This window comes from Phascolarctos cinereus, unplaced genomic scaffold (genome assembly GCF_003287225.1).
Source record: "Phascolarctos cinereus isolate Bilbo 61053 unplaced genomic scaffold, phaCin_HiC Scaffold_4;HRSCAF=312, whole genome shotgun sequence".
Classification (NCBI taxonomy): domain Eukaryota; kingdom Metazoa; phylum Chordata; class Mammalia; order Diprotodontia; family Phascolarctidae; genus Phascolarctos; species Phascolarctos cinereus.
This window is the reverse complement of record NW_027555847.1, coordinates 456,323,767-456,467,945: the sequence shown is the minus strand read 5'-3', so window position 1 is coordinate 456,467,945 and position 144,179 is coordinate 456,323,767. Positions and strand designations below refer to the sequence as shown.

The 144,179-nt window shown below is 36.2% G+C and overlaps 1 protein-coding gene across 2 annotated transcripts; it reads left to right on the top strand.

Annotated features, from left to right (window-relative positions):
* Positions 1–33,002: 33,002 nt before the first annotated feature.
* On the top strand, positions 33,003–85,359 carry PI15 (peptidase inhibitor 15). 2 transcript variants are annotated; one of them, XM_020971040.2, is made up of 6 exons: positions 33,003–33,180; positions 33,785–34,094; positions 64,675–64,793; positions 68,599–68,731; positions 68,846–68,961; positions 78,033–85,359. In XM_020971040.2, the coding sequence occupies exons 2-6, from the start codon at positions 33,822–33,824 to the stop codon at positions 78,166–78,168; spliced, it is 777 nt and encodes a 258-aa protein (XP_020826699.1). In that variant the 5' UTR covers positions 33,003–33,180; positions 33,785–33,821; the 3' UTR covers positions 78,169–85,359. The 2 variants fall into 2 exon arrangements, with proteins under 2 accessions (XP_020826699.1, XP_020826698.1); XM_020971039.2 differs by having other exon boundaries at positions 33,782–34,094.
* Positions 85,360–144,179: the final 58,820 nt, after the last annotated feature.

Genomic DNA, 144,179 nt, shown 5'->3' with positions numbered 1-144,179 from the left:
AGAAACCACAAATTTGAAAGGGAAATAATAAGAAAGGAATTATCATACAAAATAACTGAAAATGCATCATATGTATAAGTCAATCTTCTGAAGTATACTGAAAACACAAATGAAATTAAAAACACTTTAAATAAATAAAATATTATGCCAACAATTGGAGAGATATTCATTGTCTGTGATTGGGCCATGCAATATATAATATAAATGATGGCATGATATAGATTAATTTATATGTTAGTGCTATACTAATGAAATTATTTATTGTCCTATTTTTAAAAAAGCTTCATTTGGAAAAAAACCAAAGATCTACACTTTACAAAGAAATAATAAAAAAGAAACAAAAATGGAGAAATGAAAGGAGCAAAGCACTTCTATATGTCACATTACATCCTAAGATGATCATCTTCCAAAGTATTTGGATATTTGATAAAAATAGAAAATTGGGTTAGTAGAATAGGCTAGATAAGTGAGAATCAATGACAAAAGAACACAGTAGCACAGTATTTGCCAAACCATAGAACATAAATTACTTGGGGAAGAGCACATCATTTAACAAGAACTTTCTGGACAACTTGAAAGCAGATTGACTATGTATTCAGTGGAGTATGGATTAGTAAATGGCGCATTGGCCTTGAAGTAAGTAGGACCTGAATTCAAATCCTGCTTGAGATATTTCCTAACTGTATAAATCCCTTAATCTCTGAGTCTCAGTTTCCTCATTTGTAAAATGATGGTATTAGATCTGATGATCTCTAAGATCCCTTCCACTACTAGTATAGTCAAGAGGAATTTATTAAGTGCCTATTATATTCCAGGCACTGTGGTGAAGATACAAAGAAAGACAAAATCAACAACATTATTTGATTTTAACAGGCTCACACTCTAATGGGAGAAACAACATGCAAACAACTATGCACAGATTTATCTATATCTATATCTATATATGTGTGTGTGTATGCACATGTGTATGTATACATGTATATGTATATACATATAGACACAGAATAAATTAGAAAGAATCCCAAAGGAAAGGCATTAAATTAAAGGAAACTGAGAAAAGACTTTTGGCAGAAGGTGGGATTTTAAGAAACTAGGGAGTGGAACTGAAAAGGGAAGAATTCCAGGCAGATGGAACAACCAGTGAAAATGCACAGTGTTAAGAGATGGAATGCGTTTTGCAAGAAATAACAAGGAGGCCAGTGTCACTGGATCCTAGCATACTTGGATTGGAAAGGTAGGAAGGTGCCAGGTAATGAAGGGCTTTAAAAAGACAAATAAAGGACGTTATATTTGATCCTGGAGATAATAGGGAACCATGGTGTTCATTGAATAGCAGATGCCATAGTCAGATTAACACTTTAGGAAAATCACTTAGGCAGCTAAGTGGAAGAAGGACTGGAGTGCTATTTGTCCTATCAATGATGAGTATAGAAGCTGAGCTGAAAGTATGGCTGGAGGTTTTTAATTAATTAATATTTTTTTTGGTGGTGGTGGGGCATTTATATTTATATCCCAATCAGCATAGTTGTGTGATTTCCTCCATTTTCATTCAGTAGTTCACAAGTAGAAACAGAGAAAGTGGACAGTGAAAGAGGATGGGGTATGGAGAGAGGAGTAATCCCAGGCTGAGGATTTGCAAGTTATCAGTGGAGTGGGCCAAGAGGGTGACTAGTGTGTTGCTGGGTTGTTAGAGGAGATAATGAGTAGTGATGTAGTATTGCCTGAGGGAGCCAAGTTTCTGTAAGAGCTTATAGATGAGCCCTGTTTGACTCACTGAGGTCCAGGAAGAAAGGAAGCTTGTTCATCATGGAACTAGCATTCCATAAGATGCAGTAGAAATGGTAAGCAGGTTAAGAGAGTTCTTTAGGTGGGGTAGGGTTAAGGAGAATATGGATGAGAGAATGAAAGTTGATGCTCCAGGGTAGTTTATTCCCATGTCACTAGTGATTGAGAAACACAGTATTAGGGAGAGTGAAGGATGATGGGATTTTGTTAATCATAGGGATAGTAGTGGGTGGAGAATTACATTACAGAACTGTTCCACCAGCAAGGAATGTTCTCTATGCTTAAATTTCTCTTAGCAGAGGATTATTGGATCATAAATTTAGTGCTCAAAGGGACCTTAGATATCATCTCTTTTTACAAGGGAGGAAAATACAGCTCAGAAATCTTAAGGAAATTTCCCAAAACTACACAAGCAATTAAATGGCCAAGTTGGGTTATGAATGCAGCTCTTCTGAGTCCTATGCCTATGCTCTTTACATTGCATTCTGTGGTCTCCTTTAAGTAGTTTGTTTATTCTATTCTTTGCATTTATATCACTATTTTTTGTAGCATAATGCTAGAGTGTGGGTCCAAACCCCTTTCAGACTGGACCTTGAATTGCTAATGTGAAGCTTGTAGAAGAAGTCTTGAAACTTGAAAGATGTCAATTGTTAGAAGAAAAAAATGAACTTATACCCTGAGCATAGATAGCTTCAGCAACTTTTCTCTGCCTACTTATTTAAATGGACAAATGGGAAAGACTTAGAGTTTAAAAACTAGGAACACCAAGCCCCAGAGCTGTTTGATGACTGTGGGGCAAATCACCATTACCTGCTTTATGGCCTATCTCATAAAGATTCGAATTTGGGAAGCATACTCAACTATCACCATTAGAGTGAGATCTCTTTCTGAGGGGACACAATATCACACAAGGAAGAGCTAAGGAAGGAAAGGCTAAGCCTGAAGACATTGCTTTCCATTAGTCTGCTATTTATCCTAGAAAGCTTGGCATCTGGAGTTGTGAATCTCTTGCAGAGGGAGATAGAGCCCCTGGGGCCAAGATTCTAAGGCAGAGGTTCCCAAACTTATTTGGCCTACTACCTTTTGAAAAAATTGTTACTCAACACCTTCCTGAAAATCTACTTTCTTTAATGTTTTAACATTTTTTTGAAATTTACATAATTTCAAAAAATATAAAATATATTTATTTTTAAAATGACGCATCTTAAATTTAACAATTTATTGTAAATTTGTTAGTTTTTTCCTGCATTGAAATTTTGATGATGCAATATTGTCATGTAACCATATAGTATCATATTGTAAGCAGGTCATTACACACATATATTCCTGCCAATGCATGCTGGACTTCCTGACAATGTGCTACACACTGGACTGCCAATACTTGATTGTTAAGACCTGTTGGTGGACTTGACCACTGATTGGTTATGATTTGTATTTTGTGTGTTTATTTGGAAAATAATATAATCACCATGACTTTAACTCTGTTACACCAATGATGAAACATGTATGAATTGTTTTTCAAAATTCTCTTCTTTCTTTATGCCTCCACCACCCCCTTATTTTTATTCAATGCCTCCCAATTGCACCTGAAGCTACTACTGCCCTCCCCCACCATGGTAATACCCCCAGGAGCAGTATTACCTCCTTTGGGAACCTGTGTTTAAGGAACAGAATTTCTATTGGTCCTAGGATAAAAATTTTGGTTGTTTATGAACGAAGATAGCAGTACTCTAGCCAAGAAAAGTTCCATTGAGTCAGGAACTGAAGATTATAGAAAATATGGCCACACAGTGCCTGGCATCAACTAGCTGAGCATTGTACAGCCACATAACATTGAGCACCATAGAGTAGGACAGTAGAAGCCAGAGAAGCAGTGTCCAGGAGAGTTCACACAAGACCATGGTCAATGGGAGCAATGTGAAGATATTTATAATCCTTCAGCACCAGAGGACTGAATTTCCCTTCCTTGTGTGTACTCTGGATAGTTGTATTCCTTCTGTGTGTTCTACTTATGATCTCCATGTATGTCCCCTCTTCCCATCAATACCATGTGTACTTGTGGAAAAGTGTATACCAGTTAGAAGAGGAATATGTATTGATACTGTTCTTATTATTCCACTTCATATAATGCATTTGACTTGAACTTATCATGGCCCCTGAATGACTAATGTAAAGGCAATATACTAGTTTTAGGTGTGCACTCACAAAGTACTTTGAATCTGAAGTAGCAGTCTCTGTAGGACCCATCCTTTGAGTGTGAGTTGGAGGTATAGGTATCCCAGAAGAATTTCATAATACTAATTTCCTTAATGGTCCTAGAATGTTCTGTGTCTTTTTCTCTTTATTATTTTATAAATTCCTTGATAGCAGGTATGCATTTTGTTCATCTGTCATATATAGCTCCTACCACAATGCTTTGGATAGACATTTCATAAATGTTCGTTGAATTAACATAACACATGAATGATCACATTAGAGGACAATACCAGACAATGCAGGATTAATTACTAAATTAATTAAATTAAATTATTAAATTAACTGTAGATATGTACTGATGGAATTCAGAGGGGAAAAAAGGCACACTATCATTTGGCATTGTCAGGGAAAATGTCATGAAGAAGATGAGATTCGAGTTGGTCTTTGAAGGATAGATTAGATTTCCATAAGTGATGGGGAAGTGAGGAGGATGTTCCAAGTAGACAACACAGCATAAACAAAGACTAACAGGAGAGAATGAGCCTGAAATGTCCACTTACACAAAGCAAATTGGCCTAGCTTAAGTGGGAAGCCTGTGCTGGCATGAGGGTAATAGAGTTGGATGGGTAAGGTGGAATGAGACTGTGGAGGGTCTGGAAATCTAAGCAGAGGAATTTGAACTTGCAATAGGAGGTAATAGGGAGCCATTAGAGGCATCCATGAATAGAGGCAAAACAATGAAAGCAGTGTATGAGGAAAATAAGCCTGGCGTTGGCAGGTAGATTTCCATTGACTTTCTTCAGTGATCTCATCAATGTGGAAGCTCCCTCCAACAGGCTAGATCAAAATCCAGATGCACTTTTTCAGTCTTAGCAATCCTTACCCATGCCCTCTCATACACCCTCCATAAAGAAGACACTCAACATTCTGGAGGCCTTCTTTCAGGTCTTTCAATATGTAGTGTGTACCAATGCAGCACTCATCACTCAGCCTTTATGCCTTGTTCTTGTTATATGACCAGCCCTTTCCTTTATGAAATAAAATTCCTGAAATGAAATCTTTTATATGATATCTTACATAGTCCAGGTTTAAACATCAATAACTCTTTGGAATATTTGGTGTCAATTTGGGTATTTACTTCAATGGACCTACACAGAACCTTCATAGATAATCCATCACTAATAACCAGTTATTTTCTTTGCTATTGGGTAAAATTGATTTTACTTTTTTTATCATGATATTGTTTGGTTGTTGTCATTCCCAATTCTTTGCAATTCAAATTTTGAAAAAAGTATTAGTGATATACAAGTATGAAGCTTCTTTTTTTCTTCTGATTCTTCAACCGTATTTTTCACCATCCTTCCTTTCAAATTGTCCTTACTGACTACCAGTGAACATATTTTGGGAGACACCTTCTCATTTCTCTTCCTTGAAGCCAAGTCCAGTCATTAAATTTTTTCCAATATTCAGATTTGATCATTTTGTGGTTATTATTCTTTCCATTTACTTTGATGCAGTTATTGTATATATTGTTGTTATATAGCTCTGTTTACTTCATGGACATCTTTCCATGGAAAGATTTCCTTGTTTAATTTGCTTAAACATATTCCAACTGATGGACAACTATTTTGTTTACATATCTTTGCTTCCACAAAAAGTTCTGCTGTAATATTTCAGTGAATGTGGAGTCTTCCTTTTTGTCAGTGACCTCCTTCAGTTATATGCCTAGCACTAGAGTTTCTCAGTCAAAGGATATTGACACTTAGCCATTTGATTTGCATAGTGCCAAAATGTATTCCAGAATGGTTGTACTTTAAATGAACATATTAACTTGGTTAGGAACACCTTTCTTCATGTTTTATAGAAATGCTCTATGCCTTTATTCTCTGCAATGATACATCAGTTTAAATTATCTTCATGGTAGTGCTGATGCTTATTATAAGCACTATAAGAAGAGAAAGCCAAATCACCAACAAAAAAGTTGTTCCTTGTTGCCTTTAAACACATTGTGAACCAACTCCTTCATTGTCTATTAAAAGAATCTAACAATTCCAAGAGCCTTATCTGGAGCTTCCTTATGTCACTGGATTTCATTCATAATGGCAAGGTAAATATTTATCTTGTTTATTTTTTTAACAAACAAAAAATTGATATTTGTAAAAACCACTTAATTCTTAGCATCCTATTAATGATTTTCCAATACTTTGTTATGATCACTCTCAAGCAAAAGGAGCCTTCACAAAGCTGAAGGTTATTTTGTACTTTTCATTGTTTCATGGGTTTTATAGCCAAATAATTTATTACCTAGTAGTGATGTATCCCTCATTTACCTGCCTGTTCCTCAGACAATAGACATAATCTGTCACCAAGACCAAGACTTTCCAGCTTGGTAGAAAATGCCAGCAATTATACAGCTTAGAAACAGGCTTCAGGATCCCAAGTTATAGCCATACCACAAGGAAGCATCAGAAAATGAATTTTCCCTTTTAGAATACTGTAAAATACTTTGTAGATATGCATATAAGGCTCTAGAACAATTTGGCTTCAGCTTGTACTTTCTGCCTTATTTCATACTATTATTTCAGACTACTTCCCTTCATACACTCTGTAGCCTTGTTGAATTGCTCTGTTTAGTTAGCCAATCTTGGTCTATTCTCTCCTACCTCCATCATATCTCCTCTATGTCCATAATATACTTTTTCTTCACTGATATTGAAATCCTGTTCCTTCAAGCCCCCCAAAGAAACAAGAACTGGAGATGTGGACTATGGCTCATTTAGACATTTAGACATTTAAGGCTCATTTAGAGGGTATAAGGACATGGACTATGGTGGCTATATTTAAATTTCAAAAGAAGGCAGAGTGCTTTTCTGAGAATATCAGGCCTGAATAATGGAGAGAATAGTGGCATTGCTATAACAGAGAATGGGAAATTTGGAGGGGGTTAACTTAAGACCACTCTTTTTCTTCATTGAAATGAGGGCTCCTTGATTGTGATGAGTGTAAAAATGAGGAGGAGCTTAATCAGTGTCTCCTATCTAGATCATTCCCTTCATTTGGCAGCAAACACCTCTCTAAATGAATAATTACGTTGTTTACTTAAGCATTGGCAACAAAAATTGATAAAGGAACACCATGCATAACATACATGCCAAAAGAGATTTATTCAAAGACTATTATTTACTGGAGAAGGAAATGGGATGCCTTGGGCCTCCAAATCTGCATCCAGATTTGGGATGATGGGACATCTTCTACATTTTGCTTCTTTGTATAGGCAAAGGTTCACCTCTGACATGGGTTAGATATATAATCTTCTTCTGAAGGGGATTGCAAGGTAATGAATGACAGGGAGCAAGGTATGATCTGATAACTCTTCTTCCAGATTTTTGTTTTGGGGTCTTTCTGTGTGGTAATTGGTTTAGGGAGGATAAGTGTGGAACTAGAAGGCTTTCTGATTTGGCCAAGGTGAGCTAATACATCATATAGGGACTTCTGGCCAAGATGGCTGCCTGAACAGAGGTAGATCTCCTAGCTCCCACATGCCTACTGCAGTAAAAAACTGAACTTCCTAAAATAATGAATAAAGGTAAAGAAATCCAACAAGAAACTATGTAGCAAGTACCTTTTTAGACATAAGAACTGCACAAAAAGTCAACCAGAAACCTGCATTCATTACAAAAAAGGACCAGCACAACCAGCACCAGCCCAGCAAGCTCAGTCTCCTAGATCAACAAACAGCACTTGTAGGTTGAAAGGCTCTATGACCACAGGTAGTAAGAATGATATCCTCTCCCTCTCCCCATCTTCCCAAGGATCTAAGAAGATCAGAAAGCCCTAGTATGGTCAGAAAAGCCCAAGGTAAGGACCAACAAACAATAAAAAGTTTATTAAATACTATGTGCCAGGCACTGTGCTAAGTGCTGGGGATACAAAAAGAGGTAAAATACAATCCCTGACCTCAAGGAGCTTAAAATCTAGTGGAAATCTAGGGAGCATCTTTGTTCTGATATTCATAGAAGGTACTGAAGATCCAACACTGAACCACAAAGACTCAGATGGGCTTAAATCTGGGAGGTAGAGTCTAGCAGAATAAAACAGGGGATCATGGGTGAAGTCAAGAAGGGCAGACTATCCACCCAGAATGCAACAAAGAATTCTCTGGCTCTGGAACACAACCCTAATTCTGGCATTAAAGCAGGAGAGGTGAGTAAATAAAAGAAAATATTAACCAGTATTTTAAAATATATATTTTATGTCTGGAAATCCTTCAAAAGGAGCAAGTAGCCATATCAACTGTAAGCAGAGATTCAAAGGAAAAAAAAAAACAACTTTCCACAAAGAATCCATGACTAAATTGAAGAAATAAAGGGAGACATAAGAAATGAAATAAAATTGCTGAAGGAAAGATTGTAAGAAGAATCAGTAATTTAGAACAGAAAGTAGTAAACCTTACCCAAGTAAAGAACTCCCTGGTGGGCAGCAAGGTGGTACAGTGGATAGAACACCAACCCTGGATTGAGGAGGACTTGAGTTCAAATCCAGCCTCAGACACATAACACTTACTAGCTGTGTGACCTTGGGCAAGTCACTTAACCCCATTGCCTAGCCAAAAAACAAAACAAAACAAAAAAACTCCCTGAAAACCATAATAGACTAAAATAAATCAATGACTCTGTAAGACAGAAAAAAAATAAATCAAAATATTGAAAAAAGAAGAAAATGTAAGATATCTGATGTTGAAAAAGCAATTTATCTGGAAACAGATCAAGGAGAAATAATTTAAGAATAATTAGATTCCCTGAAAAACATGATGATTTTTTAAAATGATGCTTTATTTCAAGAAATCAGAAATGAAAATTCCCAGAACCAGAGAAAAGTGAAAATAGAATCTATCCATCACTCTCTTCCTAAAGAAACCTCAAAAAAAAAAGTCCCAAGAATGCCATAGCCAAAACCTAATTGTTAGTGTCCAGAAAAGAGTTCAAGTACCAAGAATTTATAGTCTTTACATTGTAACACTTGCTAGCTTCCATCATAAACAAGCAAAATTCTTGGCATACGATCTTGCAAAAGAAGGGACAAACAGGACCAGGTAGGAAATGGAATTGGTTCCTATATTGATATGTAATAGGATCATCAAGCCTAAGAGCTGCTTCTGCATTTTCAGTCTGGGAGAGATAGGGAAACCTAATCTTTGTTTAAGATAAAATAAAATGCTATCAAATAGAGATTTATGTTTTTTTCCTGCTGTGTATATGGAAAAGTTCAAAATTCAAAAATTCAGAATTCAAAAATATAATTAAAAATACATGGGAAAAAAGGGACACCCAATTTACTGGAAAGTGCACTGAATTTGAAGTCAGAGTACTGAAGTTCAAATTATGACTCTATCCCTTGTTACCTGTGTGGTCTTATGAAAGTCACTCAATTTCCATGGGCTTCAATTTCCTCATAGTGTAAAATGGGGAAATTTGACTGCATGGCCCTTGAGGTTTCTTCCAGTTCTGAACCTATTATCCTATGACAGCACATGTGACAGTTAGGAGATGAAAGTAAAAATCAAAGGGGGATTTAACACAGTATAGATGCCAATTTTCTATCAGATGCCAGGAACATGATTTGAAACTGTTCTTTCCAGTGAGGAATCAAATACCTTAGAGAAGGACTTATGTTCTCTCATCATTTGGGATACTATTTGTCAAATGCTAGTTAGTTCGATTAGGAAACGGGAATAAACTTCCAATACACAAGGATCCTAACAAGTGAGAAGGGCCTGACTTGTTAATATAGTTATGTATAAAAATATGTGTGCATGTATATATTACATTCCTCATAATGAAGAAGGCTAGCACTTGCATTTCTAAAATTCTAAGAAGCAATTTTGGGTATCCATATAATAAAGTAGTATAGAATTACAGATACAAGACATGGAAAGCATTGTAACAGTTAAATTTTTTTGGTCCTGCCATAAGGAGGTAACACTTTTGTGTAAAACGTTGAGTTTGGTTTTGAATATGGTGATTTTGGAGCATTAGCTGGACATATGAGTGGAAGGAATTAGGCAGAAGAGGGAACTCATGACAGATGGCCTCTATTTTCGCAGTGAAGTATTAACTGAGGTCCTTCGCTGAGAGAGAGCAAGTAAGATTAGTGTTTGAGAAGGGAAGGGTTTGAACAAACACTATGGGAAGGTTGTGAGAGAGCCAATCATAGAACAATACAAAAAATTACTAAGCAATCATGAGGGTGAGTGAGATTATATGAAGTCAAGTCCTTTGGAATACTCACAAGTAAGGAATAAGAGAAAGAACAGTATAATGACAACAAGAGAGGGAGCCATGGTCAAGGGGAAATATTTTTATGATAATAATGTTATATACATTATATACATTTGATATTTACAATGTACTTTTCTCTTAACAACCACATTGAATAATATAATGTAAAATCATCATACTAACTTTTCAGATGAGGAAACTGAGACTCAGAGAGAGAAAAGTTAACGGTTCAGTGAATAAAACACTTAAGCTGGAGTCAAGAAGAACTGACTTCAAATCCAGCCTCTGAACTTACTATGTGACCCTGGGAAAGTCACTTAACCTGTTTGACTAACTTTCCCAAATCATACAATGAGGATAATAACATCACCTACCTCCCAGTGTTATTGTGAGGATCAAAAAAGATAATATTTGTTAAGTGCTTAGCACAGTTCCTGGCACATAGCAGGTGCTATAGAAAGGTTTACTCCTTCTCTTCCTTCCAACCTAATGCCCCTAATGAGTGATGGAACTGGCATTTAAGTGTGGGTCTCCTGATTCCAATGCTAATCCTCTTTACACTATATCATATGTCCTCTCTAGATAAGAGTCTCATGGACCACGATAATGGTTCTGACTCTCCAACCTTCACTTCTGGAGTACTGGTTCTCTTTGTTAAAAAACAGGGAATTAAGCTGATGCAAGGATTATGGGGTCCTCAACACAAATCTTCAATCACTTATTTCTGGATTAACCGTCTACTGCATCAGCTGTAGTTATCCATAGCTGAAACCAAATTAAACCTCCGTATGTAGACAACTTTGCTTAGGTTGTCATTGGATGAAAGATTTAAATGTCATCAAGTACCTCATTTGTGGATACTGTCTGATTCAGGATTAGAAGCCAGGTCTTCCTAACTCCATATCTAGTACTGTATTACCCATAGGTATCAAACTTTCAGCCCGTGGCTACAAATGGTCCATAATTCTGTGTGCCTGAAATAGATTAAAATGTAATTGGGAAAATATTTAACAATATAAATAAAAATATAATACAACATCAGTGATGCTAATTGATGGTTTTCTAGGTCAACATATGACCAGCAGGGAACTACTTCTATTTGAGTTTGACCCCACTACTTATCCTATACCAAGCCAGCTCTAGAAAGAGAAACGAACATCAGCTGAAATTCTGAAGATGATATGGAAACTCTGAACACATGTAATACCGCTGTTTGATCTGTGCAATAAATCCTCTATAGCTCAGAATTTTGTGTATCGTGTTGTTTAAGATTTATTCAATCACTATCTGATTGTGTACTTCAGTAACATTTTGGAGCAATACCTAAGGAATGACTTGATAGCACTGGTTTTCTCTTTGCTAGCACAAAGTAAATGCCTATATAGAAGAATCTATTTTCTTCCAAGTATCTAGATGGGACCCTTAGAATTTCAACAAAATTTTCAAAGTCCAAAGAAAATTAAACATTTCCTACTATTGGTAAAAGATTATAGTTAGGTTCCTATCTCATTTCTCTATGCTAATCACACCTTTCCATAGCTTCCATTGTTTGTCAGAGACATAACAGGTATTTGAGACTCTGATGCTCCTTTTCATCTGCTCCAGTTCTGGTCTGTAGCAATCTACAGAGTACCTTCTTGGTAGAGAGGGCCGGAATCTAATAGTGGATATTGTCACTCTAGCTGGCCTTAAACCAGCAGGGCTGCAGTCTGGAATTTCTATTCTCAAAGTTCTGCCCTTTAGAGTTGATACGGGAGTTGTTCACAGATCAAATTTTGAGCTTATAGGATGGTGAGTCTTTGTTTCGGTCTTAAGTTCTATCTTTTTATTAAAATTATACTTTCTTTTTAAATTATGAACTTGATCACCAACAAACATAAACATTTCAATATATAAAGAACTAGCAAATGGTTTGTATATATAGATTTTCTGTTACATAATTTAGTTTTAAGAAGTATGTATATACAGGTACACATTTGTATATATTATACATAATTTAATAAGATAATAAAAACTTGTTCTATTTGTATCCCTTTCAAGAGTTTTGCATTTAAAATGGATTTATTGATGCTCTTTAGAAAAGGGGGGGGGGACAGTTAATGACCAAGGATTAAGCTGCCGGCTCCGACTGTTTTAATAGGAGGCTTGCCTATGTTCCTTCCCTTTTAGAGGAGGGACCTGAATGCAGCTGAGCTAAGAGTAGACTTAGGTTCTGTGTTGGGAATGCAGGGGTAGTGGGCCTTTCTTTCTTCCAGCAGGAGCTAATAATGGCTGTTTTTGGAGCAGAGGCACGTGGTAGTTGCATGTGCACTGGCCTACTGGTCTGGGAGGATTGTTATGGACCTCAAATTCCTAGTCCCTATCTGGAAAATCACAGGCTGTATGATCCTGGAAATCAGCTTTTTAGAAAGAGAAGGGGTGACTTCCTGGGCAGTGCTACCTTTGGAGTTGCCTCAATAGCACACTCAAATTTGAGAGTTTTGAGACCTAGACTTTTAGAGAGGGGAGAGAAAATCCAATATTTCACCAGTATCTTAGAGAAGAGAACACGATGTGTGGCCTCTTACAGCTAGAAGACTACTGAGGGCCTATAAGCCACTATATAGAAGAGCAAAAGAATGGGCTTTGCTCTCCATTATTACTGGATGGTAAAGTTCTGATTGGAACGATGATTGCCTCTCTGGAAATTCCATTTGTTTATATTCCAAGGGAACATAAACCTTCAGAATTAGGCTTTAATTCTGTATGTCTTCATGTACTTCTGGGGCAAAAGCAGGACTCACAGAAGTGTTGGGGGAGGGGTGGTTTTGTCTATCTAGCAGTGTTAAATTTGTATCTCTTCCAAAGGATGAGGGATGTAAAATTAAGGTAATCAGATTAGGGACATAGTTTTGAAGTTCAAAAGTCAGAAGCAGGGCCAGGATGGCAGATAAAAACAATAATGATAATAATAGCTAAAATTTGTGTAGCACTTTAAGGTTGTCAAAATACTCTACAAATATTATTGTATTTAATCCTTATAATAACTCTAAGAGGAAGTAACTATTGTTATTCACATTTTATAGATGAAGATACTGAGGCAGACAAAGATTAAGTGACTTGCTCAGGATTACATAGCTAGTGTCTTAGACTGAATTTGAACTCAAGTCTTCCTGATATCAGTTCTATCACTCTATGGAGTGCCCAGGAGGAAGTTGCCAGCCAGAGAAGGGGATAAATCAGGCAGAAGAATATTTTAGGGTGATAATGACTCAGTGATGGTTGGAGAAAGTCTACGGCTGCAAGGGAAGTTCCAGAAAGAGACAGGTGCGAAGGCACGACTTTGAAGTCTGGGAAATTAGGAGCAAAGTCTGGAGGGGAGAAGGCTATTTATGTCCTGGGATTTATGACTAGGAACTCTGGGTGAGGCCAATAAGAGGAAAAAATCATAATGATTTGGGAACCTAAGATGGACCCAGTCCACGGAAGCCCAGAGTCTTGCACACTGGGTCAGGGAATACAATTATATAGAATTACATGACCTGGGGAAAGATTTCTCGGTGATAAAGATCATGTTCAAAAACTGAAGGGCTAGGTATCCCTTCATTGTCCACATTTTCTAGCACAATTTGCAACAACTTTAGATGGTTCATAAACTAGATCAGTTTTGGACTTTTCCCACCTATATTTTCATCTAAAGATATACTACAACAATCATAGAACTGATTGGCTCATAACCTGCTGCTTCTGACTTTCCAGATTTCAAAACTATACCTCTGCTGCTGTTTTATTCTGGAACTTCTCTCATGGTTTGAGGCCTCTTCATCTTGGAATACCCAACTATTCCTGTAGCTAGTTCATTCTGGAATATCATCTCCATATTCATCTTTGGCTCTTGGCTTCCCTGGCTTTCTTCAAATCTCAACTAAATTTTCACCATTTGAAAAAAAAGCCTTTTCCAGTCCTCCATAATCTTAGGGTCTTCCTGTTAAGACCACATCCAATATATCCTGTGTGTGTGTTGTTTATACATAATTCTTTGCCATTTTTCCCAAACTGAGATTGCCAAGTTCTTGAGAGCAGGAACTGGGCTGTTGTTGGGTTTGTCTGTTTGTTTTTGCCTTTCTTTGTATCCCCAGTACTTTGCATAGTTCCTGGCATATAATAAATGCTAGTTGATTGATTATCACATAAGCCTAAATACTTGACTCAAAGTAAGGATTTTCTTTCCAGCTGTTGGAAATGCTCATTTATACTGGGGAAGACATTGGCTTCATTGTTTTCCCTGCCCTAATTGTCTCTTGATGTATGGCAACAAAGGTAAACACCTACATCTTCTGGCAAAAATATCACTACTGGCTTGTTGACTAAAAGGAATTTGGTTTGGAAAAACAAAACTAGTAATCTGTTGCTTATATCCATAAACCTTGGCTAGTTTCATCATTTAGACTCCTACCCATTGGAAGAAACCCAGAGGGAGAAAAGGAGAAGCCTCAGACAGCAGTAATCCTGGATACGAAAAATTATCCTACATCTAGCACTCATTAAGACTCCACCCATACCTTTGACATACAACCTGGAGACTGACATGGTGCACTCAAGGACAAAAGAAAACACAGCTCCTGGTCCCAAGGAGCGGGACCCAAGCCCCCTTCTAAAAACTGACTTGGAATTTTCTATTTAGAGAAAGTCTTATTTATTATATACACTCTCTGGAATCCAAGGTATGTTGTATCCAATGTATATTTGATTGCAGAGAGTGTATGTAATATACTTCAGTGTCTTCCTCCAACACAAGAAATTAAATTTGCCTTATCACCAAATCCTTTTTGTTTACCTGTTTTCTAATGATTCATTCCTGTATTTGTTCCTATATGTCCTGCTCTACTACTGTGGAGAGATTTCTGTAATAAAGGGTCCTTAGAGGTAGTGAGGAATTTCTATTCCCCTTATAAGCTCTTTAAGAGCCAGGATTGTTAAAACTTTTGTCCTTCTGTCACCACCACTTTGCCTCAGTATCTGTTACGTAGCAGATGCTGAATAAATATTTGTTGATCAGCTGACTGACAAGCTATTGTCCAGGTCCTTAAAGCGCCTTAAAGGTAGAAAATATCTTACAAAGTGATCCGGGTGGCACTCAACCTTTTAAGTGATTAATCTTTCCATTTCATATTATAATTAACAATAACTAGTGTTTACATAGTACTTTAAGGTTTGCACAGCACTTTATAAATATTTTCTTATTTACCTTCCCCCCAAACCCCAAAAACCTTTTACTATTTTTATTTTACAGATGAGGCAGACAGAGATTAAATAATTTGCCCAAGGTTATAGAATTATTAAGTACCTGAGGATGAATTTGAATTTAGGGGTCCCTGGTTCCCTCTTTCATTGAACAAACTAGTTGCCTTTAGTTGCAGGAACTGAAATTGATGTATGAACTAAATGAGAAATGGATCACTTTCTGAAAACACAGTAATAACCTATTTTCCTTAATAGAGGATTTCATACCTCAGCTTTTGACATAATGGCATTTGGAATAAATCTTAATGGATCTTGGTCCAAAGACTTCACAATATCATCATCCTGTATGTGTGACAACATAAAACAAAGGAAACTTTCTCCAAGCTAAAGAATGTAATGTTTTGTTCTGTCTTTTCTTTTAATTTTTTTGAAGGGCAGTTGGGGGAAGAATCCCCGCCCATTTTCTAACACTGTACCATTAATAATCTTTCCAATTTTTTGTTGGCTTTTTTATTCTTCCCATTAAATTCAATATGAAAACCAGCCAAATACTATAAAATCTTATCTATTCAGATACCCTCTTGCTGTTTTTCCAAGGTTCTGTGTCAGCCACATATATAGTGGGTCAAGATGACCTTTTTTGTAATTTTTCTAAAAGTCTGTATTAAATTGGGCCTAGGTCACTGGTATTTGTTCATTCTTCTCCATCTTCTCTTTTTGTCCCTTCCAAGACTGCTCAGATACCATCCATGTATATTTTTCAACTCTAATTACATATCATCAATAACACTCTAATTATAGTTCATTAGCATTCCTTTTAAATTCATATTATATGTTTCCTAATTGCTCAGTTCAGAAACATGGCATGACATTAATTTGTAAGATCTCAAGATACAGCATGCTTTCAAGAACCATTTACATTAGAAAAATCAAATTTGGCCACATGTGAAGATCAATGTTTTCTTACATGTTACTGTACATGACCAGAGGGGCATACCAGGGATATGAGTTCAAGTTTAAGTTCAAGAAAAAAACAGAAAAAAGGTCAGTGTAGCTCCATCAATAATGTTGATTTCTCTCCACAGTTGTACCAGTCTTTTAATTTGCTTTGTAATAGAAGTTTTTAAAATGTTTTTAAAATGAGGAATAGGGAATAAGCAGTTATGTGGCCTTTACTATTGCCAGGGTTTATACTAAGTGTTTCACAAATATCTCATTTGATTCTCACAACAGCCTTATGGAGTAGGTGTTGTGATACCCTTTTATAACTGAGGAAACTGAGGCAGAAAGAGGCGAAGTGATCTGCCCACAGTCACATAGCACTTGAGTGTCTGAGGCTGAATTTAAAATCAGGTTTTTCCTGACTCTAAGTCTACTCTATTCACTGTGCCACCCAGTTCCCCCTGTCTTTTAAAGACAATGAATTAAAATACAAAAGTTTTAATTTCTTTTTTTTGGGGGGGTGATTCTTCTTTCTATGCAAAAGAAACAAAATGGTTTGAAAGGATATTTTTAAATGAATGATGAAATCAAAGATTTGGAACATAACAATAAGAACATTGCCATTTCTTTCTCCCCCAAAGGACAAGGGGAAACAGTGAATCCTGCTTTGTTTGAACCTAATATTCTTCTGACACATTCCTCTGCTTCTTACTCCATTCCCTTCACTCTAACCCTATTGTCATCTCTTTTTCTCTCTGTCCCTTTCTTTCTCTTTCCCTCTGTCTTTTTCTATCTTTCTTTCTGTGTGTATGTGTGTCTGTCTGTCTCAGTCTCTCACACACATGCATGCTTATAAACTCAACATGATTAATAATCAATTCAATAATTCAAACTTTGAGAATTCTACTGAACAATTTTTGCAATTTGTACTCATGTAAATGATGTGTAGGACATATAGGTTTTAATAAACCAATAATTAGAACAAGAATAAATAGGAAGCAAAAGTATAGTACCTTACATTGAGAATAGGAGTACTTTTTTTTTAAAGAGGGACAGACTAAAGGACTTGAAGTCACAAATGTTGAGTTTTAATTCTGGCTCTTCCAAAAATTAGTTGCAAGACCTTGAGAAAGTAGATTAAAATCAATGGTCCCTGGTTCTTTAATCTGTAAAATCAGAGAGTTTTATTAGATGTTCCAATGTCCTTTCCAGTTATTCATGGAGTGCTGATTAATGAATTAACATCTCTCTGGAAGGATTTCTCTGGTAGAATGTTATTACTATCTTATATTAAGGATTATGATGAAGTCATAGAAAGCACGTTTATCAAATCTGTAGCTAAGCACAAAGCTGAGAGAGATAGTAAATATATTGAGTTTTCGTTGGAATCTAAATTATCTTCAAAGCCTGGAATGTTGGGTGGAAACTAATGAGATTTAATTCAATAAATATAAGTGTAAACTCTGGTTATATGATTCAAAAAATCAACTGCACAAGTAAGGGATGAGGATGACTCAGCTAGAAAGCAATTCATATGAAAAAAACCTAGGTTTTTGTAGACTGTGTACAAATTCTGAAGCAAATAATCTTAAACATACACCTATAAACATGTGTTTCTCAACTGAAAACAGCAAAAAGAGCTAAAAGTTAATAAGAGATTTCAGTTTTAGGAAGACAGATATAATCACACATAAAATAACTGCACATTCTTGACATTGGAAAACATTTTCCGGTATGAAATTAATTCAATTGGAATAAATTCTGTTTCATGGATGGATATGTCAGTACTTGCTAAATTTATGCAATTCTCCTCTCTAGTTAACAAGTTCTCTTTTTATGAGTAATATTAATTAGGTAAAAGCTGTGAAGAAAGAAGATTATCCTGCTTCAAGGTTGGAAGCCCCCAAATAAGGAAGTTCTTGGCATTTAGAGGTAAATGAAAATTGGAAGTCACCTAGTTCAACCACTGGATTTTCCAGATCAGTAAACTGAGTTCCAGAGGTGAATTGCCTTGGTCAGTCATATGAATAGCAGTGGCAGAATTAGACCTCAGTTCCCAAAGTTCCTTCCATTATAGCAAACTTTTCATAGATCATATTGCCCTGGGAAATGCAGATTTTGGAAAGGTGAGTTCAGGTTGGGAAATACTGAGTTTGAGGCTTCCAAAGCACATCCAAGGAATGTCCAATAGGTAAGATATAAGGTAATGGAACTTACAAGAGAGATTGGGATTGGTCTTATAGGTTAACCAGCAAGAAAATTTAGTGATTCCCAAGATTGTAAGCTAGAATACTTACTAATTATATAACTGTAAGGAATATGTTATGGAAATATAAATTTATTGAATATAAATGATATTCAATATGTTCTACAAGTTAATTAAATAGAATCAGATTGCTGATATAAGGGGGGTGATGAGAACACCAAGCTAATAGCTTTCCCCCCTTTAATTTACCTTTCTGAAACCATAAATCCTTTAAGAGAGGCAGCATAGTATAGTGATTAAAATGTTGGACTTGGTATCCAGAAGATCTGAATTCAAATTCCACCTAATTCTTGCTGTATAATTATTAGCAAATCACTTAACCTCTCTGAGCTTCAGTTTTCTTATGTGTCAGATAGATACCATAATAACAAACCTGCCTCCATAGGGTTTTTTTTTTGGCAAGGTTCAAAAGTACTTTGCAAACACCAGTTTAAAAAAAATAAACATGAGTTATTTTTAAAAGCTCCTAGTTGTGATTTAAACAAATCCCTTAAAATTATATTTCCTGTAGATATGTTCCTGGAGTTAAAAAAAAGTTTATATTCAGAACTTACAGTTTAGGGGACATAGATGGGGGTACTGTCAAGAAAGACTGGGCAAAGACCATGAATTTTATGAATTCCAGCAAAGGGACGGTAGTAGAAATTTAATCAAGAGACTAAGAAAAGTAGTAACTGAAACCTACGTGGAGAAGTTTTCTAATTTGTATGTTTTTGTGCTTACCCTTTGGTTAGATGCTTTACTTTATTTATGTTTCTCTAGTCTGGGTTCTTTGAATTTGTTTTTTAAATATATTGATAACTACTCCAATGTAATTGGTTTCCTTTGTAATGCTCTATATTTTAAATTATTCATTTAAAAACATTATTCAGAAAGTCCATAGGTTTCTCTAGACTTCCAAAGGAGTTCATGGCACAAATAAGATTAAGATCACTTGTCCTTGTCTTTGATTTCCTAATGTAGTCCCTCAAGTGATTAAACAATATATAACCAAGCTCGATGGAAAGGTAGAGACTGGCTTCTTCATGTTATTCAATGACTGGTTGCTGTCTATCATATACAAATTGGAAAACAAAACTTCAAAATCCATAAGTCTGCCATTCTTCTGACTTCTTTCACAAAACAAACTAAAATATTTGCCTTTTCAAGTGAGAAAAAACAAACAAACAAACAAACAAACCAAGAATCTGATTATTAAGGGCTCATTCAGTCCAGATCAGTGGCTTTTCTGATCACCTCTAGAGGACTGAAAACACCAGGAATCAGAGACTGGCCTGATAAGGGCTACTGACATCTTTTCAGATCAAGTTATCATTTTGAAAGTCACGCGTACTTTTATAGAATTTAGTGCCTTGGCATTACATATGTTTCCCTTAATATTATATTACTTTTGTGTGCCATTTCTAAGAGTAACAGAGATTACTAGAATATTCTATTAAAAAAGTATACAAGGAGACAAGGGTAAAAGCAAAAAGTTAATAGTAATGATCCTGGGTAGGGAGAAGGCCTGAAATACAGAATAAACCTGCCAACGCTGCACCTACAAGTGAATTAAAGTCTACATGGGACACAATTATAGAAATGGAAGGTGCATAAAAGGAGAAAAAGGAGAAAGAAGCTAGAAAGGAATAAGTGATATACTTTAATCAAGTCAAAGATTGACAACAAAGGGAAGATAAATCCTTTAGTCTTTCAGGAAGAAGAGAGCCTACTGGAAAACCAGCAAAGAGGAAAAGGGGGGAACCAAAAGTGTAGGAATGAAAGAGAGAAATCTTGTTATTGTGAGAGTGGATACCACTGATGAATGCTCCCATGGTAGAAGAGAGATAGTCCATAAGTGGAGTTGTGCACGTTATGATGGGCGTCATCTGCAGGGATTTGGTGCTTAGAAATATCACTCTTCGTTCCTCAAGAGAAAGGGAATCAAAGCTCTTGGAGCAAGTGACAATCAATGATAGGAAGGGAAAACACCCAGCGAGAATAGTTCATGTGAAATGGGGTGAAACGGTCATGGCCAGCACCATTGTTAATAATATTCTCAAAAAAAAAAGGAAAAAATGCAGAAATATTATTATGCTTAAATGAACCATAGATAACAAACCAATATAAGTATTAAACTTTTAAGCTAGAATTTCCTTAACAACTAAATTCACAAGGGAAAAAAAATTAATTCACTCCAAAAACCAAAACCAAAACCACAGTAATACAATAATGGCAGGACATTCATTGTCCCTTTATCAGTTTTAGATCTAGTCTAACCGATCTTTAGTCTAACAGAGATAGAACAAATGGGGAAATATAGAATGGAACAAATCGATGGCAAACCAGAGCTAAAAGACTTAAAACATCTTCTAAATGGGGCTGCTAAAGAATTTACTTGTTTCTTGGCACCATATGAAGTTTTTACAAAAATTCATCATGTAATAGGGTACAGAAATATTGCAAACAACTGTCAAAAGGTAGAGACAGTAAATATATCTTTTATAGACCACAACAAGATAAAAACATTAACCAGTTCGGGGAGCACAAACAAAAGACAGACTCAAATGGAGACTTAACAATGATACTCTACATTATGAGTTGTCAAAGTCCAAATAGTAGAAATAATAATTATGTGATAGAAAATGATAATTATGAAACATCTTATCAATACTTCTGGAATTCAGCTACAGGAGTCTTCATAATAAAGAGCACATTCCTACAAATTTACAATAAGAAAACAGAGAAAAGGAGGATGAATGAATTGAATATGGATTTTTTTTAAATTAGGAAGCAAAAAATAAACAAAAAAGATGAAATATTTAAAATATGAAAAGGAATTGATAAACTAGAAGTCAAAAAACCTATAGAAAGTATAAATAAATAAAACTAAAAGTTGTTTCTTTGAAAAGACTATGTTATATGTATATGTACACATGTACATGATATATATGTATGCACACATATATACGTGTGTGTGTGTGTGTGTGTGTATGTGTACATACACACACACTACAAAAACCATTGTGGTCAAAAATAAGATCAATTCATTTAAAAATATTGTAAGCCATTAACAACTCTCTGAAATATTGCTTCAGAGTTACTAAAAATAAGACAAATGCAAATCAAAACAGACCTGAGATTTGACCTCATATGCTTCCAATTGACAAAAGACAGACTGATTTATGATAAAAGGTGGAACTAGTAAATAAAATATTCAAGGGCTTGCTGGAAGATAGGAATGATAACGCGTTATTAGTGGAGCTGTGAATCAGTTCAACCATTTTGGAAAGCAGTTTGGAATTATGCAAATAAAGTGACTAAAATGGTCACACCCTTTGACCCAGAGGTTCCATTATAAGGCTTATACTCCAAGGAGGACATTGATAAGAAGAAAGTCCCCATAGACACCAAAATATTTAAAACAATACATTTTGTAATAGAAAAGAATTGCAAGCAAAGTCAATGAGAATTGATTGGGGAATGCCTACATAAAGTAATGTTACTTCACTGCAAGAAATTGTGTTATTAATGCAGATAATGTAAGAAAGAGCCATAAAAGCTGACAAAATGGAGTAAGCAAAGAAAACAATATGCACCATGATCACAATAATGTAAATGGAAAGAAGAATCTCACGCACACAAAACAGACATGCATACAAATCAAAAGTGAATGTTGCCAAATTATAAAGCATAAGCAAGACTTGAAAGAAGAGACATGAGGAAATACCTCCTCCTTAACTTGCAGAAGTGAGATATCCACAAGTGCATTGCACATATTTTCAGAATTTTTCACTTTATTGGTGAGCTATGCTATTTTTTTCTTTTTATTTCTTTGTCTTAAAACATACTATTTATCATATGTAATGGCTCTTTGGGTGGGGGGAAGAGGAGGGAAACTAGGGAAAAGTATAGTGATGTAAAAAAAATCAATGAAAACACTTTAAAAAGAATTACAGATAAATTAATGCAATAGGAACTCAAAGAAGCCTGAATGGTCATGCCCAAAGAGTAGTCAATGATTATTTGTTATCATCTTAGAAGTTAACTTATATAATTCCCTAGAGATTTCTCCTTGCCTCCCTGATATCTAAAATCATATCAATGAGTTAAATCAATGGAAAGAACTGGGAATATTTAATCTGGATAAGAGAAGATTTAGGGTTAACAAGATTAACAATCTTCTAGTAACTGAAGAGCTATCATGTGAAGATAAAAAATTGCACATGACACAAAACTATAGGAGTAATTTACACTATAGGTGATGGATTAGGAAACTAAAAACATTTCAGCAGGCTTAGTCAGTAAATGAACATTTACTAAGCACCTACTATTTGCCAGGCACTGGGCTAAGCACTAGAAATATAATAGAAGGTAAAAGACACTCTGGGCTCTCAAAGAAGTCATAGACTAATGAATGACATAACATGCAAAAATCTATGTACAAACAAGCCCTGTACAGGACGAATTGGATAATAATCAATAGAAGAAAGGCAAAAGAATTAAGGGGGGAGTAGGAATGGCTTCCAGATGCGATTCTAACTGAAACTTGAAAGAAGTTAAGAAAGCAAGAGGCATAGATGAAGAGGAAGATAGTGCCAGGTATGGGTGACAGCCAATGACAACGTCTGCAGTGCAATGATGTAGCTTTTTGTTACAGGATCAACACAAAGTTAAGTGTTACTGTTACAGAGTTAGTGAGGGGGAGAGGGAAGGGTATAAGGTGTAAGAAGACTAGAAATGTGTGTGTGTGTGTGTGTGTGTGTGTGTGTGTGTGTGCGCACACAGGGGTGGAAGGAGGACAGGATATCAGTGTCTTTGAACTAAAATACAAGGATTTTATATTTGAACCTAGATGCAATAGGGAGCCACCAGCATTTTTGGAGCAGGGAGTGTGACATCATCGCATCTGCTTTTTTAGGAAAATCTCTTTGACAGAGCTGAGAATAGACTGGAGTGGCAAAAATGTTGTGGTGGATAGGCTAACCAGCATGCTAAGTTCAAGCATGAGATGATTATGGACTCTATCAGGGTGGTGGCAGTGTCAGAGGAGAGAAGGGAATGTATGTGGGAGATGTTACAAAGGTAAAATAAGCCTAGAAGTTGTCTTCGGAAGTGTACATTCTGGTTACAGGGTTGTTTCTGAAAAAAAAATGAGACAGAATTTGGTACAATGTCTGCTTCAGCATTTTCTTGTCAGAGTTCAATATCATTTCTTAAATTTGAGATGAATGTGTCTTTGATAACTTAGAAGTGGAGATACTCTGCTACACTGTGAGATGTCCTTACTTTTGGAATCTGTCACTTACCAGCTCAAGTTGAACACCTACATGTTAGGAACTTCACTGCATCCAGTTGAGAATGTCCATTCTCCTTTTCAAAAATCGCGACATTGACCCAGTCCAGTAATTGATCAATGATTATGGACTTCTATCTCTAGGCTATCCCTAGAGAATAGAGAACAGCCAGGTATTCTAATGAATATAAGTAGAACTTCTTTGTTCACTCATTCAGTTGTGGCCAGCTCTTTGTGATGACTGGATCATAGGAGTCAGACTCTTCTATCTTCCACTATCTCTGAAAGTGTGTCTGAACTCATGTTTGTTTCTTCCATGACACCATCTGTTCACCTCATCTACTGTCCCCTTCTCCTTTTGCCTTCAGTCTTTCTTAATAACAGGGTCTTTTCCAAGGAGTCCCATCTTCTCATTATGTGGCCAAAGTACTTAAGCTCCAGCTTACACTCTGGATTTTTATGCAATATTGATCTTTACATCCTCAGATTTTCCTTTCATCACTAGACAAATCCACAGCTGAGCATCCTTTCAGCTTTGGCCTAGCTGCTTTATTCCTTCTGGAACTACTTGTAGTTGTCCTCTACTCTTCCCCAATAATATATTGGATACCTTTCAACCTGAGGGACTCATCTTCCAGTGACATAACTTTTATCATCTTAATACTGTTGATGGAGTTTTCTTAGCAAAGATACTGAAGTGGTTTACCATTTCCTTCTCCAGTGATCACCTTTTGTCAAAAATCTCCATTATGTCTGTCTTGGGTAACCTTGCACAGCAAAGCTCATAGTTTCATGGAGTTATGAAAGCCCCTTATCTAGATAAACATCAAAATGCTGGGAAAGAGACCAAACCCATATGGAGGAATCATTCATGTTAGAGGCTTAGTCTGAGAATGTTGCAGGAAGACATAACAGAACATAAGATTCTAACCTCCCTAATTCACTCTCAAGGTTTTCCATTTCTTTGGGAAGAAGAAAGAATAATGTATATGCCTCTGGTGATTTCCAAAACATTCATATGAATCCCTTATTTTGAATATTCTAAGAGTTTGGTTAGTTTCCCTTTACTTTTTCTTCCCACTACCCCCTTTCTATAACAATATAAGAAAAGATGATTTTGCAATTGCTTAGAACTTAAATTTTCAGAAGTTAGGAATGAACTTTGCTTTTTTATAGCAATAAGACCAAAAACTGAATGTAGAAAGGTCTACTTATATTGCTGCTAGCTATAATTTATATGCCAATCTGGAACACCTTTGATTTTCTTTCTTTAAGTCCACTTAACATCACCTGAATTGTTGCTCTTTGCACCTTTTCCAACGGGTCCAACAACTCTGAGATGTCAATTGGAACTACATGTTTTACCTGGTTTTACCTGGTAGTTTGGTAAGTCAGATTGGCAGCTTCCAAGGTTTGCCTCTAATGAACTATGTGACTTTAGCAAGTTACTTAACTTTGCCATCTCTAGCAAATGAGTGGGTTGGACTGGATAACCTCTAAAGTCTTTCCCATCTCTACTATTCTGAGATTTTAGTATGTTCTGGTAATGCACTTCCTGCTTCAAAGAAATGTTTGTGAAACTCAGGTAAGTTGGAATAATGCCATAAAAGAATATATCTTTGTTTAAACAGGTCTGTTTTCCCAGTACCTAACCTTATTAAAACCACCTAATTTTCATATTAAAAAGAATCTTTCACAGATGTCAAGATAGACAATAGTTCTCTGCAACTTGTATCTAGATCTCTTCTGCATAATATAATAACTCAATTTTGGCCTTCTCTGGTGAACTATTTAAGCAAACTGGCATTGGATCTCAGTTCTTCTGTCTCTAAACCCCAAGCCAATGGATCTTTTCAAGAGGAAGTCTTAGGGAGAATCTCCTCATTGTTATTTGTTTGCTCATTAATAGCGCAATCCCCAACTACTTGGAATCATCCTCATACATTGCATTATAGTATTTAAAAATGAGATTTATGCCCAAAACAAAGTGAATAATTACTTTGGTAGGGTTATATTAATAACTTACATTTGTAAAACTCTTTAAAACTTGTGAAGTTCTTTATATGCCTTTGTAACAGGGAAATTGACCAACAGCAGCTCATCCCTGAAGCATGTGCAGGGCTTTGCCTGTTGCCAGCCCCAGTAGAAGCTGAGGAATTGGCTTCTGGAAAGTCGTGATGGCATATCATGAAATGACTCTGCTTCCTGATTCAGAGCATAAGTAAGTATTCTGATGCTTTTAGGTGTTCTCACCTTTGGCAGAGAGGGCCCTTTAGGATGGGCTGCTGTACCAGTATTGAGAGGCAAGTAAAAGATTCCCATAGAGTTGACTCACTCTCTTTATCCTTACTGGACTGTTTGAGTAAAGCATACAAGCTGTGAGCCTCTAGTTGGGTAAAAGCCTCAGGACCCTCCCACCCAGGCTAAGATGTACCCCCTGAACACAGGCCTCTGTTATATGGCTCTTCATGTTTATTTCTCCTGCCCTTAAGCAAAGGTATATAGGAGATGGAAGGGATTAGGCAGCAACCTTGTGAGCATCACAAGGTTAGGAAAGTCAGCAGAGGTCTGGAAGCCAGTGTCCAGGCCAAAGTTTACATAGCACTGAGGAACAACTTGCAGGACCCAGCTTAGCAGTAAATTGGACCCAACACCTGCAATACTGCTTTTTGGAGTGACTTCATCCATTGGGCATGTCTTTAAGTTTGAGCCCACTCTCATCGCGGATCAAGGTGGTATGAGCAGTGTGTGCCATGATTTGGTATAATTCTTTATACTTCTGTTCTTGCCATATCTTCTCAGTAAGTATACTTTTGTAAAGGCTAATAGATGTGATTAGATTAAGTGAAACAGGGACACTAATAACTGGAAATTTATATTGTGGAAAACTCACTGGAATGTCAATAGTATTAAAAGTAGGTTACCCCCTTTCTTTCAGGTGTGACTGAGGTAAGATATCTCCTAAATCATGGCTGGGGAACCTCTGGCTTCAAGGCCACAAGTGGCCCTCTAGGTTCTCAAGTGAGGACCTTTGACTGAATCCAAACTTCATGAACAAATCCTCTTAATAAAAGGATTTGTTTTGTAAAACTCAGTTGAAAGGCCACACCCAAGGACCTGGAGGGTCACATGTGGCTTGAGGCTGCAGGTTTCCCACCCAATTCTAGATTTTCTCTGACCTTATTTATCAATGTAAGTAAAGTTGGAAGTAAACTACTGTGTGGTTCACTGACAAAAGTCAACTTGTTCTAGTGGCAAGACCCTTGGTTTTGAATCCAGAGTACCTAGGTTTGAAATTTGCATCTGCTACACGTCTTTTGTTTGATACTGGACACTTTACTTCACCTTCCCAGCCTTCAGTTTCCATAACAGTAAAATAAGAAAATTGAACTAGGGTGGTGGCTTGAAAGTGCTGAGGAAAGATTCTATGCTCCCTTTTCACCTGGCCTATTGAAGTGGCCTCCTAGCTGGTCTCCCTTCCTCAAGTATCTCCCCTCTTCAGTGTATCCTCCTCACAGCTGCCAAAGGGATTTACCCAACATGCAAGTCTGACCATATCATTCCCTTACTCAATAAACTTTAGTGGTATCCTCCTCACAGCTGCCAAAGGTATTTACCCAACATGCAAGTCTGACCATATCATTCCCTTACTCAATAAACTTTAGTGGTTTCCTATTGATTTTAAGATTAAATAAACTCCTGTTTGGCATTGAAAATACTCCACATGACCTGCCCCAACCCTCCTTGACACCTTATTGCACATACTTCCCTTCTCACACTTTGAGGTCCAGTCAAACTGGGATTATACTTCTCCTCATACATGACACTCTATCTCTTAATCTCCCTGTCTTTGCACCAAGTATAGTGCCCCTGTCTGCAAGGCCTCCCTCTACCTCTTAGAATTTGTAGTTTCTTTCCAAACCAAGTCCAAGCGACACTTTCTAGAGGAAGCCTGTCCTGATCACCCAGCTTCTAGTGCCTCTCCCCTCAAAATTTGTTGTTCTTAAGCCACGTGTGGTGATTCTTCATGACCCCAGATGGGATTTTCTTTGCAAAGGTACTGCATTGGCTTACCATTTCCTTCTCCAGTAGATTGAAGCAAATGGAGGTTAAGTGACTTGCCCAGGGTCACAAAGCTAGTGAGTGTCTAAGGTCTGATTGGAACTCAGGTCTTCCTGATTCCAGGCCCAGTCCTCTGTCCACTGAGCCATCCAGCTGCCTCAGTCACCCCCCCCAAAAAAAAAATTACCTTGTGTTTAATTTGTCTGTCCTCTGAATATACTTCTATATGTACATTTAATCTTTCTTGAATGTAAGCTACTTCAGAGCAAGAACTATTTTAATTTTTACCTTTCTATCCCTAGTACTTTGTACACTATCTGGAATATAATATGGGCTTAATAAATGTTTGTTGTTTGACTAATTAAATTCTAAGATCTTAAAGATTATATTGAGTTCTGAAATGAATGAGGCATTTTTTTTTAACATTCTTGGAGTCGCTCACTGAAGAAAACCAACTTAGCAATGATTTATGATTGACTCCTTTTCAAAAGGACACATTTTAACTGAAACCTTCAAGGTAAAACAGAATACCAAAATGATCATAAGCTCCCTCATTCCATTCCCTCTCAAAGAAACCATTGCAAAAACTCCCCAGCAAAAGTATACTGAGGGCTTGTATGAATAATCAGTTCTGAGGTAATTTCTATTTGTTTAGTTGTTTTTCATTCATGCCTGATTCTTTGTGACCCCATTTGGGGGTTTCTTGGCAAAGATACTGGAATAGTTTGCCATTTCTTTTTCCAGATCATTTTGCAGGTGAAGAATTTGAGGCAAACAGGGTTAAGTGATTTACCCAGGTTCTCACAGTTAGTAAATGTCTGAGGCTGGATTTGAACTCTGGAAGAGTCTTCCTGATTCTGGGCCAGGCACTCAATCCACTATACCACCTAGCTGCCCCTATGTTCAGTGGGAATATCACATGACCCGTAGGCATTAGTATGGCTGTGGTAGAAGTAAGAAGGGCTTTTCCTCTATACCAGATTTGTATCCTTGAGCCCTATAGGTTTCTTTGCCACAGACCTACAAGCAGCCAGCAACTGTGGATGATCTGAGTCATTAGCATCAGGTTGATCTTCACTATTTCCTAAATACATCCCAGGAATTGTGGCCTCTCTCTCTTTGCTTTCTTGTTCCTAACTCCTGTCATTTCTCATCTCATCCCCAGCTCATCTGCATTTGTTGAAATTCTATTCATCCTTAAATCCCCAGCTTGAAAGCAACCTCTTCTATGAAAACTTTCCTGATTCTGACCCACAAGAAGTCACCTCTTCCTATCTTGTGCTTCTATCCCTGTTTTCTTTGTCCTTATCTTAGAGTATTTATTAGGGCACTGAGGTTTTACTTTCCCTAGTGAATTTGAAAGTCCATCAGGGTAGGGAAAGCGCAACCATATAGTGGGTAAAGAGAATTGTATGGAAACACAGAGACAAAGAACATCTTAAAGTAGTTACCACAAAGTCACCAAATGGCCTCAACATTTAAGCCCAGAGCTGCCATATTTAATATGATTAATAGATACCGAGAGTGGAAACAGGCTGGTTGGTTCTTGGGAGACCTGACCATGGTATCCTGGAGGCTGAATGGAATAGCCCAGAGTAGTTTGCATGTGTGCCTGGATAGCATAGCATAGAGCCAGGAGGCAAAGACCCTGGTTATTAGCCTATGTATTATATTTATGAGCTCTTTTCATTTAATTTAATTTAACTCAATGATCATTTTTAAAGAAACTTCTTTTTTGTGCTGGGCTCTGGGGAAGTATAGAACATAATAGCTAGTATTTATATAGCTCTGTGCTAAGTGCTTTACGAATACTATCTTATTTGATTCTCACAATAGCCCTAGGAAGTAGGTGCTATTATTATCCCAATTTTGCAGAAGAGGAAACTAAGGAAGACAGAGGTTATATGACTTACTCCGTTAAATGAAGCTATCTAATAAGTATTTGAAGCTGGATTTGAACTGAGGTCTCCCTGACAAGGTCCAGTACTATGTCCAGTGTGCAACCTAGCTGCCTCAAAGACCCCAGAGGCCATCTGCTTCAACCCCTACTTTTTAGAGATGTGGAAAGTGAGGTCCAAGGGGAATTAGATGACTTGTCCAGTACTTAGTGCTGTCCAGCATAATACCTGGCACACAGTAAGTGCTTGATAAATGGTGATTGATTGATTGATTGTCAGTCACATAGTAGTAAGCATTGGAAATAGGATTTGAATCCAAGTCTTCTGATTTCAGAGCCCATATTCTTTCCACTATGCCATGCTGCTACACTTTGTGGTCTCATTTGATATGGTTATTCACTCAGCTGATGCAAATTACAGCCCATATACCTGATGGTCTTCATGAAAAGGAGCATGACATAATATATAGAGTGCTAGACCTGGAGTCAGGAACACCTGGGATTGAGTAACAACTAAGACACATATTAGTCATGAGATCCCAGAAAAATTAAAGCTCTGAGCCTCAGCATCTAGACAACACAGAGTATAGAGTACAGGATTTAGAATCAGGAAGATTTGAGTTCAAATCCTGCATCAGACACTTACTATGTCTGTGACCCAGAGCAAGTCACTTAACCTCTCTTTGCCTCAGTTTCTTCATCTGTAAAAAGGGGATAATAATTGTACCTACCTCTCAGGGTTGCTATCAGGAACATAGGAGATAAATGATATGTGTATCTTTTTAAATTTTGAATCATTATGTGAATATTATTATCGTCATCATCATCATCATCATCATTATTTATTAGCTGATGGTCATGTTTCTAGTGATGAACCTCTCCTACCTTAGCTAGACTCAAGCATAAAGGATGTTGCTAGGCCATATTCAAAGTCTTTCCAGAGTGGCAACTTAGCATCTTATGGGAGTCAGGGCAAATACGTGCCTGTGATTAGGCAAATTCCAACTGGTACTGAGAAAGTCAGGTCCAAGTTTAGAGAACAGGCATAAATAAAAAAGCCAGGCCAGGTGGGCACTAAAGTATTTGTGGAATGCTTATATACAAGGGGCCAAAATAAGAATAAGGTTCAATGTTACAAGAGACATTAGAGGAGTCCTAACTAGATTAGGCTGCACCTAATTCTCCAAAGCCTGCATTCCCTGCTTCTTCCCTAGTCCTAGGCAGGATCTGCTGAGCCTCTTTCTGACTCAACAGCCAAGCATAGGTAAGTCCTACCAGAGCTCTTATTCCATTGGCAAAGCCCAAAGCACCTAAGGCCTCTTCCTAGACACAATGATGTTGGAGAGGAGGGCTTTAGAATTAGCTTAAAAATATGAGAAATAACTTTGTTCACATTTTCCTTAACAATATAGCCCTATAAAAGATGATTTTAAAAATATTTTACTACCTTTGATTTAAAGTATTTTACTTGTGTTTTTATCAATTAAGCAATGATATGCTTTTAAAAAGCATTTATGTGCCAGACACTGTGCATATACTATTTTTTTTTCCTTCCTAGGTAGTAGTGATGAATTAAGAGGGTGTGGCTTTAGTCAAACATAGGGATGGTGGTATAATTGAAAATTGACTCCTTTTCCACTTTCCCTCTAACAGTATGGTCATCGTTCCTTATGAACATATATTCAAATATTCTTCAGTTGGAAAACAGTGAAGACCGTTGCATCAGCAAACTGGATACATGGTAGTGTATGTTAAATTTATAAAGTTGTAAATAGTACCCGTATCCTGGATTCCTTTTCCAGTCACTGCATTAGTCTATATTTTGTTGGTGACATCACAACATCCATCAGCTGCATTTTTGAAGACCCACTCCTTACAGAGTGCCCCAGAATTCCTATTCCTGGTTCTAGCCCAGCTTGACCCTGAATAAATTCCAAAGTGCATCCTCCTAATATGGGACTTCTGGCTGCTGGCCCCAGCTGCTGCTGTTGGATTCTTCCCAGCCTCTGTACTGTGCCCTCCACTCTGCTGCTCCAGTGACTGAGCCATTCTCTGCTTGAAATCATTTCAGCTATAGGCTTCTAAACCCGAAACAGATGTTTGACTGGCTGTTCTTCATTCTGTCATGCTGATTCTTGAGTGTCTCAAAATTATTCAGGTACTGGACAGTAGTGCTACATTACGATTCATGTATCCTTTCTTTACCCAGAGGTGTGTATGGGGAGGGTGGAAGAGAGGTATTGCTTGTTTGGTGGGAGGGTGTGTGTGTTGTGGGGAGGAGTAAGGAGGAGGCTAAAGAAAAAGTGTATATTCGAAAGAGACAGGGAAACAGACTGGGAGAGATAGAGACAGAGGAAAAGATAGAAATACAGAGACAGACACACAGGTAGACTGAAGGACAGGTAAGCAGATAGAGGAAGGATAGGAAGGAGGGATGGAGGAATGGAGACAGAGGGAGAAACAAAAAGAGAGAGAGAGAGAGAGAGAGAGAGAGAGAGAGAGAGAGGAGAGAGAGAGAGAGAGAGAGAGAGAGAGAGAGAAAGAGAATATGAAAGGAACAAAGTCCATGCGAGACCAACAGCAGTCATTTAAGCATCTCTTGAATTCATGTCCTAACTTAACTGCTTATCTACCACTGTTGTCCCTCGTTTTGGTTTGTTTTTTTTTTTATATTCTTTCCCCGCCTCCCAATACACCTAGACATCCCATTTGCTTGATTTCCCTGATTGAGCTCTCAAGTCATTCGTTACCTATGTGAAATATCCTGCTTGCTACCCAAGCAGCTGCGTTTTTGCCTCTAGAGCTAACTACCCCCTTTCAAGAGCCGTCCCCTTTTTGCTCGGGAAACAGTATCAAATGAGCCAGTCACAGAAAAGGTGGGAAGCCCGGTCAGAAAAGGGGCTCGTCTTTTAGAGTTTGCACTTTGCAAGCTGTGGGTGTGACTCCATTTCCTCCCCACCCACATAAAAAAGATCGCCACCCAATCAGTGTGTTTTCTTTCCAAAAGCCCCTCCTCTTTCATTTTGGCTCGGGAGAGACCCTTCGAAAGCCTGCCCTTTCTGTACTATGCAGCCTGTGACATATAAAAGCTGTTAGCAGCTCCTGGGGCCAGCCGCGTCAAAACTAGCAAGAGTTTTTGCTCTTAGACGGTTTGTAATAAGACACACTCCTCCTTACAAGTGTCTATGCCACAACATAGCAAAGAACTTTTTTAAAAATTGGAAGGACAATATACTCATTTTGGCATTGCTCAGAGGTAAGCCATTTAGCCGAATGAGTCGGTTTTGCATGCATTTATACTAAAATAGCTCACATTTGTTTTTCTTGAATGAAATTGAGATAGAATTATGACTTTTGTATGTATTTTGTCACTCTTTGCTCATGTGTCTGTGACACAGCATCCATACCTTTACTGCAGGTAGCAGAAGCTGTTTCCTGAGATGCATTTCTTCTCAATGTCTGGATGAGGTTGAGTTCCTTACAGATTGCCCACTTACAACCAAATGCCCACTTGGGCATTTGGTACCCTATATATATATATATATGTTAAGACTTTGTGGGCAAATGATTAATAAGACATCTGAGGGCTGAGGGCTCGTGATATGCTGTTTTATTCATCTCCATCTCTGGGAAGTTCATCTTAGGTTTCTTCTTCATCCATTAAAGCAACATAGGCAGTAATCACAGGCTTTCTCATAACATTGATTTGAAAAAAGTCTTTTGGATTACAGAATATAATCAAGCCAAGGAAAGCTCTCAGAGGAGACATTTGTGTGTAAAATCAAACACTCTGGCACATTTATTTTTAAATTTGCCCTCTCATAGATTGACCCTAACTCTGCCTTCCTGTTTCAAAGCAGAGCAAACCCTGTGGCTTCTCCCCTCCTCCATCCCAAGATGACAGCAATCTCTGCTGTCAGTGGCGTGCTCTTGTTCTCCTTTCTCTGTGAAACAAGTGCAGTCGTCTTACTCAACGCCACTGACTCATCCTCGCCAACCAATAACTTCACTGATATTGAAGCCGCTCTAAAAGCACATCTGGATTCAGCGGATCTCCCCAAAGCCAGGAGGAAGCGCTACATCTCTCAGAATGACATGATTGCCATACTCGATTATCACAATCAAGTTCGGGGCAAGGTGTTTCCACCTGCTGCTAACATGGAATACATGGTAAGAGGATTTCTCTTCGTGGGTGTAGGGAAGGAGTTCTTAGTAGGGATGCCTGGTTTAATTATCGTACTCTAGGAGGACCGAAACATCAAGTTTGGTGTTTTTAAGTGGGGAAGAGAAGTGAATGTACAAAGTGGTTCTTAGTCGGTAATGATACCATAGAATTACAAGTGCAGATATTACTGGGGCATCCTGTGACTGTTGACAATTAATGATAATGCCTCAAGAAGATAAAGGGATAGAGGATTTTCGGTAAGCTTCTTGAACTTGTCAAAGAAAGAGCTATGAAAAACATGGTGCTGGCACATGAAACATTTGCAAGTGTTGTCTTCATAATGATTTCATTTCTCTCTCAGTTAACAGTCTTAATTTGAAAAGTTTCCTTAATAACAATGTTTCAGCAGACTCCAGTGTGCTTGCCTTGCCTTTCTTGGCTAAAGCTCTTTCTGGAGAGATTCTCTTGCTCTACTAACAGGCTGTGCCCGTTATTTCCTCATTATGGCTTAATGCTTTGTCGTTCAGATAACAGCTCAGTGTAGATTGTTCCAACCTGCAGTGAATAAATACTTTGGTACTCTCCTGTTAAAAATAGCCTGTCTATGTTTAAATTTTTTACCTAGCAAGTAAAAAATTCAAGTTGTTTTTAAAAGGATACTCATATTTCTTTTTTTGGTTTTGAATGAATAATGCTTCAAAACAATGTTTAACATCATCTTAAATGAAAGCAGCAGGGAGTCAGCCTTTGGGCACTGAAGACCACCACTGGTGCCCAGAAGTAAGTGTTGGGGGCAATGATAATGATATACATTCTTAACCTAATCATTTGGAAGTCTTTCAGTCCTGGTCTTCATCTATGCAAATTCAGATAAACTTTTATACTTGGTTAACTGGAGAGGTCAGTGAGGGGAAAAAAAATAAGGTCACCTTTCAAATGTGAACAGTCTCTCTGGTCATTTAAGTTTCTTAAGGTCACTTAAGTTTCTGTCCAAATTAAACTCTCCTGTGATTTCTAGGAAAGGATAATCTGTGGTCATACCAGTTTGGGTTACTGTCTTTTCAAAGATTTAATAGGAAGGGTACCAAAATGAAAATGACTTCACTCAGCCAACACGAATCTACAGAAATAAGATGCTTCTACAAAGGGAGAACAAATTAATCCATTTAATTATTCTATTTAATTGTTTTTTTAAGGGTGGAATGTTTGGAAAGTGTTAGGGCCATAGTGGAGCTTCATTGACTTCAAAGATTAGGGGTCATCAAATCCAGTCTATTCATTTTGAAGATGAAGAAACAAAGAGCTTGAGAGGTTAAGTGACTTGCCTAAAGTCATACAGTTAGTAATAGAAGAGTCAGGTCCTCTGACTCCAAATCCAGCACTGTTTCACTGAACCATCCTTTTTCTTCTTCTAGACAGCATGTCAATAACTTACATTTGAATGAAGATTGAGAATTCTTGAGAACAGGTTCAACTGAAGAGATTATATATTACATAAAATATCTTATTATCAGACTAATTACCTATAATCATGTTTCTCATGCATTGCCTGATTTTTATTTCTCTACAATAACTCTGTGAAATATACAATGATAATATTTTATTCCAGTTTTATAAAGAAAATGATGCTCAAATAGATTAACTAAATTTCATTGCTCAAGTTCACACAGTAATAAAGTATGGGACTTGAACACAATATTTATGACTCTCAATGCAGTGTCCTTTCCAGTACATCATTATCCCTCTCATTTTGTTTTAAGATAATGAAATAATAACCTAATTCTTATTTCTCTCAGATTTAGTGACATCCCAGCTACTTGTCTACTTGGGGAATGATATCAAAATTAAGAATTAGACCATTACGCAAATGGTGCAGTGGATAAAAAGCATATTTGGAACCAATAAGTCCTGAGTTCAAATTCTATATTAGACACTAATTTAACTATGTGACCCTGGGCAGGTCACTTAACTTTTCTTAGCTTCGGTATCCAATTCTGTGAAATGAGAATGATAATTGCTCCTACCTCCCACAGCTGCTATGTGAATCAAATGAGATCACAAGTGGAAAACTCTTTGCAGACCTTAAAGAGCTATATAAATATTGTTGTTTATTTTTTTTTCATTTTTATTATTGTTGTTGTTGTCATCTATGAAAGGGGACTAAGAAAATAGCTTAATTGTTTTGAGGAGACTACTATAGAAGAAAGATTTAAGATTTCAAAGTTTTAGGAATTGTTGAGGGAAAGACCATACTCAATTGACTTCACTTTATTCTACTGTCCCAGGATGGGGAATGTCCCTGACCTTGGGGAACACATTTCCTTTTTCATTTCGTGTAGCTCAGCATCAGTGGACTGATTGCTCTATTGTTTCACTCACCATCTTTGCAACTTCCCAGACCAAAACATCTTTCCCAGATTAGTGCTTCTATCTATGCACTCTCTTTCTCAACTAGAAGGTAAGGTCTTCGAGGGCAAGGACTGTCTTCATTTTTTATTTCAACATCTAGATCAGTGCTTGCAACATAGTGTTACATAAATGTTTTTCATTCATTTATTTTTACATTTGTAGAATTCTGGAGATCATTCAAGTACAATGACATGGATTTTGAGTCACTCTTGGCATGATGATACTCTGAAGTGATAGGCTTTGTTTTAAATTTTCTTTTATTGCATTTAGATAGTTATTTAGGTACAAAACATCTGTTCTAAATCCTACATCAAAAGCATGAGGTCTGAAAAACTGGCCTAAAAAGGCCAGTACTGTAGTCTTATGATACTTGAGGTGTTTGTAAAAGGCACTATAAAGTCATGTACTGTAAATTAAAAGGAAAGTGATTAGGAAATCTCTAGGACCTCTTTGCAAAACAATGCACCATACTGCATTATATGAACACAAAAAGGCTGGCAGTAATACTACCTACAGAGAATCAGGTTGCTGATGCCTAAACACTTCCTTCATCAAAACTGGCAGATAAAATCATCAAATCACACATACAAAGGCTATAGTCTGAGAATGTCCTTAGGGATCCTCTGTTGTAACTCTTCTATTTCATAGATGAGGAAACTGAGGAGAAAATAGGTTGTTACAAAAAAAAAAAGCCAGTGACAAGGCTTCAAATGTAAAAAGAGACAGGATTCAAATGTAAAACCTTTGAATTCAAAATTCGCCATTATTTCCACTATTCTACATTACTTCTCAGATCAAGGACACTTTGAAATACAGAACTCCAATTGGCATTTCCTACCATTATTTACTCTTGGTTAAGGAGAGGAAGGGGATGGGAGGAATAGAGTGGCCTTATGGGAACCTTTTATATTTCTCAGAGCCCCAAGCACGATGCTAGGCATACATAGATGCTCAGCAAATTCTTGTTGCTCAATGTGTTCTGCCAAAGCTAAATAAAGCCATTATAAATTGGGATAGGTAGGACGTGGACCTGTCATTTCAAGGATGTAGGGAACACAAACATAAGGAATCTCCCTAGATTGGAACCTTCTCTTCAAAGAGTTGCTCAGAGCACCAAGCTATTAAGTGAATTACTTAGGGTAATGGCCAGTATGTCTTGCTGGCTCCAAGGTCATTTCTTAACACATTATGCCATATAGTTGAGGTGATGTGAATAATACAATAGCAGTCAAGAAGATGAGATGGAAGTTCAACCAGTTATAAAGATTTATAAAGTTATAAAGCTTTAGTAAATTGACCCAATAATTCGTTAGAACACAGAATGTGTCATTATACATTTTATAGATTTTGGCTTTGTTTAGGCAAAGCCCAAGTCTGCAGAAGGTGTAAAAGAATAATATGTCTGTAGTAGTTTGGTGGGTACCATCTCCTTAAAGCACATTGATAATCTCTACCAATGCTGCCTTCCAATTCAAGGCTCAATTTAAGATTCCAGGCTTTATATCAGCTTGTTAAAAAATTATAGAGTCAGCTAGATGGCACAGTGAGTAGATCACCTGCCCTGGAGTCAGGAGGATCTGAGTTCAAATCTGGCCTCAGACACATAATACTTCCTAGCTATGTGACTCTGGGCAAGTCACTTAACCCCAATTGCCTCACTAAAAAAAATATATATATATATACCACACTATGAGCAATGTGATGATCTGATCTGTTTCTAAGTACTCCAAGAGTTTACAACAAAGTTTGGCTCACTGGGGGTGCTTTAAAATATTTGTTGAATGATTCACTGACCCTTTCTTTAACTTCCTTCTACAAAGAGTAGAAGGTTCTATTTAATCAAGAACTTAATCTAATATCAACAAAAGAAGTTGAATTATTTTGAGACCAAATGTTACAAACTTTAATCACTTTCTTCTGAAGCTTTTAGCATTATTCATGGGAGACATTAAGATACTTAAAATAATATATAAACCCCATTTTTAAATGGATGTAAATCAGCCTAGAATGAATCAAAACTGCTCTGTGTTAAGAAAAAAAAAGCAGAGCAAGTCACAGGTTGAAACAAAAGCTATTCATCATTGTGTAAATGCACTATACCAATAGAGCCTTTGTAAAATATGACAGTGGTAACTTTTGTTTCTATTTATTTCTTGGCATTAAGATACTGGTGAATTCTACTACTTATTAGCTTAATGTCAAAAGACTCTGAAGAATATAGATTCTAATCTACAGGTGAGAAACAGGTCCAGATTTTGATTTATTGGGAGTCATTTAAAAATATTTAGATCTAATATGGCTACAGAAATCCATTCTTACAAATTTTATTAAAATACTCGAGTTTCTTTTTCAAAAGGTGGGAATAAAACAAAATGTTTACTCAGATGTCATGTTCTGTCTTAGCTTTCCCATCAAAATTTCATTAAAAACAATTTTTTTTTAAATAGATTAGGTAGGAGCATCTAGTGGCACAGTGAATAGTGCTCTGGCCTTGGAGTCAGAAGGACCTAAGTTCAAATCTGGCCTCAGACACTTAACATTTACTAGCTGTGTGACCCTGGGCAAGTCACTTAACCCTGATCACCTCACTAAAAAAAAAATAGGTTAGGTACCTACTCTTTTCCAGGTACTGTGGGGATGTGAAGGCAAACAAAAAAAAATAGTTTTAAGGCATTTATATTGTACTAGGGGGAAACAAAATTCATATCCATAAATAAATACAAAATATATACAAAATAAATATGAGGTAACATGGCCAGAAACACTAGCAATAATGGGGAGAATCAGGAAGGTCAAGTGGAGGAAAGGGCCCTTGAATAGAGTGAGGAATCCAGTCAGAGACAGGGATGGAGAAATCCTGGATATTCTGTGCAAGAGCCTAGAAGGAGAATATGGCATATTATGTAAAGGGAAGAGCAAATTATTCAATTTAGAGAAAATGTAAAGTCAGTAATATGAGCTGATGTTAATATTCATTCTCTACTGCACATCTGCTCTTACCTCCCATGAGCGTCTGGCTTGTGGTTTGGTTCGGTTTGATTTTCTTAGTTTAGTAAAGTGGTATCAAGAGTTCAGGGATTTGACTAAAGCCCACAGTCAGTATGCTGTGTACCAGTGGATGGAGTGACCACACCAAGCAAATCACAGAGTTTAAAAAAAATATGTTGAGGATTTTATTCACAGATATGGGTATATTATCTATGTTTATAAATGTGCATATGCTTATTTCAAATCTACACTGATCTCTTCATGTAAATATCCCTTCCCCCCTCCCATGCATATTACAATGCACCCATGCCTTTTCATCTTGAGACCTTCTTGTCTATCCTTTTGTTGTTTGGTCATATCCAGCTCTTCATGACCATGTGGACTATACTGTCCATGAGGTTTTCTTTTCAAAAGACACTGGAGTGGTTTTTCATTTCCTTCTCCAGCACATTGATACAAATACAAGTTAAGTGACTTGCCCAGAGTCACACAGCTAATAAGTGTCTGAGGCCAAATTTGAACTCAAGTCTTCCTGACTCCAGGCCTAGCTCTCTATCCACTGAGCCATCTAGCTGCCTTTTGTCCATAGTTTTCTGCAAATCCTTTGATAGAGGACCCACTGCAATATGCTAAATGCTTCCTAATTATTTTAACATTTTATTGATGAGACTACCACTGCAGAACTCACTATCTGTCATCCCTTTTACATACTATATGTTTGCTTAGCTACTTTTTTTTGGTCATACATGTCACGAATAATGTCTTTGACTTCTCATACCAACATTATGGTTGGTAACAAGTATGCCTACTTTCCACAATTATGTGGATGACTAACAGTTGTGATTCTTCTAAGTGGTGCTCCTTTGTTCATAACCCTGTATTATCATTTGAAGAATATGAAAGAGGAGAAGAAAAAAGAGGAGGAGGAGGAGAAGGAGGAAGGATTATCCACATTTTACAGATGAAGAAATTGAGGCTGAGTTTGCCTAGGGTCACACATTTCTTAGTGTCAGATGTAGAATCTGAACATGAGTCTCCTCACTCCAAATCCAGTTTTCTTTCCACTATACCACAGTACCTCTACTGACCACATCCCAGTAATCTGAGACAATACCTATTCTTCTTTCTTCCTAAGAATGCAATTTAAACCACACATCCAATTGCAGAAATCAAAGTAGTTGGCACAGTAGATAGAATGTTAGTCCTGGAGTCAAGGAGACCTAAGTTTAAATCCTACCTCAAACACTTCCTAGCTGTATGGCATTGGACAATTCACTTAACCTGCTTGCCTCAGTTTCTTCATCTATGGAATAGGGATAATAATAACACCTACCTCCCAGGGTTGTTGTGAGGATAAGAGAGGTAATAATTGTAAAGTCTTTAGCACAGTGCCTGGCACATATTAAGTACTATATAGATGTTGGTGGTTAGGGTACTAAATCTCACATTAGAGAGACCTGGCTTCATATAATAGCCAGAATTTTTTTATGTAGATCTACAAAGTGTTTAGAAATACTACTTCATTTTATCATCACAACAACTCTGGAGAAAGGTGATATTATTACCCCCATTTTAGAGATGAAGAAACTGAAGGAGACTGTAGTTAAGTGATTTCCCCAAGATCACACAGCTAGTGAGTAGCTGAGATAAGTCTTCCTGATTCTAGATCCAGCACTCTACCCACTGGGCCATCTAGTTTCCCATAACTTTCATATTCCACTTTTGACACTTAACTAGCTGTGTACCCAAGGGCAAGACACTTAACCTCTCTGATCTTTAATGTCCTTATCTATAAAGTGTTAATAATAATTATTATAGTGCCTACTTCATAGGGTTGTTGTGAGCATTAATATGAAAAAAATAAAAAAAACTTATGTAGACTTTAAGGCAAATTATAAGCCAGCAATTATCTGAAAATTCTTCATGTAAATCTGCCCGTGTCATGAGAAAGGGAAGGGAAAAGGGAAGGAAAGAAAGCAAACCATCAATTTGTACTAAATCACCTGGAAGTATGATTTTAAAAAATGAGTAAGTGAGTGAATGAATGAATGAATGAATGAAAAAATACTTTAAAATAACCTTGCAAATAACCACACTGATCTACTTGCCAAGGATGAGTAGTAATGTTATAATTTATGACAGAGTAGAGTTACTTGCAAACCAACTCCAGCAATCCCTGTATTTTCCTACGGTGACAAGGGAGGTATGATATTGTAGTAGTTCAGTCTTAGTCATCATCCATTGAGACAAGCCTCATCTACTACCTCATTCCTGTGCTAGGTGAGGCAGTGTGGTATAATGGAAAGAACACTAGATGATTAATTTGGAGGCTGAGGTTCTAGTCCTCATTTTTCTCTGCCTATGTGGGCAAGTTATTTCATATTTCTGGGACTAAATTTTCTGATAAGTAACAGGTTTAGACAAGAGGATTTCAATATGTCATAATTACACAGTTAGACTGGATGCCAACGTCAATCCAGCCAAATCCATAAGAGTCCCAGACTGACATTCATCAAGCCTCTGCTTCAGAATCACATAGAACTGACTGCCTCCTATAAAAGCCCATTCAATTTTTTTGACAACTCTGTGTTAGAGATGTTGATGCAACCTTAGTACTGAGTCAAAATCTGACTCCTTCAAATTGCTACCCACTTACCCTTATTCTGCCCTCTTAGACCAAATAGAGAAGACCTGGTCCCTCTTCTGTATGATGACATTTTAAATATTTGTAGACTACCCATCATAACTCCCCTAAGTCTTCTCTTCTCCAGGCTGACTATCCCCAGATCTTTCAATGGTTCCTAAAGAGGCTTGGCTAATCTAAAATCCTACCCTGCCATAATGATCTGTGACCCCATAAGACTGAGGAGCAATAATCCAGCCTTTATTTAAATGTGGAAGAGAATATTAAGAGTCTTTGCAGAGTGGGAAATGTTTTATAGTTTATATGTAAATACCAACCAAAACCATGCCCCTTCTGGAAGATATCCATCCTCATCCAAATTCATACAAAATAGTATGATGTCCACAGACTGGGCATTTACATTTGGGTGTGAGAATGCTTTTTTTCCTCATTGTACACATGAGAAATTTAAAGTGTCAACTCTGAAGTCTTTCCATAAATGTTTTCATGACCACTAGAAAGTCTCCTGAGACTTTTTGCCAAAGAGCAATGAACCCAGCAGGATCTCTGACAGGAAGGCATTTCTCCAGCACATTCAGAGCTCTACATTCCTGTTCTACATAATGGAGAACCTTTTCAATGCCTTGGCTAGAAACAGAGACAGGGCACATTTTTCAAGAATTTTCATCCAAGGTACACATTACTTCGACTAACTTGTACATGAATGGAGAAGGTAGTAACCTTGAAAGCTCCCTGCTTTTAGTCAGCTTTCCACACACAAAGCCAAAAGGAGACAAGATTGTACTATTTTTTCCAGCTCTGAAATGGATGATAAAAAGGTAAAAGGTACAAGCAAATTTTATGGATCAGTGTAAGCTCATTGCTTCGTTGAAGGTACAACAAAACTGAAAATAAAAAGTATGCCAAATACATGGGATCCATAAATATGAATTCTTTACCTTTATGACTTTAGATTCTAGTAGTTAATTCCACATTTGATTTCCACAAAGTTGCCAAAGTGTTTTCCTTAAGTGCAGGCCTAAAACCATATCACTTTTCTTCTCAGTAAACTCCATGGGATCCCTAGTTACTTCTAAGGCCAAATAGAAATTAATTTTCTTGTTATTTTGTATTTAAATTTACCTGTGATCTCTTAATTGCCAAATGGAATGGCCTTCACTCAAACTTCATTCTTCCTGTTCCCTTTGAGCATTGCTGAATATGCTTTCTTGTATATTCTCTCCTCTCTAGATTTTCATTACTCTTCTCTCCTGTTTCTCCTTTGCTGGATCTGTCTTCTTTGCTGGATCTTCAACTCCGTCACTTGCTTTGAGTCTCCTCCACGTTGTGTCCTGGGATCTTTTCTATTTTCCCTCTATATCATCTCACTCGGTAATCTCACAGGGGATCAATTATTAATTCCATGCAGATTATTCCCACATCTATATACCCAGCCCTAATATCCCTCCTAATCTCCATCTTGCATTACCAATTGCCTTTTAGACATCTTGAATTGAAAGTTTTATAGGCATTTCAACTTCACCATGCCCAAAATGGAACACATCTTTCCATCCAAACTCTACCCTTTTCCCAATTTTCCTATTTCTGTAGAAGGTACTACTATCCTCTTACTCACTGAGGCTCACAATCTTTGTTTCATCCTCAAATCTTCACTTACACTTACCTCAAATATCTAACCATTTAAGTTTTGCCATTTTAACTTTTACTATATTTCCTGTATAAGCCCCTTTCTTCTCACTCATGTAGCCAAATATAGAATTTGATTACACCTCTAGCCTGAACCATTGCAGGAGCCTTGGTCTCCCTGCCTGAAGTCTGTCTCCCTTCCAGTTCATTCTTGATTCAGCTGCCAATATGATTTCCTACATCATAGATCTCACTATGTCACATTCTTACTCAAAAAAACTTTAATAGGCTGTCTATTACCTCCAGTGTGGAACAGAAAACCCTCTGTTTCTTATTTAAAGCCTGGCCTCTTCCCTTTTTAGTCTTCCTACATATTACTGCCCTTCATGACCTCTTTGACCAAGCTGCAATGGCCTACTTGCTGGTTCTTCATCTTCCAACTCCATGCATTTGCACTATCTCCCCCTACCTGGAATGCTCTATTTCCTCATCTCCAACTTCTGGCTTCCCTTACTTCCTTCAAGACTCAGTTCAACTCCTATCCCTTACAGAAGGCTTTTCCCAGTTCCTTTTTTTCTGAAGTTACTTTCAGTTTACACTATATATTTGCTGGATGAATTATTCCTAGCTATAATCCTGTATACTTTTTGCTTTTTGGAATATAATATTCTCAAGTTCTCCACTTTTTCATAGTGGAGGCTGCTAAGTTGTGTGTGAATCTTGACTTTGGCTCCTTAGTACCTGAATTATTTCTTTCTTTCTGGCACATAAAAAAATGCATGGTTGATTAGCATAAAATGCTCTCTCCAAAAGTATTCATTTATTTATTTAGCATATTGGAGAGAAATCACATTATGTTCTAGAAAGTCAATAGTCTCTTAAAGAGAAATGGGCTTGGAGCCAGATTTCCTGATTGTCTATACCAGCTAATTTTTCTGAGCCTCAATTTAGTTATCTTGAAAATTCAAATGATAATTATATTATCTACTTCATGGGATTGTTATAACTCCATATGTTATATGCATATATATTTAAGCATTTATTAAGTTAAAGTATCCTATAAATGTAAAATATTATTACTAATATGTATATTTATCTAGAAATCCTTGTGTCTTTGCAAGTTATTTTTTAGTTCTTTTGTCCACGTGTGGGTTCAGCTGATAGGTTGCTATGCTAGGCAGAGAAAATGCTGGGAACTGTCCAGTTTTACAACTTAGGATATCTTCTACCAAGAGGAAGAAAATGTGTGGGAAAGCAAATTGACTGTGTTGAGGTAATTCATTGGGAAACATTAGTTAATGAAGCAACCTCCATCCATCATTTAGAATGCTGAAAAAGGAATGTGTAGGTGAAGGGCATGAGGGAAGCTACTACTCTTGGAATGGCATCATTAAAAGAAAAGGGACATCTTACATCACATCAGGCCTATGAGACTAGACCCCGAAAATTTTAGGAAAGTTTCAGTTACATATTCCATATTATAAAGATAGAGACATGAAGAAATTCATGAATCTTCCCATGGTTAACCAGAATCTCAACCTGTGCCAAAGGTCACATCTTGAGATGCCACACTATGCCCATTAGAGACAAGAATTTTCTAGAAATAGTCTCAGGATTCTAAAAATAAGAACTGGCCCCATGGGGACCCTGGCCTAGCATGAATCTCAAGCTTTAATGTTTAGCCATGTTCAAATTGACATACATAATTCAGTATATCTAATATATATTCAATGCTATTTAGTTGTTTGTGACTCTTCCTGAAGGGATGGAAGAAGTATGAAGAAGTCAAAAACTCTTTGAAACAATAAGGCAATTAATGCAAATTGGCTTTAGGTTTAGAAGACAAGGTTCTTTTCTAGCTGACACAGATTGTCTCAAAATACCTAAATCCACAAGCCAAAAATTTTTTGACAAAGATGTGGCTGGTTGCCCAGTAAGTTATATGTTAAGTATTTAGACTATGTTTTTATCTTTATCTTTAAATTAAGTTCATAAAATTTGATAGAACATAAACCAAAGTAAAACTTTTAAAGAAGATGTCTCTTGGATGCAAACATAGATGTTGAATGCAGATATTTCCTAACCTAATTAAAGATGAATCTAGTACTAAATCTACACTCCTTTCTACATTCTTAAGTGATCATATGTCTTTCCCAAGCAGTAGGTAGAAGCAAAGATATTTGTGATGTATTGCCCATGGTGGTTAAACATGCTTTTGCCAAAATGTTGTTGTTGTTCAGTTGTTTCAATATTATCTGACTCTGTTATCCCCCTTTGGGTTTTTCTTGGCAAACATACTGAAGTGGTTTGCCATTTCCTTCTCCACTTGATTTCATAGATGAGGAAACTGAGATAAATAGGGTTAAGTGACTTGCCCAGGGTCAAACAGCTAGTAAGTGTCTGAAGTCAAATTTGAACTCAGGAGGATGAGTCTTCCTAACTCTAGGCCTGGCACTCTATCCATTATGCAACCTAGCTGACCTTTTGTCAAAATAGGTAACAGCAAAATTTGAGATCTCCATTTTAAAAGACAACATGGACCCCAGGCATATTTTAATTTTTTATTATATAAAAACTTACCTTATTACAGTATTGTAAAATGTAGTATTTTTAAAAGTTTTTAGGGAAAATTAAAGAAAAACTAGTCCATCATTCCTAATAGCACTATTATATATTAAAACCTCTTCTTCCTTAAAAAGAGGGAGCATGGCTAGGATGATCCATTAATGTATCTGAAAAGATCTTGCAATGTAAAAGATAAGGGCTTTAACTAAAAATAGACAGAGGAAAGGGCCAAAAACATTTCTGTAAATGGTACCACCATTCTCACAGCCACCCTAATGACACATTTCACTCCTTTCTTTCCATTGACTTTCATAGCCAATCAATTAATAAGTCAGTGTGTTCACAATATATGTCACCAGCCCTCCCTCCTTTTCATCTGCTACCACCATAGTACAACACATCATTACCTTCTCATGGACTTTTATAATTGCCTTTAGTCTCACCCCTCATCCACCCCTCACCATAGATCCTTTACACTGCCATCGAGTAATCTTGTTATGTATAAATTTGATCATACCATCCTCAAAATCTCTTGCCTAAGATATAAAACTCAATGTTTAGCTGAGCATTCAAGACACTTGTCAATATGGCACCCACTTATCTTTGTGGTCTTAGCTCATACAATTCTCTTTTATGTTCTCTACTTTACAGACAAATTGAACTGTACATTTTCCACAATTGTGCTCTGTTATTATCTGCCTCCTTTGCTCAAAGTATTTCCTAACCATAGGAATGAGAGGGACAGCTATCACACTGTAATAGAGAATAAGGGGTCAAAAAGAACTTGGCAGACAAGAGCATTGGGCTGACAGATTACATTTATATAGATAAATTTAAAATATTACACTGAAGGTTTTAAAAATAATCTTTACAAGTACAAAATGATGATGAAGGAGATGATGGCTTAGCAGTTCATCTGCCAAAAATATGAAAGCTTTTAGTAGAATGAACACTCATTATGGGTCAATACCCTATCTTTCAAAACAAGAAAACTAAGGAATTAAGAGTTTTACTGTAGTCTTTCTTGATCAGAACACATCTGGACTATTATATTCAATTCTAAGCATCACATTTTAGGAAAGTCATTGACTGATAAGCTGAAAAATATCTAGAGGAGTGAAAACAATCTGGTGAAAGGCCACACATATGTGTCGTATTAGAATCAGTTGAGGAAACTAGTAATGTCTAGCCTGGAGAACAGAAGATTTACCAGGAACATGATAGCTACCTTGAAGTATTTGAAGGGCTATTACATAGAAGAAGGATTTGATTTATTCTCCTTGTGCCAAGAGGAGAGAAATAGGAGCAATGGGTAGATGTTACAGAGGGGGAAATTTAGGTTGAATGCAAGATGATATTTCCTGACAATTTGATTGCTGTGCAAAAGAGGACTGATCTGTTTCATCTCATGATTTCTCCTCATTGGAGATCATCAGGCAAAGACTAGAAAAACCACTTGTTGAGTATGTTAGAGAGGGCTTTTCTTTCAGGTATAGGTTGATTTAGATGGCTTCCGAGAACCATTGCCTCCAGTGGCATCATGGAAGGAATATTGTCTCTGAAGTCAGAAAATCTGATTCAAATCCTGGATCTGCAATTAACTACTTACATGACCTTTGGATAAATCATTCCTAGTTCTGATTCTCAGTTTGCTCATCTTTAAAATGAGGTGGTCGAACTTAAAGGCGTCTAAGGTCCTTTCTTGCTCTTAAACATCAATTCTATGATCCCTTTCAACCAGGGGCATGCTGGAACTGCTTGTACCAGCTCTTGAGAACTGATTGTTAAATTTTCAATGTAAGCATTTGCACCTCTGAAGTTGGTAAATACTGCAAATCAGGGAGAGATTTATTGTTTTGTTGGTTGTTTAGACTTAAGAAAATCATGGAGAAAATATTAATAAGTCAAACTAAACTTAAAAGCCTGTTGCACATTTTTGGAAAGCCAGCTGTTAAACATATTGTGTGCCACTGCTTCCAACTATCACATTCTGTGAATGTGTGATATGGAATGTCATTTCTACCACTTTTTCACAATTTAGAGGCAATAATTCATAAGTTTCTTAATTTCAATATACTATCTCCAGAATTTTATTGTGAGGCACTATGATAGAATAGCTAGAGAGCTTGTTCCATGTCAAGGAAACCCTTATTCTGGTCCTATGTTTGACATTTACTAGATGTGTAACCTTGGACTACTCAATCTCTTGGTGCCCTAGGCAGTGCTCTGAATTAGAAGTTACAAAGGAGTTGCCTATATGCGTTTACTGAGGTAGATATTCCACCAGGACATCACAGGTATGGACCCAAAATATGTTTTTTCTAAAATTAGAAAAATGCCACATTCTCCACAAAGTCTCATTTCCTATTCTTGACCAGAAATGATCTTTTCTCGAAATCATCTGATAGTATTTAGTATCTCTCACACTTTTATCCATCACATTTCATGTTATAGATATTTCTGTATCAGATTGGATTGAAAACTTCCTGATCAGTCAGCATCTTTTATCTTCGTAGATTCCTCCTTCAAAGATGTTCTCTAGCCCTGAGACTTCACTTGTGTATGGATTTCCAGGTGTGGATATTCCCTTCATCTATGCAAATCAGATACTTATTTGTAATTTAAAGCCTTGGAGTGTTAGCCAGCGAACTGAGAGGGTAATTCACATATGGTCATATAGCTAGGATATGCCAGAGATAGAATTTGAACTCAGGTAACTTCCTGACATTAAGATCAGTCCATTATCCACTGTATCCGCTGCCCTTTGTTCCTTGTATACATTAGGTATTTAATGAATGTCCTTTGACTTAATAAATGAATCACATAATCTGTGTTTGAATATTGCTGAAGCTCCTAAAGGATTTGTTTTTGTTTTGCTAATTTTTGTCTTCTGCAGTCTGGTGATGTTTTTCTCATTTCTAAGCACACAATTACTAATACAAGATGCCCTGCTTCTGATTATATAGTAGTTTGAATTGTTCCAATCCAAAGGAAAAAAAAATCCTCTATTTGGGTTTCTATCTGATTGCTTACTTAGCTTGGATTAGAGCTTGAAGCCACATTAATGCCAAACTGCATTGCTAATGCGATCCCAACTATACACTAGCATTTTTTCCATGGTTTCCTAGCTACTTGCTCTACAAGTCTGTCTTTTGAGAGTATGCTATTACAATAAGACGGTGGGAGTTCTAGTTTTGTGCTGTTGTGTTGGCTAGGGAAATTTGGGGTTATATGACTGATTCCTCTAGTTAATGATGACAAGTGATCTTAGTTGTGCTTAGTAGATTTGTTGTGCATTTATGTAGTATCCAAAATGAACTGAATTTTCTTCAGAACTTTTTTCTGAACTGCTGGGTCTATGTTGTTCCTGGAAAATTGTCCGTCACCTGCCACAGGTCTTTAAAGGGAACCCAGGAGAGACTATCAATAGAGAAGATTGGAGAATGTCACTTCACAGACAAAGTAGATTAATGGGACCTGTGATAGTGGAGAGATTTTGTAGGTGATTAGAAATATATCTAGCTTCTACACAAAGAAGCTCAGTGTGATGGAGAAGTGACTCAGTGCATACCTGGCAATAATTATTAGAAGAGATTGGGCAAAAATGGACAATCAAATAAAATCACAAATCAATTCAGTCCATCAAGAAACATGTATTAAACAACTACTACGTACTAGGTACCATGCTAAGCTCTGGGATACAATAGATGGGAACACAGGCAACTTGACTGATATCTTTAGTAAATGGACTGATTTTTTTTTGTAAAATACCACTTGTCATTTAGCCCTCATATTTCTAGTGTTTAGGTAAGAAAATGCCTTTCAGTTGTTCATTCTACATATAATAGCCACAACTCTGAGATGGTTGATATGACCACTGATTTAGGGCTGGGTGACACCTTAGAAGATTTCTAAGATACAAACCCCTTAAAAGATGAGTAAAGTGAGACCAAGCAAAGTTAAGTGTTTTCTACAAGGCCTCAGGTAGTAACTATCAGAACAAGAACTTAAACTCAGATGTCAAAATCCAATACAATATATTGGCTCTTATTTGAAAGTCCTTAGTGATTTAGCTCTCATGGAATAACTCATCACTTTGGCAAATTTCTCAAGTGTGCCTGGTGCCAATTGACATTGATTTTTTGATTCAATGGAACAAGCATTTTATATTAAATGTCTCTCGTGTGCAGGGCATTGTGTGAAGTGCTAGGGAAACAAAGATGTGCAATGACATGGAACTTGCCTCCAAGGAGCATATGTTCAATTAATGATGATGCAATGTCTACCTAAATACATGCAATACAAGGTAGAGAATGACAGTGGCAAAGAATATTGCCAATTCAAGAGGCAGGAACTTGAAAGCAAAGGTTATTATCAAGGCAAAATATTGTTACTGTCAGTTCTTCCTCTTCTTTTTAGATGATGGTATCTGAAGCCCTTCAGCTGTATGAATTCCAAAACCACATTTATAATATCCAGAGACAAATCCTGGATGCATAAACATGGGAAGGACTTCAGGGATCATCAAATCTAAACTTCCTGTTTTGCAGATGAGAAAACTGAGGCATAAATAATTTAAGTGACCTGGCCTCCATCACACAACTGGTTGGTGGTTAAGCCGAGACTAAATTCAGGTTTATTGGTTTATGGTGAAATACTCCATTGCCACATAGCTACTATAACAATTCTTTAGAAATACTCCTAGCCCTAGGGTAGGAGGCATTTAAAATGGGAAATATGTCCTCAACTCTCATCATTTCCTCCAATAAATAAATGTTTCCAAAATCCTTTTCATTGTACCACTATAATATGTTTTGCTTCCATCCTCTTCATTTTCATTGATAGTACTATAGCTTAGGTCCCAATTATCTACATTATTATATAAGTTCCCTAATTTTTCTCTCTGCTTCCAGTTTTTCCCCATCCAATTTATTTCCCATATCATTGCTAAATTAATGTTTCTAAAGCAGTACTGAATATATCACTTTCCAAATTAAAAAAAAATTAATGATTATATTTTACTTTGTTAAATGCTTTGATAAAAAGCTATCTATCCTGCATTTTCTACTTCTGTGACTTTTATTAAAATTTTCTCTACTGAAATTCCCTATTAAAATTCTAACCCAATCAAGAGTACTGGATCTAAGATCTGAGGACCTGATTTCAGATCCTGGCTACACAAAGTAGAAGTTATGCTATAATAAGGGACAAATTCCCCACTCTCACCCCACCCCCAATACACATCATGAAAGAACTTTAGCAGTTTCTCAGCTTTGCAAAGTATTCCTCACTGCTTCATCCAAGATTAACCACCCTGATAGCGTCCCTCACTCCAAGGATTTTCAGTGAATACTCATGTTGGAGAATGTAGTAAGATGACATTGTGAATTAAGTGCTGAAGGGTTGGTGATTTATATATCGATGGAGGAAATTCCTATAGTGGAGTTCCAGTTTTTATTATTATTATTATAATTACACTTGTGATTTTATCATTGTAAAGAATCCCAGTGAGGAAATTCTCAAGACCAGTGCAGATCAGGACCAGATCTGTGAGTTAATCTTAGAGAACTTTGTGTGGTACAAAGTTACTTATCCTGGAACATACATCCATTATGTATCCATCAGAGACCAGATGGGAGCCAGGTTTTCCTGACTCTGGGGCTAGTTCTTTATCTACTGCAACACAATTGTCTCTTCTTCATGTAGTGGTCAAGTCACAGATAGATGCCTCCTACATATTCCTGATTCCTCTATTGGGCTATGTCCTATTTGCCATTTGGCTAACTTCTACTTCCTGTTCTTATATCACTGGTGAGGGAGCACTAATGCAATCCCTGATATTTTCCTTTCTGGCCTGACTTTTATTACCAAGACTGCTTTGTGGAAGCTCAGGACAAAATGAGCCACTGTTTTAACAATGCCATTCTCTAGGAGAGCTTTGCATTGCTCCTGACTTCATCCCATGGACCTCCCTTTCCCTTTCCCCTTTTGAAAGAGTTTACTCTATAGCTTTATAATGGGCTCATTCAAGAATTCACAATGCACACTGATATTTTAATGGTAATATCTCTATTCCTAAAGGATGACCTTATTATTTTGCCTTAAACATTTAAAAATATGGAAGATCAATTTTGAGCGTAGAAATTTGCATGTAGAAATGCAGTCTCTCCCAGCTCCCTCCTTCTATTCACCTCTTGTTCAAGATGATCCTTTCACACAGATTCCTATAATGGATATTTCTTAACTGCTTCTATGTAATGGGCATAAGTCCACTAAATATTTTTATTTTGAAATAGAACCATGGTCATTATGCTTAGAAAGTGTTTCAAAAGCTGTTGGCCATCCTTGGGGAAAATATTTTTGTCAACACTTTTTAAAAATAAAATACTTTGTGGTCATTTCCTCTATTAATCAGCTCTCCCTTTCCAAGCCAACTGACTTTTAAAAAAGCATGCATTTCTCCGCTAAAGTAGAAAACAAGCTGAAGATTCAGAAATCATCCAATTAAACCCTCTTGTTTTACAAATGAGGAAACTGAGGCTCAGAAGGATCAACAGATCTATCAAAAGATAGGTATTAAATGGTAGAGATTGGATCTAAGGATAGATCCTCTGATTTCAGTCTATCTAGCATTCTTTCCAGTTCATCATGTATAAAATTAACTTTTTAAAATTTATTTCCCAATCTATTGGAATTTATAATAATTGTGTTGTCTTTTCAGACTCTTTGTGACTCCATTTGGGGTTTTCTTGGTAAAGATACTGGAGTGGTTTGCCATTTCCCTCTCCAGCTCATTGTACAGATGAGAAAATTGAGGCAAACAGAGTTAAGTGAAGTGTCCAGAATAACACAGCTAGTAAGTGTCTGGGGCTGGATTTAAACGTAGGTCTTGCTGACTCCAGTCCTGGTTCTCTAACCACTGAACAACCTTGCTGCCCATATAACCATTGTAGTTATTTATTATTATCTAGTTACAGATGCGTAACTCTGAGCAGTACCACCTCCAGGAGGTTTGAAGGGGCATGGGCAGCCTTCAGTAAGTCAGGGTAGAATCTACTTACCTCTTTGTTATCAGTAACCTTACAAAACCTGCAGGTGTACAATGCATTAATTATCACACTTTCAATTGCTAATCAGGAAATCTGAAGAAAACTTTAGAAATACAGGAAAATTTTAAAATTTGGACACTTGAAAATGTGGATAGTAACTCAGGAAAAGCACATGATTTCATGTCCTTTATAGCATATGACAAAGGAGAACTATAAAAGATATTTTCCCTACCTAGGCATTTGGTTTTATTTTTTCAATGGTCATACAATTTAGTAGATTTCAACCCATTCCAACAAAATGTAAGTTCTTTGAGTTCAGGGATTGATTTTCTTTTGTCGTTGTGTTGTTCCTTCTTAACACAGGAATTATACCTACTTGGGATAGCTAGGTGGTAAGGTAGTTAGAGCACTGGACTTGGAGTCAGGAAGGCCTGACTTTGAATTCTGTCTCAAACAACAGCTGTGTCTCTGGGCAAGTCACTTAAACCATCTGGGACTCAGATTCCACTTCTGTAAGATGTGAAAGTTGGACCTGATACTCTTTAATATCATTTCCAGTTTTAAATCTGTGATCATCTGATCCAAATGCTTGATGAATGAGTAAATCCTATGTGTATAAAGCAATGCATGTTTAAAATATTTTAAAATAATAAGAAACCATTTAAACAATAACATTAGAACCATTAAGCATGCTCATACTTATTTTGTGCATAATCTAGGTTTGATCTCTCCATGGTATTGAAAAGTACAGGAGTGAAACTTATATTGTCTAATAAAAGTTCACTGGTATGAGTTCAGACCCCAGCCCCACCATTTAACTAACCTTGTGACCATGGGCAAACTGTTTATTCTTCCTGAGCCTTATTTTTCTCTTCAAAAGATAATATCAATACTTTTCCTCTATGTCTCACAGGATTGTTGTGAAGCTCAAATATTATATGTGAAGACATATAATAAATATGAGCTGTTATTATGCTATGCTTGGGCACCCTCATATTCTGGCACTTTTAAATCTTCCCCACTGGTTACAAAGCCTTTGAATATGGCAAGGATACCAGTACCCTTCAACTCTCAGTTCCTTTCAAACAGGATCTCCCATTCCTCCTACACTGAAACTTAATATTCTTATCATATTCATCCTAGAGTCTGACTTTAGTTTCATCAATAAGTAAAACTAGAAATAGCTGAAAACTCTTTTGAATTTTCTGTTCTTTTCTGGAGTTTTGTTTTCTGTACTGTAGTTTATAAGTACTATGTTTCTTATTCATTTACACTTAGGGCTAGATACAGGATCTGTGATTTCATTGATATAGGGGACTCCAAGTGAAGAGACTTCCTCTGCAAATGCAGGCTGCCATCTTTCCTGCAACTTGTAGTCTTAAAAAGTCATATGGGGCATTGAAAAATTAAGAGATTTGTCCAGGGTCACACAGATGGTATGTAGCAGAGACTCAGGTCTTCCTGACTCCAAGGTCAGTTCTTCATCTACTGTATTATACTGCTTCTCATTTTTATACTTACCTCCTCAAAATGTTCTTATGTAAGGGCTGCTTGACACCTAAGAGTACTTTTAAGTTAGTTTTACTAGAAATATTTTTGCTGAAATGTGACAAATGGGAACCCTAAATGTTTTCAGCTCTGTGAAACTACAGCTTTAGAAGGCCTGAATGAGTTGTGTTGTATGGCACAGGGAACAGCCCCTTTCTTTGTGATACTCTCATAAAATTTTTAGACAGAACTTTATCACAAAGAATTTTTAAGTGTTTACCATATAGCAGTCAATATATGCAAAATTTTGGGGATCTAAAAACAAAAAAAATCTATTAGTTCTTGCCATGAAGTTAGATAGTTTCACTTTGCATAACTTTGATTAATGTCCTCAAGAAGGAACAGAAATTCAGACATTCTATTGGTGAATCAACATGTGCATATACAGGTATACACACAGATATAAACATATGCAATATATTCATGTATATATGTATAAATGCACACACATATATATGTGTATACATTTATAAATATAGATAGATATAAGGTGATTGGGGTGAGTATACATACACATATATATGATACAGGGTGATTAAAGGGTGAGGGCACTAGAAGCTGGGGGGATTAGCTTGAAAGAAAATCCTAAAGGTATTTCTATCACTAGGATTTTAAGGTCCGAGAAAATGAAATTCTGGGAATGTTTGGTCCAAAATTTGGGGTCTATTAATAGGAAAACCTTTGTACTAGCGCACTTTTATCTTTGCGTTGAATTATGACTTCCACCACATTCTGGGTCTGACTCCTCACTGAAATGTAAAGGTGAGCCTGGGTTATTGAAGGCTATGCCAATGGAACTCAAGATCAGGTATTCCCAAGGTAGAAAGGCTTCAGATGTGTCACTGGCATTAGATCGTATGTTTGTTTTATGAGAAATAGTCTAGTTACTTTTAGAGATGCTCATTATCACATTGGCCACAGGGTGATTACCCAGGATTGGCTATGCTTAAAGTCTGTTTACAAAGTTGTAGATGAACTTCAATCTGCATCCATGGAGAAAGTACCTATATTGAGAAATACGTAACACATACATACATCTGTATGTATATATGTATGTGTATGTATATATGTATATATTTGGAGGCAATCAGGATTAAGTGACTTGCTTAGGGTCATACAGTTGGTGTTTGAGGCAGAATTCAAAGTCAGGTCTTCCTGACTTCAAATCCAGTACTCTGTTCATTGTGCCACCTAGCTGCCCCCTACTATGTAGAAACCCTGTATTAAGAAGGAGCAATATAATGAAAAAAATGAAAAGCAGTCCTTACCCTCAAAGAACATACATCTTATTGGAATAGACTTAAATCTACTAAATTGTATGACCATTGAAAAAATAAAACGAAATGCCTAAGTTGGGAAAATGTCTTTCATAGTCTTCCTTTGTCATATATTATAAGAGACATGAGAAATGCTGGATTTGAACTCCTGACTTCAGGGCTGGTGCTTGATCCAATGTGCCAGTTAACTGCTCCCATATATTGTTACAGCATAGAAATATTAAATTATAAAGATAAACAAAAGAGCAAACTCTTGAGGATATTGTTTTGATTCCCAAAAGCTGAGCAATCAATATTTTAAGCACCTACATATATATCATGCTACTAAGTATTTGGATGCCGTATAGATGGTGCATAATCCTATCTTTAAGCAAGGGAATAGAACTAGGAAGTAGAATACACAGGAAAGCAAATAGAGAATGCTTTCTGAAGAGCAACATATCAAAAACTGCTAAGTGATAAATGGAAAGATATGCTACATAAAGAATTGACCAGGGTACATTGGAGTCACTCTTGCAAAGTTTCCTTTTTTCTTCAAAGTCAGGCAATAGAATCAAAAATCTACACCTAGATGGGAACTCAGAAGCCATCAAATTTAATTACCTTATTTTATAGATGAGCAAGGTGAGGCCCAAGGATGGAGGTCACATGAGTAATAAGAGTTGGAGTCAGAATTTGAATCCCTAAATGAGGTATGGAGCATGTACTGTAGAGACAATGAGGGAAGGAATTAGAGGAACCTGAGGCACAAGGAAGTACTTACCTAATGTCATACCACTGATCAGTAATGGAACCACAACTAAAATGCAAGTATTTTGTTTTCTCATTGAGGGCTCTTTATACTAAGCAATATATTCTAATTGATTAGATTGAGATTTTGTAGAGAAAAGAATCTCCTATACATTTCTATGGCAAACAAACATTCAAGGTATTCCCTGAACTACAGCTACAGTCTCTCTCTGGTATGATGATTGTTGCCTTTAGGGGTTTTGCAAGGTAAGTGTTATATATTATTTTTATTCAAGGCAGACAACCTTTCAGGGCTCTATCAAAACCATGCATACAAAGATGAAGCTATAAAGAATAGACTGATGCACTGAAATAAGACATCATCATGACAAATTCAGAATGTGGTGCCTGTTGTTTGTAGCACAGGACAATGACACTTGTCTGCCTCTGGCCTTGGTACTGGAGCTTCCCCTGGGTTCTAAAGCCAATTAAGTTATAGTTAGAAGAGACTATATGATTATAGGTAGCCATTATAACACTGATTATTAACATTATAGTGCTAGGTCTCAAACTCAAATTTAGTTTAGCACTTGTATCTACTCTTGTTGAGTCATTTCAGTTGTGTCTGATGCTCCATAACCTAATTTGGGGTTTTCTTGGCAAAAATACTGGATTGATTTGCCATTTCCTTCTCCATGTAGCTATACTACTAGTATTTAAATATTTGTTTTACTTTAGGAATATTTATTAATCTAATTATAAAAAGGGATAAAGAATTCTATAATATAGCTTGGGTAACAAGGTATTAAAATCAAGAAGAGAGAGAGAATTAGAGTAAGGGTGCCTTGCCACATGAGTTTAAATCACAAGGCCCAGAGAAACCAAAACCCAGTGTACAGAATAGCTGATAGATGTTTTCTGGGCTACTGTCTATGAGCTCTCAAATATCATGGATTAAAGGAGTAGCACAGGACTGAAGGAGGGCAAAAATTGTTCCAGTTTTCAAAAAAGGAGAGTAAAATCTACAGGCTACAGGGTATTAAGCTGATTTCAATTTCTGCCACGATCTAGTACATATTATTAATGTGATAATTAGGAGACATCTAAAAAAGGGAGCACTTTTCTCAAAGAGTAACCATTGATGGTTCACTGTCACCTTTCTAGGAGGTCTTCAGTGGAGTGTCCTGAGTATGTATACTTTGCCTTGTGCCATTTAACATTTTTATCAGTGTTGTGGATAAAAGCAGAGGTCACATGATCATTGAATTTGTATATGACATAAAGCTTAGAGGTAATTCATTGAACGACAGAGTATTATTAGAGGGTGTTTACATACAATTCCTTACAAACAAATAAACAAAATATTTCCACTCCCTCATGCTTCCTATGCTGTTGTACTGAAGTCTTATGCCGAAGTGGACCTATGGAGAATTTCTGCAGAGAACAAGTCTACTGTGAAAGTCTAGATCTCAACTTCAGTCTCCATTAAGGCTCTACTGCATTAATGGATGTTGTTTTACACTTCTGTCCCACTTCCACGCCCCTCAAGATTGCCATCATAAATGAAACAAAAAAATACCTTTTCAGCCCTGTAAATAATTTGGAATAAGCCTATGGTGTGACTCCAGTCCCTTTATTTCCAATACAATGACATATCTACACAGGGATAAAATGCAAAGAAACTTAATATAGTATCAAAGTTGTTTATTTCCATAGGTTTGTGTCCCAAAACATTTTCCATTTATTAATCTCCAGCCCTTCCTACAACCTGCCTTGCTTTCTGCCAGCTATTGAATGAGGCTTATATTTCTGTTAGTTACCAGAGTGACATGTAAAGAAATATAGAATAATAGCACATTTGGGCTAGACTTTAGAAGTGATTTACTACCTCTTCTTAGCAGAAACATGCAATGTGTGAAGCACTTCTCCACTGTGTGCAACTTGCCCATGCTGCTTCCTCTGAACTTGACTCTGTAAATTGTACTCCCTGGCATCATTTGATACTGTATGAGCCATAAATATTCTAGCTTCCAAGGGGTGAGAAAACACCTAAAGAAGATGTACAAATTTTAAAGGAAAACAAAAACATCTAATTAGTAAGGTATCATTTATATCATCTCCCTAGATTTCTATAAATAATTATTGAAATGTCATGCCAAAAATTAATTTCACTTGAATTGTTAGTATAATTAGATACTGGAAAGCCTTCTGAAGAAACCTATTTACTATTTAATAGTTAAAAAACAATCCAACAAGACCACTGAGTCATTAATGTTTTAAAAATTAGAAAATGGATTTTAATACAGTATTATAAAATATTTATTACTACTTCCGATTTCAAATAATTCTGTTTAGTTTTGATTCTTTGATTCTTTTACAACAAAAATATGTCCTTTGTTGGCAGAAGAGGTCATCTAACCTGATTGCCAAAACAGATGATTTCATAATTTGGATACTTCAGGTTAGAAAAAATAACCTTTCTTAGCACAATTATCTGAAAAATATTTAAAAAGCACACACATTAATTATGGAGGCCCAAACTTTATCATTACACATTTTAGCTATTTTCCCCCAAAGCTACCTTAAATTTCTGTTGGTGAATATTTCATTTAATGCAATGAAAAATCAATGCAAGAAAAAGATTATGCCCTAACTCTGAAAAGTCTCTGAGCAGTTCCCAAATTAATGTCTTTTCAAGAAGATTATGAAGTCTTCTGACTCTATGGTCAGGGTCAATTTCAGGCCTTTATTTGTCGCCCAATACTTAAGAAATTCTATGACATTATTAGGGCAAGGAGTTATGTAACATTTAGCATTTAATAAAATGTTTTCAAATTGGAAAAGACAAGAGTTCATTATAAATCCTATAGTTAGATAATTTTCTTTTAAAAAATTATCATAGGATCAAAACTTAGAACTGGAAAGTAGTCTAACTCCTTTATCTAACAGATGGGAAAAGTAGTGCCCAAGTAGATTAAGTGACTTTTGACAGTTACAGAGGAAGTAACATTAGATATAAGATTGGAACCCATTCCTCTGACTCCAGAATCAGTGCTCTTTTGACTGTACCATGTTGCCATATTTAAGGTCATAATCTGATTAGCCTATTATATAGAGAAGGTCTAAAGCAGAGGTCCCCAAACTTATTTGGCCTACTGCCCCTTTTTCAAAAAAATTACTCAGTGCCCCCCTGGAAATCTACTTTCTTTAACCCTTTAATGTTTTTTTTAAATTTGCATCATTTAAAAAAATGAAATATTATTTTTAAAAAATAACATCTTAAATTTAATAATTTATTGTATATTTGTGAAGTTTTTCCTGCATTGAAATTTTGATGATGCAATATTGCATCATATAACCATATAGTATATTGTAAACAAGTTATTACAAACACACATTCCTGCCAATGCACGCTGCACTTCCCAACAATGCATGGCACACTCACCTGCCAATACTGGTTTGTTAAGACCTGTTGGCAGACTTGACCATAGATGGGTTATAATTTGCATTGTGTGTATTTATTTGGAAAATAATGTAATCACTACGACTTTAACTCTTTTACACAACAGATGAAACGTGTACAAATGCTTTTTTTCAAAATTTTCTTCTCTTCTTTCCTTATGCTTCCAGTGCCCCCTTATTCTTATTCAATGCCCCCACAATTGCACCCGAGGCTACTACTCACCCCTTGGATCATTCCAGTGCCCCACAGGGGGTGTTATTGCCCACTTTGGGAACCTATAAGGAACAAAATCAATAACCCCCTTTTGTAGTTGAATAGTCGAGAAGTCCCAGAAGTTGAACTGGAGACTTCAACTATATCTTAGTTTTTATTAAATGTTATCTTAAACCAGATTTGCTTAGATAAAAATAACCAGATAATTTCTAGATGCTGTGCACTAATTTATCTCTTACTGTGTCAAAGAGAAGTTTTTCATTGTTTTTATTGGTTCAACATCAGATTATTTTTTGAAATTTCTGATGACTTCAAAATTCAAAAGAGTGCTCTTTATAGGGAATAGGTGGCATAGGCTAAAGTGCCCTTTTAGAGTTAAAAGCTCATGCAAATGCACATATGGCCTCTAACTAGCTGTGGGACCATGGGTAAATGACTCAACCCTCAAGTCCCGGTACTTATTTTATAAGTTAATGATGGTTGGCTTGGTGGAGCTTTTTCTAAACCAGTAATTCTCTACATTGAGAAAATCATTCCTTATCTACTATTCATTCACAGGTAAATAGCTAGGAAATGTGAAAGTGATCAGACAGGTACTCTTTTGAGCATCTCTTTCTATGCCATTTTAAGTTCTGTTATGTTAGAATTTTTATTATTTTAGATAAAATTTATGAATGAATTAATCCTTCAGTCTTACTCTCTAAAACTCTCTCTATATGTGCATTTGTGTGTGTGTATATATGTATGTACAACTTCTAGATTGCTATTAGCACTTCAGAGAAATTCTCATATAGAAACCACTACAATTTAAATAATAGGATCATAGATTTAGAAGCTGAAGGGACTTTTGGGGTCATCCAATCCAGCTTCCTTATGCTTTTATAATTATAAAATGACATGTGGCTTCATTAATTTTTTAAGCCCATTGTCTTTCCATCATTTAAAGAAGAATTGTCTATGAAGGTGGGAAATGGGAGGAAAGAAGGGATAATGCAAAAATTAAAAAAATGTCTCAAGAAATCAAAGAACAATACTATGATTTCCATGTACCCAACATAATTCCACGTGCCTTGACATCAACAGAAACATAATGCTAAGTTTCCACTGACACCAGGTGGATGACTTTGAAAAAACACTTTTCTATGTTTAAAAAGAGTCTTGTTTAAATGTTTTCTCTTTTCTGTACTTCCAATATAGCAGTAGTGGTGACATTTTCTAATAATAACAATAACAACAACGACAACCATAACTAGTATTCATATCGTGCTTTAAGGTTTATAAGAACTTACAAATAGTATCTTTTTTAATCCTCACAACCCTGAGAGGTAGATGCTATTACTAATCACGTTTTAGAGATGAGGAAACCAAGTCAGACAGGGGGTAAGTGACTTGTCCAGGATCACACAGCTACAAAGTATGTGTAGCTGAGTTTGAACTCAGGTCTTCCAAACTTTCACCTAGAATACCTGTTAGGAGCTAATTTACTTCTGGAAGTTCTGCAATAGTGTACTTTCCATGGGCTACTGTGGAGATGATATTGTTGCCCTTCCCCCACACCTCCCATGGAAACATAAGAAATTAAATAGGAATTAAATGTTGGGGAGAGGGAAGGGCTAATCCTAAACTTTCTGCACGATTTTGGGCAAATCACCTAACTTCTTTGGGTTTCTATTTCCCTTGCCTATATGAGTTAGACTAGATGTTCTCTTTTTCTCTAAGGTGCCTTTCAGCTCTAGAATAAATTTCATGATTCTGTAAATCCACTAGGGAAAACTAAAAAAAAAAGAAATTCACTCAAATCCTTCTGTGATAAAGAGCTGAAATATGTCCCACAGCTATTGTAGCAATTTAAACCATTTTGGAGGATTAGGGTGTCCTCTGTTTTTTTAATCTGTTGACCCAAATATGTAGATTTTATAACAGCCACAGACATACGTAATTCATTTACAACTAAGAAACAGGGACTGCCCATCACATTCTCCCTGGATTAACAAACTGCATGCATATTTTAGATCAGGGTTTCTTCAGATGATCTTTTATACCCATGAGGTATACAAACTACAAGGAACAGCATTAAAATAAACTATTCCAAATGATTAATCTTTTCCAATGTCCAATTGGGTGGCCTAAAATAGCAAAACTTTGGTACAACTGATTAAATACAACAAGAAATCCTGTGGATTGAAAGACCTCTGTTTTCTTTATTTATGTGACACTCACCATACAGAAGGAATTGATTATGTGCTAAAGAAAGAAAACTAACCTCTTCATGGGTCTTTTGTTCTGCTATCAATCAAAATTTCCTTTCAGCTGCCCATAAATATTCCAAGCCACCCACCAAAAAACAAAACACATACTCACACACACACACATCACACATCTAGGAGCATGGAAGAAGAAAGAAAGGCTTTCTATAACTGGGTTCAAAGAATTTCCTTTAGTTTCTAATTCAAATATACCGACCACCTCTTCAAATTTTAGCTGCTCTGGGTTAAGGAGAGGACAAAACCCTAACAATAAGACAAGTCAGAGTCAGGGGTCTAATTTTGTCTCTGTTATTATTAATTCACTCTGTAACCTTGGATAGGTCACTTCTCTCTGAGTATCAGCTTCTTCATCTATTTCCTCTGAAAGTATCACTGGGTTTTATCATACTGGAACATTCTCAGAGAGTTTAAAATGCTGTGCAATTGAAAGGTGCTATCATCACAATATTTTAATTTCATCCTCTATAAATATTCTTTTTTTAGTAATGGAATATTTAGAAGAAAAATGTTGGAAGTCTCACAATGATGCAACATGGTATAATGCTCATATTACATTTGTAGTTGGAACACTCTGATTTGAATCCTGATTCTGTTGTTTACTATCTGTATAATCATGAACAAGTCCTATAGCCTTTCTGAAACTCAATATCTCATCTATAAAAGGTCCTTTCTAGGTGTAAATCTTATAATTCTATGGGCCTGTATCACAAGCCTTCAGGTTTGTTTTATAGTAATAGGACTTTTGACCTCTAAAATCTGCCACCACATTAGCTACAAATCTTTCATGCATTTAATGAATATCTTTTAAAAAAACCTGTTACTGTTTACCTAAATTTGGTTATGCTGGATATTACCTTAATATTAGCTATTATTTATTTAAGCAATTATATTTTGATAAATTCTTCCTAGCACATTAGTTTGGGCAAATAGGTGGTGCATTGGATAGAGTGACAGGCCTGGAGTCAGGAAGACTCATCTTCATGAGTTCAACAATGGCCTTAGATACTTACTAGCTATGTGACCCTGGGCAAGTCACTTAACCCTGTTTGCCTTAGTTTCCTCCTCTGCAAAATGAACTGGAGGAGGAAATGGTAAACCACTCCAATATCTCTACCATGAAAACCCAAAAAGAGGTCACCAAGAGGCTGACACAACTGAAAAACTACTGTACAACAACAAAACACATTAGTTAGTATGCAGTAGAAGTCTTTATTGTTTTAGTTAATTAGCATGCAATGAACATTGGATTGAAGATTTTACTATTTTCACCCATTACTAACTAACAGAGAACTTGAAGTTAAGTTTTCTTAGCTTCCATCTTTTGCAAAGCAATTCAGTCATATTGCTTTTATAGACCATTTGTTTCAGTGAAATAGAATCACTAAAAAAAATTACAAAATTAGAAGGAATCTTACAGATCACTAAGATCTAATCTCTTCATTTTACAGATGAAGGAATTCAGAACCAAATAAATTAGCAAATTAGTTATCCCATAATACATATGAGCCATTTGCTGAGCAAGAATAATATCCCAGACCATTTGAGTTCTAGTAGAATGATTTTTTTTGTTGCATGGCACTGCCTTAAACTCTGATCATCTATGAAAAATTGTGACGCACATAATTGTCCTGCATCAGAGTAGTTCATGTGAATGGTTGTGAACAGCAGTTATCCTCCTTTGGTTAAAATAATTCCAAGTTTTAGAATGTCAAGGATACTGAAAAGTAATTACTTTTCACCTGGATTTTTTCTTGCTTTTGTCACTAAGAGTACTGGGAAAGCTAAAAGCATTTTACTTTTGGCACAGGTTTGGGATGAAAACCTTGCAAAATCAGCGGAGGCTTGGGCTGCCACATGCATTTGGGACCATGGACCTTCTTATTTACTGAGATTTTTGGGCCAAAATCTGTCTGTACGAACTGGAAGGTAGGAGGCAGTTTCACTGATATAATTCATCCACATGAATTTATTGTTTATGGAGCTCAGGCTTGAGCAATACCAGTTGTTGGTCTAAAGAAGATTTTTCATTTTGTTCAACTGTCAATAAATCACTTGAATAGAGCTTAGTGAAGCCAATTTTCCTCTTCATTCTAGAAAGTTACACAGCCTTGTGAGCATAGACTGGCTAAAACCCCTCTCCATCTCAAACCAACCACTAAAATTTTTGTAGTGATCAACCTTACACAACCTTCCTCCCAGACAATCCAGGGAAATTCCTTAGCTGCTGCTGAATCCATACTCATGGCTGTGCAGTACATGAGAAAAGCCCATTTTTAAGGAGAGGAGGTGGAGAATTCAGAGTTGGAAAGAACTATGACAGTATTACCATAGGTGTGAGTCATCACCCCATCTTCTTCCCCTCTTCCCACCCTAGCTCCTGCCAGTTCCTTCCCCCTACATTGACTCTGCATCAACAAATTTGTCCAGCTCTGGAAACACTTGATTACAGCGAGATGATTGTCTATGCCCTCGCAGAAAGTTGTCCAAAATACAACTTTCTTTAGCTTGAGGTAAGGGAGCATGTGAAAAAGAAACAGTTCACTCTTAACAGAGCTTAATTTTCATGTGCTGAAGAACTTAAGAACTTTAAATCTATTCATCCTTAGTTGCCTACACATCCTCAATGAAGGTTCTACTTCAGTGTCTTCTCAGACCTTGGAGGTGAGGAGCCTAGGCTCTCTCTCAAAGGTAATATCATTAGACTACATATTCTGGCTGATTTAACCACACTGGGAAAACTCCAAACAGAGCCCTGACTGGGGGCAAACCATCCATCTTATCCAAGTTCAAGAAGTTCATTTAAAGAAACTTGGTATCTAGGTGATTTTTTTGTTTTGATTTTGATTTTTTGCTGTGAAAATCCAGGAAATTTTGTTAATGGATCTCATTTCTGTATACTCCCCTTCACATTTATCAGTGATTGTGGCAAGGGGCATAAAAGGAGGCAGAGGGTACAAAAATACCACAAAGTTTTTAGTCAATGAAGAGTTAATTTAATTGTTGGTTATCTTAATATTCATCTCTATCTAAAAACCTTTGAGTTAGAAGGAGAAGCTGATTCCTTTCATATTGATACTCTTAAGGAAACCAGAAGACATAAAAAACTGAAGCTGAAACAAAGGTAGTTCACAAGTTCACAATTATTAGCATATAAAAAAGTGCTTGATGTTTATTTAATCCAGAGGCAAAAAGAAATGGGGTACTTGATCACCTTATCCTGCAGTGCTCACAATGACCATATACAAAGAGACGATCTTGGACATAGTCTTAGTTTATGTGCCATATTCATTGCAATGTTCATGGAGTAGAGAAACTCTATGAAGAACTTAACAAGATCCAAACCAAACCAAATCAATATATGCCTTTATACCTTACTATTTCAATGTAAAGTTTGATATAAAGGAATAGTTAACCTCTACAAAATACTTTAAAGTTTTCAAAGCAATATAGATATAGTTATAGTACATATAATATATGTATATGTATATTATATATATATATATATATATATATAGTACATACATATAATGCATTCAATACTTAGTACATATACATATGTACGTATGGTCTCATTTGAGCTTCATAAGAGAGGTAGGTATTATTATTATATCCATTTTATGCAGGAGGAAACTGAAACAAGAGTAAGTTTCCCAGGATCACACAGCAAGCATGCCATATTTGCAGCAAGATTCAAATTCGAGTTTTCCTAATTCCTATCTCAGCACTTTCTCTATTGTGACCCCTATTCACCTAGCTGTCTCCATCTATTACACCAACTCAGAATATAAAAGCAATACTACAAAATATACCTCATTATCAAAAAATGAGAGAGGACCAAAATTTTTAGATTCATTAGAAGCTCCTGCTTATACAGAATCAAGATTTTCTTTAAGAGAGTCAGGAGATATGGGATAAAATGAAAACTTAAAAAAAAACAACAGATAGGAAACTACAGGTTAAAGATATAGCAGCCGTTTCAGAATAAGCTGTTTGCATGTTGTCAAACAAGCATTTTTTTTGGAACAAAGGTCAAAATTAATTTCAAATTTGCATAAAACTTAAGGAGATGTGTGTAATTGCAACAGTCCCAACCCAACCTGGTTAAATAAGTTGTTGACTGAAAAAAAAGACATTAATTCTATTAATAAATTCTAAGAGAAACAGATGCTATAACCAAAAGAGCCATAAAACTACTTCAAGAAACAAACCATTCATCTCATTGTCAACTGAAGAGACATGGAAGCCAAGAGCAACAACTCTTCAGAGGAGAAGCTCCATTTTTTTTTAGAAGTCACCATACAGATAATTAAATGTGTGAGAAAAAAAAAAAACTAGCCTTTAAGAAAATAAATGTGATATTCATCTAAGTTAAATCATCTTGTTAGCATACATAGTTGAAAGGAAATATATGTAGAAGTAATTTAATTTTATCATTTATGTACCAAGCACTGTATTACCATTGATGCCTTGAGCATGAGAAACAGCATAAAAGATATTTCATAGAATATAGATTTAGAGGTAGAAGGAATCAGAAGCCATTGAGTCCAACATCTTCATTTTACAGGTTAGAAAACTGAGGCTGGGTGAGGTTAAATGGTCTTCCCAGCGTCAGATTTCAGAGGCAGGATTTGAACTCATGTTTTCATGACTCCAAGCCCAGGCCTCTATTTTTTGTACCATTTAGAGTTGGAAAGGGCTGCAGTGGCCATGTAATTGAACTGAAAGCCGGAAGTAATATCTACTATAAAACTTCTGACAAGTGGTCAGCCAGCCAAAGATATGAAATGAAGGGTAGCCTGTCATCTTTCTAGGCAGTCCATTTTATTATCAAAAAGACCTGAATGTCTAGGAAAAGGGATGCCTCTCATATAGAAAGAACGAGGTATAACAGACACTCCAAGTGATGCATTGGTACTGCTGAGATATTAAAAGAACAAAAGGAAGATAAATAGAGCATTCAGGTGAATTCTCAACAGAAAGACATGGACAAAATTTCACAAAGGAGAAGACATTGAGAGACTGTTATCCATATCAGTGGAGGAAATATGCACACTATTGTGATCATTGTTCTACAAAGTATCTAAGATCATGTAGTCATCTCTCGATTACTAAAGGAAAAAAATAACAATGAAAAACAATATAATAGCAAATAAAAAAGTTTGTTTTTGAAAGACAATCAACCATACATACCAGGAAATGTGAATGGGCTATCCTTTAGGCCTGAGATCCTCCTTGTTTTACTCTATTGTTAGTGAACTAGGGACCCACTAAGCAATGGTGATGAAAGGGGAAAGGATTTAGTTCATCATAAATAATTTTCAAGGTCCCTGATCTTTAATAGATGATCCCAAGCTGACTATATATTCTTCACAAGGAAATTGATCTGTGACATATTCACAGCTTGTTCTGACAGTGGGCCAGGGATGAGGAGCCTATGGCCTCAAGACCACATGTGGCCATCTGGTTCCTTGGGTGTGGCCTTTTGACTGAGTCCAAGTTTTACAGAACAAATCCTTTTTATTAAAGGGAAGTTTGTATTCAGTCAAAGGGCTGCACTTGAGGACCTAGAGGACCATATGTGACCTTAAGGTCACAGGCTCCCCACCCTTGGTAGCCCCAGTTCCTCTCTGTTTCTCCTTCTTCTCTCTCTCTCCTCAATCTCCCTCACTCTCCCCCTCTCTCATTTCCTTTCCTACACCTCCATTTTTCTCTTTTTTATTTTTATATCTAGGTATCGCTCCATTCTCCAATTAGTAAAACCATGGTATGATGAAGTGAAAGACTATGCTTTTCCATATCCTCAAGACTGCAACCCCAGATGCCCTATGAGATGTTATGGACCAATGTGTACACATTATACACAGGTAATCAGAGTTGTCTTAATTTTTAATATAAATTTAAAATATGCTTGCTATTTTCATGTTATTATGTATTTTATTGGATCTTGGACTTCAACAAAAGAATAATTATTTATTTAGATGGTCTGGGCAACTTCCAATCGGATTGGCTGTGCAATCCATACCTGCCAGAACATGAATGTTTGGGGAGCTGTGTGGCAGCGAGCAATTTACTTGGTATGCAACTATGCCCCCAAGTAAGTGTTTAACTTCTTTTCATACACACTTTACAGAGTCCTCATTTATTGTCAGTTACCTGTTCTAATTCTGTTATACCTGGGCCTCCTTTGGCTGTTACACAAGACATGTAATTGATATGCCTGTCTAGCTAGAGAGGAGTGATTTTCCATTGACAATGAATGTAAATCCTTTGAATTTAAACTTATCCTGCCTAAAATATCTGTATTTCTCATTAGCCAAGGTATGGGAAATAGAATAGGAGTGTAGGGTTTGGGGTTATGTAGGTGGGCTTGGAGAAGATAAGAAGAATATATGTTTTTGTAGTCTCTACAGTCCTGAGGCCTGGCTTTGTCCAGATATGTTTGCTGGGATGTGGGATTGTGGAGGCATTAATTTGGCAGAATCTAAGTTAAAGGTCTATCCTACTCTTAGATTTCTCTCATACAAATCATCTATGGTAAAGAAGGATTTATCAACCACCATCCCCTCAAGATCAGGAATTCCAGGCTCTAAAATAGAAAAACTAGTTTGTAATATGAATGTTTTCATAGCATTCTCATCAGTTTCTTTCTTTCTTTTTTTTTTTTAAACTTTTTAGGCAATTGGGGTTTAATGACTTGCCCAGGGTCACACAGTTAGTAAGTGTAAAGTATTTGGTCTGAGACCGGATTTGAACTCAGGTCGCCCTGACTTCAGGGCCAGCACTCTATCCACTGTGCCACCTAGCTGCCCCATCATCAGTTTATTTCTTTAAAAAATTTAGACTTGAAGTTTCATTGGTACAGGGAATTTCTAACAGGGAAACTCTACTAATACAGGTCTGCATGTCTTAGAGGACTGCCTGAAGCAGAGAAAGGTTAAGTGGCATGTCAAGTAATATGTGTCAAAGATGAGACTCAACTTTATTGACAGTTACATGCAGGGGTCTCAGGACAGAGCCATATAGGGAATTTTCCATGTATCTTTCATCCTAGTGTAGATTATGAAAACTAAAAGTTTCCTTATAAAACTGGAATGTTTGGTAATTGTAGCTGTTGAATTCTTCCTTGGGATTTATGGGGAAGAATCTCCAGAAATTATTTTTAATTATTATCAGAAATAAAATAGTTTCCATGGAAGTAAAGTACATTGGAAAGGTAGCTTCTTCATTTATTTTCTTCAACTAGATTTCTGAATCACATGTATTGTATGGACCCCAAAGATAAGTAAGGAGATTTGATCAAGAGGTAGATTTTAAATATGGATAGTTTCTTTTTTTAAAAAAATTTACTGATCTTTTGATTTATATGCAAATAAACCTCTTTCTCCTGGATTCTCCCAACAGTCTTTTGTTGATCTCCCTATGTCTAGTAACTTCCTCTCCAATCAGTCTTTCACACTGTTACCAAATTAACATACCTAATATGCTTATTTGATCATATTACTCCCTTGCTAAAGGAACTTAAATGACTCCCTGTTACATTTAGTATGAAACAATAATTCCTCTTTTTGGCATGCTCTTGCTTATCTCCTCCTCCTCATCTCACATCATTCAGTTGCCTTCTACTTCTATCTTCTCCTTCACCCTATCTCACATGAAGAGTAGATAGCTTTTTTCCATGCCAAGGCTAACCTCCCTACATGAACAAATGGTCCCATTACTTCTTTTCTCCTGAAGATTGCCCCCTCTATCATCCCACTCTCATTAATTTTCAGTCTCTCACAGTCTGCTGGTGACTTTTCTACTGACTATAACAAGCCCATTTCTTCCCCACCTTCAAAAAATAATGTTCCTTTGAGGCATCCATTCCCACTAGTTATCACACCATATCTCTTCTCCCTTTGGTATTTATTTTTTTAAACTTAAATTTATTTATTTTTACTTTTCAACATTCACTTCCATAAGATTTTTAGTTTTAAATTTTCTCCCCCTCCCATTTCTTCCCCACCCTACCCTGGAGATGGTATACAATCTGATACAGGCTCTACATATATATTCATGTTAAGCATATTTTCCCATTAGTCATGACATAAAGAACAATTAGAACTAATGGGAGGAACCGTGATAATGAAGCAATAAAGCAAAACAACAAAGGAAAAGGAGAACAAATAGTATGCTTCCTTCTGCATTCAGATTCCACATTTCTTTCTCTGGGTGTGGATCCCTTTGGTGGTTCAAATCCTTAAGAAAGCTGTCTACAATCAGTGCCTCCACTTTCTTTCATCTCATTCTCTTCTTAGTTCTCTGCAGTCTTGTTTCTGACCTCATCGTTCAGCTGAAATTATTCCCTCTAAAGTTACCAATGATTTCATATTCACCAAATCTTATTCACCAAATTCACCTTTTCTTGATCCTTATCCTTCTTAACTTATCTCCAGCATGTAATACTGTTGATCACCCTCTTCTCCTTGATAATCTCCTCTTTCTAGGTTTTCATGACACTATTTCTATCCTAGTTATCTTCCTACTTATCTGACTACTCTTCAGTATCCTTTTCTGGCTCTCATCCAAGTTGTACCCACTAACTGGATGTATACCAAAGCTCATTCCTGAGCCCTGTTCTTACCTCTATATCATTTCCATTATTGGTCTCATCCACTTTCATGAATTTAATCAGCATCTCTATGCTAAACTTACTTATGTAGACCTAATCTCCCTCATGACCTATCCAGTCACTGAACTCCAAATGCCTATTTGATATCTCAAACTGGATACCCTCTAGCTATCATGAACTCATCATGTACAAAGGTAGATGCAGAAAGCTGAACTTGTTTTCACCCCAAACCCTTCCTTCTTCTAAATGTCTTTATTACTACTAAAGATACTACCATCTTTCCAATCACCCATGTTTGCAGCCTAAGTATTATCTTTGACTCCGTACTCTCTCTTACCCACCATATCCATTCTGTTGCCAAGTTCTATCAGTTATACCTTCATAACATTTCTTTTATATGCCTGCTTCTCTCCTTTGACATAACCACCATCCTGTGCAGGTCCTCACTACCTCATGACAATAGTTTTCTGCCTGAAGTCTCTCCCTTGTCTGCCATTGTTCACTTAATTGGAAAATTGACCTTCCTAAAGTGCAAGTTTAATGAAGTTCACTGCCCTATTTAATGAACTATAGTGGCTCCTTTTCACCTCCAGGATAAAATATAAAATTTTCAATTTATTGTTCAAAGATTTTTGTAATGGCCCCAGAGGTGTGCTGGAGCTAGGTCCTACTGGCTCACTGTTGTTGTTGTTGTTGTTGTTGTTGTTGTTTTCCTTAGTGTGAGAATTTACACCTTGGGAATTGCCAAATGATACAAATGAGGGCTTGATTTATTGTTTTGTTGATTGTCTAGACTTAAGAAAGTGATGGAAAAATGTTAATGCAAAGAGTGTGTTCTTCACACATTTTTACCCTTTTGGAGTTTTAACATTTAACCAATATACCCCTGCCTGGATGCCTCCTGATTTCCTTTCTTCTTTCTTTCTAATTTCCTTATACTTGATTCCTTCCCACATTCTCTTTTGATCTAGTGACAATGACCTCCTTGTCTTTCCTTGCATGAAATGCTCTATATCCAGCCTGGACATTTTCACTGGCTGTCCCCTTTGCCTAGAATTTTCTCCATTTGCTGGAATCCCTGGCTTCCTTCAAGTTCCAGCTAAAATTCCATCTTCTACAAGAAGCCTTTCCTAATCCTCCTTGATAGGAAGCCCTTCCTTCTGTTGATTATTTTAATTTACTTTGTATATGTCTTGATTGTACACAATTATTTGCATGCTGTCTCTTCCATTATACTGGAAGCTCCTTGAAAACAGGCATTTTTTTGTGTGTGTGTTTCCCCAATGCTTAGCACAGTTCTTACCCCACAGTAAGGTGCTTAATAAACATTTGTGACTATTAAAGGATTTATGACATTGTTGGTGTCTTCCAAAGTATGACCCAAACAAACCCATGCTCTCCAACACTTCCAGTTAGGAGAGAGAATGAGAATAAATATGTAGTTAAGTTACTCACCATTATTGTGCATGCCAATAACTATGCTTCAATAAAGATCATAAAATAAAAAGTATAGAAATTGACTGATGATCCTCCATTGATAATTTATATCAGGAAAATTACAAAAAGGAGACTTAGGAAAGGTACAAATTAAACATCAAAATTATTCAAGTCATTTTAGATTGATAGCCTGATATTTAGTGACAATGTCTTTCCTACCATTTAGTATTTATAATAATGCACACAGTACCTAAAAGTTCAGAGAGGACCTGAACTGGAGAGCAAGGGTAGTGGTGGCCATGGGATTGATAAGAAAAGGGGATATACATGAGTGGTAATAGAATCATATATTTAGAACTGGAAAGACTTCAGAGACCATTTAGTCTAACTTCTTCTTGTTACAGGTGAGGAAATTGATATCCACGTATATGAGATGACTTGTCCAAGATCACAGAGGTAGTAATTATCAGAGGCAGGAATTGAATTTAGATTCTCTGACCAAGGGCATCATTCTGTCCAACCTACCATGCTGCTTTTTAAGTGTTGTGAAGGCAAAAACAAGATTTGACAATTAATTGAATATTTATGATTGGTTAAAATAAGGAGTCAAGAACGGTGCCAAAGTTGGAAACCCTGGTAAAGTAGTAGGGCCCTCAAAATTAATGGAGAAGTTGAGCATAGGGAAAAGGGTTTTTTGGAGAATGACCATAATGAGTTTTGGTTTTGACAGTTTCAAATGCATAGAGTTTCAGATGCATACGGGCCAGTTCAAAATATTCAATAAGCAGTTTTAGATGCAAAATTTAACATATTATTACATATTAAATATATCGTACAATTAAATAGATCCATCAAAAGATGAATGTATAAATCAGAAAATCATCTGCATAGAGATAACTGAACACATGAAAGCAAATTTTGTCAAGTGAGGTTATACAGAAAGTAAAGAGAAGAGGGCCCAATAGTATGATGAGAATCAAGATACAGAAAAGGAGACGAAGGAGTGAGGCACCTAGGTAGCTCAGCGCATAGAGCATTGAGCCTAGAATCAGGAAGACTTGATTTCACATTCTGGCTCAGATACTTACTAGTTATGTGACCCTGGACAAGTCATTTAATTTCTATTTGCCTCATTTTTCTCAACAATATGATATGGATAATAATAGCTCCTACCTCTCAGGTTGTTGTGAAGACCCAATGAGAAAGCATCTAGCACAGATGCTGGCATAAAGTATTATTTGTTCAGTCATTTCAGTTGTGTCAGATTCTTCATGACCCATTTGGAGTTTTCTTGACAAAGATACTTCAGTGGTTTGACATTTCCTTTTCCAGTTTACATTTTACAGATAAGGAAACCGAGCCAAGCAGAGTTAAGTGACTTGCCCAGGGTCACATAGCTAGTAAGTGTCTGAGGCCAGATTTGAACTCAAGAATATGAGTCTTTCTGACTCCAGGCCTGGCACTCTATCCACTGCACCACCTATCTGAGCCTCGTGCATATAGTAAAAACTGTTATAAATGTTAGCTATTATTATAAAGTTATCAGTGATGATTAAAGGTTAATATGAGAGCATTAGTATGCCTTTTCATTTTTTCTTTTATTTCATCCATATTTTTAATAAATGCTCCTGGTGAGATCTAGTTTCTTTGGGTCCCACACCAAATTTTCTGCAGATTTGTTTTCTCTGACACCAACCACTTGTTTGCTGTTTTGTGGGAAAATGTGCTTTTACTTTTCCATTTCTATCTATGATATTTTGCAAATTAGTTTATGTTCTAAACTTTTGCCATTGATAAGCATGTCTTTCCCTTTAGCAGAAGATCAATTATTTGTTGACTAAGGCAATTTCTGGGTTTTTTTGGCCCCCTTTACATACTGGCTAAATTTCTGTAGTAAATGGTGATATTGATATCCAATATCTCCTCTCATTGCTTCAACTTCATCTCTTATCATTCATTTCTTGTAATCTGGCTTCTGACTTCATCACTTAGCTGAAACTGTTCACTTCAAAGTTGCCAATGATCTTTTAATTACTAAATCCTATGGCCTTTTCAGTCCTTATACTTCTTAGTCTGTCTTGGCTAAATGGCTCATGAAGTGATATTTATCATTGTCTTTTGGCACACAAAGAAACCTACCATTTCAACTCCTTTATTTTCCTCTCTGAGGAAAAACTGCAAGTTATCCTTCCACTTAGCTATAATTACAATATCATTATGTCTTTTGTTTTCACATTTAAGAAGGGTGTCAATATGAACATGATTCAGTTCATCCACTGATATTTCAACTTCATAATCATTGGACAAAGATTATACATTAAGAGTATTAAAAGCTCAACTAATGTTTTGAATTATATAAGAATAATATGATTGTCACCCTGTAAGTATTATAGAGTTTCCAAAATATGATTTAGTTTTTAATCCACAACATACTAGGTATTTTGCAGCATTTCAAAAATTTCCCATTTTTTTCTTTGTGATTTGCTTTAAATATGCAAAGGAGTGTAGCATAGCCTTGTTCTATATTACTAATTCTAGATTAAGTAGCATTGAATGTAAGATTTGAATGAAAAGGAGAAATCCTTGTGGACTAGTCCAGTCTACTCTGAACACAGTAAATATTGGTGAGAGAGGGATAAGGGAAGGTTCCTTCATTTGAAGTAGTAAGCATAAACAGAAGAATACAGCAAGACTATTCTGCATTGACTTCAAGGAACTTTTGAAATTACCTACTTCAATACCTTCATTTTAAAGAAGAGGAAACAGTGAGTCAGGGACTGAGCCAAGATCAGGCAGAGATTGTGGCAAATTCCAAACTAGACTCAAAGTCACCTTAATCCTAGTTTAGTGCCCTTTTCTCTACACTACATAGTTTCCCATGGCCAAATAAATGGATGAGATCCGTTTTTTGATGACTAAAAAAGTGTGCCAAGAAAAATTTGGATTTGATGTCAACTCTGAGATTCTATGCTTAAAGGAGTAGGGAAATTAAGCATAACACAATGTAAACATATTTACAACAGGATTGATATCAAGAGAATTATGTGGCATTCAATATTTGCTTTATATTAGTTAGCAGGTTCATGTTTAGAATAGCCAGCTTTCACTCAAGTGATTCACTCAAAAATCAATCAATTTAGCCTATCAAGCATTGTGATTAGTAAATTCCCCATTCATGCAAACATTATTTGATACTGTATCTCAATGAACTGTTTCTTTATACATTGAGTCCAGCCATTCTACTAATACATAGACAAATTAGACATCATTTTAGAAAAGAACAAGAACACTTTGTAACAACAAAATAACAGCCATATGACATAGGACATTATCCCTGACTAACTTCACTGGAGTCTATAATGGGTGCCTTCCATTCTCCTCCTCCTCCTCCACCTCCTCCTCCTCCTCCTTCTCTTCCTCCTTCTCCTCTTCCTTCTCCTTCATCTTTCTGTCTGTCTGTCTCTGTCTCTCTGTCTCTCTCTCTCTCTGAGGTGTCTCTGTGTCTCTCTGTGGCCTTGTCTCTGTGACTGGGTCTCTGTCTTTGTCTCTGTCTCTGTCTCCCCCTCCTATAAACTTTCAGCACTTTGGTTTTCTACCTAATTACTCAAATGAAACTGTTCTTTCCAAAGTTACCAATGATTTTTTAGTTGCCAAACTAATGACCTATTCTTTATTCTCCTTCTGCTTGACCTTTGCAGCATTTGACACTATTGACAATAGTCTCTTCCTAGATACTCTCTTCTCTTTGGGTTTTTATAACATTATTCTCTCCTTGTTCTTCTAGTTTCCTGAGTATCCCTTCTGAACTTTTTTTGATAGGTATTTATCCATCTCATAATCATTAACCTTGAATGGTCCACAAAGCTGTGTCTTGGGCCCTCCTCTCTCTTTAATATCTCCATTGGTAATCTGATCAGCTTATATTGATTCAATTATCACCTCTGTGCTCATAATTCTTATACCTACTTATCCAGCTAAACCTTTTCTCATCACCCCGCTTATCTCCCGTCTCCAAATGACTCATTGGACATCTCAGAATGGATAGAGACAGCTTAAACTCAACACATACAGAACTAAGCTCATTATCTTCCCCTCCAAACCTCCTCTTTGAAACTTCCTTTTTTCACTGCTGAGGACCCTACCATCCTCCCAAGTCATCCAGCTGTGCAGACTAGGTATCATTCCCAACTCCTCAAACTCTCTCATCCACCATATTTAATCTTTTGCCAGGTCCTGCCAGTTCTACTTCAACATCTCTCCTGTTCCTCATCTTCTGCCTTTTGATACAGCTGCCATCCCAGTATAGGCTCTCATTATCTCATGCCGACACTATTGCCTTCTGGTTGGTTTCTCTGTTTCACCTCTTCCCATTCCAGTCTATCCTTCACTCAGCTATCAAAGTGACAATCTTAAAATATAGGTCTAATCTTGTCACTCTTCCATTTAGTAAGCTCCAGTGGTTCCCTGTTTCCTCCAGGAATAAATTTAAAATCAAGGTTGTGATCTCTCCTGGCATTCCAGTGATCTGGTACTTTATTACCTGATATATACTCTATGATCTGGTAGAACTGGCCTCCTTTCTGTTCATATGGGATACTCCATCTCACAAATCCTTCCTTTTCATTTGCTGTCATCCATCACTGGCACTTACTCTTTTTTGTCTTTGCCTCCTGACTTCCCTCAAGTCTCATCCCAAATCCTACATTCTGCAAGGAGTTTCTCTCAATAGTACTTACTCAACAGTAGTACTTTCCTTTGGAGGTCACCTCCAATTTACATGTATAAAGTTTGTGCGTCCATAATTATTTATACCTTGCCTCTTACGAGCTACCTGAGGACAGAGATTGTTTTTGCCTGTCTTCCTGTTCCAAGCCCTTATCACAGTACTTAGCACATAGTAAGTGCTTAATAAATGCTTATTGTTGTTGAATGAGCACAACCCCAATGATTCCGAAAGCAAACTAGATTTAAACTCAATGTCTGATCTTATATATATACATAACAGGTAAATGACCATGTTCTTTCACGGAGTACATTTTTTTTGCATTTATGTAGGGGCAACTTAATTTTCAAACTATAGTATAAATACTAAAATTCTATTTTTTCCTTCCTTCTAGGGGAAACTGGATTGGAGAAGCACCATACAAAGTAGGAGTGCCATGCTCAGCTTGTCCTCCCAGTTACGGAGGATCTTGTACTGATAACCTTTGTTTTCCGGGAGTAACATCAAACTACTTATACTGGTTTAAGTAAATTAAAATTTGCCCCATTTCTTTTTCAGTAGGATGGTTTTCTGGGATATCAAAGCTTATAAATTGAATTTTGCACATATTATGCAAAATTTTATAGTAATCATTTTATCTTTTGGTATTCATTTGTATAAATTAGCTTTTGTATAATATAAATTCATTTGACCCTTTGGGAAGTAAAAAGTGTTCGTTCATAATCCCCAGTACTAAGAGAGAATAAGCATAAATTATTTGAAAAGAAAACAACATAATTCCTAATGTGAATATTCTAATTGTTTTAAAAAAAGAATTGAGTAATAATTTATTCATTTCCAAAATGTATTATTCTTAGGCAACAATTTCTTTAAGGATAAGATTGATCTTTTACCAGCAATGAAAATTAATTTATGGTATAGTGTAACATATAAAAGAATATAATTTACTATTGAAATAGAGAAATAAGTTTCAACTTGATTGTAAAATGTGTAAGATGAAGGACATTTTCAGGAGTACTTTCTTATGGTGGCTTATTAGGAAATCTCACAAAATGGCATTTAGCAATATCTGGAACAACTTCATTTCTGTCAGAAAGGCGAAAAAGTAAAATGCTCAAGGGAGTTGGCCTCTTTTGGTTAACAAAAGATAGGATTTCCCCCCAATTACTTCTTAGCAGCAATTAACTCAGACTTTAAAAAAAATTCAAAAAGCAATGTGATACAGTGATTTGCATTCCTAAGCTCGTATTGCCACTGACTGCCTGTGGGGCCCTAGGCAAGCTAATTTCTACACTTGTTTCCTGTAATAACATTATCATTAATACTCCACAGATTCGTGGACTGGGCATGTAATGGCTAAAGCAGTGTGGTTTGAGAGATGCTGAAATCTTCTGCCAATTATTAAAATATAAATTTATAAAAGGGGAAGGGAAGGAAAGAGAGGAATGTTAGCACCTGTTAATGTATCATTAGTAGGCCATTTATCAGATCAGGTGACTAATCCCTTAGGAAACAGGGCTCTAAGGGAGTTGGGACACAGGAATAGTAGGATTTTATGAAGGATATAATGAAGAGATGAATAATCTCTCAAGCACAAGACAGAGGAGAAAGTCACTTGGGAAATTTCTGTGGGAAACCTTGAGATTGTTGGGGCCATTTTGAATATAAAGACTGTATTTATAGAACATTTCCAAAAGGAGAAGCAGGGGATTACAAAGAATGACCTTACCAACTTTATAATTGTGCCTGGGGTGAATGAATCAACCTATTTTGTGAATTAGTGAATCAATCTATTTTATGAATTAATGACACAGTATTCATACACTTTTCATGGAAGCAGTTGTTTTACATGTTTCATTGAGGAAAGATATGTAATCTTTCTATATTTTATTTCTAGTTTGTAAAGCAGGAATGATGATCTTTGGTGCCTATTTCACAGTTTCCTGTGAGGGCAAATAATACCATATTGATAGAGATTTTGTTAACTAAGAGGCAAGAGTAGAGACTATAACTTGAATGTCTATTAAAATTAAAATGTTGCGCTTAAATATTAATGAATACACATTTGGGAATTAAGAAACCAACAGAAATAATTAGGATCATTGCATCTCCAAAGCCTTTGTAAAGACCAAGAAAAAGTTATAAATAATCAAACTATGTGTTCATTAAAACAATTACATTAATTGTCAGACCTATTAGACTAAAGATTATGGGCTATGCATTTTTGAATTACACTCATAGAGTGATGTTTTCCAAAACAACTAGAATTATACACTAATTTATAATTTAGTAACTTTGCTGAAAATTGTATAATGGGTATATTTGTTATTGTAGCTGTTACTTTAAAGAAATTAGTAATATAAAGTGCCTGTGTGAAATATTTTATTTTCCAGGGCTAAAGCTAATGAAAGTATGCTAGTAGCAATTAAATGTATATATATATATATATTTTTTTTTTTGCAACACACAACAATGGTGCTGGAATAAATATATCAGCATATTATATCACACTGGGCATAAGCTAGTTCATAAAAGCAGCTTTCTATAAAATCTGTAGCAAGCATTAAGGTTTTCATTTGAAAATATTTCACTCAAAAGATAGAGTAATGGGTTTATTGTTTATTGAACATTGTTTACCATCTCAGAATTATAGATTATGTCTCCATAATAGCATATCCAACAACAACAAAAAGATTTTTAAAAAGTTAATCAATAGATTCTTTTTCTATACAACTGCAAAGAATCAATATGACTTCACTGGCTTTTGTTATCATTTAAGTGGTAAACTTCCTCAAGGATGGATAGTTGTTTGGGTATTGCATAGACAGAACCACAATATTTCATGTGATATAGATAATCTTGCCTTAATAAGCATTGCAGAGTGTTATAGTGTATTCCTTGGTTAGTAACAGCAAGTGAAATTTTTTGCATGGCCAGTTTGCACAATTCTGCAAGCTAGCAGATATACAGTGATATAAGTCTAGGCACAGAATGCACTTGGAGGCCCCATCCAGCTATGTAAGAGTGGGTAAAATTGTGTGATAGGTTCCATGCACATAAGTGACTCATATGATCAGGTTCAAAGTAATACGTTTTGATTTCATGTACTGTAATGTACTGAACTAGCCTTGCTATTGGGTTGAGCATCCAGATTATTGAATTCAACTTATAATTGAGTCCTAATTTTGGGTAATTTGCATGTGGACAGTGCTTAGCATGTCATGTTTATTACTTAAATGAACCAGCCAGATAATTTGCATGGATATACCTAACCTAACTGTTCCATTTTGAACTATTATTATATTAGGAAGGGACTCATGCTTCGAAGCTGGTCTAATGTCTTACACTGTGTGATAAACCCTTATTTCTACAGATTTTTAGGAGGCAAATTTTGGCTCAAATGAGAGCCTTTATGTGCTACACTGTTCAGGGAGAAGGAAGTTGGGTTCATGACAATGTTGAATAGATTTGAAAATCTGTTAGTGGAATCTAAGCACTGATCTATGAAGGGTCAATTACAGATGTTGAATCCCTAACAGTTTGGTGGGAAATGGTGCTAAAAATTCATTTCAATAAGTACAGCATTTCTGTTATATTTTGGTTCCTTTACAATGAAGATTGTTACTAATTGTAAACAATCAGGCTACATTTTGGTGCTAAATATTCTGGTGCTAAACTGATTGTTAATGCTAGGAGCTTATCTGGGGATCTTTTCCTTCACTGTCCTATTATTGGCTATTTTAAAAATGCAGTACTTAATTAAGGAATCTGACAACAGCAACAGCAAAAATTCATCTTTACCAAGATTAGACAAAATGAATAATATCATGATAGTAATATTTTAAGTATGTTACTTTAAGGAGCAGTCAAGTAAACTTGAGTTTCTTTAATATACAGAGAAGTTCTCCAGAAATATTTCATGTTAAAAACAAGGTTCACTTTATAGTTCTGATTTCCTTCTCCCATAAGTAATACTAAAATTATAAACAAGGGCAAGACATCCTAATACTCTTGCTCCCCAAATCTCATTCTTTTGCCATTATCCAGATTTTAGATTGTCCTCCCATGGAATATTCATTGTCCATCTCAACTCTATGTTATTTAAGCAATAAATGTGAGCACCAAAGTCTTCTTATTGAAGCTATGGGAAATTACTTATTTCAGGAGAAAGAAAAAATAAAAACCATTATTTTATATAGCAAGTCTTAATTGTATTCATATTATGCTTCCCTCCTCCCGCAAAGCTATGTCCCTTCCAAAAGAAGGTAATGCGTTTTCCTAAATATCATTTACCTAATGGCTATCTCTGATTTGCTAACTTTTGTGAGTATTCATTTCATATTTCTGATTAGTAAAATGAGGTTTAATTTACAAAATCCTCAAGGATGAAAGCTAAAGAATCAACATCAGCATTCCATAATAGAAATACAAAAGATTGTTTCACTTTACATATTTTAGGGGAGAATTAACACATATTGGAAAGTTTATTTTTTTCCTTCCATCTCTATCCCCTCTCCCCTTTTGTGGATGGTCTTTCAACGTAACTGCTAGGAAAGGTTTTATCAAGTTCTATAGGAACTATTCACATATACCTAGTTACTGAGTAAGGAAAAGTAACCTATATTAGAATTGCAGGTGTATCTTACAAATCAGCTTTGATTTACTTTCATTTTTGCTATCAAAACTTGATCCAGGTTTTCCCTATAAGTGTGTTAATACGTGGCCATGCATTAAAAAATTAGAAAAAGTATATCTATAACTTTAAGTTCCCAGTTAGTCAATCAATCCACAGCCAGGCAGAAATAATACTTCTTTTGAGATTTCTTGCAAATATTAACAGAGGCTAGCTACCTTTGTAAGTTGTGTATTGGGAGAAAATGCACTCAATGAAAAGGAGGCATTGTATGGGGGAAAGAACTCCAGTTCCTGAGTTTGAGGACCTGCTTCCAAATCCCATCTATTATGTTTATTGCCTGTATAACCTTGGGCAAGTCACCTAGCAACTTTGATTTCTATTTTTTTATGTGGAAATTGGACTAGAGGCTCACTCAGGGCCCTTCCAGCTCTGAAATACTAAAGTAATAAACAAATGTCAAGGGCAAGGCATCCCCTACTACTCTTGCTCCCCAAATTTCATACTTTTGCCATATCCAGATTTTAGTTTTTCCTCCCATAGTATATTCATTTACAATCCAGTAAGTCACCGTAAGAAGCTCACCCAGATTTCTTCATAGTCGTGAAGAAATACTATTACTTTTGATAAGTGTTAGGTTCCAGTAACAGGTTTTTTGGTCCCAAATCCAAGCACCTGTTTCCAGCTTCCAATTTACCAGAAAAACTACAAAATGGAAGTCATAAAATTAGAAAAGTTTAATGTTATTTCACGATTTAAAAAAATCCACCTAGATAAATATACAATGAATTTCTTTTAATTACAGAATCAAATATCTTAATACAAAGAAATTTTAATTCCATCAGCATAATATCTCAAATTTTAATAACTGAATCACATCTCTTTCTTTGATGAACTAAGTATGTCACTAATGGATAAAGTTAAATTCTTCCTGCTTACATGAATTGCTATTAACTTAAAGACATATGAGTAAAAGGTTAGAAGACAAGACAAGTGATGAGAAATTTTGCTTTTCGTTTACTGTTTTAGGAGAGAAAACAATTTTGTCTTGTACAACAATTGAACGCATAATTTGGTTTTATAGATTTAAAACAGCAACCTAGTAGTGAGAAATGCTCTAAAATATTACATATACACACATACATATACATATATGTGTGTATATATGTGTGTGTTTGTGTATTTGTATGTGTATTTGCATACAAGGCATTATGTGAGTTCAAAGCTGTTTCCTCATTAAGTAGGAAAATACACCTCCCTAGACTTGCTCTGCTGCAGGCACTGGTGCCCTCTTGTGGTTATTAAAATGTCCTCAGTAAGGTGCATTCTAGTAAAAATAAAAATGCCGTCTTCCTCAGCACCAAAATATTCCTCCTCAAACCAATACCCATAAATTCCTCAGTCTCAAATTGTTTATTGTACTTGTCTGCTGAATGGTTGAAAGCAAGAATCCTCAAATACAGTTAAACATTGACAGTTTTCATTATTTCCACATTGTTAAGTTACATTTTTTTTCCCCTTTTTAAGCTTTATACTGCTAGAACTGCTATAAGGAAACTGCTATCAGGTCTTCATGTTTGAGCAGTGTGTTTTATTATCCATTATGCACTTATGTCCTACAATGCCAGAAAAATAATTGAACCAATCACTCTTGCTTTTGAATGGACTCCTTTTCATATCAGAAGACAATTTCTGGCAATATTCAGAGTTTTGTTCTATCAAATTACTTAATCACACTTTAACCTAAAATTCATGCAAGTATACTATTTCATTATTGTAACTTATTACATATAATGAACAAATGATACTACCTTTAAATTGTGATAATTTTCTCTTTTGAATAGAGTGATAAATCATAAAAATTTAAATTAGAATTTCACTGTTGGTTAACATTAATGCTGGGCTGTTTTTTTTTAATTCTCCTAAACTAAAAATAATTTTCAATGCAAAGCCCCATTGATTTTTAAAAAGAACTCACACAGAGGTATGAGAATATTTTAGCTACAACGTACAACTGCTACACTTGGATCATATTTTCAAGATAAATATTTAATGACCTACTAGAATTTACTACTTTGAACATAGACTTCAATAGACTTTTGCCTTTATTGCCAAAGTGATGAACTACCTGTGTGACCTTGGACAAGTCATTTAGCTGCTTTGACCTCTATTTCATCATCTGGAAATTGAGGGAGTTGAACTAGAGGCGGACTCAGGTCCCTTCCAGCTCTAGGTCTACAATCCAAGTCATTGAGAGAAGCTCACCCCAGATTTCTTCATATAAGAATGCTACCATTTTCAAGTAGTGTTAGACTCAGGTAACAGATTTTCTTGGTCCCAAATCTAAGCAGCTGTTTCTAGCTTCAGGAGAACCAGGAAGACTGCAAGGAGGTAGTTATTCTATTTTTTTTTTGTCTGGGGCAGGAGGAGGGGGAGGGAGAAAGGAAGGGATCTGGATCACTACTCAATAATTTATCTGCCAAAACATTGTTTTTGGCTGAAACAATTGGCTATTGAGACAGATGCTTTGGGGGCTCAGTTTTCTGGCTAACTGCCTATATAGTCAGAGCTCTGGTATCATGAAGTGTTCAAGGGCTGAGCCCATGAGGCATAGTTTTACTTACACAGTGAAATCTAATTTTAAATGATTTCTTAGTGCTTGTATATTTACTCTCATCACATACAGTATTTTGGAATTGAAATCTTGTGAATCAGAATGTTGTGAAGTCCATATACATACAATATAATTCTTCATACATAAACCAATATTTTTATGTATTTATATGCTTTTGAAGTTCCTGTATCTGTTTTCAAATCTGTTTTTTTAAAGAAAAGTTCTTTGCCTAACACGGATGTTACTATGGATCATAAAACATACCATTTTCATGTGGTTATATGATCCTGAAAGTGTGCATATATATGCATATATATACACACATATATGTGCATATACATACATACATATGTAAGCATTGTGGTATGTCAGTTCCCTTTCTTTCTTCAACCTTAGCTGTTCCAAACCTAAAAATGTAATTCATTGTGAGCCACTTTTTATTACCTTGTCATTTCAATAAAAATTTTAAAATTACTTTTGTCTTTGGTTCAAAGTATGTTGAACATTTCTCTTTATTCTTCTTAAATAGGCTTCAAGATTAAGATTTAGACTATAACAATTTTAAAATTTTTTAAAATTACATTGAAAATGTACTAGTGGCTATACCATCCCCCTGAAATGCAGTTTAGGATTTGGAGTCAGAGAACCTGAGTTCAAATTCCTCTTCTGACACTACTTGTGTGACTTTGGATAAGTCGCCTAACCTCTCACAGCCCCAGTTTCCTCATTTGTACAAATGAATATTTTGGACTAGATTATCTTGTATGTCCCTTCAAGGTATAAATCTAAGATTCGCTTAAATACACAAAATCACTATCTTTAGTCACAATCAACTTTTCAGCAACCAGATACATGGGTACAATGAGTCAGTCAGTGAATAATCATTAATTAGCACATGCCAGGAACTATGCTAAGTACTGGGAATACGATAAATCTTGCACTCAAAGAGCTCACATTCTGATGGCTGCAATCAGTATGTCAATAAATAACAAGGCACATAAAAGGTAATATCAAAAAGAATGGAATTAGCATATGCCAATTGATTTATTCATCATTAGCCAAGCTCCTATGATGGCATGCATAAGTTGGTAGCTGGACTTTTTTTTCCAACATCTCCAAAATAATAACTCATTCAAATGAGATAATAATAAGCTATCTCAAAAGTACCAATATCATACTAATGCTTTCCATTTATTACATCTCATACCACTACATGACTGATCCACTTCCATTTCTAATCATCCTTGTTCTTAGGAATGTCTTTTATTCCACTATCAAGAACAAATTGATGTTGGTAAATATCTATTTGCTTTCATCATCTGTCTTTTTATTGTTGCCCTTTGAGCTTTTTGAATTTTGATTTTTACAAGATTTTGGTGCTTTATGATTTTCAGGTAAACAGCATCAGCTAAATACCAAAAAAATTTTGATGATAAAGAGATGGACTTTTGCACAATTGGCAATCATTGAAAAGGTTATATAATTTCCCAAATGCAATTCAGTTCAACATCATTCCTGCTGCTAATATCTATAGGCATCTCAGTGTACATTTAAAGCTCATACACAAAATGTAGAGAAATTGAACTGATTAAGTCAGTGTGCCATCTTTAAAGAGATTTGCTATAGTCTTGACAATTTGTTAAAAACTCATAGTTATAGGTTGAAAGTTTTCAAGGTGCTTTCCACACAACAACCCTGAGATGTGGGTAGTGAAAATATTATCCCCATTTTATAGATATGGACACTGGCCTGCCCAAGATTGTACAATATTTGTGCCAGATCTGTGATACAGATTTAGGTCTTTCTGATTTCAAGATCTATGTTCTTTCTTATTCCTCACAATGTACGTTTCCATTCAACTTATTTTCTAGTGTGAATGATCATACCAATTTTTCCATGCTTCTGAATTTCACTAAAGATGTCTCGTAGTTTTTAGGGGCTTGATGCAATTAAGATGATGTTATTATACTAATTGGCTTTTAGACATCTTTTTCAAGTTTTTCAGAAGTCTTTACACAGATTATCTTATTTGAGGCTCAAAAATTGTATGAGGTAGTTACTACAGACATTATTATGCCCATTTCACAGATGAGGAAACTGAGTCTAAAAGTTGTAAAATGACTTGCCATGACCACATTTTTTTTGTGTGTGTAGGAAACAGGATTCAAATCAAGGTGTCTAGATCCATCACTATTTCAAACAGAACTCAAATTGAGATGTCTAGGTCCATCACTATTTCCAATAAACCCAAATGCCTTTAGCATTTAATCTAGAAATAGGAGTATTTGTAGAACCCTGACATCAATAAAAAAAAATCCTACCATGATGCTGACCTTAACGAACATAAAACCTATGTGCTTTATGTGTGTTTCTTATAAAGAGCAACTTTTTTTTACTTTTCTTCATAATCCTTTCTCACAACTTTCTACATTTTATAAATGAGTGCATGCCATTGATATACATGAGGATGTTGTTTAAGTTTTCTTTTCCCTGCATCAAATCCTATTAAAATATTTCTCTTTTCCCAATTTTCATGTATGTTTATTTCTTTCTTGACTATATCCACCACTTAAGCTCAGTTCTCCAACTTACTATTCCCTTCTAGTCCTGTTTACTTCACCATACTTCTACCACAATATTTTATCATTTTCATTATTTTAAAGATCTTCACTTGCCTAGCCTAGGTACAATTTAGGCTCATGAGATTCTGTGTCTCCCTCACCACCTAAATCTAAAGGATAAGACTTGGAATCAAGAAGACCTGATTTCAAATGCAGCTTCAGTTACTCACTAGCTCTGAGACTTTGGGTATGTCACTTTACCCTCTGTCTGTCTCACCCTTCTCATCTGTAAAAGGGAGGCACTTACCTCCTAGGATTGTTGTGAGAATAATATGAGAAACTTGTAAAGTACTTTCCCAACATTATAGTATTATATAAATGTTAGCTATTGTTATTATTGTTGTTAAATTAGAATAATAATTCTCCAATAGCACCCTATTACAAGAAACACAAAGTTCTTGCCAGATCCTTCATTTTCCTTCCCTATTGTATGTGGAATTTTTTTAATGCCCCCAATCCATAGTCTTATAGTATGGTTTCCTCATTGACATTTAAATATAATATAACTGGAAAGAATATGGTATCTTTCTTCATTTTAGGATAATAGCCCTTTTGAAGATTTTCCACATACTTTTTCAGAAGCATCCAACTGGGAAAGCAAATAAAATGAGTTATTCAGACAATACAAATAGCATAGGAAGCAGCTTGGTTATCTAGTAGTCTTACATGTATAGTCATACATGTATATTTAAGATTTGGGGAAAATCTAAACCACAGGGTGACACAATTAGTCTTGGGAGCAGGAGGTTGAGAGATCTAACTGTGCAAGACCCTATGGAAACAAATAACTCTGCCAAAGGAGGGCCCCAACGACCTTGCCCTTTTCATTTGCTTTCTGAGAGTAATTGGTGAGTTATTTGAGCAGACATATTTTTTCTGTCTCTAATTATGGATTCCTTAGAATCCTTAATTGTTTTCAAAGGGTGAAATAAAGAAGACTTCAGGGAGAATCCTAAACCCAGATTTATTGCAAAGATTTTTTTGAATAACCCTATTTGGAGGCATTGAGTCAAAGAGAGAAAAAAGCCTCCTGGAATCAGCCTCAGGATCAGATCCAGTTCATGTGAGTCCAGAGATTTTAGGGCATTGGGATCTATCCTGAGTGACCCCCCTGAAAGTCACTTTTTCTCCTTGACTAATCAGGAATATTGTGGAAAGTTTTCATTTCTGTAAGTAACTTAATGAATCATGAAATCCTCTCACTCTGGAAATCAGAATTCCCAAATTCTTGAGTTTGGGCTAAGCCATGAAGCAACTCACAAAGATGCTGCTGCTCAGGAAATCTCTTTTCTCTGGCTCAAGATAGATTCTGGGATCAGGGTACATAGGGAATTTAGAACCTTCCTTCTACAATGGAATATCTGGCTCAGGAACATTGCTCATGAATTACTTTCTTGGGCAGCGTATAAGCATGTGTACTTTCTGCCATGTGCTACAAGTTGCCAGTGAGCTGCTCAACTTCTCCCACCCAAGGGTGGAGGTCAGGGAGGGGCAACAAGGTCTGAGTTCAGGAGGGGGATAGACTTGTGTAAGTCTACTCTGCTACGTGCTGTTGCATCACTGGAAGGCAAAATGAAAGTCAGTATCTCTGTCAGTTAATCATGAGTACCCAGCTTCCTTTTAACAAGGCTCCAGTAGACATTAAAAGTGTCTTCAGATGCCTCCAAATAAAATCCCAAGCTCTGTGATATCCTCAGTTTGGTTGGAGAAGTCATCAAGTTGCTCAGGACTCACCAATTAATACATTTTCTGGTGTTTCTTTATTATTTTTGGAATTTTCATTTTCTTGTTCTTTTTCTCAGTCTTTTCACTATCTTTCCAAAACATAGCCCATGAAGGCTTACCTTCTGAACTTGCCCATATTGAGGACTAGAGGACTTTAAATGGCTATTGAAGGGTTCCTCCTGTGGGAAGAGTTGGAAGAAGGTCCTTCATGATTGCCCACTTGCCTATAGTTAGTTTCAAAGACTTTTTGCCTCAGTAGCCACTGTAACCAACACAATGAGCAAGAATATTGCAATAATATATATTCCATGTGGTGTCCATGGTGGGTGTGAGGATGGGCCGTGGGAATCCGAAAATGGAGATGCATTCTGGAATGGTCATTGAGGATTGTGACTGAGTATTGTGTGGGAGGTCAGGAATGAAGCTATCAGGGAAGCCTTTACTGGCAGTGTTTGTGTTCACTTTTTACTTTGCTGTAGGGGTTACTTGGCAAAAATTTTCTTTCCTTTATTTTCTTTTAATTATTAGTCTTTTTTTGCATTTGGAATATTTATCATTATTTTTGAGGAAAAAAGTTGGCAAAATCTGGCTTCAGTAGCATCTTTTCCTAGGTGATTTTGAAAGTCTATACTTAATCTCTTTTATCCACTAGCACCTTCTGTATTGTCTATATACATCTGGATTTCCCTCATCCTTAAGTATGAATCTGATTTGTAATAATGATCATTTAATCTAGTCATACTCTTAAATCATCATCATTTGTCTCCACCATTTCATATCTAAACTCCAAAAAAGAAAAAATCTATACTTTGCTGTTGTTCAGTCATTTTCAGTCATATCCAATACTTTGTGAACCCATTTGGGCTTCTCTTGGCAGAGATAATGAAGTAGTCTGCTATCTCCTTCTCCAGCTCATTTTACAGATGAAGAAACTGAGCCAAATGTGGTAAAGTGACTTGCCCAGAGTCACACAGCTAGTAAGTGTCTGAGGCCAGGTTTGAATTAGGAGTGTTCCTGATTGTAAACCCAGCACTCTATCCACTGTGCCACTTAACTATCCTCTAATTCTTCACCTCTCTTTCAATTAATTTCAACGAACCAAACATTCTTTAAGTACATACTATGTATAAAATATTAAACTAGGTACTTGAGATACAAAGAAAAGAATGGAAAAAGTTCCTACACTCTTGGAGTTTACATAGTTTGCTAGGGTGAAATCTATCCATCAAGTAAAAGCACTCCAAGATTAACAATGATCTCTTAACTACTAAATCAAATAATCTTTTTCTCAGTATTTATCCCACCTCAGAGTATCATAGAATTTCAGTTTTGGAAGGACCCTCAATGGCCTTACAATTTAGCCTATACCTAAAAAAAAAATCACCTTTACCACATACTCAACAAGTACATTCTCTACCAATTCAGCTTTTTCTTGAAAAACCCAATGAAGAAGAATCCACTATATCTAGAAACAACCTATTTCATTTTTTTAAACTTATATCTGCAATAAAGTCATTTTTGCTTAACATAATTCTAAATTCATCTCCTTGAAATGTCCATCCATTTCTCCTAGTTCTGACCCTGGGGATAGAAAAAAAAATTCTAGTAGTGGTTATATGTAGACTTCCAGGACACCTTCCTTTCCAATGAGTTTAGTACCTGGCCACCCTGCTTACTTCATACAACAGTACATCAATATACATATTGATACTCCCTCAATCTCCACTTCCTCACCCTTCTCATTCCCTATGACTTTCTCCTTCATCCCAACTAGCCAACATAAAGATGGTCCTATCCTTGATCTTGCCATCACCAATAAAGGTACCACTTCCATGTTCAATAACTCCAAAATTCCTTTATCTAAACACAGCCTACTGACTTTCCACTTCTTTCTCTGCCTTCCCATACCAAAACCTACTCTTCATACACATTGTGACCTCCAATCCCTTGATCCCTCAGTTCTCTCCCTGGCTACTACCTTTGCAATGGCCACATTTTCCTCCTTTACGCATCTTGACCCCTTGACCCACTGTCCTCGTCTCTTGAATCCCTTATTGCCTTATTACATTGATTATTGTGCCAGTATGTCTTCCATCTCTCTCTGACATGATGAGGTGATACTTCTTGCCCAACGAAATTCTCTACATGTGAAACTGATCCCATTACATCTCTCCACCGGCATATTGAGTCCTGTATCATCCTCACCCTCTTCCTTATCTTCCATATGTCTCTAGCCATTGGCTACCTAGAAACATGCCCAATTGTCACCCATCCTAGAAAAACCCTCACTTAATCCATTCATTCCCACTATCATCCCATTTTTGTCCTATCTTTTCTGGCTGAACTCTTTAAATGAGTGCTTCTACTTTCTTTCCTCTTACTTTCTTCTTAACTCTCTATATTGTGGCTGCTGCTCTCATCAATCAACCAAAAATGACTTCTCCAGTTACCAATGATGTCTTAATTGCTAAATCCAATGACCTTTTCTCAGTCTTCATCCTTCTTGACCTCTCTGCAGCTTTTGAAACTGTCAATCATCTCTTTGATACTCTCTTCATTCTAGTTTTTGGGACATTATTCTCTCCTGGTTCTCCTACTGACTGCTCATTCTTCTTGACTGTATTTTACTATGCCGTTTATGTTAACTGTCAGTGTCCCACAAAGCTCAGTTCTGGGCCTTCTCCCTCTATATTATTTCACTTTGTTATTTCATCAGTTCCCATGGATTCCATGATCATTTCAATGCTGATAATTCTCAAATCTAATTATCCAGCCCTAACATCTGTGCTCGTCTCCAATCTTGCATCTCCAACTGCCTATTAGACATTTTAAACAGGATATTCTGAAAACAGCTTCAACTCAATATGTCCACAACTAAACTCATAATCTTTCTCCCTGAATTCTCATCCTTCAAAACTCTCCTATTATTGTCAAGGGCACCATCATCCTAGTCCCCCAGGCTCAAATCCTTGACTTCTCACTACCTGTAATCCCTCTCCACCCCATATACGATATGTTGCTAAAGCCTATTGGTTTCACCTTTGTAACAATTCTCACATACACACTCTTCTCTTCTCTGATCCTGCCACAATCCTGGTGCAGACAATCATGTCCTCATTCTCGGACTATGGTAATAGATTGCTAGTTAGTCTCCCTGGCACAGAACTCCACTCCAGTTTATCCTCCATTCAGCCAGCCACCACAATGATTTTCCTAAAGTACATATTCATATTCAGTTATGTCACTGACCACTACTCAATAACCTCCATATGGCTCCCTCTCACCTCCAGAACCTAATATAAAATACTTTGTTAAACACAGAAAGCAATTCATAAGCTGCCCATCCACAACTTTCCACACTTCTTACACCTTACGCTTTCCTCCTCTCACATGTCTCTTCAGTCAAGTGACACTGGTCTCGTCTCCTTGCTGTTCCTCCTACAAGACACTCCATCTCCCAACTCTGGGCATTTCCACTGGCTATTCCCCAAGCCTCGAATGTTCTCCCCCTTCATCTCTGCTTCCTAGATTCCCTGACTTACTACAAATCCCCAAGTCCTAACTAAAATCCCATTAACTACAAGAAGGCTTTCCCAAACCCTCTTAATTGCAGTGCCATCCTTTAGATAATTATTTCCTTTTTAACCTGTATATATTTTGTGTGTACATATTTGTCTGTTGTCTCCCTCATTAGATCATGAGCTATCCCAAACACCTAGTAGAGGGCCTGGCATATAGTAAGCAAGTTTATATGGTTATTGACTGTAATCAATGTTTGTTAACTGTCTAAAAAGAACAAATCTAAGCTTTCTTCCACATTATAGCTTTTCAAGTACTTGAACACATTCCCCTCCCCCACCCAAGCCTTCTCTTCTTCAGGCTGAGCACCTCCAGTTCCTCCACCCAATATTCATAGAGTATGAGGCTGCCTTCTTCTAGATGTTATCCTGCTTTTCAGTGCTTTTCCTAAACCATGGAAACCAGAATTAAAAATAATATTCCAGATGTGGCCAATAAGGGAAGAGGACAGCATTTTAACTGGTAGCTGGTCTGTTCTTAATGTAATCCAAAATCTCATTAGCTCTTTTGGCTGCATATCATGCTGTTGACTCCTCTAGGAGCTAGTGATCTCCTAAAAAGAAAAATAAATCCTCCTTTTTTCCAAATAAATCATTGTCTAGTAATGACAATTCCTTTTACTTGTAAAATCAATTCCATAAGCCCAAGTGTAAGATTTTATATTTAACCATCTTAAATTTCATTTTATAATATTCAATTTAGTGTACAAGCTTAGAAATATTGGGGGGGGGTTCTCTGATTCCATTATACAATGTTTTAATTATTCTTCTAATTATCTTTCATCTGAAAATTTGATAAGGATGCCATCTCTGCCTTTATCCAAGTTATGAGAAAAAACATTAAACACAGGTCCAAGCATCCTACTGGGTCATCCCATTTGAAATACCTTCAAAGTTGACATGAAATCCTTAATAACTATTTTTGAAGTCCAGCCAATCAATCAGAATAAACTTTATCAAATAAATTGCTAAAATTTACTTAAGTTATATCTGGAGTTTCCTTGATGATCCTAGATTAGTAAACCTATAATAAAAGTAAATAAGTAAGACCTTATTCCTTACAAAGTTATCCTGATTCTTCATGATCATTACTTCCTTTTACATATGTTCACTATCTCCTTAAAAACATTCTAGAATTTCCTTAGTAATCCCTCTACCAGATTCAAATTAATAACTCCTTTCTCACTTAGTTGTAGTTTCCTAGGGCATGAAAAGATTAAGTCACTTTCTCATCATCCCATAGCTGTGGCATCTCAGAGGCAAGACTTTCCAACCAATATACCATTATATAAATGCTTTTTCCATGTCTAGATGTTTAGAGTGTACTTGCTAAATTGCTGCAACAAAAATTATTGTGTTTAACCAATCAAAACAAAATTTTTACACATATTGGTATTTCCATAAATATATAAACACATATGTATGTATAATAATAGTAACTAGCATTCATATAGCACTTAACAGATATTTCATTTAGTCCTTACAGCAAGCCTTTAGAGAAGTGTTATTATTTCCCCATTTTACAGATAAGTAAACTGAGACAAACTGCTTAAGGGACTTGTCCAGGGTCACACAGTAAGCATCTAAGGCTGGATTTGAACTTAAATCTTCTGGACCCCTGGTTCAACACTCTAACCACTTAGTGTGCCAACTAGCTATATGAACAAGTATGTGAATAAATAGCTAAGTATAGATGCATATATATGTATGTGCACATGTACACACACATATATATGAACAAGTATGTGAATAAATAGCTAAGTATAGATGCATATATATGTATGTGCACATGTACACACACATACATATATATATATATACACATATATGAGTATGTTTGTGTATATATACATATGTGTGTATACATACACATACTAATGTATGTGTGCCTATTACTAAAATTGTGATTTTAACCATGTACAGAGCATCTGGGAAGAACATTTTTCTTATGTACATCAGTACCTTCTTTTCAATTTATAGTCTTAGAGAGTTACTTGAGACACTGAGAATTTAAGTGATTTGCTCAGGATCACAGAGCCAGTGTATATGAGAGGGAGGACCTGAATGTAGGTCTTCCTAACATTGAAGTCATCTCACTATGTCATGCTGCTTCCTAGAAACAGAACTACAGGATAATAGAGAGACTGATGGAGATAGAGGTGTGTAGGTACACAAACATACATAAATATATGTATGTATAGTCAGTCCTTCCTTAGATACACAAATATATAAATCTATACATGCATATATCTAAAATAGATATATATGTGTCTTTCCTTCTCCAGGTTGCAGGACAACTTTCTGATTTTCCATCAGTCAAAAGGCAAAGGTTTTAGACATCTTATATACCAAGGAGATTTTCAGCTAAAATTGTCTTGAATGAAACAAAATGATAATAATGAAAACTAGCATTCAGATAGTGTTTGGGGGTTTGCAAAGAAAACTCAAAAAATGATTTAATATTTCTAAAGCAATTTGAATACATAAAAATACTAAGTAAATCCCAGACATTATTATTATTATTAGTATATAGTGTTCCATTATATATTTCATCTCCTTTGATCCTCGCAATGATGGTGGGAGGTAGGTGCTATTATTATCCCTCTTTTTCAGAGGAGGAAACTGAGACAGACAGAAATTAAATGACTTGCCTAGGGTCACACAGCTAAGAAGTGTACAAGTCCAAATTTAAACTTAGATCTTTCCAACTCCAAATCCAGTACTCCACCCACTGCACCACCTAGCTGCTTTACTATTACTTTTATTATGCTCACAATCATTCTCTTACGTTCTTTCGGACTTTTGGTGAGTAGGTCTACTATTTGAAGTTTTCCTTTTAAAAAGTTCTCTGCCCCTTTAATAGTCTTGTCAGAAAGAATAGCTTATTGCATCCAAGTTTAGAAAGAACATATTCCAGTAATCCAAGCTTTTAAGGGTAGGTGGTTAAGGGAAAAATTCCAAAATGCATTTTATTAATTTGATAATGGAAATTGAGTCATGTTGAAACTTCGTTCTATACAAAGACAAAAATAACAAACATTATATATGTAACATTTAGAAGATAACTAGATTTTTTTTTCATCTTTTGCAAAGTACATCATGATTTTCAATCTTCTGCAAAACAAAGAAGGTGGGCCAATTGACCATGCTAGGTACAGAGCCTCACCAGATTCCCACAGGAATACGAAAATAGAAATAATAGGTAGCTTAACTAGCCTACAATAAACTTAAGGTGGCTTTGAATTTTTTGCTGAAAACCATATTCTTCTTTCAAAAGACTTGCCGTATGTCCAAATGTAACTGGGGTTGGGCACAGAAAGACTGACAGTGGGGGAATGATAGAGAGGAGCCAAGGAACGTCTAATATAGCAATTCAATAACTAGGGGGAAAGCATACTGTTAACTCCTGCCCTACTAATAGGGTAAAATGTCCTTTGTAATAAAATTACATGAATGATGTAATACATGATGATTAAATGTTACATGTTGCTATCTGTGGTGTTTGTTTTAAATGAATTCATGTTTTACAAGGTCAAAGTGACATAGATTGGGATATGTTAACTAGTTCACAGTGTTTGCCACTGGGATGGAGGAGATCCAGCATAGAATACAAATTAAAGAGGAATTTAACATAGATAGTAGGGTCCTTCCAATGCTCCTGTTTGCAGATAGTATTGTCCTGGTTGAATTCCAATCATCTAAGCCTTAGAACATTGCCAAAAATAAAAAACCCTGTATATTGGAAGATATTTGTAACCACTAAAAAGAAGTTGGCTTACCATATGGAGAAGACTAGGTGATGGAGAATTTATTTGCTTGTATTGTAATATGAATTTGAATTAAAAATGTATAGAATTCATCAATCCATATTTATATCTGGGGCAGAAAGTACAGTTGGACATTAAGTTGAGCCTGGTATTAAAGAAAAAAATGAATAGAGAAAAAGTAGGGGATATTTGATGCATTCTGAGTAAAAAACCAAGACAAAACTACAAGCTTTAGATATATTCACATATATTATTACAAACTTTTAAGTTATGAATTATGTAATAGTTGCACTACATATCCTGCAGGACTGTCCCAAGAAAAGTGCTTTACAAACCTAAAAAGACTTTACAAATATTAATTGCTTACATACATAGGTGAAAATCTTCCCATTTTTTTTTACAAAGAGGCCAAAGGGAATATCAAAGTAAATAATCATCATTTCTATCAAATACAAAATTACTATAAGGTTGTTCCCTTGGAGGGGATAGAGAAAGGAGAGAAAGCCACAGAGAACCATTAAAAAGACAACCTTAATGAATATTAAGTAAGATAGAGCATAGAAAAGAGATTAGTACTAGGTAGCTTTCAACAGCAAAATAAAAATCAACACACAGGGTGTGTCAGAAGTAGCATCTATAAGCATACATTAGAGGAAATCTAACAAATACATAATGCTACCTTTCCATTTACGGTATATATCTCATTATTTGTTCATTAAACATGAACTGGCAATTGACAACAGCAGAAAAGGAGGGAACTCTATCATATTTACTTGTATGGAAAACAACATTCCAATTAGAGAGATGAAGAAACACTGTAAGTACATCATGAAAAAAAATATGGGGAAATTTCTCCAAAGCAATAGGCCTAGTCAATTGATATTGTGGTCCTAGAAAATTAAAATCTAAGTTCAGATTCTGGACCTGCTATTTCCTACCTATGGGCAGAGCCATAATGAGCACAGGGTAACTAAGGTGGTGCCCCAGGATGTTGAATTTAGAACACAGTTTATAGCACCTCCAGTTCTTGCCTAGGGAGAAATAACCAATTTTAGTACCTAGCTAGCAAGAGAAATTAGTTAAAATAAGAATCTGCCAGTTGGTGGGTCAGGATAAGCCCCTTCTCTGCTCCACTCTGCTCCCTCCTGTCCTTACTATTATCAAGTATGCCCTTTGTGCCTTATCCAAGACATAGACTGTGCTATTTGCCACAACTGTAGAATGCATATTATGGCTCTCCTCATGTGACTTCTGTTAAACTACTTAACCTCACAGGTCTTCAGTTTCTTTGTGAAGAAGCTAGACTAGATGATATTTAAAATCACTTTTTGGCTTAAAATCTTAAGGATAATATTAGCATCTGGAGGGTGTCCACATGAGGTGTGTGGGAGTGATGGTGACAGGTACCTTTAGACATTAAGGGGATGCCATCTGTATATGTTTCTCTTCCCATGTGTCAACACTATGTAATTTTGATTTTAGCAGATGAAAGACTTTAATTTACTTTGCTGGAGATATGAAAGAGATGTCTTAGAGTATTGCCCCAACTAAATGACATTGTCATCATCAGTTGCAATGGAAGTCAAATAGTTAAACCTCCCCAATAAACAACTGCTTGGGAGGCAACCACTATCCAATATGATGGCCACAGTTCTAGACCATAAAAAGTATTTCCAAAGCTTAAAATCAAAATCTAATGGTATGAAGATTGTTTTCCATTCAGTCATTATTATCTTCTTTGGATTAAAAAGTTCCAATTTGACCCAATTCTTCAGATCTATTTCTTTCTTGCACTCTGATTGAAAAATAAAAATAAAATAAAACTTCCCCTGCCACCCCCAACTGGTTCCTCTTCCCAGAACAAATATGCCTTTCCACTAACCACGACCCAGCAGTTTGGCTGGGTAGAGAATGGAAGCTTCTGTGCCTGCTTATATAGAAAGTTTTTAGGTAGAAAAATAGACTTTCAGAAATAATAAAGGCCTTGGAAAACCAGAGTTCACCTTTTCTTTGACTTGAATATAAAATATCTCTGCTTTAAAGGTATTATTTCTAACTCTTTCATTTGGATAAAAACAATGCCATTTTAAACCCTAACTCAGGCCCCAAAGAAAGGGCAGTGTACCATATTTAAAGTCCTAACTCTTTTTCTTCATCCCCTCCACTGTAATCTATGGAAAGAAGCTACATGGGCCCAGATGCAACTAAAGGTAACCAGTCTCCTTGTGTCCTTGACTCTGTGCCCTCTTTCTTATGTTCCACATCCTTATAAATTAACACCTTCTCTGCAACCTATAGACATACTCACATCATCTACATCCTTTAAAAACATACACAAAAAAATCCTCCTTCACTTGATATTTCCAGTCCCTCAAATTATTTTCCCATATCTTTCCTACCTCTCACAGTGAACCTAGAAAAACCTTCTATATTAATTACTTCCACTTCACCTCCAACCTACTTCTCACTTCATCGAGAATGCTCTCTCTAACACTACCAATAAATTCTCATCCCTCTTTTTGTCCCTGCAAGCCCATTTTCCCATTTTTTAAAATAAATAGACCAATGGCCTTCTTAGACCTTATCCTTCTTGACCTCTTTCCAGCTTTTAACACTGTTAACCATACTTTATCCTTAATATTTTCTCTCCCATCACTTTTTTTTTGTGGGAGAGAATTGTTTTTGGTTTGATTTGTTTTGTTTTGTTTTTGTAATGTTGCTTTCACCTGGTTCTCTTCTTACATCTTTGATTGTTCTTAATTAGTTTTATTCACTTGATAACCATTCACTTCCTATCCCCTAAACATGGGTGTTTCCCAAGATGATGTCTTGACCTCTTTTCTGCAGACCCCACTTTTTTTTTTTGCAATCTTATAGGCTACCATTAGTCCAACAATGATCTCTGTGAAGATGATTTCCATATGGATATGTCAAGCCCTAATCCTTAGCCTGAACTCCAATGCCATATCATCAGCTGCCTATTGAATTTTTCCAGATGATATTTTTTTAGATATCTCAGAATTTGTGTCCAAAAAGACTTGCCCTTCTCCAAACTTTCTTTGTTTCTGCTAAGAGCACCACTATCTTTCCAGGAATCCAGGGTCACAACTTCAGAGTCATCCTTGATACTGCCATTGCTGTCATACCTCACATCCAATCAGTTATCAAGTCTTGCCCTTCTACCTGGAAACAATATCTTTCATCCACATCTCCTCTCTGTTCTTATAACCACCATCCAAATTCAGGTCATCATCATATCTCACTTGGCCTAGAGCAATTGTTGCAGAATTGGTCTCTTTGCTTTCAGTCTCTCCCTTCAGTCTATCAATAAGTATTCAGTAAGTGTCTAATATGTGCTATGAAGTTTTCTATATGTCAGAAATACAAAGACAAGAATAAAACAGTCTCTGCCTTCAAGGAGTTTATATTCTGTTTAGGAAGGTAACATGTACATATACAAGCATATGTAGAAAACAAAGATAATTGGTAGGGCACTAGCATCTGGGAGAATTATGAAAGACTCAATGTAGAAGGTAGTATTTTAGCTAACTTTTCAAGGAAAAGTAGGAATTCTGACATTCTCAAATCCACCACATATACAAATATCTAACCACATTATTCTCCTACTTAAGAATCTTGATTGTTGTTCACTCGCTTACTGTTGCCTGAAGATAAAAAACAAAAACAAAAACAAAACAAACTCACTTTAACATTTAAAGTCCTTGAGAGCAAAAGTATCAAACATACCTGCCACCACATGTGGCCTGCAACAATCAGTGTGGCTGAACCAGTTTAAAATGTAATTAAAAATATTTAACAAAATAAATAAAAAATACAGTAGAACATAAATAATGTTACTATGTGGTTTTCTAGGTCAATATGCAACCCACAGGGATCCTTATGTATGGCTTGGTGACTCCCATTTCTATTTGAGTTGGACACCACTGCTTTAGAGTCTCCAACCTACTTTTATGGGGCTATTCCACATTACTTATTCTACATTCCAGCAAAACTGGCTTAGAGACACTTGCTGTTGACTGAGTTTGACATTCTATCTCTGACCTGTGTGCTTCTGCATAGGCTGTACCCATACTTAGAGTACACTAGTTCTTCACCATCATGTCTTAGAATCTTTGGTTTTAATTAAGCTTCGTATCACATGTGCCATATTCTATGCTGACTTTACTTATCCTCCTAGCTGCTTGTTAGTGATCTCTCCCTCCCCCATTTGTATTGTATTTATCCCGTGAAATGTCATATTTCCATAAGAGAATGTATTCTTCTTGAGACTAGGGTCCTCATGCCTTAAACTACAAAATAGGCGCTTAATGAGTGCTTGGTGAATTAAGCAAGATACCTCTCAAAGCCCCATTATTTCTTATGGAAATAAGATAATATTTATTTTATTGAAATGGTAGCTCAGGAGTACTGCTTTAATATAATTTATGCACTTGTTAAGTGGCAAAATAGTTTAGAAGTTCACAGATTTAAATTTGGAAGAACCCTCTGGGGTTATCTAGTCCATTCACTCATTTTACAGATGAGTAAATTTGAGGCCCAGAGAGTGAGTGGCTCGCTCAAAGTCAGACAGAAGATAAGTTGCAGCAATGACAGCCAGTCCTCTGATTTTAAATCCAATGCTCTTTGCACTACATTAGTTTAAATGAAATTATATTGGTCCATTGAGGGGTATGATGCTTATTTTTCCTCTATATCATGAGGGGATGAAGATCCAGGTTCTTTTTCTTTTCTTTTTGAGTCTTTTTTTTTCTGTCCCCTTTCTCTCAAGTCACATATGAAACACGAACACTTTCATTGGCTCCTGGTACAAAAAGAAAACTAACTCATCGCTACCAAAAATGTCAATAAGCATAGATGAGAGCATTTCTTGTTCTTTAATGCTAGAAAACATATAAGCACATCTTTAGTTCAAGATTCAGAATATTGTAGTAATTGTTAGGTAATTTATCCTTATATCCAGTAATCAGAGGAAGAATTGCTACCTACTCTGTCACAGGCCCATGTTAGAGACAGTAGTGAATATAAGCTCCTTGGGGGCAGATACTGTTTCACTTTTGTCTTGGAATCACCAGCACTTAGTTCAGTTCCTGGCACAGAATAGGTTCTTTAATAGGTCTTTTGAATTAAATTGAATTAAACTAACATGAAAATGCCTATTGTATATATACAAAAATGATGATTAATTGACCACTACTAAGACGTCATTTGCACCTTCTCTGGATCTATGGTCCTATGGCTACTGATTTTACTACTGTTGAGAATAACACTAGTAAGGGGCAGCTAGGTGGCACAATGGATAGAGCAACAGCCCTGGCGTCAGGAGGACCTGAGTTCAAATCCGGTCTCAGACCAGACATTTGACACTTACTAGCTGTGTGACCCTGGGCAAGTCACTTAACTTCAATTGCCTATAAAAATGAAAAAAAAATAGCACTTGTACAACTTGACTCCAGAGGACAGAATTAGGAGGAGACAAATTCCAACTGGACATAAGGAAAAATTCCCTAACATTAGAATTTTTTCTTAATCTTGGAATGAATTGTCTTGGTATCTAACAAATTCCTCATTATAGAAAGTCTTCAAAGAAAAGTCTGAAGGAGCACTTGTCAGGACTACAATAACCATGTATCAAGAATGACCTTGACTAGTTTAATTCTGAACTACCTTACAACTCTAAAATGTTACGACTTGGTACAGTTTCTGGTGGTTGTTGTCTCTCTCTCTCCACCCACCCTCCGCAAATAATGGTGATTACTGAGTTATTTATACTCTCACTTTCTCCCCTTATGGCTACTAGCATATATTTGTGAAATATTTGGCTAATTGAATATCGACAATGGGACATATTTTTTCTATGCTTAGTGTGACATGGCTGTTATTGAAATTAATTTTAGCCTCATTTATAGAGTCATTAACCATATGAGTTAACTGACAAAAATGAATCTAAATAAATTAATTACAGAATACTTCCTGTTACGTAATTTGAGATCCCATGACTACAAAGAGTAACTTTCAAATTCTGTGTAAGCCCTCTTGTAAATGTAAGTCAGTTATTATTCTGTGAATCAGTAGGATACAGTGAAAAGAAAATTAATCTGGTCTCAGCAGATCAGGGTTCAAGTTCTAGCTTTGTGAATTATGAACTCTGTCTTGTTGGGCAAAGCTCTGTGAAAATGTATCATTAGCTATAAAATGGAGAAAATGGCAACTGACTCAAGTTTGTCATGGAGACCAAGTGATATTATGTGTCTTTGTTATAATGGTGCACTTTATAAACATCACTTACTATTATTAATACAGTCCTCCAAACATCCAAGAGCCTTGTACCTCCAAATTCGACATCCAAATATGTCGAATAAAAACATTAAATAAAAACATTAAACTTTTGGTGAACTACAGAAAGAGGGTTTCCCTATGAATACAGTCACCAAACTCTGTTTATGAATTCATTAAGGCATCAAGTAGATACATAGGTATGGTTTTTAAACATGTTTTCTGTACAAGAATCTATTTATATTAAACATTTGAAGATATTTGTAATAAATGAGTCTTATTTAGCACTTTAATAGGTATTCTGAAATAATCTTTCCCCATTTAAGAAACCCTTTATTGCTTATTTGACATTAAAAATCAGATTTTAACATAGTGATAAAAAATACTAATTTTATGATTGTAATTCCTACTTTCTTTGTTTTGCATGATCTGTGTTTATTTCTTCTATAGGACTCCAGTGGCTGGATAGGAAAGGAAACTCATTTAATTCTTTCCTTACTATTGGAGGAAATTTGAAACCATGAAGAATACAGACCAGTGGTGTTTGGGGGGGGAGGGGGTGGAGCTTCAGTGGTATGTATACACATGGAATGTGCAGAGAGTGATAAGGTGCTCTTGTGAAGTTCCCCCTTGAAAAGGTTAACTCCTAGTTAACCAAATTAATATGAAAATTAACATCTTATATGCAAAGATAATGTCCCTTGGATCATATTTTCTAATATATTTTTACTGTCTTCCCCTGTACCCAGTTTTGTATTGAATTCCCAAGTTATAAAAGTATTTGTTAATTTAGTTTGAAGGATCGTCTCAAGTTCTTAAAATTTCTCTACTTTAACATCTTCCAGTGATTTTGTTACATAAGCCATAATTATATTCATACTGTTCTTTTTGGCTTATTCTTATCATGAGGATTGCAAGATGAAATGACCACGAACCAATGGGTTGGTATAACCAGTCCTGCCAACTCCTTTATCTTCTCTAGAAGGAGAGCCAGTGAAGTTTCATTTAAGTACAACTCCCTTCTGTTGCCTTTTTTCTCATAATAATATGAATACTGTTCTTAATCAATTCTTTCAACAGCATGAAAATTTCATGGTTATTTGACAAAGAGTTCACATTTGAGAGATAATAGCTGATATTTATAGAGATCTTCAGATTGTATGATGATTAGAACTACCTTTTCTACCAGTCCACAGCAATCACTATCTTGGAAAGGTACCACACGGGAGTGAGGACCATTTAAAATTTTTGTTTGTTTCAAAATTTTCCGTGGTTAAATACCTAGTGGCTATCCTACTGGTAATGAACATTCCTTTAATGATGAAGGTTAGACTCTGGACAACAACTTCAGTATTTCACTAGGAGCATACCTGAAGCCTTTCCAGCATAATATAACTTGTCAGAACTCATGATTTACTAGTATGGGGTTTAGGAACTCCAGATCACCTCCATCTCACAACAGAGCAGGTTTTTGGAATATAGAAGATCAGTCAGATCAATATGGTGAGGTTATAAGAAGGAAAAGGGAATGTGGCAATTTGGGGGGACTTTGACTGCATTTGCTTACAAAGGGATGTGATTACTTATGCTATTGTGAGTCAAGTAATAATTTTGATATGGTTTCTTTTCTGGCAGCAGTGGTGTTATATATGTGCGTCTATTAATAGGAGATTGATTCAGAATATCTGACCTTGACCAAATGACATCAGATTGGGTTGGTTTCCCCACATCGTGTTAGTTGTCTCTCAGTTGCATGGTGGATTTCCTTCAAAACACAGATTTCATTGTTCTCTTTTGCTCTCTCTTATTTTTTTTCTTAAATAATAGACATTATTTCCAAAAAGTATGAAAATTATAGTGCTAAAAAAGCACACATAAGTGACTGTTAGAAATATTACAGTGGCTGCTGGTTTAGAAGAGCCAAGTATTTCAAGAATCATCCAAACCCCACAATGAAACAGGAGTGGTAGGAGCACATGAGATTAACCTATGGGAGCATGAGGGGTTAATTCAATTCTCCATTGTTCCTCTAGTACTCTGGCTCACTACAACCAGATACTCCAAGGTAGATTCTGGCCCCTAGATAGTGAAGTCTTCTTGTTAGTATACTCTCTAGAAACCAATCACATCCCATGCCCCTTCTTTTCAGAAATGCCTGCTGTGGAAAGGCAGCAGCAGAATCTTTATGGCCCTGTGGCAACCAGTGGCAGTAGTGAAGCAGCAAGAGTCCCTGTGTCCCTGAGTAGATGGATCAAGATGTGGAGAAGCAGATCAAGGTGGTGATGGGACCTTTCATTCATTATGGAAGTACACATATAAGGAAGATTCGTACCGAAACAGTATGAGGACAGATTGGAATAGGTGGTGAGTAGGTAACACAAGACTGGTTTGTAGGCTTTTTTTCCAAAAATCCAAGTAGGTGGTAATAAAGGTCTTCAAAAGAGTAGAGGTACAGATTTTGTAAAAGTAAAATAGAAAGAATTTGGTAATCGATGTAACACAAAAGGTGAGACAGAGGAAAGAGAACAGCAAAATTCTAAATCCAGAACCGTGGGTAATTGTTAGCACTATTGACCAAAGTAATAAATTCAAAAGAAGAAGGAAGTTCAATAAGAAAGATAGTAAACTTAGGTTTGAACATGTTACAACAGAACTTATAGCTAAAGTTACAGATCTGGGAATCATCTGCTTTAAGGTATTACTTAAAACCATTAGTGTGAATAAAAATCAAATTCTAAGTGTGCTGTGTTTGTTCATTCAGTCAACTCAGTCTTTACAATCTCACTCATCCTTGAACTTTATGGCTTTTTAAAACTATTATTCAGATCACATTTAAATCATATGGCCTTGTTTTCTACTGCCTCTGTCCTTATCTTGAGAACAGGAAACATGTATTTTATAAATTTTTATTTCCTGAAATGCTTAGCACCATTCTTTGAAGTGAGCTGGGTACATGTTTGTTTATTGAATGAATGAATGAATGAACAAATACTACTTTTATCCATCAAAATAGTGTTATAATGGTTAATGAATTTGCAAAATAAAATATATCTGTTAAATGGATTACCAAATAGTATTTAATAAAGAAGGGCAGCTAGGTGACATGTTGACTAGAGTACTGGTCCTGGAACAAGAAAGAATCATCTTCCTGAGTTCAAATCTGGCCTCAGACATTTACTAAGTGTGTGAGCCTGCACAAGTTACTTAACTCTGTTTACTTCAGTTCCTCATCTGTAAGATGAGCTGGAGAAAGATAGATACTTTATCTCTCTAAAGATAGAAAACTATCTTTACCGAGATAACCCCAAAATGGGGTCACAGAGAGTTGGACACAACTGAATCTACTGAACAACAAAAATTTACTAAAAAGCAGAACACAAAAAATTTACATAGTTTGGTTTTTGCTCTACAAAGCATGTTTTTTTATTGTTTCATACAACTTGGATTGATAAAATTTAAAAGCCATGGCAACAGAATTACTGTCTACCCTTTAACTAAAATATAAGCTCCTTAAGGATAGTCACTGTTTCTTGATCTTTTATCCTCAGACCTTAACACAGTATCATGCAAAAGTAGGTGCTTAGCAAATGATTGCTGCTTGCTTTGCCTTACTATGACACTAGCCCACTCTTCTAGCTTTCTTTGGCTTAACTTTAATAAACAATTCTTTCTGGAAGAGGTGGAATGAAAGTTTATCTCACATGTATTGGGAGTCATTCATACATCTTCTAGGTATATCTTTTACCCTAGATATCTTTTAGGTTGTGAAATTAAAAAAATCCATCAGTTGCTTTAGTCAATTAAGCTTTTAAAAACCTGATCAATTCAACAAAATTAAAATGACAGCTCAATTCTCTCAAAAGATTCTATTTAATCTTATGTAGATATAACTTCAATCTGGTCAAATGGGGATGTGTACAATATCATGCACTAAAAGAATCAGTTATTAAAATACCGAAATGAAGATATGAGCTTTGAGAGTGCATGAAAAGATTTGATCCTAAGAATGAATTAAAAATATGGTCAATAATTCCTCTTTTCAATGAAAATATGAAGACTCATGGTATTTTTGCGTGAAATTCCAAGTTCATGATATAGGGAAACATCAAGGGTTTCTTGAGTTTAGAAAAAATGAGTTTGATTTAATGAACTGCCAACACAGTAGATAAGTAATGAAAAATTTACTGAGGTGTAGGAAAGCTATTATAACATAAAGTGAATTTATGTTCTGATTTTGCAGGCATGGACATAGTACATGCTGTAAACTATAATAGACTGATCATTTTAAAAATCATTTTTCAATGCACTATATTTTGAGCTATATTTTCTGCTACAGGTCCTAGAAAACCTGTAGGATCATTTTTAGACTCTTTTTTAAAATAATATTTTATTTTCCCCCAATTATATGTTAAAACAATTTTTAACATTTTTTAAAAGTTTTGAGTTCCAAATTATATCACTGCCTCTTTTCCCTCCCCTCTCTCTGAGATAGTAAGCAATCTGATATAGGTTTATCCTTGTGCAAAAAGATTTGAAGAAAGAAAGAAGGAAGGAAAGAAAGAAAGAAAGAAAGAAAGAAAGAAAGAAAGAAAGAAAGAAAGAAAGAAAGAAAGAAAGAAAGAAAGAGAGAAAGAAAGAAAGGAAGAAAGAAAGGAAGGGAAAGGAAGGAAGGAAGGAAGAAAGAGAAAGGAAGGAAGGAAGGAAGAAAGAGAAAGGAAGGAAGGAAGGAAGAAAGGAAGGAAGGAAGGAAGGGAAAGAAAGGAAGAAAGTGAAAAATAGTATGCTTCAATCTGTATTCAAACAATCAGTTCTTCTGGAGGTAGACAGCATGTTTCGTCAATCCTTTGGGATTGTCTTGGACCACTGTATTACTGAGAATAGATATGTTATTCACAATTCTTCATTGAACAATATTGCTGTTACTGTGTACAATATTCTCCTGGTTCTGCTCATTTCACTTTGCATCAGTTCATGTAGGTCTTCCCAGGTTTTTCTGAAATCATCCTGCTTGCCATTTCTTATAGCACAATAATATTCCATCACAATCATATGCAATAACTTATTCAGCCTTCCCCAGTGAATGGGCATCCCCTCAATTTCCAATTTTTAGCCACCACAAAAAGAGCTGCTATAAATATTTTTGTACCAATAGATCTTTTCTCCTCTTTTAAAACAAATCTCTTTGGGATGTAGACCTAGCAGGGTATTGCTGGTTCAAAAAGTATGCACAGTTTTATAGCCCTTTGGGCACACTTCCAAATTGCTCTCCAGAATAAATCTATAGGATCTTAGAATAAATTTTCCTCAACACCATTCTGCTTTACATGTTAAAGACCAATCATATATAGTGTGTAAATTAGGAAACAATCAACATTCAAATACAAATTTGAAATGCAAAGCAATAAGCAACTGAGAATTGTATGTTCATATGTGTGTGTTCAAAGATACTATATTGACCTCAAAGAGATCAAATAAAAAGAAAAGGGACCTATATGTACAAATATATTTATAGAAACTCTTTTTGTAGTGGCAAAGAATTAGAAATTGAGGGGAATGGCTGAATAAGTTGTAGAGTATGATTGTGATGAAATATTATTATTTTTTAAAAAGAAATAGTTTCATGGCAATGGTTTCAGAAAAAAATGTGGGAAGACCTGTATGAACTGCTGCAAACTGAAATGAGCAGAACCAAGAGATTACTGCACATAGTAATGGAAATATTGTAACACTGATTAACTGTGAAAGACTTAGCTACTCTGATCAATACAATGACCCAAAACAATTCACAAAATACTCATGATGAAAAATGCTATCCACCTTCAGAGAGATAACTGATGAACCCTAAATGCAAATTGAAGAATAATTTTCTCATTTTCTTCATTTTTCTTGCTTTTCTACAATATGTCTAATATGAAATGTTTTGTGTGATTTCACATGTATAATTGGCATATTACCTTGCCTTCTCAGTTGGTGGGGGAGGGGCAGAAAGAAGGGAGAGAATCTGAAACTCAAACTATTTTTTGAAGAATGTTAAAAATAAATATATTTTTTAAAAAGGAAGCTGTATTGGTTTTACTCAGGGAACAAAGCATTTAATCACCACTGATGTGAAGAATAATCATGTAATACCAATACAAAAAATACCATTTGTCCCTGGAAATGTGATTTCACACACAGACTCAGATTATTGACCAGAGATGTCACTTCCAGAAGGAGATTTGTCAAGTTAATCAATAAAGAGGTGTAGAATAAAAACAAAAGCAGAAGAAAAAGTAAATGGAAAGAAACACATGCTATTTTGGGGCTTTATCAATTTTCTGAGAATTAAACTCATAAGCTTGGTTTAGATGAGTTTAAGGAACAATTGCATTGATTCCTCAGAAACCAGGTACTGAAGTCTTGTCCCAGTGCCTCATCATAGGAGGAAATCTTGCTTCCATGAGGCAGAAAACAAACTTTGGCAAGTTCTACCAAGCTGGAAAGGATTTGAACACAGGACTGGCAATGGATAATATATCCATTGCGCAATGACCAGTACATTTAGGTTCATAGAGGCTTAACCCCAAATTGGCCACAGAGTTATGAACTTTTTACCACAATAATTTATGAAGACACTCTACCAAAATACAAGGAATTATATTCTATGCTGGTGGGTGGATCCGCACTACGTAATTGTGGCTTTTTGAAGAATTGAAGCAGCAAAGTCAGATCATTTCTTAAACTCCAGGCTATAATGGTAATCAAATAGATGACCTTTTGGGAAATTTAGAGGTGAATCATATGTTCTGTCAAACTAGTCTCCTTTTTTTCTTGTGAGAGAGATACTCTCTTTATCTTTTGTAATTTTTATGTCTTTCTAATTTTTTTTTTGTTTTTTCTTCATTAGTTGTACATATGTTGCAGCAATTGGGGAAGTTTGATAAGTCAACAAATAGGTTAACAGGTGGGTAGAACAGCAAAAACCCACCAGCAAGCAGTAAATTTCCTCTAGTGATATAACAGGGATTCTTGTTCAGGTATATGTTGGACAAGATAGTCTCTGAGGTGAATTAATCTTTCAACCAATCAATTAATCAGTAAGCATTTATTGAGAACTTTCCTAAGTGTGAGAGATACAAATACAAAAGTGAGACTATCCTTCACCTTAAGGAATTTACATTCTTCTAGAACAGAGTTCTTAACTTGGTATTCCATGGACCCACCAGGGGTCCTTGTATAGATTTCAGTCTCTTTTTTTGTTTGTTTGATCAGGCAATTGGGGTTAAGTGACTTGCCCAGGGTCACACAGCTAGTAAGTGTCAAGTGTCTGAGGCCAGATTCAAACTCAGGTCCTCCTAACTCCAAGGCTGGAGCTTTACCTATTACACTATCGAGCTGTTCCCCCTTGTATAGATTTCAGAGAGTCTAGGTGGAAAAATACATTATTTTTTCACTAACTTCTAACTGAAATTTTGATTTCCTTCAAATAAGAATTAAATAAAAGTCATAGTGAGAGGGATTCCATAGGTTTCACCAGACTTTCAAAAGGGTAGGTCCATAATACAAAAAAAAAAGTTAAGAACTCTTGTAATTGAGTCATATAGTATGTATAAGGATCTAGATTGTCATGGTCTTTCAGGACCAATGGTCGTACTGATTTGATTGCTGTTTCCAGAAAAGAGGCAAGAGGTAGAAAGTTGGATTGGGGTGGGAGAAAGAAGAATAATATTTACCATAATAGATAGTAAGATATCTATGCCATTTTCACTTATAGACTAATCAGGAAAGCTCATCCCCGCGGCAAAGATCTAAATGTGGATGGATTAGCCTGCCCACTCTGAGATTCTTTAATTTAAAAAAAATATTTGCTATTGTTTTAGTAATAAAAGTTCTAATTTACTGTTCTCTGAATATAATTGAATTTTCATACATATTTATATATGTGTGTATATATATAGGAATATTTCTCTAAAACTGAATATATATGCATATATACAAAATGCATATGTGTATATTATATGCATGTATCTCAAGTTTTAGAGAGATTACTATATATACACATATATATCATACATGGATGAATATATGTATGAAAATTCCATTGAATTCATAAATATACTTATATGTATGTACATGCAAATATATATGTATGTATTTTTAGTTTTAGAGAGAATATTGCTACCTCCATTGGTAAAGGGAATTTCCTCTATACCTATGAAATCTATATTTAGGGTCACCTTCAAACCATTGTGAGGCATTAGAGTAGCTTTTTAGTAGAATATAAAGTCCATATATCTTTAAATGGACATCCTTGAAGCAATTTTGAACTAAGTCCAAAGAGTTATTAATCAGTATACACAGTTTATGCACAAAACTCTATGCCCCAAAAGTTGCTAAGTGATGTAGGTTCATCACTGTCTTTGACCCACTTCCAGGTCAATAACTCAAAGAGATTAAAGAAAGAGGAAAAAGACCCATGAGTACAAAAATATTTACAGAAGCTCTTTTTGTTTTACCAAAACACTGGAAAGTAAACTAAAATGGGTGTCCATCAATTGGAGAATAACTGAACAAGTTATAAGATACTAAAATAATGTAACAATATTTTTCTGTAAGAAATGATGGGGACAATTTCAGAAAAAGACAGGGATATGTTTCTGAACTGAATCAGTCAAATGATCAGAAACTAAAGAGTAATTTACATAATAGAAAAAATTATAAAGACAAACAACTTGAGACTTAAGGATAATCAATGCAATGACCAACCACAATTCCAGAGTTCTAATGATGAAGCATGCTATCATCATTTGACAAAAAAAGTGATGGACTCAAGATACAAAATGATGTGTTTTTTGACATGGCCAACATGGGAATTACTTTTGCTTGACTGTATATTTGTTCAAAGGGTTTTGTCTTCTTTTTTTCAATGTTGAGGGGATGTAGGGGAAGAGGAAGGGCTTATTAATTGAAGATTTTTTTTAAAAGTTAAAGGTCATTCCTAAATTTTATAATATTTTAAACAAAGCAAGCAAATAATCAGGACAGTGGAGGAAAGAGAAGTGGCATTATCATCTGCCAGAGATCTTTTCTCCAGTAGACCCTCTTTTGAAGTGCCTAAAGTAAGCAGACTTCTGCCACTTGAGAAAGTGAAAAATATTTATTGTGGTCACTAAAATAAGCATCCCTTAAAAACCATTAAACCTCCCTTGTGGTAATACTTAGGCAACCAAAGTTTGAGAGACATAGTATCAAATATGAGGTTCCTGCTTACTTGCCAACTGTCTGGGATTGGTTGAGATTTATTTGAAATCTTCGAGAAACTCTCATTTCCTAAGCTACTGTTTTTCTCCTAGGACTCTACTACCAGCTGTGTGGTGTTACCACGTGGCTCTTCCTGGGAGGCTTTATCTTCTTTGGGTAGAAAAAAAGTGGCCCATTTTCCTTGTTCCTCCACTCATTCCTTTTCCTCACTTCATAGGAGCAGAGAAAATCTTTGGCCTTCAAGATTCTAAGGAACTGAAATCATAAAATCATAGAGTATTATATCTGGAAAGGACCTTAGAGGTCATCTGTTCTGACTCCCTCCTATTTATAGGTAAGGAAACTGAGGCCCAGATAGGTAATGGATCTATCCAAGGAAGATTTCTTCACAGAACTCAAAAGGAGATGCATTTCCATCTAGGTTAAAAAGTGTGTAGCTGTAGAACATTACTCCACACAGGCTATAACTTAGAGTAACACTTCATGTGCTATCCCAGAGACAGTTTCTTAACATGGTATGCATTTTTAGTTTGATCACACCTCTGTGTACTATGTGTACTTACATCAGGCTGAAATAAGTTATGCATTTATTACTGAGTCAATAGACAACCTAGTATAAAAAAATGAGAGACAAAAATGAAAGCTTTTCTTAACTTTAATAAGAGCTTTGGAATGTAAGAAGTTGAAAATATATAAATCCCCAATTTAAAATGTACCCATTTCTAATATAGAATTTTTGTTTACACCTTATTTGGACACATTACTGCTGAGCACTTTGCTTATTTTTTTAAATAGAACCTTTGCCAAAGTTTGCTGGAAAGTTGTTTATCACTAGTCCCGGGATATAAGAAGTGAAAAAGAAAATTTTATTTCTATTCTAATCTTGGGACATTTATTTGATTAGCTTCTATTGATCTTTGAATTGCTGTCTGTGATTCTAAACCCTATGGAAATACTTTTCCTTTTACTTATAATAATAGTATCAATTAAAACCTTAGTGCTCATTTCAAGTTTTGAAATGGATTAATTCCCTCAACCTCAAAAACATCATAACAAACATACTGTTTAACTCAGTTGTAAAAACAGGAGAAAGAAAACAACTGCTCCATTCCTAAATTGGTTACCCACCCACCACAAGGTAACAGCAACATATCCCTGTGGTTCCACACCTCTCTCCCACTTCAGTGGAATTAATGGTTTGAGGACATCCCCAATAATGTAGATAAGAGCCAAGTCTTAGGGAAGGCAATCTATAGGATCAGAGACAGGAATACTCCTACTCCTACTCCTACTCCTACTCCTACTCCTACTCCTACTCCTACTCCTCCTCTGAATGAGGCATTCACAATACCTCACAAGGTACAAGCATACAGTATTCACTCAGTAAAGACGTATTTAATTGGATTAGAATGGATTCATAGCTCATTTAGGGACAGTTAATATGAATTAACTAAGGAAACAGCTAAGATCCAAAATTTCATTTTTGGACAGATGAAAATTCTGAAAGACTACAAGATAGACTTATACCTTTATGCTTCAACAATGTTTTTGGTAAACTGTAATATACTTAAAGCAATGATTCAGAGAAGTCAGAGAGAAAATACTCTACAATTCTAACTATCATTGTTTAATTATTAATTTGAACCTCTGGTGTATTCTTTAAGGATTCCCAGCACATTAAAAAAAAAAAGGATTAATCACTCAAAACCACTTCACTCATCCTATACTCCTTTAGAGTGTAATTGCTTTGAAGAAAGGGGCTGTTTTCATTTTCTTTTTGCCTCTATAACATGTACATCTAGCAAAAGGCCTTACTAATATTATGTATTTTGTTGAATTTAATTCAACAGCTATTAGTCATATTGGTAAAGCATATATTGTTTTCATTAATTGGGCAATGAATAAGAAACTAGGGTTTGTCAGACATTTTTGTTGAAATAAAAATGGTGGAAGACTTTGTGAATATAATTGATTTTTTTCACAGTGGTTAGGGCACTGGATCTGGAGTCAGGAGGACCTGAGTTCAAATCTGACCTCAGACACTTGACACTTACTAGCTGTGTGACCCTGGGTAAGTCACTTAATTCCTATTGCCTCAAAAAATTTATTTTCTTCACATTTAAGGTCATTCAGTGTCCTTAACAAATCAATAGGCATTGCCTAGAACACTCTAAGAAGGTGAGCTTATCCCTTGATCCCTGATTAACCCAGCTCTAGGATGATACTACTTCTAATATACTCCAGTACTATTTGTTGTATGACTATAGCTAAATATAAATATAAAGGAGTTCCATATGTCTGTAGCTAGCCTTCTTAACCTTTTTTTAACTTCACAAAACTCTTTGGTAGTCTGGTGAAACCTATGGACCCCTTCTCAAAATGTTATTTTTTAAATGCATAATGTACAAAGGATAATAAAGGAAACCAATTATATTGAAATATTTATCAACATGTTTTAAACAGCAATTTAGCAAACTGTAGGTTAAACACTGCTGGTTATAGTTTAATAGATTAGACTTGAACAAATTGCCTGAAAAAGAGATTAAGTGACTTGCCTAAGGTCACACAAATATTCAGTATCAGTCAGGGTTCCAGCCTGTCTCTTCTTGACTCTAAACCAATAATCTCTCCATTATGCCATGCTGCTTCTTAGCTATGTCTAAAAGCTATCAAAATGTTAAGCCTCCTCAGAAAGTATATTAGGTTGGAAAATATCATCCTATTCAGACATAAACTACAATTTATTTGCCTACTGTCATGATGACCCATGTGTGGTAATGCTTTTGCCTTTGCTCTTCTCATGGCCACACTAATTGAAACAGCAATGGTAATAGCTACTATAAAGAATTACTGCACTCCAAGAAAGAGATAGACTAAGGTCCCAGAGCCAGACCAGTGAACTATAGGTCTGACCCAACAAATCTTTTCTTTTATGATCCTTATAATAATAGAATCTTTCTAAGAAAAATATAGCTTTTTATGTGTGGGGACACCTATAATGTATATGTATAAATGTATATGTGAGTCACACACACACACACGCACACACACACACACACACACAGGTCTTAATATGCTTTATTTGATCATTTCTGTATTGTCTCTAAGGAAAACAAATTTAAAATTATTCCAAACAGAAGACTATGAATATTTTTCAGAAATATCTATCTGTTCATTTCCTGGAAAACGCCAGAGTAAATTAAATGCCTAGGAGTTGTTGTCCTTCATTTTTGAAGAGGACCAAAATGCTATCACTAAGCTAGAGTTAAGTTACAGTGTGTCCAATTGTGGCTGATTAAGCAATATAAGCTTGGAATGTTCTACCATAGATCAGTTACAAGTAGTCCTTGTGAACATTTGGGGTGGATTCTCTAAATTTGTGCATCTTGTGTTTCTTTTGAGCAACCTCAACTCCACTTTGCTTATGAGTACAGCACCTTCTCTGATGTGGGCATGCCATGCTGAATGGTCCTAGCTAATGTCTCCCATGTCACACAATCAATTCCATCGGAGTTGCGCTCTCTGAAAGAGAGTTTGAATGCTTGGCAGTTTAGTTAGAGAAAGAACCTCAGTGTCTGGTATCTTATCCTGCCAGGTGATCTTCAGAATCTTCCTAAGATGATTCAAATGGAAGCAATTAAGTTCCCTGGCATGGTGCTAGTATGCCATTCAGGTTTCACAGGCATGCAACAATGATGTTAGCACAATGGCTCTGTAGACCTTCAGTTTGGTAGTCAGTCTAATACCTCTTCTCTCCCACACTTTCCTTGGGAGCCTCACCAACACTGGGCTAGCTCTGGCAATGTGTACATCAACCTCATTATCAATGTGTACATCCTTGAAAGTATACTACCAAGGCAAATGAACTTATCCAGAGCATTCAAAAAGCTTCTCCATTTGCTGTAACCAATGGTTCCATGTACGGATAGTGTGGTAGTGGCTGATGGAGTACCTGTGTTTTCTTGGTGTTGTTAGGCCAAAATTAGCACAAGCAGCAGAGAACTGATCCATACTTTGTTGCATCTTAGTTTCAGAGGCTGCATTGAGTGCACAACCATCTGCACACAGAAAATCATGCAGCAACACTCCCTTCACTTTGGTCTTGGCTTGTAGCATTTTCAAGTTAAAGAATATACCATCAGTGCAGTAGCTGACTTTGATGTCATGTTTGTCCTCACTGAAGACATTTGACAACATGACTGAAAACATCACAGGAGCAAAAAAGCATGGGAGCAAGCACACAGACTTATTTCACTCCATTGGTGACTAGAAACACCAGAGAGTATTATCCATTATCCAGAACTCGGGCGAGCTGTCATGAAATTGATGTACAATACTGATGAACTTCTCCTGTCAATCCAACTTTGACGTAATTTTCTGTAAGCCCTCATACCTGATGATATCAAAGGCCTTGGTCACATCTACAAACATTATGCACATTTCTGCCTAGCATTTCTCCTGGAATTGTTGGGCTGTAAACACTATATCAACTATTTCTTGGCCCTTTCTAAAGCCACACTTGTTCTCAGGTAGATAACTATCTTCCAGATGAAAGATCAGGTTATTAAGAAGGATGCCTATGGGTAGTCCTACACAAAATATCAAATTCAAATATGTTTCAAAATGGATAGCAGAAAAGTAACTAGATATCCTACTTTTATTATGTTGAAAGGCAAAATCTTCTTTATGAGTACTACAGAAGGAAAGAAAAAAAATCTGTATTTTCTCTTTACCATCAAAGTGTTCTACCTCTCTACTTTATGATACTGAATTATTGATTACAGATACTGTTAGATTTACAGTACTGGAGAGACCCTTAACATGTCTTCCCCTCTTTAGAGATATCCAAGCAGAAGTTGGAGGATTACTTGCTGGCTATGCTATAATGAGAATTCCTTTCAAGTATGGGTCAGACTAAGTGGCTGCTGAGGTTCCTTCTACCTCCTAAAATCTGTGATTATAGAATCAAAATTCTAGAATCAGAAAGTGGCGAAATGTTTCTGCATGATGTTTCCCTGAAAGAGCTATAACGCCTGTTTTTAAATGACTTTCCTTTATTTTTTTTAGATTGTCTATCCAAGATAATTTCCCATGTCATTAATTTCCAACAGATTTTAGGGAATGACTTTGAGGGAAGTGTGGCAATTTCCTCTGTACTGTGACTACTTTGGTAGTCTTCATGGATGCTCCAAGTTTTAAATGTAGAACCTGTGCCAAGAATTCAATGTGATTTAATGTAGAGGTTAGGAACTATCATATTTTTGGTTTGGGGCCACTGCTTCAAAATAAAAAAAAAATCAATCGAGGGCTACACATATAATTTGGGTTTATATGGAGGTAGTTTTTTATTTATTTATTTTGAGGAGAGAAAAATAAAGTATCCCACACATCTGATTTTAAAATCTAAAAAAGGAAACATAGAATCACAGCTCTAGCAAAAAGACTTCAAAATTCATCCAGTCTAATCCCTTAATTTTACAAATAAGGAAACTGAGGCCCAGGGAGGTTAAGTCGCCAAAAGTCACACAGAGAGTAACATGATTGGCCTCATTTAAATTCAGATATTTTGACTTCAGGTCCAGTGTAATTACCATTATACCACACTGCCTCTCTATACAACTAGTAGCACAAAATATATTTCTGCTCTACATTATGGCCATGCAAGGGAGAAACACAAAAAGATAAGACAGGAATATGATACAACATTAAAATAACAGTCAGAAGAGCTAACACTGAGTCTGAACATTTCACTGATTTATTCTTAGACAAATAACAATACCTGTGCCTCATTTCTATCAGCTACAAAATGTGAATAATATTTAATAACTAATATTTATGTAGTGCTTTAAATTTTATAAAGTTTTTTCCCCCCACACAACAACCCTGAGAGGAAAATAAGAACTCTTCTTAAAAAAATCATTGGTTTAGGCAACTCTTAGAGAGAAAACTCCCTCTAACGATGCAGAGGGAACATTTGTTCTGCAACTTACATGCTTGGGGTGTTTCCTGAAGCACCAAGGAAATCTAGCTCCCAGAAAAGATCAGTAACATCTCAGAATTTTGCATTCTTAGGTTTTACAGATGAGGGAAGAGATTTCAAGAGTTTGACTTTCTCATGGTTCCATGGCTAGTAAATGTCTGAGATGGGATTCAAAGTCTCTGGCTTCAAATACATGGCTTGAAATTGAGGGAATTGAGGGGATGCCCATGAATTGCAGAATGGCTGAACAAGCTGTGGTATATGGAATGTAATGGAATACTATTGTGCTATAAGAAATGATGAGCAGATAGACTTCAGGAAAACCTGGAAAGGCTAGTATGAATTGATTCTGAGTGAAGTGAGCAGAACCAGGAGAATGTTGTACACAGTAACAGCCACATTGTGTGATGACTAACTTTGATAGACTTAGCTCTTTTCAGCCATGCAAGAATCTAAGACATCTCCAAAAGTCTCATGATGGAAAATGCTATCCACATCCAGAGAAAGAACTATGGAGTTTGAATGCAGATCAAAGTATATTATTTGCTCTTTTTTTCTTCTGTTTTGTTTCATTTCTTCTTTCTTCTGGTCCCTCTTATTGGTTCTAATTCTTCTTTACAACATGACTCATATGAAAATGTGTTTAATAGGAATGTATATGTAGAGCCTATATCAGATTGTATGTCATCTTGGGGAGAGAGGTGGGAAGGGAGGGGGAGAAAATTTACAACTCAAAAGCTTATAGAAGTGAGTATTGAAAACTAAAAATTAATTAATTAAAAGAAACAAATACATGACTTTTTCCTATAATTGTTGTTGGTGTTCAGTCATGTCCAACTTTCCATGACCTCATGGATCATAGTACACTAATACTGTCCATGAGATTTTCTTCACAAAGATATTGGATCAATTTGCTATTTGTTTCTCCAGTGGATTAAGGCAAACAAAGTTAAGTGATTTGCCCAGAGTCTAGTAAAGTGTTGCAATCTAGATTTGAACTCAGATCTTCCTGAATCAAGGCCCAGGACTCTATCCACTAAGCCATCTAGCTGCCTTTTGCTACAATACTTCTACATAAATCCCAAACCTCCTTATTTCATGGGCATATTGCAAACATCATGAGACAAAACATACAGAAGTAATTGAGGGTCATGCAAAAGAAGCACTCCTGAGGTATTAAAATCACTGAGAAGTAGAGAGGACAACATCAGAAGTCAGAGGTACAGTATAAGCTATGTGAGGGAAAGAACTGGCTCCCTTTTGTATTTGTGCCCCCAGAAGATTGCCTGAAGCCTAGTAAGCACTAATTAATGCTGACTCGTTGCATGATTGCATAATCTAATGTCACCTATGTGTGTGAGGCTTAGGAAAGTAAGGAGCTGTCTTCAAAAACTCTCCTTGAGAAAGAGAAATGAAATTTGATGATGTCTGAGTAAGGATTGAAGCTTAATTTTTCTTGAGTTTTTTTGTCTGTTTCCTTTCATAACATGACTATTATGGAAATGCTTTGCTTGACTACACATATATAACCTATATTGAACTGCTTGCCTTCTCAATGGGGGTGGGGTGGGGAGGGAACAAGGAAGAAAATTTGGAACTCAAAGTTTTACAAACAAATATTAAAAATTGTTTTTACATGTAACTGGTGAAAAATAAATTATTTTTTTTTAAAAAAAAGATTAAGAGAAATGAAACCAAACCATTGTTTATCCACAAGAGGACAGTGTCTATCAATGAAATGAAACACAGACCCATTACCCACGCCTATTTATCCCACATAAGGCACAGATGATGCTCAGGGTTTTGTGTTCAGTCTTTGGTTGTATGAGGAAATAGATTCGACTAACAGCCATACTTTTACATAAGTCTTGTGCAGAGGATACCAAACACGAAAGACTCAAACATTTGTACCTAGTAAGAAGTTTTATTATTTCAACCTTCTAATTAGTATCCACATAGAAGGTGATTGTTATTGCTGGCTCTATTACATCTGTAACCCTGACAAACCAGCAGATTGAAGGGGACTGTTGATGTTGTGTGTAGCTGCCTGTGGCTTTCTTTGAAAGGACACATTAAAACTTGGTCCAGATTACAAATGTTTAACCTGGCAAATATCTTTAGTGACCTCTAAAACAAATATTGTGTCATTAATAGAGCAGTGTCCACAAGTGGGATTGGCAACATAGAATGTACTGTCTGTCGATGGGTTTAAATGATGCTTAGGGTCCTTAATTAACCCCATTATGTTTCCATGGTGTAAATATCCATCCCATTCAATATCTAGACACAAGAGAATATGGATAGTAAGTCAGTTATCTTTACTCTAAATTCCCAGGAATCTGCAATTTTCAATTCCAATTAATTTGAAATTAGTTGCCTTTTATTTTTTGGTTGTCTGATTTATGTTTTTTCAATGCCAGTACAAAATAGCATTAAGAATCACTAAACCAATTAGTCAGTTAGTTAGTGTTTTTAAGTGCCTACTCTGTGCCAGGCATTAGTTATGTTCAAGTAAAAGCACCTCAAGATACTTGGGCCATTTTTCTCTGTTTACTACATACATTTGTATTTACAATTTTACATAAGATTTTATCTTTTGAAAAATTTATATTAGTTGCTCTTTGATATGACGTTGGATGCTCTAAAGCAATAGCCCTCTGTGGTATAACATCAGCATTATTATAGAAACAAGATGTTGGCCCTAAGGTTCTAACTAATGTTGTGAATTCTTAAGATAATTTTATTTACACATCATTCTTCTTTGTATTTGGAGGTGGTGCTCTGCTGCTAATTACTACCTCTATTGCCCTGTAAGCCAGCAAGCTTTTCTACAATATAAATCTGGAAAGAAGGTGGTTTGGTTTGTGGCTGTAGCCACTATTTGCAGAGCCTGGCCCTATTTGCGATCTTGCCTCTTCCCCTCCCAGACTACCCAATATCTTTGCCCAAAAAGAATCTTCCCTTCTTCAGCTGCGTGTGCTAGGTTGGTTTGCCTGTCATTGTGGTTGCCTTGCAGACCACAGTGATGCCACATAATGTGAAGTAGAGCTTCAGCATTTCTCTATACTCTTCTCTCAGATTCCTTGCCTTGCTTATAGGTGATCTACTTCAGCCTGAAATATGGTAGCTGCTTGGAGGTTCTTATTTTTGTGCATGATTAGTACATATCCAGGTCAGTGGGATCATGGGGAAGCAAGTCTTATTTCAAAGACGGCAAAGAGTTAACATTAAGACCACATCATCTTTAAGAAGGTCTCCCCGCTAAACGATACTTAGTGTTCATAAGGGGTAGAGTTGGTGAAATGCTTAAGTCAAATGTGATCTCTAATGCAGGTCCAGTCCTCACAGTCATGTGACATGTTAGTACAACTGTCATTTAAAAGAGCTATTTCTAATCTTTTGAGTGTAAGGATAACTGCTAAAATGTTAAGAAATCTCATGTTCTCCGCCTATGATAGTAGCTGTACTCCTAGTATCGTTTAAATGAAAAAAAAATGAGAAAAATAGCACTTTTAAATAATAATACCATCTTCATACATTTTTAAAAAGTAATATATTTATATGGGATATCAGTCTAATTGAAAAGTATATTTGCTTATATCTAGATTCGTATATTATTGGCCTTTGTAAAAACTGAATGTTCTCCCTCTAGCCCTACATATACAGATTCTGAAGCCCACAGATTTAGAACAAATGCTTGAGACCTTCAATCTCAAGTTCAATAAAACATTTTGTCTTGAATTGGTGAATTTGATATGCTATTGAAGTACTCTTTAATCAAGAACTCTGTCATTTAAATAAATTGAACAAGTAGTTAAAAATTATAGTACAAAAGTCATTTTTCTAGGTACTGGAAATGAAAGAGAAATACTACACAAGCCTTCCTCTCAAAAAATTTCTAGTATAATGGAAGAATAGTTGAAGAAACTATTCCATTTAGAAAAGACAGGTAGAAGATGATTCTACTCTCATCTGTGAAAAAAGTTTCATAAAGATTTCTTTTATTCTTTCTGTACCCAGAAAGTAGACCAAAGACAAATTTGTTGAGGTAACCAAGAAGTAGGTTTTATCTCAATATGAAGAGGAATTCCCTTAAAGTAGAGCTGTCTATGGTAAAATTGTAGATCACCTTGTGAGAGTGTGGTCCAGTCAAAATTTGACTGGATTTGACATCAGAGTAAAATAGTCAAGTCAATCAGTGAGGTAGCAAACATTAAACACCTACTATTTGCCAGACACTATGCTATACTCTGGGCATACAAAGAAAGTCCTTGCTCTCAAGAAGCTTACAGTCTAATGGGGTGGAAAATATGCAAACAACTATATGCAAAGAAGATATATACAGGATAACAGAATGAAGAGCAGAGGGAAGGCACTCAAATATTGACTCTACCACTTACTGATGTGGTACTTAACTTCTATGGACCTCACTTTATTCTTTTGCTAAATAGTTAGAAGAGATGATCTCTAAGATTCCTTCTAGGTCTAAATCTATGACCTATGACCCTACTGTGAGTTCAACATCAATGGAGATATTCTGGGGAAAAATGGAGAGGTGGTATTTAGTATTATTACGGCAAATATTCATATACTGGTTGGGCATTTATTCTAGATGACTCAGAAGTCCCTTTAAACTTTGGAATTCTATCAATCTGATGTCTCAAAGAATATGAAACCGTTCTTAATTCGGTCAATCACTTTTGCTTATGCAGCATAATTTGAAATGATAATCTTATTGATAAGAGTATTTAGCTTCTAGTGACAAATAGCTGCAATGCATAACTAGGACAATTGGCAATAGTTTTAGTATCCCAAAAAAGCTCTCAACAGGCATTAGGCAAAATCTAAAAATATGAAATTTTGTAGGTATGATAGGGATAATATTTAATAGCATTTCCCCATAACATTGGGGATACAGCAGTCCCTCTAACCTGATTGGTCCCTACTTCCCTGAAGCAGCTTCCTGGGTACTTAAGAAGAAAAAAGTCCTACCCAGATGAGGTTGGTGCTTCTCAGACTTGGTGGGTGCTGAGACTATGAGAGTTGCCATACCCTGCCCTTGCCAACAAGTCTCCACAAGGAGAAAAGAGAATCTACGTCTACCAAAGCTGAAGATAAATGCCATTATAACATTACTACATATTTTGCTATGTTAGGCCAAAGTAAGTCTCTTTTTTTCATTAATTATGCAATGAGTATATGTCTCATTTTGTTCCAAAATCAAACCTGAGCTGGCATTAGACTCACCTCTTAAAATAGAGATAAATGTTTAGTCTTGCACTTAGATTAAAAATAACTACTCGAAAGAAGCAGAGCTAAGATAGCAAAGTAGCTGAAAGTATAGCCAAGTTTCCCCTACACACACCCTCCAATGCCCCCAAACAGATAAATAAAATGCATCAGACCAAATCATGATCAGGAATTCCAAGAAAAAAAATCACAGTGAGTTACTTTTCCAGCCAACACTGATATAGGGAGAAAGACAGAGAATTCTGAAGATACTAGAGAAGAAGTTCAGATGGGAATTGCCAGTCACATGTAGCCACATTTCAACTCAGGGCAGGAGTGGGGAACCTGAGGCCTCGAGGTCACATGTGGCCCTCTAGGTCTTCAAGTGCAGCTCTTTGACTGAATCTGAACTTCACAGAACAAATCCCTCAAATCACACAATGTGGCCCTCAAATGTGGCTTCTAGGCCACAGGTTCCCCACCCCTGACTCAGGTAGAGGTACATCAGGGAAAGAAGAGGTAACAAACCAGGAAAAAGAACCCAGTAGTATTTAAGGTACAGGAATAGATGCCGACTATCAGCTCTATCACTCACTACCCAATTCTAGGATCCAGGACTGACTGAGGAAGCAACGTGGGATACTGTCCCAGGGTAAGGAGTGGTCACAGGTTCTAAATTATATACTAAACAGGAAATAAGTTCAGAAACAAGTAGCAACTGTGTCGTTCTGATCTCAGGAGTGGAGTGGTGTCTTGGTTTCAGGCTCCAACCCAGTCTGAAGCCAGAAGTGGAATACCCAGGCCAGGAATCCCAGTAAAAAGGGAGACGCTGTCTTTCTGTCACTCTGAAACAGCAGAGCTTTCTAGATGGCTGATAGTGGCTAAAATTAGCAGTGACCCATAGGTATGTTGCTCAGACCCAAAACCCAGGTCAGAAATTTGCAGAGCTTAGATTATGAAGGTAGAAATTGGTCTTTACCAAGGATTAGACCACTGTGAATAATGAAAGTTGCAAGCCTCCTGTTTGAGCTGTCGCTTTGATCTTGAAATATCTTAATATTTTATAGTCTGGGAAAGCAGGAGCAGAACCCGCACAGGCCTTTCATCCAAAAATGCAAAGAGCCCAGACCTATCATAAAGTCTGAAGTCAGGGCTGGAAGAATGAGTCATTATCAACAACAACAAGAATCCTACCATAAAAGGCCTTTATGGTGACAAGGACACTCAAGACACAATCCCAGAAGAAAGAATGACTCCAAAACATCTACAAGTAGTGCCTCAGAAAAAAAACAAAAAACATAGCTTCATCACAAGCTCAACTCTAATTCCCTCAAGAGATGAAGCTTAAGTCACGAAATAGCTGGGAATCTCTTCTTCATACTATTTAATTCAGAGTTCTTCAGGTCCACTCTACATTTACATCCCTGCATTGAGCTACAACAACTTCTACTTGACTTCTTGCAGGGACACTTTCCTGTGACAACATAGATAAGCATGAGCATAATGATTCTGGGCAAGGCCTAGGTCAAGCCAGCCCAGTGATTCAGGCTTGGAATGAAAAGGTAATGAGGCACTCATGGAACATACAATACAACAAATATTTTTACTTATGATAAGATTTTAAAAGGATACTATTCTGAAATAAATTCAAATAAAACACAGCTCACTTCTACCTCCCAGTTCACCAAAGCAATCATAAACACTCACACTTAAGAAAGCCTCCCCTCTCCCACCTCAGGGTGTTGGTAGCTCTACCAAAACATTCAGAGCCCCAATATCCCTTAGTCTACACCTTTTATGCCTTAGGGATCGAGGAAGCTAAATAGGCCAGTCAAGCCCTAGTCCCTCAGCCAACCAAATCCCAAGAAGAGCCTTCCTGCCCCCTTAAAGGGAAACAAGCCAAATCTATCTAGAATAGGTTATAGTCCCTATCAAAGCAACCTGGCTCATGATAGATCAAAACTCTCAAAATCCAAGACAGGAAGCAGTGCAAAAAGGAACAAGGATATAGGGGACATCTGTGTGAGAAGCACAATCTTCAGAGCAAGATCTTCTCTACATGATCTTTCACTGAAATTTTGATTGCCACAGTTATCTCCTCCTTTTCATTGAAATTCAACAGTGAGAACAGAAGTATGATGCTGAAAGTGATTTTCCAAGTATGTTAAATTTTAACTGAAGCATCTTATTTCCAAAAACAATATTACCTTTAAGATTAATCTTATGAAAACTTCTGAGTTACTATAAAGTAATTTACTTATTCTTACACACAAGATGACAGTTATGTATTTATGAAAAAGGAAAATAATTTTAGAATAGCATATGATAATAGCAATGATGGATTGCAGAGGGTAAGACAGTTACATGAAAGAAAATTAAGATTTTGGCCTTAGATACCCTATTCTCTTTGGGGTGCTCCACAGTAAAATTGTGCATCCAGAAAGAATTTACAAATGTATCATAATTCTCAGCATGAATAATTATGAAAAGTGCATAATCAACAACTCTGGAAGAAAATAACACTTAATAGGTGGATAAGAGCAGCAGGGAAACAAAAGGAAAAGGAGGAATTTTAAATATATCAAATGATTTTAAAAATATTGCACAGCAAGAACCCTTTATAGTATCAGAGAGGTGGTTCCAAAGTAATTTTTTTTCCTTAGGGGGCATATGAATTTGTCCTTTTCCACAGTTCATCCTCCTTTAAGAGTCATTGATGTTTTATTTTTATTTTTTCCCCAAATTATTCTTCTCTTGGAAAATTTTCTTTCCAACATGATCCTATCCTATCCCAGGTCTAACCAGATGTGATACAGTCTTTTATACCCCAACTGGGGCAATTCTTCCTTTTATTCAATTTACAAATTCAGTGCCCATAAATGGTAGTCCTTTCTTATTAACTCATCATATTCCCTATAGTAGCTATTCCAAAATTTCTTCTCTATTCAAGTCCCCAAATTTATCCCCATCTTTTTTGTCTTCCCATGGATGACATCCCCACCCATTTTACTAAAAGTAAGACCATCTATCCTTAACTGCCAAGGGTCATATTCTCCACATTTCAAACTTACTAGTTCAAGCCCCAAGTGATAGGGAATCCCCTGTGCCTTTCCAGAACTCATTCTTCCATTTGGGCCATTGATCCCATCCATATATTGCCTATATTTTAAGAGGGTTTATTTTTCTTTTTTTGTGAATGTACAAATCTATTCACTGTTTCCTTTATAACTTTCATTATGATTTTTCTGAACACTTCTCCAAATTTTCCAAATGATGCCAAATGGGGTTCCAAAGGTTAAGAAACTGCCCAAAACACAACTCTGGCTACACTACCCCAAACTTGTAATAGAAGCTGGCAATGGAAGGAGAAATGTACAGAGTGGTATGAACTTCCCAACCTCCATTTTGATGCATGGTCATATGCTTACTTATATTAAAATGACATTACATTGAGTGACAAATATTTATAAGGGCTAGAGCTATTTTCTATATTATCCTTTTTCTCCTCTTCTTCCTTTCCACATGTCTGTGCTTGTCTCTCTACCCTTGCTATTTTCTGGAACCCTCTTCTCAATTTTTCTTTTTTTCCATTCTGAATAGGACCAGAAGTTTCAAAGGAATTTGATCAGTTCCATGTTTCCACGAAGAAGCACTTTCCCACAGGCACTGATGACAGAGAGCATTCAGGATTGTGTATTCTGAATCAACTTCCTTCTGTGGTAAATCTCATCAAGCAGTGCAAGGTATAGGCACAATATTTCAATATATTTTGGGGCAGCTCCCAGAATCAACATGCCTGATGTTTATTGTTCCCCCACAACTATGACATGAAAATTATATAACTCATTGGGGCAAGGACTGGGCCCATATCATTTGTGTAGGGAACATGAACCTGAAAGATTTTGTGTTCATTCATTTTACAAGAAATAACATTTGTTAATACAAAAGAAACAGGAGGCTATATTTTTCTCCTTAGGGAACTTGCTGCAGGCATATGGAAGGGAAAGAAGAACACTCTCTCTCTCTCTCTCTCTCTCTCTCTCTCTCTCTCTCTCTCTCTCTGTCTCTCTCTCTGTCTCTCTGTCTCTCTCACTCTCTCTCTCTCTCTCTCTCTCTCTCTCAAAATGGTAGGGCAATTTTTGCAAGGCAACATTTCAACAACTGTAAGTTAATGCAGTACAGCTTGTGTACCTAAGCAAGGAAGGTATTGGTGTTGGTAATTCCATGAAGTCTCATAGTCTTAAAAAGGGAGGAAATTGCCATCTCTTTTTAGTGTTCTAGTGTTGAACCACCATTTTCAAGTTCCTTTACTCAAATGGTTAATTCTATTTTCTGACGCAATGTGGTATATGAATAGAGTACTGGACTGTGTGACCATGGACAAATTATCAAACCTCTCTGATGCTATTTCCTCATTTACATATAGATAACGAAAATACCTGTACTACCTACCTCTTTGGGTTGTCAACAGAGTCAAATAAGGGAATATGTGTTAAGTCCTTCATGAATTTTAAAGTTCTATGTAAATTATATAAATATCAGTTGTATTTATGTGTAAATATATTTATTACGTGTGTATATATGCATATATACATATATATTCCCTACACACATACATTCATACATATATACACACATATCTGTGGCACAATGGTTAGAGAGCTGGCCTCAGAGTCATGGCTATCAGGTATCAGGGTTGAAGTACAGTGGCTGGTCGTAACTGGCCAAGTTGTTGTTGTTTGTCCCTTCTCGAAGACCACCATGACATCAGGAAAGTAATGCCATGACTTTACAGGGAAGGATCAGTCTGAACTGGTACAGGACCTTTCCTCACCAGAGTTCGCTGTACTTGAGAAATCACAAGTCCAGACCCTATCCCAGTTGTTATTATTACTGTCACCACTGTTTCTCCTAGCTTTCTGATGTGTCCCAACCTTCTTGACTTCTGCAGAGGAAGACCATAGGGGCTTTCTGGAGTCATACTCATCAGTTTCCCTGCTCCCCATAACACTACACTAACCTCTTGGGCATTTTAAAAGGAATTCTTTGTGAAGCACTGCTAAAGAACACATAACAAGTAGGGGATTACAATAACAAAAGGGAAATAATACCACAAACTCTCTCTCCTGCCTAATTTCCTCTTGCTATATTTTGGCCTTGATATTAACTTAGTTTTAGTTCCTTTGCCATGTATTTGGATGAACAGAATTACTGTGTCTCATTCCTTCAAATTCTCTTTCTCCAGCTGTCAATTTTGGGATATAAGAGTTTGTGTTTGGGATGATCTTTTTTTCTCCTAGCTATCTATTTTGGTTATTTTCAAGATAGCCACTAGCCATGGACTTGCAAAGCATCTATTTTCTCTTATATTATCAATTACACTTCCTCTATCTGTCCCCTAAAGTTATCTTTTTCTTCTCTCTGGTGTCAACCTCAGCTACTTCCCCATTCCACTGGGGGCTTCCATACTCTGACTTCTATGGAAACTGCTTTCTTTATTTCTCCATCTCTCTCTCTCTCTCTTCTCTGGCTGGTCCCTTGAACCTGTTTCTCCACACTGAATATTCCTGGTTGGTTCATCCCTCAGGGTTCACATAGGCTCTTCTTTCTATGCCAAGCAGGCCTTGAGTCACTAGGTCACCAACTTTCTGAGATTCAACCCACTTGCTCCTTATATCATACTGCTCCATCCAAAACTAACTGAAACTTGAAACTCACTCTTCTAATTAGGTCCATGCCTAATTCTCCTCTATTGGCTAAGATAATCTTGACAGAAATATCCAAAAGCCAACAGGAATTGAACAGTTTTTTGGTCAATAGCTAGGGTCCAAATCACTTTTCCACCTCAGGTTGATGAATCTCAACTGTGTTGTGGAAACAACTGAATTTGGAGTCACAAAACCCTGCTTATAGCCCAGCTCCCATTCATTAAATACTGGAAAGTCACTTCCCAACCTAACCCTCAATCTATTAATTTGTACAATGAAGAGTCAGACTAGTTTATCTCTAAGGATTATTGTAGCTCCTGAATCTATAGTCACTGACATATTCACATCCCATTTTAGGATATATATTATTTTATTGTGCAAGTGATCACATGTATACTTCACTTTCCAAAATTTGTCTCAGAAATTTTATGAGTGATCCAATAAGTCTCCTCTCATTCTGTACTTTCATCCCTTTAGTGGCAGTAAAATTATCTGGGCTAAAGTGGAAAGTCACTTCAATGTTGTTTCCTAAAAGAAGAGGCTGTTGACATGGAATGGAGGAAAGAAGAAGAAATGGGACAATCCACAGAAGCTTTTATGACTAGAATGAGAAATTTATATGTTGATGCTTCAGAGGAAAGATTTCAAGTAAAAGTCCCCCATCAGGCTGCTTGTAGCCCCCAAAATAACGTTTCAGGTATGTACAGAATTAGATAAGCAAATATTTGTAAAAAGAAATGTATTTAGAAAGCAGCAGTACAAATAGACTAGCAATTGAAATATAAAACAAGCATGCATCTTGCATTTGAGGCCAAGCACTACTCTGATTGATCATAATACTTTGCATAGGGAAATCATGGGGGATTTTTTTAGAATTTCTGTAACATGTAGTAAGTGTCTACTATGTGCCCTGCACTGTGCTAAGTGCTAGAGATACAAAAAGAGGCAAAAAAAACCAGTCCCTGCTCTCAAAGAATTTATAATCTAACATTAGCTGATTTGGAGTAGAGAAAAAGTAAATAGTGAGGAGGCTTTTGCAATAGTCCAGGAATGAGTTGAGGGAAAGAGCAAAAGAGGTATCTGCACAAACTGAAGAGATATTATAAGAAAATAAATCCAATTAACATAGTGTTTAATCTTTCCATATTTATATGCCGATTACTATTGAAACTGTAAGTGTAGGCAAACTAACTTTTCACGTAGATTTAGTAAGCCTGGGTGGCACATAGTGTCGTGAATTTAAAGCTGGAAATGGGTGAAGCATTGCTCCATGATGGGCCCATGTTTGACTCAGTAGAGGCAAGAGGAAAAAGAAAAATATATATATATTTAAAATTAATCATAAGTTTATTAAGGTGAAATTTTTTGTCCTGGTAACCTTCCATATATTAGTTCTAATTCTGTCTTCTGGGGCAATAGAAATCTATTCCTCTTATAGATGTCAGCCCTGCAAATATTTTAAGACAGTCATTAAATTTACCTCAGAGGATTATTATGCAGATGAAATCACTTATTTGAAAGTAATTTATAAACAGTAAAGCAATGGCCTATAATCCTCAACTGCTTTTCAGGTGGTATAGCAGTCATCAACTTTGGAGGGTTCAAGACTGCCAGACCAAGATATATGCTGTGGCTGTAGCCCAAGAAAGACTTTCTAGCAGCCATTTTGGCATGAACATAAGGAAAACTGCAGTGAGCAAATGGATGGACCTGTGCTTGCCCCTGCAGAAGACCAGGAGTGAGCAGTGGTAGGAAGGTTGGATTGGCCTTTTGGCCACAACAACCAATTAGGAACCAGTTTACAGAAAGCTCAGGTCAGTCCAAGCCAGGGCAACTCTGCTGTGAGGTAGATAATTCCAAATATCAGCACTCCTCCCTGCACATCCCCTGTTTTTCAGTACTTATGTTCTCTGCCCCTAAAAGGATTTCCTCTCTCTCTACCCCTCAAGTGGAAGAAGTGTAAGCAAGAAGGAATTTGGAACCAATTGGGTAAAATGTTCCTTGAGAGAGGTGTGCTTGGCAGTTTCTTTAGTTTTAATTTTCTATATCCAATAAATGATGTGATCATGGAAAAGTCAAATGCACAGCATTTTAATATAGAAGGAAGGTCTGAATGAACTAGGAAATTTCCTAGACAAATGGAGATAGGGGCTCAAGTTCCAAATTGACTTATTTTCATAGTCCTGAGCAATTTTTTAAAAATTGTACCCTAGATCAGGGTTTTTAAACTTTGCTTTGTATCAAGGACCTCTTTGGCAGTCTGATGAAGGCTATGAACTCCTTCTTGGAATGTTTTTACATGCTTAAAATAAAATACATAGGATTACAAAGGAAACCAACTATATTGAAATAGTTCATATATATATATATGTGTATATGTATATGTAAATACATATATATGTATGTATATATGTATGTGTATATATATACATACATATATATGTATGTATATATATGTATGTATATATATGTATGTGTGTGTATATATATATATATATATATATATATATACACATATGCATATATGCATATTTTAAACTCTGATATTTCAACTCAGGAACCCCTAGTTCATACTGGCACATTTATCTCAGAAGAAAGAATCTCCTAGGCTGAGGTGGGGGTGGGGTGGGCCTAAGTATAGCACCACCTAGTGGAGCAACCATAAACTGTCTCTCTATAGGTGTAAAGAAAGTAAAATACAAACCAAGTGTGAGCTGTATTGCTAATTCAGAACCTAAAACATTACTAAGGATATTTGACTAGTGTGCACCCAATGTCATATATGCTCAATGAATGCTAACTGCACTGAAGCTTTTATTCTGTATAGTAAGAAACCTATTCTCTCCCCTTTCTCCTTTGCCTGGGTTAGGGACATGGGGCCCCTGCAGTCTAAAAATCCATATATAATTTTTGGTGCTCCCTTTGTACCAGAGAAGTCTTCCTGCTTCGTGCATTTTCTTCTCTTTTTTCTTGATATTATACAATACTATACATATATGTTATGCATTTATGAGTTTCTAAATGTTTTTTGTGTTGATTGTTGGCCTTCACATGTTATCTGTGGCTTCTACAAAACTCTCCCAAAATTCCCATTTAATTTGTTATGCCAACCCATGGTATATCAAAACTTCAATGGGAAAAGTAATGATGTGAAAGGAATAGCTGTACCTACCTTCTGTGAACCTCCTCTGAGAGGTTCTGAGAGTGGTTCTGAGAATCCAGTGAAATAATACATGTTAAAGCTAATACCTTATATTTGTAGTGTACCTTACAATGAGACAAGTCACCATGATTATGTCTCCTCATAGTCTCTGGGCTAAATATTCCCAGTTCTTTTGATAATTACATGAAAATATGAAGCCCAAACCCTATTCTTTCCAAGTAGCCCTTCCTTGGTGGGACTCTAGTTCATCAATGACCCTCTTCAAATATAGTATCTAGCATTAAGAACAAAATTTTAGTAGTGGTGACACTACCAGAGTGCAGTAAAACTATTACTTTTATATTATTATTACATAGTGATTTGACCTTGTGATTTGTGTCACAGGCCAATGCAAACTGAATTCAGTAATGTAAAATTTGGAATCTGATGAAACTAGTCAATTGAACACTATTGTATAACGGATTGTGTTACTCAGAGCATATGAAGTGATTTAAGATTGCTTGCAATTTTAGAGCAGTCCAAGGTATAGTTCATGAATTAATGGCAAAGTAACACACTATAGGAAAAAAAATTAGAAAGAACTCCATAAAGGAAAAGCCAATGCTGATCCAAAAACAGTCTGGCTTTCAGAGTTTGTAGTGTGATTATTTTCAATCAACATTAAAATAAAAAGCCAAGATTTATAGATCATAATCCCCAATTAAATTCAGATTCAGTCTTTCAAATTGTATCAGGGTGGAAAGAAAGGTCTAGAATTCTAACTAAAAGTGTAGAATCAGTCATTCCATTGTTAGGCTTACCACAAATGCTTTTGTAACCTCAGGCAAGTCCTTAAGTACCACAAAGCCACAATGCCCTCTTGGACACAGTAAGTTTATTTCTACTATATAAACCATCCAAAGACCTCACAGCACTTAGAAAAGTAATACGGTTACAAAGTGATTCAGGACTTGAGAATTTTTGACTACCTTTTGAAAAGTAATTGGCAATAGATGACCCCATACTGCAGAAAGTATCCAAGCAAAAATAAAAATTAAAAAAAGGATTTTTTCAGTATTTCACTGCCATCTATTGGATATCAACTGCATTCAAAATGCTTCAGAGTACTCGCCATGAAAGTAAATCAAGATTCATTAAGTTTTAATGAACCGTAAGCATAAGGGTATTAGTCTTTTAAAGAAAAAAATAAAGTTGAGTATTTCTTCTCAATTAGCAGCTAACTTCTAATGATGTTCTTGAAATGATGGTGAAATTTTCCTTTCAAGATGTACAATTTGGGATTTCACATAATCATTATTTCTGGATGTCCCAAGTTCAAATAAGGAAACAAAAGAATGACAAGATGCTGAGAATTTGTCAGTTTATAAATGACAATGATTTCTAGACAAAGCCTGGGCTGGACTATCAGCTAATAGAATATTTAGATATTCAAGTAAAGGAAAAACAAAAAGGTTTGCCAGCATTGGTACATAGATGTCTAAGTCAAGCTAAAAATATGAAAATGGAGAAGAAAACCTATATAAATAAAAGGTGAGAGATTCTTTTATATTTTCAAGTGTGTTCCAGTAATCATCTTCACAAACTACCATCACTGACAATTCAACAGGGATCTAATGCACAAAGCCACAATGCCCTCTTGGACACAGTAAGTTTATTTCTACTATACAAACCATCCAAAGACCTCACAGCACTTAGAAAAGTAATATGGTTACAAAGTGATTCTGTTTATTAGTTTACCATTATTATTTAATGATTAGTATTATTAGTTTAATTAATATTAATCTTTCTAGTTTATCCCAAAGCCAGAATTTAAAAGTCATAGAAATAATGAAATTTCATTTTTCAAAACATTTGGAAAATATCAATACTGCTTGAGAAAAAAGATGGTGTTTAGAAATCTGTTATAGCTAATGTCCAATGCTAGCCTGATGAGGTAGCTAATGTTCAGCATAAACTATAAAGAACCATAAACACTCACTTGGAGTATGTGCTCTGCTCTTTTCTTCTTCGACTGAGCTGTAACTATTCACTTCTATACTGGAGTGATTTTTCTTTTGTCTTGTTTCCCATTGCCAGGTCAACACATAGATGAATGTTTAAGGGCAGTAGGAAGGTATAAATGTGGTATAATTTGAGAGGCACCAGAAATGACCCTATCCAAAAACATATCCCTTTCTTTCCCTTCCCTAATCTCTAAAATTCCAAGATTAAAATTTTCTTTCTTTCTTTAACATAATTTTCAATAAAATGAAGGACTGGCAATCAAGGGTCCTTTCCTTCTTTTTTTTTTGGGGGGGGGTGTTTCCTTTCCTTAAAGCATATATAGATATGTCTTTCCTGATGGGTGAGCCAGAACATACACTCTTTTCCCTTTTAGTTTCAAAGCAGCACATGGAGGCCTGGTGTCCCATAGTTATTCCATGTCTGATACAATAGATCACTCAGAGCCTGAAGGCTCAGATAAATAATTCCTTTAATAAAAACTTATTCTATAACCCCCAGGTAAAAGGAATCAACAAGAAAATAAAAACAGTCCAGAAAAAGCATATAAAGGCATCTAAAAACCTCCAGCAAAAAAAGAAAGGCAGTCATCAAGAAAATTCCCTGGAGTCTCAGAAGCTTTCCACCCTAAAATTATTTTTATATACTGAGTAATGGGGGTCTGGCACACACACAGAGAACCTCAGGTAGCATTCTCCATGTGGAAAAAAATGACATTCTGCACTTGTGCAGAATCTTAGACCTCCATGACATGTTATTGTTCAGCTGTTTCAGTGAAATTCAACTCTTCGTGACCACATCTGGGGTTTTCTTGGCAAAGATACTGGAATGATTTGCCATTGCCTTCTCCAGTTCATTTTACAGATAAGAAAACTGAAGCAAACAAGGTTAAGCGACTTACCCAGAGTCACATAGCTAGTGTCTGAAGCCAGATTTGGCCTTAAGTCTTCCTGACTCCAGGTTCAAAATTCTATCTACTATAACAACACCTAACTGTCCCATGACATACTCCACTCTGGGTACAAGGTCAATCTGTGTGTGGGAAAAGTTTACCAAAATTCCTCCAGGTCTGTTCCATATAATTTTTGTGGCCAGAACAACACTGGTTTATGATGTGGAGGTCGACTTAAGTTACCCACATTCCATTAATGTCCTGGGCCACATTTGATGAGCTTTCTACTGGCCATGAATGACTGAGAGGCTAATGTCATAAGGAGGAGTTTTTTTAGTGGCTTTAGAGCTGGTGCCAGGACTGAACAAAAAGATCAGTTCTCTCCCTCAAACTTTTCTGAACCTTTCTTTCCTGGTGGCTAGCACAGCAGGATCTGCTATGAACTTCTAAGTAGGGGGAAGAATTGTAGCTTTGGCTGTGCCATCTCCACATTGACTTCTATGTGTATCTGAAGACATAGTGCCTCCTTCTTCTATGTTTTTTCTTTCCTGATCTAAGGTGAAAGCTTATGAAATGGGAATACTGAGGCAACCAATGGAATCTTGGATGGCTTTGGTGCCTGTCAGGGCAATAATAAAGAACATAAGCATTTAATTCAAGTTGAGACTCATAAGGGCCTGATGCTTTCATGGAACGAGAAAGGTCCACCTACGAGAGGCAGAGAAACTCTCAGATCACTAAAGTCCTAATTTTGATAAAAAAGTAAGAAGATTCAAGGGAGAGAAAGATTGTCTATCAAACCCATCTGAGTTCCCACTGGTCACCTGGGCTCTTCCATCTCATGATACTCCTTCACCTAAGATAGGGAAGGAATTAAAAACAAGACATCAACATACCATGCATTCAAGATCACAACTAGTTTGGTAGAGGAGGCAGGCAGAGCCTCTGCTCTTCTCTCATCTGAAAGCTCACATCAATAAGTGCTTTGCCTGTTGCCAGGAAAGAAAAGCACAGATAGAGCAGGGAGAGGAGTATATGGATCCTATAGTATACAAACTCAGTTCTCATTCAGTACTCAGTCTTTCTGACTTCAGGGTCAACTTACAAATTTTTCATCACCACATGGCAAAGGTCTCTCAATCATTCATATTCAGAAGAGTGTTAGCTAAGTTTCCATGTGACAGATTTGAAAACCAGCAGAGAGTACTCTGTAAATGTTCTGTAAAACCCACCAGGACGGGTGGGAGACATACACACATGCACACACACACAAATATACATGCATACACACATATGTATGTGTGTATATGTATATAGAATGTTGTTTATATATATGTGAATATACTTATATGTATGGACATATGTGTATATGCGTACATGCTTATTGTAAACACTCATGTGTATTTGGTGTATATATGAACATATCCATACAAATGCACGTGTGTGTATATGTGCACCTGTATCTATATACACACAGAACCATACACATATGTGTATACATACACATACACATTTATATACATATACATGTACACATGCACATACACATATGCTCACATGCACACATACACATACACATACGCTCACATGCACACACACACATACACATACACATACACATACACATACACATACACATACACATATACATACACATACACATACACATACACATACACATACACATACACATACACATACACATACACATACACATACACATACACATACACACATACACATACACATACACATACACATACACATACACATACACATACACATACACATACATATACATATACATATACATATACATATGCATATGCATATACATATGCATATACATATACATATACATATACATATACATATACATATACATATGTATATGCATATACATATACATATACATATATGTGTACGTGTACATGCATGTTGATTTAAGGACTGGGTCTTCATTAGCCGGTCTATAGATATTTTCTTATGCTCTCTAGAATTTTTAATAGGAATGGGTGTTGTATTTTGTCAAAAGCTTTTTCTGCATCTATGGAGATGATCTTATGGTTTCTGTTACTTTTGTTGTTGATATGATCAATTATGCTGATAGTTTTCCTAATATTCCTGGTATAAATCCTGCCTGGTCATAATGTATCATTCTTGTGATAAATTGCTGCAATCTATTTGCTAATATTTTATTTAAAATTTATGCATCTATATTCACTAGGAAAATTGATGTATAATTTTCTTTCACAGTTTTGATTCTTCCTGGTTTAGGTATCAGCACTATATTTGTATCATAAAAATAATTTGGTAAGGCTCCTTCTTCACCTATTTTTCCAAAATAGTCTATATAGTATTGGAATGAATTGTTCCTTAAATGTTTGATAGAATTCACATGTAAATCCATCTGGCCCTGGAGATTTTTTCCTAGGGAGTTCATTAATGGCTTGTTCAATTTCTTTTTCTGAGATGGGGTTATTTAAGTATTTTACTTCCTCTTCTGTTAATCTAGGCAATTTATATTTTTGTAAATATTCATCCATTTCACTAAGATTATCAAATTTATTGGCATACAGTTGGGCAAAATAGTTCCTAATTATTTAATTTCCTCTTCCTTGGTGGTAGATTCATGCATTTCATTTTTGATACTGGTAATTTGATCTTCTTTCTTTTTTATAATTAAATTAACCAAAGGCTTATCTATTTTATTGATTTTTTCATAAAACCAGCTCTTAATATTATTTGTTAGTTCAATAGTTTTCTAAATTTCAATTTTCTTAATTTCTCCTTTGGTCTTTGGTATTTCTAATTTGGTGTTTAATTGAGGATTTTTAATTTGTCCTTTTTCTAGTTTTTTTTAGTTTTATGCCTAATTCATTGATCTCCTCTTTCTCTATTTTATTCATGTAAGCATTTAGAGATATAAAACTTCTCCCTAAGAACTGCTTTCACTGTATCCCATAAGTTTTGGTACATTGTCTCATTATTGTCATTCTCTTGAATAAAGTTATTGATTATTTCTATGATTTATTGTTTGACCCATTCATTTTTTAGGATTAGATTATTTAGTTCCCAATTATTTTTAGTCTATCTTTCCATGGCCTTTATTATATATAATTTTTATTGCATCATGGTCTGAAAAGGATGTATTTAATATTTCTGCCTTTCTGAATTGCATTGTAAGGTTTTTATGCCCTAGTACATGGTCAATTTTTGTGTAGGTGCCATGTACTGTGGAGAACAAAAGGATATTCCTTTCTATCCCCATTCAATTTTTTCCAGAGGTCTACCATACATAATTTTTCTAATATTCTATTCACCTCCTTAACTTCTTTTTTGTTTACTTTGTGATTAGAATTATTTAGTTCAGAGAGAGGGAGGTTGAGGTCCCCTACTAGTATAGTTTTGCTGTCTATTTCTTCCTGTAACTCCCTGAACTTCTCTAAGAATTTGGATGCTATACAATTTGGTGCATATATGTTTAGTAATGAGATTACTTTATTGTCTATGGTCCCTTTTAGCAGGATATAGTTTCCTTCCTTATCTCTGATAAGATCTATTTTTGATTTTGCTTTGTCTGAGGTCAGGATTGCTACTGCTGTTTTTTTTTTAACTTCAGCTGCAGCATAATGTATTCTACTACAGCTTTTTACCTTTACCCTGTGTGTGTCCCTCTGTTTCAAATGTTTCCTGTAAACAACATATTGTAGAATTATGGTTTTTAATCTATTTTGCTATCCACTTCTCTTTTGTGGGAGAGTTCATTCCATTCACATCAACAGTTATGATTACTATCTTCATTTTTCTCTGCATCCTATTTCCCCCATTTATGATTTACTTTCTCCTTTCTCCCTTTCCCTCCTCACTAGTGTTTTCCTTCTGACCACCGCCTCCCTCAGTCCCACATCCCTTCCATTAGCCCCCTCTCTCTTCTTACCCAGTTGCCCTTACTACTTCTTCCATCCCTTCTATTCTCCCTCCTTTTTCTGTCCCTATTTCCCTCCTACTTCCTATAGTGCAAGTTAGATTTCTATACTTGATTATGTTATTCCTTCCTTGAGCCAAATCTGATGAGAATAAGGTTCAAACAATGCTCTTTTCCCTCCCTTCTTTCCCTCTACTTTAATAGGTTTTTATGCCTTTTCTTGTGATATAATTTACCCTTCTCTGCCTCCTGTCTTTCCTTTTCTCCCAGTACATTCCCTTAGTTAGATCAGATTAATCCACTTACTTAGATCCATTTAACCCACTTGATTAGATTTTTTTATGATTACATCAAAGTTAACTTATACCCACCCCCTCTATGAATAACCCTTTAACATGGTGTAACAACAACACAGTTCTCAAGAGTTACAAGTATCATCTTCCCGTGTAGGGATGTAAACAGTTTGCCCTTATTAATAACATTTTGTTTTTTTTTTTCCTGTCCCATTTACCTTTTTTATGTCTCTCTTGAATCTTGTATTTGAAGATATAATTTTCTGTTGAGCTCTGGTCTTTTTATCAGGAAGGTTTGGAAGTCCCCTATTTCGTTGAATGTCCTTCTACTCCCCTGAAAGATTATGCTCATTTTCACTGAGTAGTTGATCCTTGGTTGTAATCCAAGGTCCTTTGCCTTATGGAATATCATATTCCACAACCTACGATCTTTTAATGTAGAAGCTGCAAGGTTCTGCGTAATCCTGACTGTGGTTCCATGATATTTTAATTGTTTCTTTCTGGCTGCTTGCAGTATTCTCTTTGACCTGGTAATTTTGGAATGTGGCTACCATATTCCTTGGCATTTTCAATTTGGGATCTCTTTCAGGAGGTGACCAGTAGATTCTTTCGATGACTATTTTGCCCTCTGGTTTTAGGACCTAAGGGCAATTTTCTTGATGATTTCCTGAAAGATGTTGTCCAGGCTCTTTTTTTCATCATGATTTTCAGGTAGACCAACAATTTTTAAATTGTCTCTCCTTGATCTATTTTCCAGGTCAGTTGTTTTACCAATGAGGTATTTTATGTTTACATCTATTTTTTCATCCTTTTGTTTCTGTTTGACTGATTCTTGCTCTCTATAGAGTCATTAGCTTCCATTTGCCCAGTTCTCATGCTTAACAAATTGTTTTCTTCCTTTAGATTTTGAACCTCCTTTTCCATTCACCTATTTGATTTTTTAAGAAATTCTTCTCCTCAATGAGTTTTTGTGTCTCCTTTTCTCTTTGGCCAAATCTGCTTTATAAGGAGTTGTTTTCTTCAGTTTATTTTTGTCCTTCCTTTTCCACGCTATTCATTCTCTCTTGCATACCTCTCATTTCTTTTCCCAATTTTTCTTCTATGTCTCTTATTTGACTTTTAAAGTCCATCTTGAGCTTTTCCAAGAAGGCTTTTTGGGCTTCAGATCAGTTCATATTTCCTTTTGAGGTTCCAGATGTGGGTTTGTTGACAATGCTGTCCTCTTTGGAATTTCTATCTTGATCTTCACTGTTCTCATAATAAGAATCTATAGTACATTTCTTGCTCATAGTGTTTGCTTATTTCCTGGCCTTTAAAAAGATTGAGTTCTCTTGCTGGAGAGCAGGGGACACTGACCCAAGCTTTTTGTGTTGGGAGCCCACTGGTCACTGGCTTTGTGTGCTGGGGCCTCCAGTGCTGGCAGTTGGAGGCTGTGGAGCTCTGGCAGCTTATCTGGTATTGGGCTGGAATCAGCAACCCTGGAACTCTAGAGGTAGGATTGAGTAGTCTGGCCCCTGGAGGTTGCCTGCTGACCAGGGCCTTTCCTTTTGCTTTCTTCAGCTCCTTTCACATGGATGTTTCTCTGCCTGGGGCTTTCCACCTTGGAGTACTTCCCAGAGTTTTGCTAAGGGACTGGTAGTCTTGGCTACTATAGAATACCACAGCATATGGTGGCTTTCTGAGCTGGTTTCCATTGGTTCACCTGCTCTTACTGAAGCACTTGGAGGTCCTGGTGTTGTTGTTTGCCTGCTCCATCACCTGGCAGTCAGGATCTCCCCCTGGTATGCTGAGGTGGGGCTTTCTGCTAGCTTGCTAGGACACCTCCCATTCTGTACTGCTCCCCCTTCCCCAGGGCAAGAGGGGCCTGTCCCATTAATCCCTCAAGTTACCTGGCTACAGGACTGCTGCACCCCATCTTTTTGTTGGTTCAGCTGTTTCAGGATTTTTTTGTGGGGTGATATTTTCTGAGTTTTTAGAGGTTAATAAGGAACCTTGAGAGCAACTTACTTCTTACTCTGCCATCTTGGCTCCCAGAAGCAGAACTCCCAATACTCTTTTTTCAAATGAATATATTGGGGCAGCTAGGTGTTGCAGTAGATATAGCACCAGCCCTGAAGTCAGGAGGACCTGAGTTCAAATCTGGCCTCAGACCAAACACTTGACACTTACTAGCTGTGTGACCCTGGGCAAGTCACTTAACTCCAACTGCATTAAAAATAAATAGACAGATAGATAAATAAATAAAATGACTATATGCCTACTTGGAGTAACAAGTTTCAGTTTTATTGGCTTTTTTTTGGTCAACTTTTGTCCTCTAATCTAGGACATAGATCAGTGTCATTGGGCAGATAGGGGATTCCAGAAGGGTACTCTAAATCTGGGTTGAGGTTTGTGTGCTGCCTTAAAGCCACTTAATAGCTTTATTTTTTCAAACCCCATACTCACATGCTTAGCTGGAGCCATGATCTCCTTAGTACAGGTGCTCCCTGAATCAGTGAAGATCATACTCCATCTATGTGATATGTGATCATTCAGTATAAATCCTGCCTATAAATCAATCAGAGTCAATAAACTACTATGTACTAGGAACTATGATGAATACTGGGGATACAAAGACATGAAAGTTTTTGCCCTCAAGGAGCTCACAATTAATGGGGGAGACAAAACTTTAAAAGAATTTGAAAAGTAGGGGGACAAATGAAGGGGAAGGAGAGGTACTCTATACTGGGTCATGATGAAGTCCTGAAGCTGGAGTGAGAAATTATCTGATAAGGTGTGATTTACAGAGTCAGATTCATCTTGCAGAATGATGAGTTTCTAAAGATCATAAAATCAAGAAAATCAATCAGGTGGGAAATAATAAACTGAATTCCCTCAGTGCCCTCCTTAAATGGTGAAGGATTGGTGAAGAGCTCTACAATAGCCAACCTTTACCATCTCTAATCAGAGGAAGAGAGGGAGGAGCCCCAGGAATAAAGGGTGCTGAGGAGGTATGAGTTTCAGAGTTTATTTCATCTTGTAGAATGATGAGTTTCTAGAGGTCATGAAATCTAGGAGGTCAGCCAAGTGAGTAATAGTAAGGTCAATTCCCTGAGTGAACTCCAAAAACAGAGAGGCTAGGAAGAGCTCCTAACCTGCCCAATCCTCATCCTTTCCAGTCAGAGGATTCAATTCTTTGCACAGGATATACCCAACATTAATAAAGACCTTCTTCTGATTCCTTTATAAAATCCCAAGGATAATAACGTAGCACTCAAAACGACCATTTTTTTTTCATTCTCAGTATCTCAATATCTGACAGGTCTTTTCCTATCATAAATGTCTTTGATAATGTCTTTTATGCCACTTCTCTCAAACATTGTTTATATGATAAAGGTTACCACTACTATGGCATGTCTTTTCATTACTAATATAATTTTTCCCTTCCTTATGCCTTCCTGCTTTCAACATGCATAGAACTTTAGCCATTTAATTAACTTTTTCTGTGTCTAACTTTCTCACCCCCATTTATTAAAAGCATCAGAGCATTCCAGGATCACCTGCTATTATTTATCTTAGATTGTGGCATTCAGTGGTTCATAGATATATAAAAACAACATTTTTCTTTTTTTAAAAATTTATTTATTTTTAGTTTTCAACATTTACTTCCACAAGATTTTGAGTTCCAAATTTTCACCCCATCTCACCCCTACCCCCACCCCAAGATGGCATGCATTCTTGATATCCCTTCCCCTACTCTGCCCTCCCTTCTATCCCTCTCCCACTTCTCTTATCCCCTTCCCTTCTATTTTCCTGTAGGGCAGGATAGATTTCTGTAACCCATTTCTGTATTTCTTATTTCCCAGTTACATGTGAAAATGTATTTTTTCAACATGTGTTTTTAAAACTTTGGGTTCCAAATTTTCTCCCTTCTTCCTTCCCACCCACCCTCATTGAAAAGGCAAGCAACTCAATATAGGTTATACATGTGCAGTTATGCAAAACACTTCCATAGTAGTCATGTTGTGAAAAACTAACTCTATTTCCCTTAATCCTATCCCACCCACCCCCTTTATTCGATTCTTTCTTTTGACCCTGTTCCTCCTCAGAAGTGTTTGCTTCTGATTACCACCTTTCCCAATCTGCCCTCCTCTCTATCAATCCCCTGCTCTCTTGTCCCCTTCTTCCCATATTTTCCTGTAGGGTAAGACAGATTTCCATACCGAATTGAATGTGTATGTTATTCCCTCATTAAGCCAAATCCTACAAGAATAAGATTCACTTATTCCCTCTCACTTTCCCCTGTTTCCCCTCCACTGTAAGAACCTTTTCTTTTCTGTTTTTTTTTTTTGAGATAATTTACCTTGTTCTACCTCTCCCTTTCTCCTTCTCCAGTATAATTCTCTCTCACCCCTTAACTTTATTCTCCAGATATGACTCCTTCATCTTCAACTCACCCTGTGCCCTCTATGTATATGTATATGTATGTATGTATGTATGTATGTATGTATCTATCTATCTATCTATCATACATATAATTTTTCCCTTCAACTACCCTAATACTGACAAAGTTCTCATGAGTTATAAATGTCATTATTCCATGCAGGAATGTAAACAGTTCAACCTCAATAAGTCTCTCATGATTTCTCTTTCCTGTTTACCTCTTCGTGTTCCACTTGGCTCTTGTATTTGAAAGTCAAATTTTCTATTCAGCTCTGGTCTTTTCATCAAGAATGTTTGAAAGTCCCCTATTTCACTGAACGATCATTTTTCCCCCCTGAAGGATTATACTCAGTTTTGCTGGGTAGGTGATTCTTGGTTGTAATCCTATCTCCTTTGCCCTCCAGAATATTTTATTCCATGCCCTCCAGTCCCTTAATGCAGAAGCTGCTAAAT

Coding starts and splice junctions, on each gene's coding strand:
- PI15 (XM_020971040.2), top strand. CDS start 33,822: ATGACAGCAATCTCTGCTGTCAGTGGCGTGCTCTTGTTCTCCTTTCTC. Junction 64,794..68,598: donor CTGTCTGTACGAACTGGAAG/GTAGGAGGCAGT, acceptor TTTTATATCTAG/GTATCGCTCCATTCTCCAAT. Junction 68,962..78,032: donor GTATGCAACTATGCCCCCAA/GTAAGTGTTTAA, acceptor CCTTCCTTCTAG/GGGAAACTGGATTGGAGAAG.